This window comes from Callorhinus ursinus, unplaced genomic scaffold (genome assembly GCF_003265705.2).
Source record: "Callorhinus ursinus isolate GAN/ISIS: 27379988/994484 unplaced genomic scaffold, GSC_fseal_2.0 scaffold3, whole genome shotgun sequence".
Lineage (NCBI taxonomy): Eukaryota > Metazoa > Chordata > Mammalia > Carnivora > Otariidae > Callorhinus > Callorhinus ursinus.
In genome coordinates, this window is record NW_027397065.1 from 80,245,400 (window position 1) to 80,389,578 (window position 144,179).

At 41.0% G+C, this 144,179-nt stretch overlaps 1 protein-coding gene and 1 long non-coding RNA gene across 2 annotated transcripts; one reads left to right on the top strand and one right to left on the bottom strand.

Moving 5' to 3' along the window:
* Positions 1-11,604: 11,604 nt before the first annotated feature.
* Positions 11,605-19,840, bottom strand: LOC112819801 (uncharacterized). The gene is made up of 3 exons (XR_003206976.2): positions 19,587-19,840; positions 18,571-18,631; positions 11,605-12,350 (listed from the first exon to the last, which is right to left on the bottom strand). It is a non-coding gene; the product is annotated as an uncharacterized lncRNA (long non-coding RNA).
* Positions 19,841-20,054: 214 nt separating this feature from the next.
* Positions 20,055-119,588, top strand: MARCHF11 (membrane associated ring-CH-type finger 11). The gene is made up of 4 exons (XM_025866682.2): positions 20,055-20,803; positions 22,026-22,181; positions 96,160-96,352; positions 118,924-119,588. Exons 1-4 carry the CDS (start codon positions 20,246-20,248, stop codon positions 119,244-119,246), a joined length of 1,230 nt encoding a protein of 409 aa, XP_025722467.1. The 5' UTR covers positions 20,055-20,245; the 3' UTR covers positions 119,247-119,588.
* Positions 119,589-144,179: the final 24,591 nt, after the last annotated feature.

The following is a 144,179-nucleotide window of genomic DNA, read 5'->3' on the forward strand; positions in this document are numbered from 1 at the left end:
CAAAATGAAATTATGGAGGTAAAATTGCCATTGGAATACTAACTGGTACTGCAGAAAAATCATTTGGCGAAAGAGAACACAAATATTTCGGAATACACAGGGAAAGGGCAGAAAGACAATACAAATGAGCAAAAAGAAAACGCAAGGAGAGGAGGAGAAGCAGAAGCGGAGAGCCGCTGATCAGGATGAAGATGCTAGAGCACGTGGGATTAACAAGGATGAGGACATTCTCGCCTTCAGATTTCTTCCCAGCGAGCTAAAGAAAAGAACGCTGGGTCATTTAACCAGAGAGAAGAATTTATGTACAAATAGTGGTTAGCTCACAGTATCTGTAAGGAAGTACCAGAATCAGGCTTGGAGTCCTGGGAACCAGGAAGGAGGCACAGCGGTAGGCAGAAGGACTGAGTGCAGGATCCGGGATGGTCCTGCCTCCTGCTCTCCTGGTACTTGGATGTAGCTGCTCCCACTACTGGCCCCCAGCTTCTTCCCGCCAGTGACTTCCACTTCAAAGTCTGCAGTGGTGCATCTGAGTGGGGAAGTGTAGATCATGTTCCTGTACCCCAGACACCTCAATGTGTGGTGGTCGCCATTTTCACTTTCCGTAGAGGTGAGCCAGCTTTTTTCCCAAACACAACTGGAGAATCGTTTGAAAAAAAAAAAAAAGCTTAGAGTGTGCCCTGGATTGAGAAACCTGTTTCTAATAAATAGAATACAATAAAAGGGATGGGATATCCCTTCAGAGATTAGGTTACAAAAGACTGACTGCCGGCTTGTTGGACTCTTGCTCTCTGGCTCTTGTCACTTGCTCATTTAGTGACATAATCTGCCATGTTGAGCTGCCCCCTCCCAAGGAATGGAAGGCATCTCAGGCCAATAGCTAGGGAGGAACTGAGTCCCTCTGTTAAACATCCAGTGGAAAAACGGAACCCTGCCAGCAACCACATCTGAGTGAGTTTGGAGACAGATCCTTTCCCAGTTGAACCTTGAGATGGAGTTCCATCCCAGCTGACACCTTGACTGTATCCTGGAAGAGATTCTGAGCCAGAGCCACCCAGCTGAGCTGTGCCCAGATTCCTGACCCACAGAAATGGTGAGATTGCATATGTTGTTTTAACCTGCTGGGTTTTATAGAATTTGTTATGAAGCAATGGAAAACCAATTTTTAAAAAACTTAACTACTTCTTAGTGATTCTTAGGTCAAGAGTTAACCAAAACTGAAACTATTGATTCCTTTGGTGGGGGCGGGGGGAAGCAATGAAAGAAAAATCACATATCAAAATATATAGGTGAGCTTTTACTTCTGACCTCAGTGGTAGAATTTGTGGCTGAGCGGTGCCTCAGTGAGAACAACAAAAGCTGGTTGCATTGAAAAATAGATTATTTTTTGAAGACTTCAGAGACCATAGAAGCCCCTTGGAAGTAAGGGGCCAAGCTTCTGGAGAGAGGCCAACTTACTGACTTGGATTTCTGCCAAGGCTGGGAACTGAAGGGCTAATATCCCAGATGGAAAGAAGAAGATGGAAGCTGGTAGATAAACTATTTCCCTTTCCTTGCCCTCCCCTCCCCCAGAAAGACCATACAGAGGTGCAGTTTGCAGAGCTCCCCGGGGCTGGCTCGCAGGCACTGAGCAAGCCCGCTTGCTGGCAGCCAGGCTCCCGCGGACTCTCCCGACAGCCCTGCCTCACCCCGCTTGTGCCTCGTTCCTCCTACTCCCCGGAATGCTAATTCCTAATAAAGCTGATAAGACCGCTGCCTGAGGCTTTGCTCAGTATTGAAACCAGATGCAAAATAAATGAACAGAAACTAAAACATCTTTAAGGCACCAAAAATAGCTAATTAGGAAACATCATGGGAAAAGCACCCCATAAGTTTTATTAGGTTGTGTTTTCATTATCAGTTAAAAATATTTTCTAATTGCCATTGTGATTTCTTCTTCAGAACCATAAATTAATATATGTGAAGGGCTAAAAAGGTACATGGCAAGCACTATATAAGTGCTGGCTTTTACTATTGAAAAGCATAAATATACATATACATATATTTACACATATATAAATATACACTATTACAAGTAAAAAAAAAAAAAGTATACATGACAAACAAAATAATTACAACAGCTAGCATTTATGGAGTGTTCTAGATGTCTCTTTATGACATCACCATGCACTTTTATCCACACTTTACAGATGAGGAAACTGAGGCACAGTACTTTGCCTCAGTTTCCGGCTGGTAAGTGACAGAGCCTAAATCTGAACATAGGCAAATTTCTTATATAAAGAACTTTGAATTCTGGTCCAGTTTAGATAATGAGAGGCATAATTCAGACTTTCTCTTTTCAAACCCAATTAAAACATAATAAAAAATAAGTAAACTCATATGATACTGGAAAGCCAGTGGGGGTGCTAAGGGCATAATAAAACAGGAAATTTTGGAATGTAGAAAGCAATTGGTAATAGATTGATAGTAAATGCTAACAGAACTGAGAAACCTACAACCTTACTACACTGTAACTTGAGCTCCAAAAAATTATCGGGAACGGGAGAAAGCATGGACTGTGGTGGTGTCGTGGTATGGCCAGATAGTGAAAAGGTAACAGATGGAGAAGAGCTCTCTTGCCCCAACTCCACTCCTAGAGAGAAGCTGCCTCTGAAGTTAATTCCCAGGATGCTGGTGTAATGTGGGAGTTCTGGGGATGGGCTGTCGACCGAAGCTCCTAAGCATCCCAAGAGCCAAGATGCAAGGTGCCTTAGGAGCCCACGTCTCCAAGACCCTCTGAGGGATGTGGTGATGTCTCATCCACACACATGGAGAGCCAGTCTAGCTCTGCGTCTGTGGCTCTGTCTGTCCTCATGCCTCCCTTCTCCATGCTTTCCTGTCTCCCTTCCTCCAGCCCTCAACCCTCTCTCCCCACACCCCATTCAGCGCCAAAGGCTGTGTTGAATGGAAAACTTAAACTAAACAAAGATCATTCCAAACCAAATTGGGCAATAGAATGAGCTAAATAGTTATTATAATTACATTATATATTACATATATGTTTATATAAACACTATATATATATATCTATTACATGAAAAGGTATAAAACTTTACAAATAAAATATAAATGTGTATTATATAAATATAATAATAAATAAGCTAAATAATAATCATTAGCATGTTCAGAGAGTTTCAGTTTAAAGCTAAATGAATACAAATCCAACAGATTTATTAGGGGATTTTCAGAGCTATCTTAAAAATCAGCATATCGAGTAGCGAAAAATGGTCAGCAAATACATAACTTTGTACCAAACAAAATAAGAAATGAAGTCTTTTCAAGCACTTGGACTTCTGAAGTAATTCTGAAGTAATTCCGAAATAATGAAAAAATTACAAATGTTCACTCCAAGTACCAGGTTAGAAAGAAAATCTTGTGTCTTCCAAAGCAGAGAAACCATTCTGGCCATGTCCTTGATCCACAATGATATAAAAGCAAAAATAAATGATAAAAGAGTATGCTCTTCTCTTAAATATATTGTCCTTGAAAATTTTTGAATCATTAAAAAATACTATTTAAGTGAAAGAAAAAAACAGAAATTACATTCTACTTAGAATTGAATGAAAGCACTCAGTGGGTTTCTGCCAAGGAAATACTTCCAAAAATTATTTACAGTTTTCAAAATAGAGCAATAACAACAAAAATAAAATAAAATTAATTGAATCAAAACTTCAGTTTTTGAGAGGTCGTAAGATAGCACAGATAAAACATTAGGCTTGAGGACATAATTATAAATATTTTTTAAATAAAATGTGAAACCTTGTATCATCTTTGAAAATCTATATGAAAAGAGTAGTTTTCTAAGGAAGTACAAGATGACGGAAGAAACCTTAAATAATAGGGTGTTAACAATGTAGGGGAAAAAAACAGAGAGAACAAAAAAATATCTGCTACATTTGTAACATTAGGGATTACTATCCAACCTATACAAAATACCCTTATAAGACACTTAAAAGAAAACTCAAAATTAAAAAAAACAATCAAAAGATATAAATAGGCTATTCACAGAAAAGGGGGAAAATGAACAATAGACAGAAAGTAACACAACCTCACTGGTCATCAGGAATATGCAAGTAAATGTCAGAAGACTAGTTATGTGCTCTCTCTGTCCACATTACAATTTCAAATATTCAAAAGATGGATTATATCCTGTTCTTTTGGAGGTGAAGGAAAACAGATAGGTGGGAGATAAATTAATAAACCAGTTTGCAATGTATTTGGACAGCACCTATCAAAATTTAAATTATGCTATCTTTTATTTTAGATTTCTACTTCTAGAGACTTTCTGTATGGAAATATTCAAACAAAATGTATTAGTAGAAACATCTTATAAAAAACAATGGACAACCTAAATTATTAAATAAATTAAAGTACATTCAAAATATGAACAACCCTACTGTTTTAAAAATAATTATATCCAAGGTATTTTGGAAAGAGACATTTAATGTAATTTTAGATGCTGAGAAATCCAGAGTTCAAGGTGAAGCTGTCTAGAACATTCAAGAAAAAGAGAGACTCCAACTGCATCAGAGGAGAGTGAAGAGAAGGAAGTTAAGGAAACAGATGTGAACATTCAGGCCACAGAACTGATCATGTCATAAGCAAATGTGTCAAGCGCAAAGGAAGCTAAGCCCTGCAGAACCACAGTAATGGCATCGTAGATGCCATTATGGAATTAACAATGTTACCATCCGAAAATAGGGACTCTTACTTATTTTGGTGCTTCAGAAGAGTGACTGTCGCTTGCTTTTACACTTGTACTGTTTCTATCATTAGTATAAGTGCGGTTTCTGTTCCATAGTGTTTGGCCTATTGTTCTCATGTAGCGATTCTTCTTTAGGAAATCATCAGAAAACACAAAGAAAAATTTCTGTATTTATGCTTACACAAATATTATTGAAATATAAAAAACAAAATAAACAACGACAAACAGAAAAAAATGAAAAGAATGAACAATACTCTAAATGTCCTAGGAGAAAAAAATAAACAGGACCTCCATATAATGTAGTTCATCTTGATGCAGGGTCGTTGAATGCAATGGTCAAGAAGGAATTCTTGAGACAGTTCGTGGTGCAAATAGGTGGTTTTATGATAGCATAGGGACAGGACCTGTGGGCAGAAAGAGTGGCGCTGGGATTGTGAGGAGTGACTGATTGTATAGGGTTTTCTGTCCTATGGAGGGGAACTTGACGTTCGGACTGGAGGAAATTGACTCTATAGGTGCTGGAGCTCTGGCTATTATTAAGCTTGTGTTTTACTTGTAAATCATTAAGACAGTTACAGACTGTGATGGAGTTTCATGTCCTGCAGGACTGCGATCTTTATCAGTTTACCATTTGTTTCTTCCCTGCCCTTTGTTTTTGGGCAGTCACTGTGCCTGAGGAATGTCACATATATTGCACCTTCAGTGGGGGCGGGGGTGGTATGTGGGGTGTCAGCTTGGCTTTTGTACTCATTAATCTCACCATTAAAAAGTATACTTTAGTATGGTGATTAACATAACAACAAGATTTTTTTTTTAAATGTATATTTTAGAAGGATATGAGAAAAGGATCAAAATATACTGCCTATAGAGTAGACTTCCCTTAGCTGAGCCGTAATGTTTGGGAGGACTATAGGGCTTAGTTGATTCACTAAAGGAAATCTTTCTGATAAGGATGCATTCCTAAAGATTAGCCTGTGGAGAAGATTTCATATTCTGTTAAGGGTGTTCCTATTACGATAAAGGTGTTCTCGGTGGTTGTGTCCCCTCCTATAGAACTCAGTCTCTTTCTGCCCCCCCCAAATACCCCCACAGAAACCCCTCTTCTTCTTTGTCTTTACCGAGGGTACTGGGGAAGGGCTCCGAAGCTTTCAGCCCTTCAGGGAGAAGCATTTATGAAACAAAAAGAAAGCATTTATTCGCATACCCTAATTTTGCTCTCTTGGCAGAGACCCCTTTTTGACTCCCCCTCTGCTGCGTTGATATTCCAATGGAGATTAAGTCTCTTTTCCTCGCTTACTGAAGACCCTTCCTGGGAAGGGGTTTCTGGAATGGACAGAAAAGCTCCGACACTACAAAGGCATGGTTGTTATGCCTGGGTAATAGAACCAGCCGTCACAGTTTTTTCTATTTTGTTTTCCGTATTTTTCAAAATTTCAACAAATAACATATGTAAGGAAGGAAAGATAATTTTCCCTCTACCCTTCTAGGTTCTTGGCTGAGAACTCCCCCTCTCCAAAATAAAAGATTAACAGGAGAAAAACAAACAGAAGTTTAATCCTGTACATACATGGGAGAGACACCGCCCCCACCCCTAAACATCACCTTGAAGCTAAAGACAGAACAATGCTGGCGGGGAGGTGACCAGGAAAAGCTCAGGAAATAAGGTGAGGCTTGATATGTAGATCTAAACTGAAGTCTTCTACATTGTCAAGATTCTCTGATGGGATTTAGAGTCATCCTCCTGGTACCAGAGGGAAACATCCTTACACATGCAGATTTCCCTCCTAAATGTAAATGACCTTTATGAGAGGGTAACCTCTTCATTTTCCAGAGCTTTGGTTTGGCTGATTTTTCTTAAAAAAAAAAAAAGAAAATCAGTTTAAGATAATCTTTAGGCCAAAGAGGCATATTTTGGGGTGGCATGTTTGGCTCCCCTTTCTTATAAAAAATCTGAAAAAATATAATCCATGTTATTACATTTTTTTTTCTTTTTGTCTTAAGAGTTACTAACATGACGTCTGATGATTAGAGATGTCTTCTGAGTGTTTTAGTTTTTAAACCCACTTTATGAGGATTACCTTTTCCTCTACCAGTGGATTTTTTCCTTTTTGTTACTACTGCCTCTCCTAGAAATACAGGGTCTTTCCTATTGCTTTCATCAAAATATTTATTGTTTAGTACATGAATTTCAGCATAAATTAGCTAAGCATGTCCCTCTATTTTCAGAGTTTTGAAGTCTAAATTATTGTGAGTTCCTAATTCTTCACGTCTAACTTTTAGCTTCCTTAAAGCTAATGTCAAAACCAAAATATTCTTTGAAATCAGTGGGAGGTTTGTTCACTGGAAAAGATGAAAAATAGGCCAAAAGTGACTCTCACCAGTTTGTGAGGAATTAACCTTTCGCACATACATTACTTTCAATCTATTTTAAATTAGCTCCTTAAGCATGTGTTCTTGTATTATGCATTGCTGGTCTAGTCTTTGGACCTTGTCCTTCTTCCCTAATTGTTTCTATTTCTTTCAAATTAAAAAAAATAAGAAACTTTAATATTTAACTTCTTGTTTTTTTTACTTTCCTCTGCAACTTTTCAGAATATCCTTCTTTGTGTAGTTTATAATTTCTTTTTCAGTGTTGCTTTTAAAATTTTAACTATTTCTCCTATACTAATGTTTTCAGAAGAGTTTTGCAATTATTTGGGGTGGGACCTTGGCATTATTGACGTCTGGGGCCAGACGGCTTTTTCTGAGGGAGCTGTTCTGTGTATGGTCGGTGATTCAGCAGCACCATGGTCTCTACCCAACTCCTTTCCAGAAGCACTGCCTGCTGATTGTGACACCCCAACATGTCTCTGTGGTATCTCTCCCAATCGGACAGGGGCCCCAAAATGTGGGGCGACCCAATAGGGTGGAAGCGAGCAGCAAGGGTGATGAAAGGATTCACCCAAGGCAGAACAAAGGAGCTAGAAGTTTATTGAATCCACTGCAAGGGGCTGGTGGGCAGGACAGCAGGGGAGAAGCTGTCTGCTAGGAGGCAGTGGGTGGGGGCCTCATCTAAAGCAGGAAGGTGAAGAGGTATGGGGATGCATGCAATTTTCTTTTCTTTCTTTCTTTCTTTCTTTTTTCTTTTTTTTTGGTGCCTGTGCCTGTAAGTAATCCCTTGGTTAGTTAGGGCCTATGGATATTTGGGGTGGGTTGCCTGATGGGCCTGTCTATATTCAGCTCAGGGGTCACTGTGGGCCCTTTTGCCTTGATTGAGTTTCCATTGCTCAAGCCAGTTGTCTAAAAGCAGGTTCCCGAGTTTCCAGACTGGACAAATATCCCATAGGGATGGAAGATACAAGTGGGCAAAGTTTCTCCCTATGGAGAACCACAGAATTAGGGTGAGTTTTAGGCTTGTGTTGCCATTTTTCAATCATGATGTATAAGTGAATTATTCTCTGAAACATGAAAGTGAATAAGCCTTTCACACCCAGATATTTTGTTCAGGCAGTACATAGGTAAGAGCCTAGGAAGTATCATACTTACTCAACTCAATGACCCTTCATTTCTGTTATTTTCTCTCTGCCACTGGCATCAAAACGCAATTTTGAAAGAGTATGGCCATGATACTTCATTCTATCAACCTCAAAAGGTCAGGCATGTAACACCCCCCACCTCCCCAGCACCCTACCCTAACACTCCCTGATACTCAGGAGCAGAGATGTGAAAATGTGGATGAAGGTCAAGTTTACCTCTGTTAAAAACAAGACATCAGGCCCCAAAAGGAGTCGCTTACGCTAAACACCACATCACAATCCAAAACTTAATTGTGATTTCTGTTCTCCCAGAAATGGAATCTTAAACCTGTCAATCAGGAATCTCCTGATCAGCACCAGTCAGGTCATCTGCCTTGTAGACCCCTGCCATCTGCCTTATAGACCCCTGCCAGCTGAGGGAAAGTGACCTTGCAATAATGAACCTACTTTTTTGACCAGTCTAACTTTTCTTGCTCCTGCTCTCGTCTGCCTGTCAGTCTTTCATTTCATACAGCCTCTCGGAGCTCCTTTTTATCTGCTGGATTGGGTGCTACTAGATCAGTATTGATTTTTGCTCAAACTCAACATTTTTTAATATGCCTCTGTGTATCTTTTAACACTACACTCCCATGTTCACTGCAGCATTATTTACGATAGCTGAGATATATAAATGGATGGAGAAAATGTGACCTATATATGCAATAGAATATCACTTAGCCTTAAAAAAAAAGAAATCCTGCCAGTTGCAACAACATGGGTAGACTTTGAGGATATTATGCTAAGTGAAATAAGTCAGACAGAGGAAAACAAATATTTTATGATCTCACTTGTATATGGAATCCAGAAACGTCCAACTCACAGAAGCCGAGGGTAAAAGCATGGGTAAACATGGAGGATTTTTTTTTTTTTTTTTTTTTTTTAGTGGTGAAGCTACACTGATGATCTTAGTCACCTCTAGCAGCAGAAATTTCTTTTTTGGTCCGCTATGAATTAGATAGCATGGGAGGCATATAGCAGAGTAGTTCAGGGGCTGGGATTGGGAGTCAGACGGCCTCTGCGGCTTACTAGCTGCCTGAATGGGCACCACCACTCACTATCTCTGGCCTTACTTTCCCCATCAGTAGAATGAGGATAATCGCACCTGCTCCAAAGCACTGTGGTGAAGATTAAATAAATTAACACATGTTCAGTGCTTGAAACGGTGCCTGACCCAGTAAATGATCAGTCAATTTCAGTTATCATTGGTAAGTGCAAGAGAATTGTTCATGTAGTTAAAGGTTCCTTCATTTTTTTTTTAAAAGATTTTATTTATTTGACAGAGGAAACACAAGCAGGGGGAGTGGGAGAGGGAGAAGCAGCCCCCCCCCCCGCAAAAAGCAGCTCCCCGCCACGCGGAGCAGGGAGCCAGATGCGGGGCTCGATCCCAGGACCCTGGGATCATGACCCTCATGAGCGGAAGGCAGACGCTTAACGCCTGAGCCACCCAGGCGCCCCAAAGTTTCCTTCATTGTTAACGTAAATCTTCTTTAAAAGTGCTACAATCACTTCATTTCTCTTGTTCATTATATAAAATTCTTTTGGCTACCCATTACATACCAATGCATTTGTATTTAGCACTGGGAGCAGACCGTAAATTTCATATGTATATAAATGATCTCGCTTCAATAATTTATGATCTGCTGATGGAGAGAGACAAGCAGAGAGTAGGAGGAGGGCGCTGTGCTCCCGGCTCAAGAGGGCCCTGTGCGATCCCCGCCCACTCGGGAGGGGGCACAGAGGGCTGCCCAGAGGAGTCTAAGAAAACTTTTTAGGGGCGCCTGGGTGGCACAGTAGGTTAAGCATCCGACTCTTGGTTTTGGCTCACGTCATGATCTCAGGGTCTTGAGATCAAGCCCTGCATCCGGTTGTGAGTCGGCTTGAGACTCTCTCCCTTTCCCTCTGCCCCTCCCCCATACTCTCTCTCTCTCTCTCTCTCTCTCAAATAAATAAATAAATCTTAAAAAAAACCCAACTTCTTAATCTGGTTACTTTAAGTGGTAGAAATTTGTAATTAACAATATTGGAGGGAAATCTTCTGAACACCTGCCTCGTCATTCTTTGCAGGTTGCCCAGGCTGGCCCCTGTTCTGGGAGACTCATGCCCTTCATTATGAATACCAGTGATTATGCAAGGCTGCAAGGCAAACGCACCTCCAGTGGCTTAGTAAACTGCATATAGGGCTGTTTGCTCTTAAATGAACTCTTACTGTTAAGATTTTAATTTTTATTTATTTATCTTTATACCTTATTTAAAAAACAGTTTATTATTATTTTTTTTTAGTAATCTTTACCTCCAACGTGGGGCTGGAACTCACAACCCTGGAATCAAGAGTGACATGCTCTTCCAACTGAGCCAGCAAGGTGCCCCACTGCTAAATTTTTAAATTATTGGGTCTGCTTCTTTGGGAGGAGAGCTGGAATGTAAGCTGTTGTTTCACAAAGCTCCTACTCTGCTGACATTTCTAAATGTGTTATTTGTAATTTGCTGTGCGTAGGGAAATCAAGCATAGGTATTAGGATTATATTTAAAATCAAATATAACAGATCTAGTGGTTTCACTTGATAGGAAAGTAAAAGCATTAGTAAATGTGACTGGGGTGGGCTGCAGTGGTCTTCGGGAGGCTGATTTGTTTATTTTGTGGTTCTAAGTTGCATTTGGTAGAATAGTGACTTCTTGGTAATTAAATGGTCTTAATTCTTCTATAGTGATTATTTTTCCAACAGAAGGAGTGCTCCTCTTCCAGTATTTTAGTATGTAGTAGGTTCACTTTTATCCTGCTTATTACTGCCTTTATTTCTTAGGAACTTGAATCATATTCTCAATCCCCCTTCCTTGTCTCTACAGTCCTCATATTTAAGTCTGATATCCACAGCAGCTTCTCTAGCCTCTTGATTTCGTTAGTTGCTGAGATGGAAGCAAACCTGGCACGCTCCTATCTAGCCTTCAAAGCCCGGTTCAAATGACCCGCTCTGAGAAACTTTTTCTTGGGATAATCATCTTTCTCATGCAGAATTGTTTATATCTCTACTTCCATCGTCCTTTTAATCTACCATAACTTTTAATTTGCATACCAATGTGTATGTCTATGTGCCTATTTTTTTTATTTGGGCTATGGCTCTTTTGAGGTCAGGCCCATCCATCTCTCAAAATCCATTACACAAAAACCTGTCCCTTGGTAATTGTTAATTTTCCAAAATATGATGTTTTGTGATTTGCACTCAATCCTTTTTTGGTCATGCTCGTCATTTGTGGGACCCTCCAATTCCCCCACCCACTTATCCCCCCACCCATCAGCATACTGAGCTCATGTTTATAGCATCAAAAATTACTTTTTAATTATATTAACGTAGTCCATCTGTTCAAAGCTCCCTGCATTTAAGAAGCCTTGTATATAGCTGCAGTTTATAACTCTTGGTTTTTGCCTTTCAGTATCTTTTGGAGTGCAGTGTCATCTTGTTGGCTTAGCTGGGAGCAGCTAAGTTTGGGAGTTCTGTTGGACAGGAGGAAGGCGCTGACAAGTACTGTAAATCAAATGGGCTAGAAGTCAAATTCCAAGATGCGGAGAAGGTTGGTATCTGTTTTTATCTGTCAAGAAGTCATTTCTCTGGACACAGCATTTCTCTTCCTTTGAGGAGTTGCTGTTTGGCCATACCAACCATGTCATTCGGTTGAAGTTTAAATTTGGCGATTGGTCAGCAGCTCTTGATCCAGACTGAGTCACGGTCATTTTCTGAAACTTTTAAAGTCTGGAAAAGGGGTGGGTTGGGGTAGGGCTGGAGATGGGACATGGAATTTGTGATCTGGTGTAAACATGGAGCTGCCTCCTCCTCTTGACTGATCAAGGACCCTCTAAGGGGAATAGGCGCAGACAAGTACTCCTGTAGAAGAAAGAGAGAGCCGAGGATTCTATGAGTAGAACAACCAGGGCTCAGGTCAGTACCCAGTTGAAGCCAAGCTCCAGCACAGCATCCTTGTATGTTTCTGGCTTCATGGCTCTGCTCTTCTCAGAATGGTGGTGAAACTGACCAGGTGCCCAGGTGGTTAAGAGAAGTATCCTGAGGGAGAGTGGGCAGGGAAAGGGAGAAGAAAAACATGGGTGTTTCACTGTACTTACTTACTTCATTAATTTCTTTATTTTAATTTTTAAAAAGATTTTATTTTTAAGTGATCTCTACACCCCATTTGGGGCTCAAACTCACAACCTCAAGATCAAGAGTCGCATGCTCTAGTGACTGAGCCAGCCGGCTGCCCCTCACTGTACTTATTAATCTTGGATTGATCCTTAGGGACTCTGATAAAGGTATCCATAGAAGAGTTTGTCTGTTTAGCAAACTAATTTTCTGCTCTCCATCCAAACATCATGGAAGCATAACTCTCTTTAAGTTATCTATGGAACTCTATCAAAAACTTTTAAAAAGTAAATAATATTTCTTTTGAAATAAGATTTCAGTTAATATTTACTTATTTGATCCACATTTATTGAGTTCCCACTAATATCAGCCATCATTGTACATGCCTTAGAGAAAAGGTCCATTTAAACAGACAGACTTGAATTCCAGGTAGCTTACAATCTAGCACAAGAGTGAAAAAAATCTAAATAAGTGCATACCTAACCACAATGCAAAGCATAATGTGATAAAGGCCATAAAAAAATCTGTCTAATTTAACGTGTGAGTTTGGTATAAGAATAGATGATTTTCCGCTGAGGGGAATCAGGGCTGGCTTTATTCTAGGTCCTTCAAAAGCTTGGGTGGCCCTATGGGGTTATGCTGATTCGACTGCATTCCAGATCTCAGTCAGGTTTAGGATATTCAGTGTACATAATAATTCAACATATTTCTTTGCCTTCAACTTGCCTGGTAAAAATCCCTTCTGCATTACCAAGTTTCAAGGTAGCAAGACCAAGAAAGGAAATAATGTGGGTTTTTTTTAATATAATTTTTAAAATGCATTATGACTCTTTACAAATCAAACATACCCTTCATATATTATTTTATTGTCTTGAAGGTCTCAGAGTATTGGGGGAAGGTATAGGAAGGGTTTTGGGTAGAAATTAGGAAGCTAATTATCTCATAGCTTTGATGATTTTATATGCAGAGTTTAAATATCTGTTGAGTGTCCAGAGAAGCTACCAGATTCTGGGAGAGATGACAGGTCAGAGGAGTTAGTGAGGATCAAGGCACCTAAGAAGGGCAGAGGGAGGACTGGCCAGTCTGCTCAGATTTGGAAGCCTTCAAGAGTGGACGAGCCAACAGGAACAGAGAACAATGGAGAGATGGAAGAGGCAGAGATAGAAAGACTCGAAGGAAAGTATGGTACCAAACTTATGAGTAGAATTGATAAATGCTAGAATACAGTGTTGTGTAAAATCACATGGGGTGCATCATGAGTGATCAATTAGATTGGTCAGATATGGAGATCCATGCACCCATATTCCTTCACTTTCCTTTAAAGCCAGTGGCATGCATTTTCAGATTTCTGACATCTTCATTGAATGTGAAATCAAGGTGTAGGGGAAGCAATATTTTCCCTTCTTCCCTTCTAGATTCTTCTGGCTGGTCTCCTAATTAGAGTAAGATGAGACAGATTAATAGGAGAAAAACAAATTTAATTATGTAGGTATGGGAGCCCCATAAAACAGGACACCCAAAGGCAAGTGATGCTGTTGTGGCTTACAGACCATCCTGAGCTAAGGAATGGAATAGGGGCTTCGGGCATCAGGAGGGACGAGGGTAAGTCACAGGACAATATGAAGGGCAGATGTTTTGTAATTAGATGTTTGCCTTGCCACCTAACTTTTAGAAAAAGTTACCTCTGGTAATAGTTCTCTTTCTGGGCCATGCCTCTTATCTAAATTCTTAAGGTAGTTAAGGGAGAGGTAAAAGTTTTTCTTGAATCTGTTGGGTCTTGACTGCCTTCACTCCAAAATAATACACATGCCAAAATGACATATTTTGGTATCGTGTATTCTGTTCCCCATCAAAGGTCAATCAAGACTTTGATTTCACTTCTACATGATAGCAAATGACTAGCTACCAGTTGCTAAGAGAACAGCATAATTTTAGTTATTTTGGTTAAGCAATGAAAAAAATGTGCTATATGTTACACTATATCCTTCATTGACCTACAGATTGCAATCCTACCTGGGAACTAGGGTTAACAGATGCACAGTGCCTTAAAGGCAGAGGCCGGTTAGTGATTACCTGCCTGATTGACTGAATTACTCATCTATTTGTTCAATAAATATTGGCTGAACACTACTCTGACCAGGCACTGTTCTAGGCACCGGGGACAGAGCAGCGAACAAGTCTCCAATGGAGCCAGTGTTTCAGTGGAAGATGTTAGATAAGAAAGGAAGCAAACAAAATACACACAATATGTAAATGCAGGCATAGCTCAGAGATATCGTGGGTTTGGTTCCAGACCACCATAATAAAGCAAATATTACAATACAGTAAGCCTAATGAGTTTTTTGGTTTCCCAGTGCATATAATAGTTACGTTTACACTATATTGTGGTCTATTAAGCATGCAATAGTGTTATGTCTAAAAAAAAAGTACATACCTTAATTAAAAAATACTTTATTGCTCAACAATGCTAACCATCATCTGAGCTTTCAGTGAGTTGTAATCACTGATCACCATGACAAATATAACAATGATTAAAAAAAAGTTCAGGGACGCCTGGGTGGCTCAGTTAGTTAAGCGACTGCCTTCGGCTCAGGTCATGATCCCAGGGTCCTGGGATAGAGTCCCGCATTGGGCTCCTTGCTCAGTGGGGAGCCTGCTTCTCCCTCTGCCTGCAGCGCCCCCTGCTTGTGCTCTCTCTCTCTCTCTGACAAATAAATAAATTAAATCTTAAAAAAAAAAGTTCAAAATACTGTGAGAATGACCAAAATGTGACAAAAACGCTAATGCTGTTGGAAAAATGATGCCAATAAACTTGCTCAATGCAGGGTTGCCACAACCCTTCAGTTTGTAAAAAAACACAAGATTTGTGAAGCACAGTGAAGTGCAATACAAGGTAAGCTGGCATATAATGTTGAGTAGTGATATGAAAAAGAAGAAAACTGGGCAAGGGTTGTAGTTAAAATGGAGGTGGAATATTCTATTTCCGATAGGAAGCTTAAGGAAGGTCTTTCTGATGAGGTGCCCCTGAGCAGTGATCTGAGTGAAGTGACAGAGCGAGCCAAAATGACTGGAAAGAGTAGTGAAGAGGGAGTGTACTTGGGAAATCATAAGCTTGGGAGCTCAGGGTAGTAGGAATGAATAACAGGGAGGGGGGTGGGGTGGCAGGGAAGATATGGATATGTCTTAGAGATGTGTCCAGAGGCTAGACTGAAGACTTGTAGGGCATGCTAGGATTCTTGATATTGCACAAAGTATGATGGGAAGCCATTGGGGGGTACTGGGTAGGGGGGTGGGCTTACATTTGAATTGGATCATCCTGCTGCTAGAGGGGATGGATTCAAGAGTAAGAAGCAGGGTGATGAGAGGCTACTTTGATCTTCCTGGAGCACCGTGATGGTAGTTTGAATTGGATGGTGGGGTGGTGAAAAGTAGTAGTAAAATTTGGAGTATATTTTGAAAGTACATCTGAAAGAATTTTTTGATACACTGAATGTCTGATGTGAAAAATTAAAGTCAAGGATGACTCCAAGGATTTTGGCTTAAGTAACTGGATGAACAAACGACTAGCTCACTAGCATAATGCAGATTGGGAAATGAGCAGGTTTGGGATGTTGTTTGCTTTTGGACTGGGTTAGTTTGAAATGACTCTTTGGCATCTAACTAGAGCAGTCAAGAAGACACTTTGATTCGTGATTCTGAAGTTCAATGGAGAGGTTAGACTAGGAGATATAAATTGTGGACCGCTCTGCACACATCATTGTGTTGTAGGATGCTGATACTATTTTAGTACTGGATGTACAACAAAGCTATACTCTACACTGAATACTCACAATACACAGATTGCACTTCACTATCCTCTTTAAAAAAATCACCCTCCCACCCATACAGCATAACCTAATTGCTCTATAACATTTCTTTTCTCTTAGATATTTGAAAGCAATTGAGAATTCTGTGTATTATACTCAGTGACCACAGAGACAAATTAGTGCACCCCATCCAAGTAAATATTCTCTAAAACATTTTTCAAAAATATGTAACCACTAGGGGCACCCGGGTGGCTCAGTCAATAAGCGTCTGCCTTCGGCTCAGGTCATGATCCCAGGGGTCTTGGGATCGAGCCCCGCATCGGGCTCCCTGCTCAGTGGGAAGCCTGCTTCTCCCTCTCCCACTCCCCCTGCTTGTGTTCCTTCTTTCACTGTGCCTCTCTCTGTCAGATAAATAAATAATATCTAAAAATATATATATATCAAAAATATGTAACCACTACCATGTGTCCCTGCATATATTTATTCATCTTTTAACCACTAAATTATTTAATATGTATAATGAATATTTGCTATGAATTTATATTTACAAATATGGCATAGTCTATGGCTTAAAAAACATTTGTCATCAGTTTGGGAAAGAAAAAAATGTCTCCATTAAATAATTTTGTGAAAATGCAAGACTATCTTAAACTAAATGTCAGGATTTAAATAAACACTACAGAAGGAATTTGAAGGAAAGAAAAGCTAAACCCCCTAAAACAAATTAGTGCACCCCAAAGGTGCCAAGTGTACAATTGTGGAACAGCTTGAAGAATTTAACTTAAAAGAATTGAAAAGCAATTCTGAAGTGCTCTCCAGGCTAACTCTCCTATGGCTAACCCTCCTATTGAAGGGCATTTCAAGGTCATCACACATAATCTAGCTTCAAGGTCATTCTGAAAGCATTCTGACCTAAGTGTAGCATGAATTGTTTTCTATCTAAAATCCCTAAAGTGACCTGAGATGACAGATTCAGGATGTGGTAACAAGGGAAGTTCAAAAAGAATTCCTTAAGATATCCACTAATATCACCAAGTGACTTTTTGGGACATACTTGCCTGGTCCCCTCCTAATCTCTCCTTCATTCTTGGATTCAGCTCAAGAAACTGCTGGTATCTAAAGGGTCTGCAACTTCATAATGAAAGACCTGTTTTGGTGAAGGGTACATATCACTCTGCGTGTGCGTGAGGGGAGGGAGACATAAGGGAGACTTCAAGCATTTGTTACGTTATTTATAGCTTTCTTCTCTATATAGGTTGAAGCAGGTTGGATGTGCCTTTCAGTATTTGCTGAAATTGATAGAATTCCCTCTCCCCTCATTCATTTTTCAGTTGGTAGATGCATTTTGGCTACTGGATGCCTGGCAGTGGCTGCTGGTGCCCTGATGTTATCAGATGTCTGTGTCTCTATCATCTCTTTCACTTGGATGCCAGCAACTAGAGTGGTTCATCCTTTCTGTGTTCCCCAATGTTCTATATTTTTACAGCAGAGAATGTTTCAAAGTTACGAAGGTATTTTTTCCTTGATCCACCTAAGATTCACTGAGTTAACTGAAGAAGGATCACGAACAAATAAATTTCCCTTTTTCAGGGAAGGTCATAGAAAATGGAAAAAATAATGTGTTTATGTGGCTGCTCACTGTATCAATGAAAGTTAATTTTCTCTTACTGAAATTATTTTTCAGAAACAATCAACCAAGAGGACACATCTAGCACTGTGGCTCTTTCCTCCTTTATCCATGCTACTCTGCTGTTTGAATTGTTCCACATTGTTTTTATACAGAATCCACAGCTTTTATGCTGTCCTTCAAATAATAATGGACTTTATCACACTGGGTAGAAATTTACTTGTTATAAATTGAATTATTTAGGGGTTTTTTAAAAGACAATTCAGATAGCTTTTAATTCAATAACTTAGGATCAAGGCTTCTGACTACCATAAGACTGTGGTAGTATACAAACGTGGCAATGTCAGTTTGACAGGTGCAGACTGAAAATGAGAGCATATCTTACAACCACATTTCTTCAACATGATAAGTTCCGAGAGCATTCAGGGATTATTATTTTAAAAATATGCTTGCTGCCTGCCACTCTACTACCAAAAATAAGCTAGTCTGAGGAGGGCTAAGTGTTAGAGGACATTCCTGGGAACTATTTCATTCAGGACCATTTGTGTGTGACAAAGCATTTCTGAACTCTTTTTTACTACCTTCTTTCTCTGCTTTGCAGTCAAACCAGTTTATATCAAAAGAGCTGGGACTGTTTTTTTTTTTTTTAACCATATATACTTTGTACTGCTAAAATGTGTAATGGACAAATTAATTTAAGCTGGTAGTTTACCTCAGTCGTTTCAGAGGTAATGGGAGTCAGCACCATCAAACATACTGTTTTAGGAGACATGCTAGAAGATTGGAAAAAAAAAAAAATCACTGGGTGTTTGAGCCAGAAAATCTGAAGTCAGGGAGCTCAAAAGTTCTTTGTTAATAGTCTGGTGACCTTGAACAAGTTACTTTGCCTATCTGATCCTGGGTCTTCAGCTATGAAATACAGCCCAAAATGCCTGCCCAGAGAGAGTCGATTGTGCCAAAGATGTTAAATCGTTAGAATAGTGAAAATCACCATTGATTTGGATAGGCACATTGCACTATATAAATCCAATGCTTCGTGAGTTTACACTGAATGGATTTGGAAACCACCCTGCATGTGCACTCTTTTCCATCCAGCTCCCTGCAGGTATGGCAGTTTATTTTCAGAGAAGAACAGGGGAAATTTGCCCTGCCCAAAGAGCAGTCCCAGAGAGGCTTTGCGGAGTGGAGGTACAGAAAACTGGCTTTGGGTGCTTAAAATCACGACCCGAGGACACAGCCACTTCTCTGGGAGGGGAGGTGTCATTCGAGCCCTTTATAAAAGGACAAGGATGAAAGTGATCACCCGCACACAACGTGGCTCCAGGGTTCACTGGGAGGAACCATTCCAGGAAATGACCCAAGATAGTAACAATGTCACCAAGATATTTACAAATAAGCCGGACACTCACTGCAGGAGGGAGGGGGCGAGGAGGACGCGGGGAAGATTCAGGGGCGAGACGGACAGAGGGAGGCTATAGGTTCCAGAGACTTCGGTCTTTAGGGCTCTGGTGGATCCATGAGAGTGCCCTTGAGGGACAAGGTTCTGAGAGGGCTGGGAGCAATCGCCGGGCAGTGGTGGTTACAGTGCCCAGGGCTCGCGCACCTTTTCCTGACCCCTGCTCAGCCGGCTCCAGCGAGCCCAGGGCACCAGCCTGAGACCCCAACTCCCACGCGGGTCTCGGGTTCGACCATCCCGGCCCCACCCAGCCCCGCGCTGCCGCATCCCACTTGCCTTCCCAGTAACGGTTTCTGGACCCATGGCCTCAGACCCCTCCCCCCTCTCCAGACTCCCGAGAGCCGCAGTGCCGCGCCGTTTGGAGAGGGGTAGTCCGCCCCGGAACCGACGTGAGCTGCCCCGGGGCGGGGTCCGCGGAGGTGGCTCGGGGATCTCCCCTCCCTGAATTCCGGCCTGAGGTCTCCGCACCCCAGCCAGGGTTCGCACCCGCTGCCTCCACATCCCCCCCACCCCGGAACGCCCCCTCCGCTCCTCCCCGTCGGCCCCGCGCCAGCTCCCTCCACCTCCTTCCCCCGCCCACCACCCCCCAGCGGCTCTGCTCCGGTTCCCCTCCCCATCAACCGCCTCCCGCCCCCTTCCCGCCCCCCCCGCCCCCCCGCGGCGCGGCTCTCACGCGCAGCCGAATTCGGCGCCGCCTCCATCAGAGCCGAGCCGGCGGCTCCGCGGAGCAGCCGCTACTGCCGCCGCCGCCGGGTCTTCCGCGTCCCCTCCCCGTCCCGCCCCCCAGCCCCTGGCGCCCCGGTCCCCCTTCCCACCCTACTCCCTCCCTGCACTCCTCCCTCTGTCCTCCCGCCCCCTCCGTTCTCCCTTCGGCTACTGCCCGAGCCCGGCCCGCCAGCTGGGCTGACAGGAGGGCGGCAGCGACACCACCATGAGCTTTGAGGGCGGCCTCAGCGGCAGTCTGCGCCGCGGGGCGGAGAGTGGGGACACCGAGCCGCCCCCGTCGCCGCCGCCGCCGCCACCGCCGTCGCCGCCGCCGCCGGGAGAGCCGGCCTCGGTCCCCGCGGCCCCACGCTACCTGCCACCGCTGCCCGCGCCGCCCGCGTCCCCCGAGCGCGCCGCGGGACCAGACGAACCGCCGAAGGAGGTGGTCCCGCGGCGCCGGGGCGCGGACGAGCTGCCGCCGCCGCCGGTGCCCCTGCCGCCCGCCGGCCAGGAGGTGTCGGCGGCTGGCGACTCCAGGGAAGGTCCGAGGCGCCTTCCGGAGGCGGCGGTCCCTGAGGCGGCGGCGGCGGGGAAGGGCGTCCCCGGGGAGTCTGAGGCCGGTGCGGGCGGGGAGGGCGAGCGGCGGGGCGCCGGCGACCAGCCCGAGACACGCTCGGTGTGTAGCAGCCGCAGCAGCAGCAGCGGTGGTGGCGACCAGCGCGCCGGGCACCAGCACCAGCACCACCAGCCCATCTGCAAGATCTGCTTCCAGGGCGCGGAGCAGGTAAGGCCCCGGGAGACCTCGGAGCAGCTGGCGGTGGGCTCTGGTCGGGACTGGACCCGCTCCTGCTCGGGAGGATCGACCTTTCAGCACCACGGACAGAGCTCGCCTCCCCCTTCCTTGCCACCCCGCTAGTCTGGTCCGGCCAACTGAGCGACTGCTACTTGGGTTCCCTTTTCCCTTGCTGTGAAGGCAGATGAAAATGTCCCGGTGGCGAATGCAGGGTTTAATTTGATCTACACTTATTTTTTTTTTCCTACCTGGTTTTGCAGTTACGCATTCCTCAGGTGCTTTCAAGATCATGCCCTAAGTATCTCTTTTGTGAATTGCTAAATGGATTTTAGAAACAAACCTATGTCCCCTTTTCTACAAATGTATCCTGAGGTAGATAGTCTTAGAATACAAACTGGGGATGAGTCATGCCAAAACCAAAAAGGGCAGGGTCTTTACATATTGCAAGTTATGTTGACTTAATCTCACTGATGTGAAGAGCGTGTTAAAGTTTTTACAAGAGAAATAGGAATGTATTTTGACCTTGTGAAAGAAAGCCTATTTAGCTAACAATGTATTTTGTGTTTTGTTAGAAACATAAATTAAAAACTAAATTAAAAACTCCATTAGAGGTGCATGCAAACTTATATGAGAGTAATCATGGAGACAACAGGATAACTTATCTCTTACAAAATGTGGTCTGAGAAAACATTAGGTTTAATATTTTTAAAGGTAAGGAAATTGTGTAAGAATATGCAGGCTTTCAGGAATATAGTGCCCTAAGTCAATATTTATGATGCTACATTTAGAAAAAAATAAAAGCATAATGCTACTGCAAGCTACTTTCTGGGATGCCATGCATTTCTTCTTTAGCGATGATTAAGAATAACTGCAGAGGAAATGCATCTGACCATCCACTTAGAAGTTATTAAAGAGATTTCATAGTACAGATTTCCCCCAAGGGTATTGGGAGCTATATCTTGCAGACATTTTGTATGTTGGTAGAACATTTATGTCATAACTCTCAGCAATACCTTTGAAATAGTTTTAAGACTTCAGTTTCATTCCCATCAGAGGCATAAAAATTTAATTTTATTTTCTCGGATAGTTTGATGCTTGTATGCTTCCGGGTAAATGGCTTTGAAAGAAAAGAAAGCAAGGGTTAGTTTTTTGTTTTGTTTTTTTTTAATAGAGACATGAGCATAAATATTCACATGGGCTGTGTTCTTTTCAGGGGGAATTGTTAAACCCCTGCCGCTGTGATGGGTCAGTTCGGTATACACATCAGCTGTGCCTGCTGAAGTGGATCAGCGAGAGGGGTTCCTGGACCTGTGAGCTCTGCTGTTACAGATACCATGTCATAGCCATTAAAATGAAACAGCCTTGCCAGGTAAACATCCATGACATTTTTTTTTTTTACCCTGAAATGATTTTGCTAACCATGTGTGCACTTGAGTTCAGTTACTACTAAGAATATTTACATATGCTACTTAAAAACATTTTATGTAAATACAATAAAGCCAAGATTTAGAATTTGTTGAGTTGTGCTTGGAGAAATCTGTGACATTTTTATCTGGGAAGCTAAAGAGACATCTTATTCAAGTGGTTTCCTTTATTAGTTTGTTACTTTTTGATAAACTTATGCCCATCTTTGTTTGGGGCAAGTTGGTAAACTGTCTTATACTTCAATTAAACTAGTTATTAATTAGAAATATTACACAATTTATTTTAATAATAATATTGTTAATTATGCACTGAAGCCCAAGATGGGCTCTGTTAATGGGAGACACATGCAAGTAAAGCTGAACTTTACTAGTCTGGAAACTTCAGTTAAATCTATTAGTTTTAATCTGAAAACTTTTTTCACTTAACTAGGCTCTTTTTCATGTGATGCATTTGGAAGATTTGGCTACTTTCATTTGCTGTGTTCAACTACATAGTGGATGCAGAAGTATTTCCAACAGTTACTCTCAATAATACCACTAAAATTGTGTGTATTCTTAAACTTTTTGTGTATGATCACATAAAACACAATACTGCAAACGCCCTTGGGAAAAATAGGCTTTGGTTTTTTCCATGGTGAAACTGATTCAGATTCTTTGAATAGACTGGTGGGATGTAAAATTCAAAATATTAAGAATGACATATTAAAGCAGAATAGTGTATACTTGAGATCTGGTGGTGATGTGGGGCTGAAGTTAAGCAGAAATGAAAGAGTAGGTTCAAAACAGAGACGAAGTACACAGTAGAAGGAAGGGGGGAAGGGGATCGAAAAGTTAGGAGGGGAAGAAAGTCATAAAATCTGGTGTCCCTTTCTGTTTAAATTAACCAAAGTAATTTGCATTGAGCAATGTAAAATAGGTGAAACTGTTAGGGATTGCAGAGGGAACCTGAAAGCTGAATTACTACTGCATTAATAATTTAATTTAAATTTAAATTTCATAGATTTTAATTTGTGCATCCTTCGTATGGCTTGCAATTAATTTGCATCTTTGATAGTCATCATTTAAAGCATGATTAGCAGGCATGAGATGAAAATGTGGATTTTTTCAAGTTGACCAAAGGCTTATAAATAATTTGGAGAGAAGAAGAAGAACTAATGTGGATAAGTGATGCTATCATGCTGAAGATAGGCACAAACCTGACGCGTGTTCCCAGAGCCTCTAATTGATTGAACTACCTGGGTATCAATTTATGGATCTATCGTAGCTGTCCTGAGAAACAGTTGGAATCATGTATGGATATAAGGGTAAGAGTAGTATCAGTGGATGTACAATAATTCTATGACTAGAAACATGGGGAGATGAGAAAGGGGGAATTTGGAACTCCAGTGAAAAGTCCCATGAGAAGCATTATGGCCAGATGTTCTAGAGCTCAAATAGAATGCTAAGTATTTCAGAAACTTATGGCTACCATATATTAACTCATGTGGGATGATTCATTTTGAAGTAAACAGAAATAGGTCTTTGATATAATTTTAAAATAAAGAAGAGACAAAGGGCTGGTGGAAAAAGTACTGTTTACTAATTCTATAGCGAAATGAATTGATTGCTACTATGTTTTCCTTCATTCATAAAACAAATCATTCAATATCATTTTAACAAAAGCAGTTCCCCAAAGTGTGTGTATGATATGACCAAAAAATTAAAAAAAAATACCCAAACCCCAAAACTGACCCAGTGTCACTAATACACTAGAATTAATTTTATTATGACATATGCAAATACTACCCTGATCTGTAAGGTGACCTGTTTGTTAGAGTGAATTACAAAATAATATTCAGAAACAAAGTTGATATGAGTGTGATGATGATAGCTTAGATCATGCCCAAGAAAGTAACTTTCCAGGACTGTGTTATATGTATAAAAGCTCAGTCAGTACTCCTAATGAGTGGAAATCAGTTATAAGTTTCCTACAGTGTGGATTCTTCTACCTAGGAGCAATTTATTCTCAGATAAAGTTTTATTAATTGTCTGATATTTCTGTTCTGGATCATGTACAAACTGAGCATTCACTCTGATTTTTGGTTTTCTCCCTTGCTGGTGTGAGGCCGATCAGATGTCACATTTATCACATTCATGCTTTTATAACCCGGCAGAAATCCATTTCTTCATGGTGTAGGATCCAACAGGAAGTATGTTTTGGCAACCCCCCCCATTACTTTCCCTATCCCTCTGTCCTAAGTATAGAGACCTCCACAGCTGTGAGTGGGTGGTTCCTTGGATGTAGAAGAGAAGAGAGAATAAATAATAATATTAATAGAGAATATTTGCTGAATACTTACTCTGTGCCAGGCACTGTTCTAAGTGCTTTACATATGCTGATACTGATGTTTAATCTTCATAACAAACCTGTGAGGTAGGGAATAGTATGATCACTATTTTACACAAATGGAAACTGAGACAGACACAGAAAAGTTACCTAACTTCTCCTGGGTATGTATCTAGTCAAGGACAAGGCCAGGATTCACATTTGTTCAGTCTGGCTCTGAGGTCCATGGTCTTAGCCTCCATGCCCCATATTAGAAAGTGTTCTCAATTCCATCAGAGCCATTTCTGGCCCTATCATGGCTTGTCCTGTGCAAAGCTGAGTCACTCAGGAACTGGTATTAGCTTGGGTCTCTAAGATGGTCTAGAAAGTTTTTGACTATTTATTGTTGTGTAACAAACCCTCTCAAATACTTAGTAGTTTGAACGACAATCAGTTATGATCTCTTCAGAGCCTGGATTGATTGAGGTCAGCTGGAAGGTTCCTCTCCATATGTGGTGTCAGCCGGGAGCCATAGCCATCCAGAGGTTTGACTAGAATGCTCCAATCCAGGATGGCTCACTCATATGACTTGTTCTTGGTGCTGGCTGTTGGCTGGAAGGCAGCTGGGGCTGTCAACTGGTGCCTCAGTTCTCTTTCCTTGTGACTTGGAGTTTTCACAGTATGCTGGTTGAGGTGCAAGTGCTGTGATCTCTTAAGGCCCAATCTTGGAAGTAGCAGTTTCATGTATGCTGTATTCTCTTGATTAAAGGAAGTCACAGCGCCAGCCCACATTCAAGAGAAGGGAAAATACACTTCACCTTTGGAGTCTGTCCTTTCAAAGAGAGTGGCTGTCTTTAATTCACAATAGGAGATAGCTTCTAAAAATAGCTCTACCTACCTACCCTGGTCTCTGCATTAAGTACTTGTTAAGCCCAGATAGGTTACCAAGCACCACCGTAACTTCCCTCCCAGCGCTCAGAAATAAAGAAAGCTTTAAAAAAAAATGTATGGAGTGAAGCTTGATGCATACCCTCAAGCACTTTCAGAAGTGATTACTACCATGAGGTACTTCCTCGTGCTCAGAGGGATATGGAGACAAAGAAGGGAAAGGAGCAGCTAACCAGGAAACAGGTGTGTGTGGGGGGGAGGGGGGCCTCGTGCTGCAAAGAGTCTAAAACTTTAATTTTACTTGTTTTTCTCCTTAGTATTAGAGGTCTTTGAGAACTTGGGTCTAAAACTCCTATTCCTTTGGATTTTAGTGATGTTCAGCAACATAACCTGGTAGAAAACTGATATATCCTCTAAACATACTTAAACCTTAATTGCTTTGTCATTAGCAGTAGGAGTTAATTAAGACATTCCAAGTAATTAACATGCATTTACCCTCCTACCTACTTGCAGAATCTATTTTATTGATTAACATATTCAAGATGGTGCACTAACAATATTTTAAGAGTAAAAGCTAATTCTGTTTTGAATCTCATAGTATGGTATAAAATTAGTGGAATCTAAGAATATATAAGATCAAATTTATCTTGAGATGTTGGTGACATTAACTAATTAAGCTATATTCAGGTTTATGAATGCTTTCTGTACTTGTTCAAGAAATATCGATGTTTGAAGAGATAACATTTATTTGGTAACATATTGTATGGGAAACTTCAGACTTGTTATAAAAGATAGCGCACTGCCTAAACATAGAAAAATACACTGTAAATGGAAGGTACTCCCTGTATTACCTTGCACAACTTACTTAACTCTTTGTGCCTCATTAGCTCATTTTTAAAAAGTGATCTCTAAACCCAGTATCAGGCTGGAATGCGTGACTCTGAGATCAAGAGTGTCAGGCTCTACCGACTGAGCCAGCCAGGCGCCCCTCAGTTAACTCATCTTTAAAAAATCATAAGGGCACCTATTTTATCCACTATTTTGAGGGCTAAATACATAATATATGTAAAGTGGTTAGAGTCGTGCCCAGCACATAGTAGGTGCCATTTTAATGTTGGCTCTGATTATTATTACTTGTTCATTCAGCTAACAGATGGGGACCTTCAGTGGTTCATGGATCCCTGTTGTGTCCTTCAACTCTTGTCAACAACGTGAAGTTAAGGACTTCTTTTTCCAGATCATTCTTTTTCCCTGGATGTTTAACCACCATGCCCTCCCCCCCCACCCCCCCGCTTTTTCTAGGAGAGCCCATCTCAGTGTCTGAACAAATTTGCTTTCGTAAATAATGAAAGAATCAGCATTTAAAAAACTCAGGGGTGTAATGCGATATGACAATCTCAGCACACAAGAGCATATGTACTCTCCAGATATCCCTAGCCACGGGTCTTAATCGGAGTTACGAGATGCTTCCACAGGTAGCCAAGCACAGAGCAGTGCTGCTCAGCTTTTCAGGCATCATTCCTTTACACTGGGAGATCCCTCTGCTGGGTGGGATGTGTGCAAGTGGGAGGAGGTTGGAGAAGCCCCCAGAGATCCCTGGGAGGGGGCGATCCTGAAGAAACGCAGACAGTTGGCAGAGCATCTGTCAGAGCGAATAGTGGCGTCCATCAGCTTTCCTTCTTCCTCCCTTACTTAGAGTACCAAAGGAAAGGACTAGGAAGGATCTTGCCTTGGATGGCATTGAGAGTTGCCTGTGGGCCATATACCTTTATGAGTATTAGGCCCCTGGACGTTTTCCCTAGCCTCTCACATTTTTATCAGCATTCCCCTTATGGCTTTTCCTTTCAACACCTACAGTGTGCTGTGTGCAACACGTCTTCTCATAGCAGGAAGAATGATGGGAAGGTCTTCTGAGAGGGAGAACAACTTGGGAGTGTTTTTCATTTTTATCCAAATTCTTAAAACCCTGGGGCTCACTCATCATGACAGTTTTGAGTTAGAGAGGAAGTTGGCACCAGGTAGCCTCCTCAGGGCTCATATTCTGGACCTTCTTTGTAAAGTGTTTATAAAACTTTAACTTCTTGGGGACGCTGGAGTCTTTATTTCCCTAAATGGTGCTGTGGCATGAAAGGGGCGGACTACCTTCAGAAGTGATGTAGTCATTCTCACAATGTAGCTGATGCACTAGGAGAAGTTGGCAAGTTATTCTAGAAAATCAACTGTGATTTTGAAAATGTAATAAGAAAACATCAGAGCATGAACTTTAGCAGTATTGTGTGCTGTCATTTGAAATACTTCAAGGCATTTGCGTTTTATAGCTTAAAAATGTCTGCATGCGTACAACCTGGTTCGCGTGGTGAGCCTCCCCCTTTTTTTTCTAACTGTTGCTCTTACTAACATTCTCTGTAGGTTTGCTAGCAAATGGCAAGCTGAGGAGAAGCTTTTCATTACCATGCCTAAACAACTGAGAAACAACATTAAAGTGGAATATTTAAATGCATATGTTGGCATATTTTATAGGTAATTAAAAATGTCAAAATAAACAAAGAACACATCATGAGGCAGTTTGCTCGCCTTTGAAATTATTTTTGTTTCATTTGCTTACTAATTCTCAAAACACATGAATCTTCATTTTACTCGCTAGAATAGATTAATGATTCTCTGCTGAATAAAATATGTAAATTACACTTTGTGTACTACTACTTACAAGCCATCTTACTTATTGTATAGGCCACGTGTACTGGGATTTTACAATTTGTCTCAAGGCAAATTCTGTTCTGAGATGGTAGTAAAAAGAGATGGAGTCTTTAGGCATTGTGTGTGGGTGTTGGCTTCTACCCTTTATTGAAAGAGGATTGGGGATGGTGTTGCCCAGATGGGTGATACTCTTCAAAACTGTCTTCTACACACATTTGCTTTGGTACATTCCCTCCCTCTTTTAAAGTATATTTCCACTTTGATACCTTTCTCTTCTTTACTTTCTTGGCCCCCCCACCCAGCTGCCTGTAGAAGAAAGAACCCCCATCCTCACCCCCCGCTGGGGTGGAGCTTGGGCAGACTTTTTGGTCAAAGCAAGTTATGGTGGCAAGAAAATTTGGGAGTGGTTGGGTAAAGGAACCTTGCTATGGCTCCAAAATGTCTTCACCTGATGATATTTATCTTGTTATGTAAACCAGAGGTTAGAACATCTGTTCTATAAAGGGCCAGAGAGTAAATATTTTAGGCTTTGAGGGCCTAAAATATTATAGTTACTGTCCTAGCATGAAAGCAGTCATAAACATTGTATGAAGGAGTGAGTGTGTCTGTGTTCCACTAAATCTTCTCTTGTAGGCCCTGAAGTTTGAATTTCATGTAACCTTAACATATCAGGAAAGCATATCTTCCTTTTGTCTCCCCTCCCAACCCCAACCATTTAAAATTTAAAAACTTGTGGGCAACACAAAAAGAGGTGTTGAGCTGGATTGGGCCCAAATGGATTTGGCAAAAGTTTGCCAACCCCTGATTTACGCAAATTGAGTATCTCTCTGGACATAGGTGTTTTCTGACCTCTTAGAAGATGAAATGGGTGAAGTGTTCCAACATTTGTATGTGTTTCTTTGTAATTTTGAGTGAAATCATCATAAACCTATATCATTCAGAAAATGGTGGCACTGTAGCTCCATAACAAAATGCTATTAACTTCTTAATACTAAATATTAAAACCATTGTTTTTTCCAAACCGTTTCTTGGTTGTATCAGACTCAAACTCTCCATTTCCAGGAGCAGATTTAGTTAAGTTAGAAGCGGAAGGCAGAGACATCCCAGAATAAACCCTCAGCGTCCCTGGACTAGGCCACCATTTCATCTCCTTGAGTTGTAGAATGCATTTTAGAGAGGGTTCGCAGATCCATTCCTAAAGCAAGTCCTTCCAGGCTATCTGCAACCCAGCAGGTATGCTTAGAATACCCCCTTTTGAATGTCTTAAAATAATATTTAGTTTGATTGGGGTTTCCAAGCTTGCCTTCTAGGAGAGCAAGCTGATGGGAAGAGTTTTAGAACAAATTTCCTAACACAGCTCAACGTAGCTTAGGAAAACTTCTCTTTCTTGGTCACTCGGTGGTCATTCAGTGAATACTTGTGGAATGAATGAATGAATGAATGAATGAATAAGCAAATGGCTTTTAAGATGAACAGAACCATGGGGGTCATGTTCATATTCATGCAGTGAGAATATGTCTTAAGGAAAACAAGTTGCATTCATTGTTCACACGTCAGCCATCTACAGGCTGTTAGTTCTCAACTTGTTCTTAAATTGCTCTTCTAATAATTCTGTTCTCAATGTGCTAGGGCAAAGTTTGTTCACTTCTTCAGACCACAGGAAAAAGCCTTAAGAGTAATAGAGGGATCTATTTTTAAAACCTAAAAAAAAAAAAGGTTCCAGAGAGACATGTCTGCTCTTTTCAAAAATAAAATGTCATGAAAAGAGACTCTGTGAATGTGGAATTACCCATGTGTGACACACGTGCTTTCTTGAGGTTGTCACTGGTTGAAGAATTTCATCTAGGGTTTGTTCTGAGAATTTGAATAATTTGTTGGAAATTTTGCTGTATGATCATGGGTATAGACGAACCGCTAAGAATGTCTACTTGGGAGAACTTTTTTGGTGTAGAATCTGTCACCTGAGAGAAAAGGAGGTGACTTTTTTTTTTTAACAAAATGTACAGTTGTAACATAACTTCAGATGTGCTTTTCCACTGGTGATAACAATACTCCAGCACAGGGAGATGTAGCAAGAGAACAGACTATTTCTTCCTTGCTCATTTCCTGCTTGGCATGTGGCTTTGCTGTGATGTGACTGATAAACTTGGCTTCCTTCTATTTTCGGGCCTTGTAAGGGTAGAATGTGGTATGACTGAGGACAAAGCGTGTGTGCTTCTGACCCTTCGGAGCAGCAGGGAGGCGACGGACAGGAGATGGTCGCCTACAATTACAAGTAAATGGATGGTAGACTCAGAGGTCTCTCCAGGAAAAACTGCACTGTGGCTTGTGCTTTCTGTATCCTTGGATATTTGACAGCATCTTCCCTGTGAGCATAACTTATAATTCAGCAGCTGTTCTATAAGATTTAGCCAAACGGATGTCCCTTGTAGGTAGAGGTGGATGGCCTCAGCAGGAAGCAGTCACGTGGGAAGACATGACAGAAACCTGGAAGCATTTCTATATAGGCAAAGTCAATAAGAGAATTTACTGAGGAGACATTTCTTATTCCATCCTTTGTTTTAGGTGTGGTATGCTCTGGAAACTACTGTCTAAAAACCATGCTCTCTCTCCAGTTTTTATCTCTTCAAGACAGTTCACTTTGATAACACTTGGGTGGTGTATCCTTATCATAGTAATAGAGTGTCATTGCCTTAATATGCCTTTTGGTTTTGTTTCTCATTTTGGTATGCTAATTATGTGCAAGTGGCCAAAGCTTAATTTGGGCACGGGGGGGTGGTCCCTCCCATATGCATCTAGCTCTAATTACAGGAACCCTCTGGGCACTCCTTTGTTATATATGGACATACACTTGTGCCTTGATGTTCATTTGTGTCATGACTCTGAGTTACAATATAGTTCAAATAAACAAGGAACTATTTCAAGAAATGTATACAGGCTCGCCTTGGTTTGTTCAGCCTGTTAAAAAAGATTTTTAGGAATAATAACGTTTCTCACAAATATCAGGGACTTTTACTTAGATTCTTGTGAAAGAATATTCCAGAATATTCCAGGAAATACTTTTACTCTTTTCTCTCCCCTCACTGCCTCCCCCAGTATTAACTTCTTTTCTATGTTACATTTGCAATTTTTTTACATGAATATGCATGTAAGAGGAATCTCTTTATTAGTTTAAAGAAAAAATAAAGAACTTAAAGAGTTTATAGTAGGGTAGAACAGAGCATAGGGTTTACTAGGAATATATTCAGCATTCAGTAAATATTTGTTTTATGGTCATTCCATCTTTTTCTTCCTTTTCTTGAAAACATTTTCCCTTATTTTTAGTGGGAGCAAGTAGATGGGAGCTTGCCAGAGGAAGCTCCAGTCCTTTTAGAGAGGAAAGGTTATTGATCCTTACCCTTGTTGTATCCTCTAGGACCAAGTATGCCCAAGCTCAAACCTGGAAGTTGAAAGAAAATTTTGAATGTAAAATCACCTTTTCATCCCTTCCGAAACCGTTTCCTTTACTTCTATGGTGGACTCTCAGTCCTACTGCTATAGCTTCTATTAAAGTCATTTTCAGATTTAGACAAGACTTGTCAGCAATTTGAGAAGCAGTATAAAGAAGTGAAAAATTGGGGTGCCTGGGTGGCTCAGTTGTTAAGCATCTGCCTTCAGCTCAGGTCTGATCCCAGTGTCCTGGGAATCAAGTCCCACATCAGGCTCCTTGCTCAGCAGGGAGTCTGCTTCTCCCTCCCCCTCTGCCCCTCCCCCTGCCCATGCTAGCTCTCTCTCTGTCAGATAAATAAATAAAATCTTAAAGTGAAAAAATGCTAAGCCAACAAAATAATAAGTAATTGTGCCAAAATTTGTTGGGTAGCTTTGGATGACACATGTTTCTTAGACTGTGGAGGGAAAGACTTTTGTGTATTGAAAACTTTTTGAGTAATTTGGTGAAACATGTACCAGTGGGTGACTCATCTCCCTGCCTCCTGCCTACATCTTCTCTCTGACCTGCACTTTACTGTTACAGAAAAGGAAATTTGAGATAGAGTATGCTACTTTCATTTTGGACATGATTAAGGTCTACTACAGGAAACTTTAGGGGGAAAACACCAACCATTCCTTGAATTGCTCGTAGGGAAAATTTCAATGCTAAGTGATGATGAATGTGTGGAGATTATTAATATAACAGGGCATAGTGATGGATTAATATGTGTTTATTTTTGGTCTAGAATATGATTTTACTCATGTCAGGGGTTAGCTTCAAAATATTCTATCTTTGTTATTCCCTATTAAGAATTATATAATCAGTAGTTTTCTGTTGATTATTTTTTCACACATCCAATAAATTAACCACTATTATGTAGCAGGCACTGTTCTAGGTCCTAGAACTACAGAGTTAGGTAAACCTCTGCTTCTTATTTTAAATCCTTGATGATGAGGGATAGACTGTAAATAAGTAAGCAAATAAATTTTTAAAACTAGGTAATTATAGATTATGTTAATACTTCTACTGGAAATAAACTGAGTGGTTAAGACAGGACATGCTAGAGTGAGCCATGTGGTCCTGGATTAGAGTTGGAGACATCAGTATAAATTTCATGTTTTGCTCAAGATAGATATAAATATTTATAGATATGTGCCTATGCATGGGTTAGTATACACACATCCATTTCCTAGCTCTGTCTGCTGAGAGAGCCTAATGGTAGTGACACTCCAGTAGTAATAAACTCACCTAGCATCAGATCTTGGTTCCAATACCATTTTCCAGTAAAGGGAACCAGTCACATACAAAATGGTGTTCTTACACAAGATGAGGCTAGAGTATCTTGTACCAGAAAGTAAAGAAGTGCTTGAAAAACAAAGGGATGGAGGCATAGCAAAGCAATATAAAGGCCAACCTGAACTGGCTAAATCTGGAATACTTTGAGCAATGAAATAAATAATGTAGTATTGGATTATAACTTAAACTATAATATAAACATCCATGAGTGCATACTGATATAAATAAATGATTGAATAAGTGAATGAGGGAGAAGAGACAAATCTCCCTAACTGAAGAATTCCAAATATTTTTTTTGCATCTCGCACAATGGAGTTGTGCCCCAGTTGTACCCTCCTGAATGTGAGATGTACTTAGTGACCTGCTTCTCAAGAGTAGATTCATTACAAGGTGGAAGGAGGCAGGGGAGTAACCATCCAGGGGAGAAGCCTGGCAAATATGATGTTAGCCAGGTGATCAAATTTAACATTATCTGTGATAAGTCATATTCATAACATAGGCTGTTGTTATGATGTGATGAGACTACTTTACCTCCATGGTCTTCCTCTTAAGAACCTATAACCTAGTCTAATAATGAGAAGAACATCAGCCCAAACCAAATTGGGGGAGAGCCTACAAGTACCTGACCAGGGCTCTTCCACACTGTGAAGGAAAAATAAGGAAAGTCCAAGAAACTGTCACAGATCAGAGGGAGTTAAAGAGATGTAATGACAAAATGTACTGTTGTGGTGTCCTGGATGGGATGCTGGAACAGAAAAAAAAAAAAAAGGACACTGGAGAAGAACTAGTGAAATCCTATGAAAGTGTGGAGCTTAGTTAATAGCAATGCACCAGTGTTAGCATATCCTAGTCATGTAAAATGTTAACGAGGGAAACTGTGTGCAGAGTACATAGGAACTCTATACTAGCTTCGTAACTTTTATGTAAACCTAAAAATACTCCCAAGTCCATTTTATTAGAAAAAAGATTATGGGGAAGTCTAAGTATATCTAGGTAGAAGCGGTAGGGAAAGTCTTTCTGAGGAGGCAACATCTGAACTTAGACTGAAAGGTTGATGATAATCGCACCTTTGAAAAACTCTTTGAAGAACATGCTGAAAGGGAGAGTAGTTAAACCAAAGACTCTAAGTAGGTAAGAGCTTGGTGTGTTGGAGGGAATAAAAAGAGGACCGTGACAGAGAAGGAGCAAGTGATGTCGCTGTGGAAGCAGGGGCGCACCTCACCATCAGGCCATCGTGTGGAATTCATGTTTCATTCTAAGCGCAAGGGGAAGACATTGGAAAGTCTCAGGCAGAGGAGTAATATAGTAGTAATAATAGATGTCTTTGATTGCTTTGTGGAGACTGGGTTGGAGAGAGGCTGGGCTGAGGCAGGAATGCTGTTAGAAGGCTTCCTTGGTGGGTGGATGAGAAGGACATAATAGTAGATCATGATGGTGGCAGAGATGAGGGAAAGTGGATCCATTAGAAAAATGTTTGAAAGTTGAAGCAACATATGTGTTTTAATTTTTTTTTTTTGTAACTTATTTGAAGACATAATATCTGAATTTACTTGAGGCTACTCATGGTCTTTATCTAGCTATCAGTTAAGATCAATATTTATTTGTTTTGCCATAGAAATACTGTGATTAGTTAATAGGATGTTGACCTAGACCTTGCTGAGGATGTGGGATGTTCCATTTATGTTGAAAATGCACCATATCATATTTTAAAAACCTGGACAGTTTCAAATTCTGAAACATATATGGCCCAAAGTATTTTGGGTAGGGGATTTGGGCCTAATACATGGTCTGTCCTGGAGAATGTTCCATGTACTTGTGAGGAGAATGTTCCATGTACTTGTGAGAAGAGTGTGTATTGTGCTGTTGTTGAGTGGTGTATACTATAAATGTGTGCTTGTCATATTGATTGATAGTGTTGTTCAGGGATTCTATTTTCTGTTGATCTTCTGTTTAGTTGAAAGTGGGGTATTTAAATCTCTAACTATTATTGAATTGTCTATTTCTCTCTTCCTTTCTGTCAGTTTTTGCTTTTTGTATTTTGGGGCTCTGTTATTAGAAGCAAATATGTTTATGAGTGTTATATCTTCTTGAGACTTTGTTTTATCATGACAAAACATCCATTGTCTCTAGTAGCAATTTTTATCTTAAAGTCTGTTTTGCCTGATATTGTGGTACCAACCACTGGAGTGGTATAGCCACTCCAGCTCTCTTTTGGTTACTGTTTAGATATATATCCTTTTTCATCCTTGTGCTTTCACGCGATTTGGTCTTTGAATCTAAAGTGTATCCTTGCAGACAGCATATAGTTGGATTGTTGGCAGCTAAGGGAATTTGGACCTGCATATGGTTATTCCTGGAATAGAGCCTTCTGAAAATCAATAAATGTTGTTGAACTAGCTTCTTTGTGAAGTTATCAATTTAGGGAGAATCTATGATTCTGAAATCATGGTGATTATGTGCAAAATGAGATTATGTGTTTCAATCCCCATCAAGTCTTCTGTTAACCCGTGTATTTGTGCAGTTGTCCTCTCCCATAATCATGAAGAAGCCGTGATTTTTCATTATCTTTTCTTTCCCCAATCACCTGAGACTTGGTGTGAGTAATTGAGGAGTTGTAGGACTCTGCTTTTCAAGTAAGTAGGAGATACTTATTGCCACTCATAAATATTCAACTGCTTCTTCCAAGGTCTCCAGAGCCTCCCGAGTATGAGTTTGTGGACACAATTAGCTTTTGTAACTTAAGCCCCTCCTTTAAAAGACTTGTTACACATCTTCTAGAGGGGTTGAGATTATATGAGGGTCAGTGTGATATAATAGAAAAAAGAGTGGACTTTAGCAATATGCAGACCAGGGTCCAAATTTTTAACTCAACCACTTACCAAGCTATGTGACCAGCAGTGATGCCATAGGTCTTAATTTCATCATGTTTTTGGGAAAGTTAAATCAAGTAACATTTTTCAGAGTTCTTGGCATGTGATGGTGCTTTACTAATCCTAGACTTCCAACCTCGTTAGAACAAGAGTTGTAACACATACAATTCTGCCAGATTTTGTATTTGTTGTTATTTCTTTAAGTAATACAACAAATATTTAATTACTAATTGACAGGCACTGTTCCAGGACTAGGGATGAACAAAAGAGTAAACAAAAGAAATAAAATCCCTGCCTTCAGAGGACATACAATCCAGAGAGGGATAAATAAAAAACTCTAAATAAGATAATGAGAAAATTAGTGGTAAGTGCTAAGGAAAAAAATACTGGGCAAAGAAGGAGAGATCTTGGGAAGGGATGGTTAAATTTTTAGGTAGGTTGGTCAGAGAAGGCTTACCAATCCATGATCTTTGATTTTGATTCTCAGAATTTTTTAATTTATGGCTTTCTAGAAATAGGGTATGTGAATGAATATTCACTATGACTAATTTTCCCATTGAAACACATTTCATTCTGGGTTTCAGTTTTCTGTGAACTGGCAAGGTCAATCTTTATAGCCTATAGTTTTATAATTTGCATCAATATATTAAAAGCCTTGATAGTGGCCAATTTCCTAATCCATTGTAATATCCCAAATATCAGGGTAAAGATTCAATATATTCGTTATTTAGGAGCAAGGAAAAAGAGTACAAAAAGATATTAAGAGAAGAAGGATAGTGAGGTTGTATTTTAGAGTCACAGATGCTCAATTTGTCCTTGAGTTATTCACTGTTCCATCTACAGAATTATCAAGGGGTTAGGATTTTAAAATAAAAACTGTGATATATGAGAAATTTAGCTATTTTGGATTGTAATTATTTTTTAAAGTAATCTCTATGCCCAGTGTGGGGTTCAAATTCAGGACCCCGAGATCAAGAGTCATATGCTTCACCCACTGAGCCAGCCATTTAACATTTAACATTGATTAAATCATTAAACAATCATTTAACAATGATTTTTATAAGTATAGTGATAATAAAATAAGTAAGAATGAATATTGGGCCGATTTTCTCCTGGTGTTGAAAAACATAAAATCTTTGAGGTGGATTGTTTTAAAGAGAAGCTCCATCATCTCATTGAATGTCATCTAGGAAACTTAGCTATTTGGAGAATGAATGTTTGAGACTGTGATTTTCAAGGTAATATAATTGGGAGATACTGAACATGAGTTGGCCACTATGAAAGTCACACATTGACTTAAAGAGTGGAAATGACTTTTTATGTTGCTTCTGGAGCTGACATCTGGGCTTCCAAAATCCATTTGGAATAAATGGCTTCCATTAATCAGTGCAACAAGATGCTGGGCAGCCCATCTTTTTTTTAAATCTCTGCCATTGACAGAGAATATGAATATAAGGGAGTTTTGAAGGGTGAACACTCCTTCCATCTCATCAGAAAACTTTTAATAATATGGAGTCATTTTGTTTGATCTTATGGTACTTAGTCAACCAAAATGGAATAATCAGTTCCCCAAATTTGACTGGAAATGTCATCTATAACTTACAACCCTTGGCTTTCAAAGGCCATAAGCAAAGTGGGTTATTAAGAATCCTTTATTCAGGAGAAAAATGATGGTCATTTCATGGGGAGTAAGATTTGTATTTATCAACACATGCAAGAGGGAAAATAGATCATGCTGAGGGTAAGTATTGTCCATGGAGTCCTTATCTGGGTTTCCTGAATTTGCTTGATTGCCTCTTGTAGTGGATGAGTTTAGGTCATCTGTTAAAAGTTTAAAGTCTTTCAAAATAAGTCAGTTAGTGGCCGGTCTTGACGATTTATCTGAGCAAACATCTGAGTATTGGTATCCCTTTCTCCAGTTAGAGTTAGAAGAACTTCACTATGCAACTCTGCCCTCTAGTGTTTCCTGTTAACTCCAGTTATATTCTTGAAACGTGTCTCATGGTGCACAGAATTCCATCACGTTAGAGATGTTTCTCTACTTTTTGCATCTTGTTTGAAAATACATTTGGCCCAGGTTCCATTTACTTAATTGACATCTGTTATTGTTCACCTGATTTGTTTCAAAAAAGGTGCCTGTTTTTCTATTTGATTCGATTTGATTAAATCAAACATTTCTGTTTTCTTTTTTTTACACTCTGCAATTTGGGGGAGTTAAATTTTACTCTGTTCAGAGATTTTGGAATAGCCACTTTTTAAATGGTTTAAGAGTGTGAAGTATGTGAACTCAAGCAGAATGTTAAATCCATTTAAAGTGATTTTAGGGAGTGCATTCACATTTTGATTGCCCATTGACTATCTGGGCACAACAAGTTTAAATTGAAGATAATTATAGCACCTAGTGGTCTATACCAAAATATTTGCACTATATCGATGATTAAATATTTTATAGATATTTTTGTCAGCAAGACAAAAAAAATCCTTTATTTGGATTCATAAATATTGGAGCAGTGTTGTTATTTGAAAAACAGTGATTGCATTTTGGCTTTTTTTTTTTTTTTGGTTTGGCTTTAGGTTTTTTTTAAAGAGGGCCTTTTGCTTAGGGCAACATTTTAAAAGAGTTTAGATGAGAAGCAATTTTTTTGATGTAAAACTTACGAACTATATTTGAAAATGAGGTTTTTAATTACTACTGATTGTTTTACTCATGGCAAGTCATCTTGCTTGAGGGAGAAAATTTTTTCAAGCAGTTTGGGTTCTTAGTTAACAACCAGAGGAACTGTAATTAAGCAGGAACTAGGCACTGACCATCTCCTGAGGTTCATCACTGGTGGGAGGGGATGTGGAGAATGAGTCTCTCTGGCTGGTTGTGAATCCCCAGGAAAGGCTCTGTTACCCTGGAAATAACTGGAAACAACAAAGAAATAGAGGAAGGAAAAAGGAGAGATAAGTAGAGTTTTCTTTTTCTAAATGGGAAATATAATTTTGGTTTAGAGGTACAGGCTTTTTAAGAGCACTCACAGTGAGCATTAGACAAATACTGTTTGAACTCACAGGCATGCCCTTTCCAGATCAAGGAGGCCACAATTACTCTTGTTTTGATGCATAGAAAATATGACGTTATTAGTTACTGAAAATAAATGATGTGTAAATACTCATCATCAAAGAACTTGGTTGTAACACTGTCCTTGCCTCCTTGACTGAGTAACTCTTTTATCAAATAGTCCATGAGAGCATGGCAAAAGGTACAAGGAATGTTATGTTTGGTCAGGGAAAACCATTTCTACTGTGGTTTCCAAGCGTCTTCGGTGGGACTGGGGACTATAGGAATATGAAGCTTCCATTAGACGATGATGTGGCCATAACGTTCATTAAATGTATTTTAAATAGGGTTAAAGTGTGGGGGATTTTAAGTGAATAAATAAATACATAAAATAAAAACAATATCTTTTACATAAAAATGTACATATAGTACTTCTGCCTTATCAAAAATTGAAATGTATTTCTAGACCAAAATAAATTTCATAGAATACTTAATAAGCCAAACGTGATAATAATTGCATATATTAGCATGGTTAATTTGCAGTTCAATATCTTGGTAGCTAGTGCATATTTTAGTTTGGATGGCTAGAAAAATATTCTTCATCAGATTTTGATACAGTAAGAAAAATAATTTATATTACTTATTAAGTGCCTTTTTTCTTAGCTGCAAACCATAGGTACTAAACGACATACACAGTAAATTAAAATTGTTTTGCACGGTCAGCAACATGTTTTCAGCAGTTAAACCTTGAGCAAATACTGAGCATATTAATTTTTGTGGCAATATTGCAGCAAAGGGTTGGTACACAATTGGGACATTTTTCAATAAAACAGCATAAAGTTTCATTGAGAGTAAGGAGAGAATTGATAATGTCTCCACACTGCATGTTCTGCATTAAAACCATTTCCTAGCAGCTCCATGCTCATAGAAGATTACTATTCCCATGAAGGACTAAGAGAATATTGGTCACAGTTGAAGGCAGCTTTAGTTTGTAACTTGAAGACAGGGTCCTTACAGCAGATAAGGTGCTAACTCTACATGGGTGCAGTTGTATGTTATAAAAAGTAACACAGAGCTCCTCATCAAGTGTGAGTCTGAGTTTGTCTAGCACTTCAGACGTGAGAGAGCTCACTTCTCATGCGCTATTGGAGTCTGACAATGGAATTTCTTCTAGATGTGGGATCAGAACCAAACCGTGCCAGCAAAGTGATTATACCATAATGAAATGATACAGTTATCCTCTTTTAACTTTCGTATAGTAAACCCATTCAGAACTCAGTACAATAAATATATTGCTTTATTGACCTCCAGACATTTAAGGATTAAAGCTGACTTGATTGCATAGCAAACAGCTATGGAAAGTGATGTAGATTAGACACGTGTTTACTTTAAGGGAATCTCAACATGTCATTTCCAGGACCGAAAGTCTTTCTTAAGGAGGGTTGAGAGTGATCTGGAGTAGGAGGTTAAGAGTATGTTTGGTCACCTCCCTGTGGACACACTTTCTCAGGCTGACCACGGCTGAACCTTGGAGGAGCCAGGGAAACAAGCACACATGTTACAGAGTTTGTGTTGCGCCACAATGACTATTTCTAGAGACACTTCCTGATAATGGGAGCCACCATTTTTTGAGCACTGGTGCACCAGGCACTTTTCAAAGTGCTTAAGAGACATTGTCCCATGTCCTTCCCCAACTGCTGTAAGAATGAGCAGTCTAGAAAAATGTATCTTAGAGATGCTTCAATTTAAGTTGTGCCAAGATTTACAGGATTGTCAGAACTAGAGTTCAGAATGACGATTTTAAAGATACTAGCTGGGCTTGAAAAAAGCATGGAAGATATTAGAGAAACCCTTTCAGGATTATATTTAAATCAGTTCAGGAAAAGAGAAAGAACGCTTCCCAATCAGTGATCAGTGAGGGAGGCTGAATACTAGTTCATGAGCCACCACGCATCACTATGGAATTTGGGGTAAGTCTAATGATTTACAAAACTGTTTTAAACTACACAAATAGGGCGCTTGGGTGGCTCAGTCGTTAAGCATCTGCCTTCGGCTCAGGTCGTGATCCCAGGGTCCTGGGATCTAGTCCCGCATTGGGCTCCCTGCTCCACGGGAAGCCTGCTTCTCCCTCTCCCACTCCCCCTGCTTGTGTTCCCTCTCTCTCTGTGTCTCTGTCAAATAAATAAATAAAATCTTTAAAAATAAATAAACTACACAAATAATTCAGGAAAATGTGATATTGTTAAAATGTATGTTAAAATTTAAATAATTCAGATAGGAAAGAAACCAGTAGAATAAAAACGGATAATCCCTCCTTTTACTTACCTCCTGGGGCCCACCCCCAATCCATTACCACAGTCTTGGTGATCCCTTGTTAAGACTGTTACTTCTAAGACTGTCTGAAGAATTCATTTACATATATATTCCAATTCTGTGTATTTATAGTGTTTCTCTTTCCCTACTACCTGCCTTGTTCTGTAATTTCTTTCACTTGACAGTGTATCAGTACGTATGACCCTTTATTATTTTTTAACCAATGTATATATTCTTCACAATGAATCTAACAAATTATTTAACAGTTTTCCTGTTGAGGGACATTTAGGTAGTTTATAAATTTTGACCGCAGTAAAAACACTGCAGTGAACTCTGCACACACATTGAGTGTATGACTGTAGAGTTGAGTCAGATGGAGAAATGTTGGGTTATGGAATGTGCACCATGAAATTTTTGACAAACACTTCCAAATTGCCCACTGTCAGCACTATATGAATATGACTCTCCATCAGCATTGTAGGACAGTGGCCATTTCCCCTATTCTGACCAACATGGGAAATTACCAATTATTAATTATTAATAAATCATTAATGTTGCATAAAAGTGATATCTTGTTATTTTGATTTGCATTTCCCTGATTACTAGCGAGGTAGTTTATTGTTTATTGTCCATTGGTATTTCTCTGTGGTTGTGAATTATATGTTCATATCCTTTGTTTTTATTGAGATCAAGCTTATTTTAAAAATTTATATTTACATCATTAAAAATTTTTTCCCCTTTTTTTGGCCAGCTTGATCTGTCAATTTCTGTTACATAACTTACAATCTAATTGGGAGATAGGAATTAACAAATCATCATCCCATTAATATTTAAACTCTATATTAGGATTATCCTTGTGTTTCTGATTTCCTGCTTAATTGCCTTGTGACTAGAAAACATAGATGTTATAAATTCATTCTTTCAGTATTTGGTGATACTGAATTTTGGCCAAGTATGTGGTTAATTTTTACATTTGTTTTATGTGTGCTGGAAAAGAATGTGTTTTCTCCAGTTGTTGGATGTAGTTTCTCAGGTTTGATTGGATTGTCCAAAAGGGCATGCTCCACCTCTTACAGAATTCTTTGAGCTCCTACCTAAGGTGAAACTAACAGATTTGATGGACATGGAGCTATAGAAAGTTCCCTGTGTTACTTCCTAACCATGTCAGATAAGATCTGCTTTAGATGCCAGTGGTGGATATCTAAACTCTCTGAAACTCAGAAGAGAGAGGACTTTCTTTTTTCATAGAAGTGTCAGATAAGATGCTCCTGGGCTGTGAAGGTGCTCCATGTGCCAGAGTCCAAGCTCTTTCTCTCTTATTGTCCTGATACATGTGACCTCCATTCCCAAGTTCATCTTATTGCCCAGAATGGCTGCTTCGCTTCCAGACATCACATCCATATGCCAGCCGGGAAGAAGGAAAAAGAGGAAAGCACATCCCTCTAGAAATGTCTACAAATATCTAGAGGCCATTTCCCAGAAGGTGTGCACAGCACATCAGACTACATCCCATGAGCCATGGGATGTATGGGCCACATGACTAACAATGATCATATTTAGCTTCAAGTCAGGCTAGGGAATGTGTGGTGTTCATTCTGGTCAGCCTGTGACCAACTGAATTTTGGGAATTTTTTTTTTTTTAACAAGAAAGGAATGAACAGGTACTGAGCAACAGCTAGCAGTCTCTGCCATAACCAGTTCTATCAGTGGTTCATCCATCAGTTAATACTCAATTTCTCGAATACAAGTGTCTTGAAGTGTAAAGAATACCACACTTCATTTTGTGTGCAATCTTTGCTAAAATGTTTAGACTTTCACCTTTTCTGCATCCTAAAACACAACTTATTAGGCACCTCTCCGGCAGAGCCTGGTTGCATGTAGAGTGACGTTCATGTTCCCAACACGGTGGTGAGGTCTTATTCGAGCTAGCCACATCTCAGTTACCAAACATACGCCCACTTCCATGCTTCTGATAACCTGTGATCCTGCCAAAGAGTTACCCTTGTTTCTCTAGCACAAACCACGAGTTGCATCTTAGTTCCTGAGCTGAAGACACTCCTTTCTCACCTAGAAAGGCCCCTTCTCTATTTCCTACATGGAGAAGTTCCCTTTTGCTTTCCAAGTCTAATCTAAAAGGCACTTGTCTACCAAGTCATCTTCAAACAGTCCAGCATGTGCGTAATCTTCTCTGCCTTGCAACTGCCACAGCACTTTATCTTTTTTGTGCTTCTGTGATGGTGCACACATTCTTATCTTGGTGCTCAAGGGCAGGACCGGTACATCCTCCACAGTGCCCAGCTGTGTGTATAACATTGGACAATCCATCAAGAAAGGAAATTAAGTGAATGACTGACTGCTTGTAAAATGTGTGCATTTAGTGTCATAATATTTATTTTATACAGTCTAAATTACCATATTACGTTAATGTAACTTATGCTCTGTGGGGTCCAAATGACATGGTTGCTACTTGATCATTGTAATAAGCTGAGAGATGTATTTAGTTTAAAGATAGCACAAGCAGCTGCAGGCGGTGGGAGAGAGCATGATACCACTTACCAGCACATCTTAATATTTTAATAGACTCATTCTTAGCCAAATAGAGGAAGGAGAATTTAGAAACAGTGCCAGTTCCTGCCATTGGCTTCATCAGGGGGCACTTTATTCCATCAATTTTGGGAGGGAGTGATGAAACTTTTTGGGCTCCATCTGTGTCTCTGACTGAGGGTAAGATATGGATCCCTGGGGGTGCCTGGGTGGCTCAGTCGTTAAGCGTCTGCCTTCGGCTCAGGTCGTGATCCCAGGGTCCTGGGATCGAGCCCCACATCGGCTCCCTGCTCCGCGGGAGGCCTTCTTCTCCCTCTCCCACTCCCCTTGCTTGTGTTCCCTCTCTCTCTGTGTCTCTCTCTGTCAAATAAATAAATGAAATCTTAAAAAAAAAAAAAGAAATGTATCCCTGATTTTGCTGTGAGAGCTGTCTGTAGGCTGTCTTATCTTGTGGTCTTATACCTATCTCACCTCAATTGGGATTTCTTGGTATTCGACTGGATCCTGCCAGAATTTGGCTTAGTTTCTTTAAGATGAATTAATAAACAGGGCTTGATATTATTCGTGACATGGCTCTTGATAACACTGTTAGTATTCTTAGGCCATATATATATATATATATATATATACATATATATATATATATATACACTCAGAATGTGTGTTTTAACTACGTTTTTCCATGTTGGTCCGGAAACTTGGAACAAATCTCAAGTTTGGACAAAAACAAAAATTTCTCTGTTAGACAGATGGGTAGGCAGGTAGAAACCGTATGACTTGCATCACACCCATCAAAAGAACATTAATTACTATGTCTTTATCTTAATAAGTTCAAAATGCATTTGGTAAGAATCATTTGTTTATAATAGAGCCGTGAGCGAAATAGAAATAAAAATGTAAAGCTCAACTAAAAACCTCTTCATGCTTAAATGACTAAGATACACAGCTGGCACCCTCTTATCTGAGGTTATGCTGGAAGTGCTAACTAATGCAGTTAGGAAAGAGAACCAAAAAATGGGCATTGGTGCTTTTTCCTCATGGTCAGCATCAACAAAGAATACCACTCTTTGCCTTCATCCAAAAATGACAACAACAAAAAACCCCAAGAAAGTCACTATTATTTTATTTGCATTCCTTTGGTTAGTGGGGAGATTAGGTATCTTTTCATGTTTTATTGGCAGTGTTAAGAGTGAGATATGAAATGTTTACTTGTGGCAATAACTGGAGACATGGGAGGAAGAATTCTAATTGACATTGGCTTTCAATATCTTCCATCTCTCTCTCCCTCTCTCTTTCACACACACACACACACACACACACACACACACACACACACAGGCTCTTAAGGCAAAGATGCAAGACTGTAGGCTGCCAGGTTTTTGTACTTCTAGGAGACAAAATAATGTATCAGTCTCAAAGAGTGGGGTAAGGTGGGGGAGTGGTTCTGGGAAAAGGATTTGGGGCCTATAAAATGATACTGTGTTTTTGGAGAGTGGTCTAGAAATGTTTGTCTGAATATAAAATCAACTATGTTCAGCTCTTTGTCTTGGCAATCATGCCTCAAGAGGTTTACTCTAAGGATATAATTATACAAGTCTGAAATGATGTATGTATGAGGATATTGGTTTCAGTCTTGTTTGTGACAGAGAAATATTGAAAAAGACCTAAATGATCATCCATAAGGGCTGGTGCACTGTTAGGCAGTGGAGTACTACGAAGTCAATGAAATGTATTGACTTGGAAAAATTTCTGCAACCTATTGTTGAGGACAAAAAGCAGGTTATGGAACCTGTGTGTGTTCTACTTAGTGGTTGAATAGATAGGTAGACCTATGTCTATATATCTAAACATATCTGTGAATGTATAGAGAGAGCTAGAAAAAATGCTAAAATATGGACATTGGTAATTAAAATCCAGCTGGGAAGATACTTGCAAAAAAGAGGCTGTTGGAGAGTAATGGAAGATATTTACAATAACTCAAGGTCACAGGGTTTCAGAGAAGGGAAAGATCAGCTTAGCAAGAGAGATCTAAGAGGGTCTCACACAGTGGGGAGCACTTGAGTTGATTCATTTACCAGAGTCAGAGTTTGATTGGCTGGAGAAGCAGGAGCAGCATTATAGGGTAGCAGCATTCTTCCTACAACGTTTGTGTGAAGCAACGAGGCTGACGCTAGGAATCACATGTAAGTTATGGCTCCCAGCCTGGAGGAGCTTATAGCCCACTGGAGAATAAAAGCATATAAATTACAGTCCAGTGTGGAAAACACATCTTTAAAGGCACTGTGGGAGTGCTAAAAATGGGTACCTGCCTAAGCCTTGAGTGTGGTGAACAGGGGTAGATAGCGAGGGGCTGCATGAGGGAAGTTTCTAGAAGAGGTGAGCGTGAGTTGAAATTCAGGATGAGTTAGCTCTGTGGAGAGTAAATAATACTGGAAGCAAGCTTGGATGCTTACCTCAGACTTCACCATTACACTGATACAAAAAGCCATCTCCCAGCTCACTGACAGGTAGTGTGTTGAACCTGTTTGGAAATAGCACTACTTCTCCATTCACAGAGTCCGTGTGAGCTTCTCTGGCTTGCCCACGGAGGCCATTTAGCCTGTATGCTTAACCCCATGCATCAAGTTGCTTAGGTGAATTGTTTTCTGGATCTGGGGAGGTGGGAGACATATTCCTCTTCATCTCCACTCTCTCCAGCTTTGTGACTGGTATGGATACAGGGCAGGGTGAAGAACTGGGGCCACATGCAATAGGAGGCACTGGGTCATGGGGCATATGTATACATAGCTTTAGTAGAGACTACCGAAAAGTTTTCCAAGTGCTCGTACAATTGATACTCCCACCGGGAGTAGGAGAGATCGCTTCCACATCCTCACTAGGAAGCATCCATGAGGTGAAAGGGCTCTTTCCTCGTCTCAGTTTTCCTTGGCCTTTTCTCCTCCTTTCACTTGGACCCTGGATCTTTAAAACAAGAAGTGCAAGGGACTTTCTGGAAAAACTCCACTTATATTTCCAAAGAAAGCCCTGGAAGTTGAAGCCAGTCAGGGCTGGGGTGAGGCACGGACCGGCGCCGGGCTGGGGTAAGGAGGACCCTGGGTGAGGATATGGGAGGGGCCTGCTAGCAGCGTGTCTCAGTGACACAGCTAGGGAAGACTCAGTGGGGGGCCTGGGGGCCAGGTCATGGGAGGATGGGACGCTTACTCCCTCTTCCCCAGACTCGCCATTGTGCACATGCTTTTGGATGAGGGTCGATCCTGATTGCAGTTGGAAGTTGGTGCCACGAGTAGGGAAAGGTGGCCAAATGTTAGTGAGTGTGTGTAGACCAGTGAGGAAAGAAGGAAAGAGGAGAGGAAAATCCCATGCAGCCACTGAATTTGGTCGATTTCTGGGTAGCCATTCTTTTGTCAGGGGTATGGAAATCACCTAAACTTGGGATTATAAAAGAGTGTCACATTTATGATGAGTTTGTATTTTTACTCAGTATATATGTATATGTGTGTGTGTGTGTTTATTTAATGATACAAGTTGGTTTTCTCTGATACAAGTATGGTTATTTATTAGATCTGCTGTTGATTGCCTCTTTGCCCAATTTTTCCTTAATATTTCCTAAAGTGTGCAATATAAAACAGGGGCAGAAGATGAGGAAAAACTCCCTTTATAGACATTGCTCATGGCCAACGGTGCACATCGTGGTCTTGCAGGGGACATAGATGTTTCCTGGAATATGCAGTCTTGTAAACCACAAACCAGCTGTTCCTCCTTGGGTTCTGTAGCTTATTCCATCCATTCACATGTGCTCATTGAATGTGTATCATATTCAAGACATAGACAACGAACCCAAATCACAGCAAACCCACATGCAGAGTGTTTGGAATTGCTCTGTGTGCCACACAATATTTAGTTAGCAAAAATAGATCCAGTAGACTCCACTGTCTAGGATGGGTCCTCTGAGTTAATGGGGGGGGGGCTGATTCATGGTCACTCGACATACATGTTAAAGATCTTCCAGACCAGCCCTCTTTACTATAAGAAGAGATGAGGGAGCCAAGCTCCCCAAGACAATTAGTGGCTGAGCTGTGTCTAGAAACAGGGTCTGATTTTTCTTCCAAGAAGCGTTATAGGCAGGAGCATGGTTTAATAAGCCCATGGGTCAGGTTTCGAGTCTCTGCATTTATTGGCTTTGTAACTTTGGGCCTGCTTTTTAACCTCTTGGTGTTCCAGTTTTCTCGATTGTCAAAGGGGATTAAAAATAATAGTAGTAACTGGGTCATAGGGTTTTGGAGGATTCAATGAGAATAGGTATGTAATGCGTTTAGCAGATCGGTAGAAAGCAGAGAAAGACTAAGTACCGATTCAAGGTGTTGTTGAAAGTCCCTCTAGACTGCCCAGTGAAAGCCTGTTCTTTTGTGGCATTGCCCTACTTTAAACACAGTCCCCTCAGACACAGCATCTACCACAGTATCAAATGAAAGAGAGGTCTCTGAACCTTTCCTTCCTTTGAGAATATTGATCGAAGGACCATTGAGATACTTTCAGGATTGCTGCTCCGGTATACTTCAACACAGTTAGCATCTCTCTGTCTCTGTTTCTGTGTCTGTCTGTCTGTCTCTTGGTGTTATTTAGGAATAACAAAACTAGAATTTCCAGTTACCTAGTCTCCTCCAGAGGACTATATAACGGAAGGGCAAGAGCTGTATTGCTTACAACGTGTGAGTGCTAAGCCTGTATTTCCGCACGAGCTGGACTGCTTTTAAACTGTTCCAGCAGGAAGCCTACATGGAGGTTATTGATTATCCTCCAGTTTAGTTCTTGTGCCACAAACTTCAAAACTTGGAAACAGCCCCCCCCCCCCCCCCCGAAGAGTTTCTCCTGCTTCTCACAGTCCTTCAAATCAGGACTTGGGATTAGTTTGAGGTTTTTAGTTGTTAGAGCTGTAGGTACCTTAGTCATCACATCTTCCAAACCCCCAGGGTCATAAAGCTGGTGGACTGAGCCCCAGAGTCCTGGCTCCTGGGATCCAGGGGCTTTTTCCCTCTTCTCCAAGTCATGGCAAACCAGAGAACCAGAGAGCGTTCTCCAGCTCTGAGTTGACATCTTTCTCTCTCTCGGCGTGAATACTCGTTGTGAAACTATTTCAACCATCAGAGCTAAAGAGAAAAAAATAGAATGCTGTTAGCAAATTAAAGGTTTTGCTTAACTGTACCTTGTTTTTGATTTTTTTTTATTTGTGATCTTAACTGATGTGTAGCAGGCATTGACTTCCATGAGTTGGAATGATTTGGTGGTAAATATAAAGAAAGCCTCTGTGAGAGGTCACAGGAAAACTGCCTGGCCCTTTATTTTGACAAGATAGAAACAAACTGAGTCTTGACATTTAAACAGTGAGATTAATATCATTACCTGCTCATGATTGAGGAAGTTGACCTTTTGCTCCAATTCTTTTGATTATTGACAAACTCAAGCAATTTTCTGCTGTTCTTGAAAGATAGCCACATTTATGAAATTTGGGAGAATGTTCATTGAATTTAGGGAGAAGAAACTTGAAAAGCTTCCATACAGAACCCTCTTAAAAATCCAGGCCTAAAAAAAAGGGGGGGGTAAAAGCATATATAATTATTTCTCTTGGGCAAATATGGATAAATCTTATCTAGAAATGGAAGGACATTCATTAGTAGGACACCCATCTGAGGGTCATGTACTGCATGAATATTGAAATTTAGAGAGAGTGATTCTGTGAAAAGTAGCACCAGTGACGTTCATGAAGAAGAAAAACATCTTTCTGCATTTATTTGGTTAATGGCATGTTCTAGAAGGGGAAAAAATGGACATGGTTTATATTTTTCCCTAAATATACTTCTATCAGTATTGACAAACTGATGTTTTCAACACATGTATTACTTTAGGTAGCGAAATTATGTTTGGTCCTGTATTCTAAAACCACCTTTTCTTTCGTAAAGAACTCTTTTAGTCAGCTTGGGCTGCGGTAACCAAACGCACAGACTGGGGGGCTTCACCAACAGAAATGTGTTTCTTACAGTTCTGGAGGCTGCGAAGTGCGAGATCAAGGTGCTGGCTGATTCTGTTCCTGGTGTGGCTCTCTTCCTGGCTTGAAGATGCCACCTTCTTCCTGTGCTCTCCATGGAGGGCTATCTTCTTATAAGGTCACATTTCTATCAGATTAGGGCCCTATCTTTATGACCTTTAACCTTAATACCTCCTAAAGATCTTATTTCCAAGTATGGCCTCATTGGTGATTAGGGCTTGAAGGATGAATTTTGTGGGGGACACAATTCAGTCTACAACGAGGACCTAACCGCTGGCCTGAAAGTGGATATCTACGAAGCAAAAGCCTTTTAGTTGTCAATTTCATTTAAAGTCTGGCAAGGATACTGAGATTTAGTTTATAAATTCTATCCAGATGTCTTGGTGAAGAGTGAGTTCTCTCACATTCCCTGGGCATGATGAAAAATCCAGAAAATCTTGCTTTGACCCCCCAGTTTATGGGCCTTTCCCCCTTAAGTTCACTTCTTTGTCTTTAAACATTATTCCAGGTAGCACTGTAGATTACTTCAGAGCTGTTGATGCAGTAACATCAATGAATGGGTCAGCTCTTCCCAGAGAACAGAGAGAGGAGGTCAAGGTGGGGATTAGGAAAGAGACTGAGCTTAGGGTCCTGTGAGGGACAGCTGGCTAGATAGAGATGGAGGACAAGAAGAAGGTGCAAGTAAGGCCGGTCTGGAGTTTGAGGATGTAGAAACCAAACAATAGGGTGTAACTTACCTGTTACTGATTCCAGCTCTACAAAATGCTTGAGATGAAAGCAGTTAGTTTAGTGTTTGGGACACCTGGCTGGCTCAATTAGTAGAGCATGTGACTCTCAATCTTGGGGTTGTAAGTTTGAGCCCCACGTTGGGTGTAGAGGTTGCTTAAAAATAAAACAAACCTTAAAAAAAAGAAAGCAATTAGTTTTTCCAGTTGTTAGTGCTCTTTGACATTTTGATCAGTTTTTAATTCTAGAATAGTCTTATGTCTATGGAAGAGTTGCAGAGAGAGTACAGAGAGTTCTTGTACACACCCACATCCAGCTTTCCTTGTTAACATTTTGTATTACTACGGTACACCTGTCACAATGAAGAGAGAAATGTTAACGTGTTATTATTGACTAAGCTTCACATTTTACTAAAATTCCACTAGTTTTCCCTTAAATATTCTTTTTCTGTTCCAGGATCCTCTCCAGGGTACCATATTAGGTTTAGTTGTTTGTGTCTCCTTAGGGGCCTCTTAGCTGTGACAGTTTCCAGACTTCCACTGTTGCTGATGACCTTGACAGATTGTGGATTATTGGTCAGGTGTCTTCTAGTATGTCCCTCCATTTGGGTTTGCATGCTGTTCTTCTCTTGGGTAGACCGAGATTGTGGGGCTCTGGGGGGAAGACCGTCTAGGTGACGTGCCACTGTCTTCACATCCTATCGGGTACATGCTGTCAGCATGGCTTATCACTGTTGATGGTGACCTTGACTGCTTGGCTCAAGGTCATGTTTGTCAGGTTTCTCCACCGTAAAGTTACCCTTTCCTCTCTCCCCCTCCATAACAGACTCTTGGAAAACCAGTCAGTAGGTACAACCCACACTCAAAGGGTGGAAGATCTTGAACTTTTTAAATTGAGCATATTCCTCTGTCTTCTGTTAACCTGCAACATTTAAGCACATCTCAATTCTAACACTTAACTCTAGCGGGAAGGTTTTGTCTAGGGATTGTCTCATAAGCTCTATGTACCATCTTTTTCTTTCTCATTTCTGGCAGCTGTCACTCTTAATTTTGCAGGTTTTCTGCTGTGTACACATGGCATTTAAAATCTAGATTCAGACTGAAAAAGTTAGCTATCCCCATGTTCCCGCTTAATGTAAATGTTTGCCTAATAGCCTAAAAATTCAAATAACGAACTGAAAATCATCTCTTAATCACAGTGTTTGGCACTGCTAAGTGATATACTTACTCTGGCACCACGAATGCCTCACTCTGCTATTAAACAAGGATATAATTTCACTGGATGCGGAGCCATGTGACTCATCTGAGCATTCCTCTGTGTGCTTGATAAACAGATTGCAATATGTTGCTTTGATTAGGGCTCAAAATGCATGCTTTAACTAAAAGCTAAACCCCCCAGATCCATCAAACCGGCTGATGACAAAACAAGAGGTAGGATTATAGGATAAAGAGAGGAGAAGGTCGGCGAGCACATGTTTCACAGTTAATGGTAGAGAGCGAAGGAGGAGACAGGGAGTGTGTGGGGCGATGCTGTCGAGGGGCGTTCTGTTACGGGGAGGGCAGTGAGGGCCTGCTGGTGATTGTATGTGGAGGCGGGTAGGACACTGGGAGAGAATGTACGATCTGGACATTTGGAGATCTGGAGAAATTTGAGAAATTCCATTTTAAAGAGCACAGTCGCTTTAGTGAATGTTCAGAGAGTATTCAAGAACATGTTCTCGTCTTTTTGTGGTGTTCATTCTGAGTTTCTCTGAGAAATAATAATAAACATCTGCTGCTTGTTTTTCATGTATTAAGCGCTTTTACATGCATTGGCTCATTAATCTCTTATGAAGAATCTGAGGTGGTAATTTTATCATCAGTCCCATTTTGCAGATGGGTCTACTGAGACGTAAGGAGGTCTCACTCGTTCAGGGATAAAGAACTAGGAATTTCACTTTGTTTCAATTCAAGTCCATTGGTTGGCAAAAGGGAGGGAACAGCCTTCCCTGCTGAGCCTGGGGGAGTCATGCACAGGTGAATCTAGTGCAGTCCATTTAAATAAAATTACCTCCCGAAGCCTACCGGTATTTTGAAGAGATTTTGTTATCAGGATGTTTAGGCTTTTTTTCGTGAAGGGGGTGCTTACCCAAACCAAGGCCTGAGGATTCTGACTGCACTTCCCACTCCTTGTTCTCGTTCCCCTAGATCTGAACAAGATTCTCCCAAATGCCCACGTCTCTCTCTTTGACCTTGCTCTGTTGTGTAGTTAGTCTCTCTGGTTTAGTAAAAAGATTAAATTATAGTTGAGAAAAAACGCCTGTGTTCCTTGGAATATTAACCAGGACCCAGCTCTTGGGTAGGACAGTTCTCTTCCAAGGGTACATTCTTGTAGATTTGCTGCTTGAGAGATCAACCAAAGGGGATAGTCAACATTCACTGGCGCCGTGAGCCCGCTCCTGGAAGATGGTGAGATGGTATAGCCGCATCGCCTTGGCCCGGTCGGTCAGACCTAGGGTTGTGGGAGGGACAGGGAATAACTGGGAAATAGAAGCAGAGAGGGCAGTTCAAGGCATGTGTCCCCATCAGCTGTCCTCTCCCACCCAACTCCTACCTCCCTGCCTGCCTCCCCCCACCTCCGTGGTGTCCTGTTACTCTGCTAAGATAGGAGTCAGAGAGGGAAAGAACAAAGGGATAAGCAAGAGGCGCTTCGAATGGTATGAAGGTCCAAGGACAGATAAGGAACCTGAGGAACACAGAAAGGAGAAGGGAAGAGAGAGAGGCATAGGATGTCCCCCCACATAGTTTTCTTTTTTTTTTAGAGAGAGTGCGTGAGCTGGGCGGGGGTGAGGGGGAGGAGGGCAGAGGGGGAGGAGAGAGAGAGTCTCAAAGAGGCTCCATGCCCAGCTCAGAGCCCGACTTGGGGCTCGATCTTGCAACAGTGAGATCATGAACTGAACCACAACCAAGAGCCGGACGCTTAACCTACTGAGCCACCCAGGTGCCCCTGTTTCCCCCCTTTTAAGGTCTGACGTTAGTTGCTTGTATGCATTCATAGGTAACCTGCATAGAGAGTAAGCAGTGCTTTCCCTTTGAACGGTGCTAACAAAGGAGAGGAAGTCAGGGTCCTGGAAACAATAACGGGAACTCCCCCCGGGTCCACCAGCTTGCACAGCATACCACACTCCACTGAGACCCTGGCGTCCAGGGCTTGTAGGCTGTCTGAATCCTCAGGGCATAGCCAGGCTGCACTGTCGTACTCTGTAGTGTATTTTGTCATTTGGTCACCTTTTGAGCCATCTACTTGGCTGAAGGCACTGTTGAGTTCAGAGGAGGATTTTTTGAAATCTGTCCCAATGGTCCTAGCATAGAATTGCTTTTAATGTTTTTGTTGTAACAAGGAAAATGAGCTTGAGGGGAGGAGATGGTAACAGGTACACACAAGATTATGCAGAAAACCGTATTAGGATTGATTGTATGTTCTTGGATGCTTTTGCCTCTTAACCATCTCACCTTAGAAATGACTTGCCTTTGTAAAATAGAGTACAATTTAATAATTCCCTCCCCCCAGTTTTAACTACTTGTTGATAACTATTTTGGTTTCGGAAATAGTGATGCCAACTCCTTCCAGTGAGTCATTTTGGCCTGAGTTGATACCGTGAGACTAAGATAGAATCTGCTGTTTTTCCTCTTAAAAATGATCACAAGGCTGTCTTCTAACTTCTTGGCAGTAAGTCATGTGGAAACCATAGGGTGGCTCTGTTTTGCCTTTTAAAATTTTTGTATTAAAGTGATTTTCCAGGAAGATGGAAAAGAAATCCCTCTAAAAATTAGGCAACATCCTGGTTGCTGAATGCCTTGAGGGGGTCCTTGTGCCATGAGGTAATGAACGTGGAGAACTTGGATACTGGAAAATACTTTCCACAGCATCGATGTTTTGGAGGCCACTTTTTGTGCTCGAGGTCAGAATATATTGTTCTCATGTGTTTCTCGGCTCTTGAGTTTCAACTCACATTTTCAAGGTGAATGGAAAGTAGAGTTTATGGTATTTTTTAAAAAATGTCATTTTTTCCAAAATATTAAAGTGAATGTGATGTGTAGACGAGCGTATTCCAAGCTCTTTGGCCTCTAAAGGATGTGTTTCTCTAACATTTCTGTTTGATGACTTTCCAAGGACATCCTTCTTTGATTTTGCCAATAGAACATGGCTGAGGGATTTGTAGTTTGTTGGTTTCCAGACAGCCTTCTCGTCCTTGTGGACGCTGTGGGCTCCTCAGAGAAGGGCCATGTTTTTGTTTTTATTTCACTCAGTGCCTGATATCTGGGGAGTGTTTACTACCAATAAAGAGGGTTTATGTGGCTAAATTCTTCCTGCTTTTAGATTTAGGACCACAAAGTGAGCTGGATGAAGACAGTTGATCTGTACCAGTTTATCTTTAACACCTCGAACAGCGTCTGGCACCCAGCAGATGCCCAATAAATATTTGCACGCTGAATGAATATGTCTGCCATCTGATGTGTTACACACCAGTAATTAGATAAAGCAGGGTGTTTTATACACAGTCTCAAAGGTGTCTTGTCAAGAGCATTGAAAGAATTCTGGGAGGGAGACTGGATGTTTCTTCTTATGTTGGTTTGGCAACTAGATGATTCCTTCAACTTTCAGAATAAATCAAGAATTCTGCAGCACTGGCTCTGGCTGCTGCCCCCTTCATTCCCACTGCCATTGCCTTATTTAACCATTGCTTTAGAAAAAGGAAAAAGAACAATTTTGAATAGGTACACATCCACTTACAGCAGCACTAAGCATGTAATACGCACTTTGTAAATGCTCATTATATTACTCATTATAGTATGTTACTCATTATTATGATATTGGTGATGTCTCCATATTTTTCTATCTCGTTAAGTGTCTTAAAAAAAAAAAAATGGGTAAGGAGCGCCTGGGTGGCTCACTGGTTAAGTGTCTGCCTTCAGCTCAGGTCATGGTCCTGGGGTCCTGGGATCGAGCTCTGCATAGTGCTCCCTGAGGCGGGAAGCCTGCTTCTCCCTCTCCCACTCCCCCCGCTTGTGTTCCCTCTCTCGCTGTGTCTCTCTCTGTCAAATAAATAAATAAAATCTTAAAAAAAAAAAAAAGAAAGAACTCATTTAAAAAAATAGGTAAATGTTAAATTTTACTCAATTTTGTCCCATTCTTTTCCAGCATTAATAGAGAACATAAAGTTTCTCTCTTTTTACTTACTAATGTGAAGAATTATATTGACGTATTTTCTAATGTTGAACATTCCTTGCACACCTGTTATGAGCTCCATTGTGCTGCATAATTCAGCTTGTGCATATTTACTTTGAGATTTTTGCATTGAGAACATAAGCGAAATTTGCCTGTAGTTTCTTTTTGTGTGGGTGTGTTGTCTCTTTCAGATGTTGGTGTGGTTGTTATGCTGGTTTTTTAGAAGAAATCAAAAACTGCCCTTCATTTTCTATGTACATGGTAAATAGCATTGAAATTATCTGTTCCTTTAAGGATCTTTAGAATTCTCAAGTGTGAAATTGATTAAGTCTGGCGCATTTTGGGAGGGGTTATTCTTTGAAAATGTACTGCATTTTCATTTGTTGTAATTGGTAATGGACGATGTCATCCATTCATTTAGGTTTTTACATTTATTATAATATTTTGGAGCCCAGTAGTTTTTATGATTCACACATTCCATGAAAAGTTTATGATTGTTTCTATAATCTCAATTTTTTTTCCTCTTTATTTTGGTGAGCTAAGAGTTCAATCTCATATATTGGCCTTAGATTTCTTGACTTGAAAAAAAGACTCTTTGTTTCTTATTTATTAATATAAGTAGTGTAATCTGTGAAATTTCTTCTGAGCACATCACAGCTATATCCCAGAGTTTCTGATCTAGAGCATTCCATCTTTGCTATTTTCTGCATATTCCGTATTCTTGGTTTTAATTTTATTTTTGACACAAAGTTTATTTTGAAGGCTAAAAAATTTTCAGATGGTAGGGTCCCTTGAATTTCTGGTTTTGTTATAGATTGTAATTTTTATTGCATTGTGAGCAGAAGTTATTTTTTCTTTCATTTCTGATTGAAGCTTTATTTTTGATATAATTAATTATCAAAATATTCCATGGATTTGGAAAGAAGTCACATCCTCTCTTTTAAGATACGGAATTCCATTTATAAATCAGTCAGAACAGCCTTGTGATTTTATTCTTATTTTTTGTTCATGTGACCATTCTTCTGCAGAAAGAGATAAATTTCAATACTTCTGTATTTCTTATACTTTGTACTTTATATAGGTTTTGCTAGTTAAACAGTGATGCCATATTTATACCTGTTAGGTGTTCATTGTGGATTGCAATTTCTACAATTTTAAAGTAGCTTTTTCCTATTGGGTGCAAATTGCTTTGAATTCAGTGTGTCTGAAATTTAGATCAGAATTCCAAGGTTTGGTTGGTACTCACCTGGCATGTCTTTGCCCAATCTTTTATTTTCGACTTTTCTGAGTCACTTTATTTTAGGTGCTTCTTAAGTAGAGCATACCATCTGTTTTTTTTTTTTTTTCCCCCCCTCTGGGAGCCAGTCTGGGGGTCTTTTTGTCTTGATTTCTTAATATAGTGCAAATATGTTTACTTATAAAATAGATGTGCTTAGTCTTAATTCTGTAATCATATTTTATGTTATTCTTTTATTTCTTAACTTTTTATCATATGGTCTTGGTTTTATTGTATGTTTTTTCCTCTTATTTGGAAAGTTCCTATCTGTTATGGCTTAACTCTTTTAGTAACAACCTTTATAACTGTAGCTTCATAGATATATTTAGTTAATGATTTTTTTTAGACATTATCTATTTATGCCCCCAAGACTCCTGAAGAAATAAGTATCATTCCACTTATTTCTACTTTCTACTCCTTCCTTCTACTACCTAATTTTAGTTGATTATACTATTTTTTTTTAGCTATTCTCTATTTACCTTTATATTTTTAATATACTTAAATTTCTTTTCCTTTTCCTTTACCAGATTTAAATGTTATGGTTTTGCCCTGGCTATAAGGGATGAAACAATCAGTGCCCTTTGCCTCCTTTCTTTCTACCTTCTTACAGTACAGACCATTTGCATTCTGTTCTAGAGCTAGTTCTCATGGTGGTATTAACTCTAATTCCTTGTTGAAATGCAGCCAGGGATCAGCACTAGTCATTTTGCTAAGGGTTTTTATTTGTCTCTTGAGTTTCTTTGAGGACTTTGGACACCTTCTGCCATGTCCCAATATTGAATGTTGCTGGGGAGCAGCCCAAGGTTAGCCGATGTCTTCCCTTCGAGATAAATTTATCTCTTTCTCCTAGCTGGATGCCCAAAGGATTGTTCTTTATCACTGAAGTCTACTAACTTCATGTTTGTTGTTATATGTCAAATTTATTTCTGGTATCTAATGTATACTTTCAATCTGTTTCTTTATCCCTAAAACATTTTCTTGTATTTCATCGTTCTCCCTCCCTCCCTCCCTCCCTCCCTCCCTCCCTCCCCCGACCTCTCTCTTCTTCTCTGATTTCTCTCTCCCTCGATTCCTTCATTCTTTCTTATTGCCTTTGATATCTTTTCCCACACTTTGCCCTGGGGAACATGTTCAATATAAAAATATGACTGTTTGGGGGTAGGGGTGGACGTGGTGAGAGAGAGGGAGATGATGTGATTACCACATGATTTACTCATATTTTTGGGGGGCATTTTATCAGTAGACCACTTGGGCATTGCCAGCTACGTAATAATTACTTTTCATCTATCCCAAGACTTAAGTATTTTCAACATTGTTTTTTTTGGGGGGGGAGCTACATGATCTCATTTCTGAAGAAATACTATTATTTATAATGTTTTCCTTTGAATCTTTTTTCTTAAATTATGGATCCAAAAACTGTAGATGATATTCATAAAAGACTCTACATGACCAGTAGGGTGGGGAAGAATTAATCTCATATTTTACTTGTCAATTTAGGTTTCAGTAATGCACTTGATTTTACGTACAGCTTTTGAAATTCACGTTCGATTTCTGGTCTACTAACTCCTAGATCTATTTCAGACACACCTGCACTTGTTGTCTATTACATTGTGTAATTAACTTATCCTCTGTAAATGACCCAGCAGAGATCCCTTTTGCATCTCATCCTTTTTGCTTCTGATCAGCTCAGCATTTAACCATGTCATTCTGAATTCATAAAGTCTCTCGGTTTCGTAAAAGACCCAAAGCTGTTAAGTTTATACACTGTCCAGTGTGTAGTCACTGATGAAAAGATTATAAAATGCACCCGGCCAGGAATGACTTCTAAATTCACCCAAAACCGTAACCAGTCATTTAAAAAGTGAATTTATTGGTTGTAGTTATAAAATTAATGTATGCTTATTATAGGGAATTTGAAAACTATGTGTGTGTGATATATCACCCCTAATCCCGAGGGCATAAAGATTACTCAGCATGATTTTGCATTTCCTTTTAGTCTTAGATATGCATACACACATATAATTTTATTGAATTATAGTCCTGCTGTGTACACCTAAAATTTGCTATCAAGTTTTCTCTTTATATTGCCCTATTATCCCATTTTGGTAAATATTCTTTACATGTGGTTTTTGTAATGACTACAAAATTTTTAAATTCAAGCTATACCTGAATTTACTTAGTCACTCCCTCATTGTTGAAATTCTTGTGTTGCCAAATGCTGCCCATATTTATAAATATTTCATTGAGATCAGGTCCAAGAAGTAGAGTTAATAGGTGAGCATGAGGACTTTTTTGATGCCAAGTTTTGGGTTGTTTTCTAAGTGTTTTATTTTGAAAAACTGCACGTACAGAAATAGAACAGGAGTGAGCATTTTTAGTCTCAAGATGGGTGTGAGACTGATGAGAATGGTTTGTGCCATTTTATGTTCTCACCAGGAGAACTTGTGTTCATGTGGTTGCCCGCCCATGCCAACCTCGGCATTCATGTGAGCCTTAAATTTTGTTGTCAATTTAATATAGTAAAAATGGCATTTCTTTGCTTTAACTTGTTTATTTTATCAATGGAGTTGAGTAGATTGTTGTCAGTCACATGTATTTTTTTCTGTGAATTGTCTAAAGAGATCGATCTTTGCCAAATTATCCGTTGGAGTATTAGAATTTTGCTTATTTTCTTTAAAGGCATTTTAAATATTTCAACATTTTTCATATTTTTGTAGATATGTGTGTGTGCGCATCTGCACATGTTACAATTTTTGTTCCTCTTTAGGTAAATCAGTTAACAAAACCCTCCAAAAACTCAATGGCTCACAACAATACTCCTTTTTTCTTGTTTGTTAGTTTTGGGGTAGTCTCTGTATTCTGCTGGTCTTGGTTGGATTCTCTCATGCCTGTGTGGCCCACTGTAGGGTGGAGAGATGCCTCTGCTGATTTTCCCTGAGATCTCTGACATTTTAAGCACTTAAGGTTTTGGCAGGCTGACTGGACTCTGATGACCTGGACTAAGCCAGCTGGGCGCTCTCTCCATCTCCAGGCTAGTGTGGCTTGTTCAAATGGCAGGCTTCCAGGAAAGGCTTGGAACTGGTACACAGCTATTTCTGACATTTCTGACATTTTTTTTTCCTGATATTCTTAATGGCAAAGGTAAGTCACAGAAACAGACCAGATTCAAGGGATGGTGAAATGGACTCAACATCTTGATGGGAGGAACTGCAAAATACATTGCAAAAGACAATAGGAGGAGTGGTTAATTGTGGCCATTTTAGTTTTCCACAGTAGGTGAATGGTTTTTTGTTGGTGGTGGTTTTTGTTTTTGTTTTTTGTTTTTGGTCTCTTTTTAGGATATTTCTTCATCCTTTTGTTTCAAAAGGATGTATTTAAGAGACATTTAAAAAATAATTTTGCTTTTTTTTTTTCAGTCCAGGAAGGCTTTTTTTCAACATGTGTTTGATTCTTGCATCTATTCCTATTGTTTGTGATAATGTCAATTTCTTACTGCAGTGTAAATTTGATTTGCCTGTTACGTCTTATTTCCTTGCAGTTATTTATCTTTATCCCTATTGTAGCTGGTTGTTCTCTCTGTTCCTACTGACTGTTCATCTTTCTAATCCCAGGTTTTGCAGGGCATACCTTCTTTCATATTTCTTTTTTCTTTTCAGATTTTATTTATTTGAGAGAGCAGGAGAGAGGGAGCCCGACTGGGGTTTAATCCCAGGACCCTGGGATCATGACCTGAGCCAAAGGCAGATGCTTAACTGAGGCGCCCCTTCTTTCTTATTTCTGAAGCTTCTAAGAAGTCTTCTAAAATGTTCTTTGGGTTCCTTTCATAAGATGTCAGTTGTATTGCTCTCGGTCTCCAGGCTAGCTCACCACGCTATAGTATCCTCTGACACTTTGACTATAAATCACCCACATCCAAATGCAGCCCCTTATTTACTTTTTCCTGTTACTCAGACTTTTTCTATATCCTAGTAGTTTGCTTGTAAAAATCTTTCCTAATACAACCAGATTTCCGTACACAAGCTTTCCATCATTGACTCATCTTAGTTCTGGCAGTCCAGACACTGGAGGGAGGTTAGGAGGACTCCTTTAAGGGGGAAGAAACCGAAGATGGATGCAAAGTGGAAGCTCCTAGAGAAGCAAGAAATGGAGCCCTGAAACAGGTACTTAGTGGGACGGGTAGGGCACACAGGACCCGCCTGACAGTTGATACTATCAGACCAAAAGGAATGTATCTGGATGGCTGTTCCTCACACTTTGCCCCTTCTCCTTTTCAGCTCTTTAATTATTTCCTCTCATTATCTTTGCTCTTGGACCATTTAGACACCTTGAGAACTCATGTTACTCTTGGTTCTGAGCGGCAGCAAACCTGCTCTGTAGGCAAGAGGAAGAACTGCCCCTGCTGCATTCTCCCTCCTTCCCCGAGGAGCCTCCCCAGCCAAAGTCAGGGTGCTCTGAGCTCTTGGAGGGGGCACTTTCCCTTTCAGAGATGAAAGGAATCCTCTGTAGCCAGCTTCGACTCTACTTGAGGACTGCAGTCGGTGGCTTCACCTCTGTTTTTCTTTGCTGTTCTTTCTGTCAGTGAACTCCACCCTACCTTGGAGCATCTGTGGCTTAATTACTGGGACTCTCTTGTAAATGGTGCCACATCACCACCATTTAATATCTCCCATCAGAAGTTGGCAGAAATTAGGAATTTTAGGGGGGAAAAGGACATGTATTCTCATTCCTAAGCACAAAGTAAAATGAGCTTTCTATTTGAGTCGTCCTTTGTGAAATGGCAGTATTCCCAGAATTTGTGAGCTGACAAGGATCTGATAGATCATCAGGTTGAACCAGAGGAACCTGAGCCCCAGAAAGGTGGGGATTGACTCATTCATGATTCCAGAGTGGATAACTGAAAGACAGGATTTACACCCAGGTCCCCCCAATCTGCTGCTTTTTATTCTTTATCCATGCCCCCAGGTCTTCACACTGCTTTCCGATAATATTACATTTTGTTTTATATTATATTTTTTCTTCCCTTTCTACTACCACAGTATACATTATTTTCACCCTTGTCCTAGTATAATTACACATTTGTCTACTTATTATATTTCAAGATTGAAATTATTTCCAGAATGTACTTCTTGTTGTCTAGAAAATCATAAATAACAAACTATAATTTTACTATTTTCTGCTTCCATTTTTCCATACAAGGTAATTCTGATGGGGATTATGTTACTACTTACTGAACCAAATGCTGTGTCTTTCGTGATGGTTGTTTGCTTTCTTCCTTACAAATGAATTAGGAGTTATCACTTTAGGGCTCGAATTTTGAACTCTTTTTTTTCTTAAAGATTTTGTTTTTAAGTAATCTCTACACCCAACATGGAGCTCAAACTCACAACCTCGAGATCAGGAGTCACATGCTTTACTGACTGAGCCAGCCAGGCGCCCATAGTATTTTGAACTTTTTAAAAAGAATTGCTTTTAGCTGTTGTAGCCCTTGCCTTAATAGTACCTGTGGATTCGGGGCGCCTGGGTGGCTCAGTTGGTTAAGCGTCTGCCTTTGGCTCAGGTCATGATCCCAGGGTCCTGGGATCCAGCCCTGCATTGCATTGGGCTCCTTGGTCAGTAGGGAGCCTGCTTCTCCCTCTTCCTCTGCTGCTCCCCCTGCTTGTGCTTGCTCTCTCTTTCTCTGTCAAATAAATGAATAAAATCTTTAAAAAAAAAAAAGTACCTGTGGATTCAGTTAATTTGCCCTTCCCTTCTATTTACTTCTCCAGGCTATCCTCTGTTAAATGGAATAATCGAGGTCCTGCTGGCTTTAAAATGTGTATTCAAAGACGTGTAAATATTCAACATTATTTCATCTATTTAAAATGAAGGATCCATCAGATCATATTTGCACGGTAAATTAACATGAGCCTTCAGGCATATGGATTAAAATAAATTTTGCCAGATAGGAAAAGATTTAGGAAATGAATTTCAGTGAGAAGGGAAAATGTGGTGCCTCCTAAACATATCTGGAGATAGGCGTCAGCTTCTGGTTTCAATTCTGGCAGTGATATTGGGTTGATTTGTGGGTGATGACGATTGTCTTCGACGCCAGTAACTACAAGTTGGGAGCATATTTTCAGCATCCCTCATGTCCTTTAATAGTACTTTCTTGATTGTTTCCATCTATGAAATTGTTATTGCCTTTTGCCCTTTTATGTCTGCTCCTTTCATGAATATCGTCATCAGGAGATTTTTTTTTTTAAACTAGAACCAAGGATTTTTTATTTTCCAAAGAGTGATTTGTCCTCTGTTTAGTAGCACCCTGCATTGATTATATTCCATAACAGCCCACAGCTCTGCAGAAGCCTGGAAACAACAGAACCACTTCTAATGCCCAAAGATCACAAGCACAACATGTTGTATCACAATAACTAATTTGTGAGCTTATTTAGCATAGAAGTATTCAAGTTCAAGGTCTGTGCAGTCAGTCTTACTGGAGAGCTTATGGTCTTCATTGGTGAGAAACATGGGCTAATAATGGTTAATAAATGCTTAATAAAAATATGAACATACCTATTATATGTGTGTGTTGATCACCTAGAATTTATGGTATTTTCTTCTGTACCACAGTTAATATGAATTGTTAACTGAGACGTAGACCAAATTTCTGAAATCAAATCTAGATGTAATTACTGAATTTATTAACATGAGCTTTTACCCATATTCACATAATGGACTTAGACAAAATCTTAGGAGCAATAAATAATTACTTCTCATTTTCTCTGTAAGTATTTTGTCTATTAATTTCAGAGAAAATGAAGTATTTTGTCTATTAATTTCAGAGAAAATATGTCTTAAAGTGCTAAAAAAGAGAAGGGATGGAAATTTTAGCCATTTTGGGTTTCATAGCACAAATTTGACTGCATACTCTTTGTGATTTTGATTTATTTTTCTTTTGGTCCTTGTCTCACTGGTAAGTGTTCCTCACTCTGGTAACATCCCCACAGCGCCATGTTCAGATAAAAGTAGGTTGGGACAGGTGTCATAAAATGACCTTAAGCAAAAGAATTACGCAACTCATTGGAATGAATGTAAATTGGAAATCACTGTTTCTCTATTGAAATACCTGAAAACAAACCCAAGCAGGGTATTGCAAATATCTTCTTCAATTCTACATTTAACATTTATAAAATCTTTTCTGGGATTGCTGAAACTTAGTGTAAAAATAAAGTATTGCTGAGCTAGCAAGTTGTTTGAAAAATAATTTACTTACAGCATAATGGGAATGTAAGATAACCCTAAGGTAAATATTTTAAATGTCTTTATTTGAACATCTTCATATTGAGTAAAATTAAATTTGAGGGGCACCTGTGTGGCTCAGGTGGTTAAGCGGCTGCCTTTGGCTCAGGTCATGATCCGGGCTTCCTGGGATCGAGCCCTGGGTTGGGTTCCCTGCTCAGGGAGGGGGGGGGAGTCTGTTTCTCCCTCTCCCTGCTCTTGTGGCTCTGGCTTGTGCGCTCTTTCTTCCCCCTTCTCAAATAAATAAATAAATAAAATCTTTAGAAAACAAAAAAAATTATATTTGACATGGCTATTTCAGTATAAAACACTTGACTTAAAAATTCAACCTTTCCCTTTGTAAACTGTGACTTTAAAAATGGTTTATTCTAATACATTGCTTTATAGAAAAAAAACGAAGGGCACAAACTATATGCTAGAAAAAGCTTTCTTAAGCAGTGCCATGAAAATATAACCAAAGAAACACTGGTAATAGTGTGAAGGTGATAGAAAACATTCCTAGCTATTCCACACCTTTAAAGACCTATACATGTCTTTGGAGCATCCGACCTACATTGTTAACATTTGTAAGCTATCTGACTCTGAAAAAATGAAAACAAAGTAGTGTACGAGGATAAGCAGCAGAGTACCGGCTCCCGGCAATCGCATGCCAAGTGCATGAACTGTGGCCCACAGTTGATAAGTTCTGCCTCGCCCCAGAAAGGACTGAGTAATGGTAGTAAAGTACATCTTCTCATCAGCCCTAGCTAGTCAGGGGTTAATGGGACTTCTTTGTGTGAAATTATAAATGTTGAGAGGGGAGTGGTTCTACATACAAAATAAAAGAGACTACCTTGTAAATGAAAACAACGAGGCACAGAAGGGTAGAATAAGTGAATAAGGTTTAAATATCCATCTGGAATTGATGTTTTATGAATTACTTGTATGAACAGATGGCCAAGCTTGCTCCTATTTTTTCCCCAAATTTTTGAATATTGGATCAGTTATTTTTTATAAGCTCTGAAATATGCATTTGAAAGTGTTCTTCCACACACACATGCACGCGCGCTCGTGTACACACACACACACACACACACACACACACAGTTTGGCATATGACCAGTGAACTCTACAATCCATTCCAAGGAGGTTGTTTCTTTTGTTAGGGCACATTCTTTGCTCAGACACTTTTCCCACACTACCTTCTCCGGGAAAGATTATCTTCCAGGCCACATCAGCTGAGAATTTCATAGGTGGTGACTGACATCAAGAGCATTCGATTCTGTTTCTCTGGCTCTCATCCCCCCTTCCTATAATGGGATCCTGAGTGGCTTCCTACTCTTTCCTGTATATATCTGGGTATCCCCAGGGGCTCTCTCAGTGGGCTCGAGGCTGCCGTGACTGTTACTACCTGTTCAGCAGTTTGCAAAGCTGTGCAGAAGTACCAAGCTAGCCTCTTGTGCCCATATTTGGACTGAGATGGGCACTATCCCTTCACCTGCAGGCATATGAGTACTGCCTCTGAGGGGCCGGGATAAGGGGCTGTTTCTGATAGCTTGCAAATAGGCTGCATTGTGCCTTGAGTCTGAGTAGGAGGAAAAACCTTACTTTCTCTGTTTGGTCATTGTTTGCCTGATCGTGCTGCCTTGTGTCTTGGGGTTTACATTTCAATAAAGATATTAGCCTTTTTAACTACATGAAGCCTGCATCAACCCTGGTAGGAAACACATGGATAACTCAGTGGGTTTTGTGGGTGGATATGAGCCGAGTTAAGAGAACCAAAAAGATGATAGGCACTGGAAAGTGAAGGACAGGTGGAGAGCTCCCGGAGTGCGTTCAGAGCTATAGCTGTGGAAGAGATGAGCTGAGGGTAGCAGAATGTAGCCACCGTCCTGTTCATGATGACGTGAGGAGGGAGCAGGGAGGGCAGATACCATGACTTAATGCCACTTCCTCCCTCTGACTTCCTGTGGGCCCTTCCCATTGGCCCCATCCAACCAGGAGCCAGAGGGCAGGGGAGCTAATATGGTTTCATAAAGAACAGGACAGAAAAAAGACAGAAATGAGATCTGGAGGGGCAAATGAGGAGTGTTTGGTACACAGCCTTTCTTTCCCTCCTCTCTGTCCCATGCCACGCTAGCTTATGGGTCTTGGGAGCTGGGTTGGAGCAGAAATTTGCAAAGGAAGACAAGGAAGAGAGAGAGAGAGAGAGAGAAAGGAACATATAAGATGACTTTATGGCCAGGCCTGGTATGGCTAACATCTAGTCATTCACATCCTGTTGACGACTTAGCCACATGGCTCTAACCTGAATGCAAAGAAAGGCAGGATGTTTGAAGAGTATGACAGTCTCTGTTCTGTGTCTGAATCCCAACAATGAGCATAACCTAGAGTGAACTGGGACTCCTTAACACATGTTAATTGAATACTCAGCCCCAATGTTTGCACATATCCGTTAATTCCTATTGTCCTATGAGTTTTCACCATGCCCTGTGAGGTGTTTGACCCGTTACTCTAGACAGGCTACTTTAATTATCTAATTTTTAAATTATATGCAACTTTAATTATTTCCACCATTCATTATTTGGAAGAACCATGGAAGATGCTTTCTTCTTTGAGTTGAGATGATAGAAGAAGGTAAATTTATGTTATTAAAGATTGATGGTCCTTTAAAAATATTCCCCCAAATATTAATTAAGCAAATATTAATGCTTTAATCAAGATTTTAATTTGACTCCTTATAAAATGTTCATGCCTATTATAAGTAGGTGCTAACCAAAGCAGGACTTTTGCAGACGCCATTTCCTAAGGTTAGAACAAACAATGAATCATATTATGGGGAACAATTAATATGGCAAATTGATTTAATGTCAGCACTATTAGAATCTTAACTCTGCAATTAGAATCTTAACTATACATGTTTACCACATGAGAACTTTTTGAGTATTTGAAACCAAATATTTAGGACCAAAGAGAAATCCAGAAGAAGAATATATCTTTCAGCTTTCCTTGCCATAGGAAATATAGGACCACCATCTAATGCTATTTTTTCCATTCTTATAAGCAGCTAGTTCTTATTTATAAAATGTCTATGTTAGGCACTAAAGAAAAGTAGCTGTTATAACAATAAGAATGCTATCAAATAGGAGCTTTGCAATTAAGAACTTTAAATCCGGATGCAAAGTATTGTAATTTGAGATAAATTACAAAACAATTCATGTGTTAAAAATTAGTCTATCTGCCAACATTTTCTTGTAAATGCTTTAGCTGTTAATTAGCGGCATTTATATGGTACATTCTTGGCATGTGAATTCATAGAATTGGTGAGCAATGTGCAAATGAGAAAATAATTTATCTTCATTTCTGATTCTCCTTTATTAGATGTCAAGATCCCTGTGTGCCCCTTCCATCCACCACCCCAACTTAAAACCATCGCTGGTTTATGTTACATTGTTCGCTCATTAACGATTTCTCCTCGACTGCACCAGGCTGCAACGCTTAGTGTGCATAGCAACTGTTTGTTGGAGTGATGTTGTTTAAGAAATCCAAACTAACAACTATGAAGTTAAGGGATTCATCTGAATCTTTCATAAGGAACACTCAGAATGATCATTTTCTAAAGATGTGCAAGCAGGGAATTATGTCCACAAATCAGAATGAGAAAATTCTCATCACATTGACTTAGTGTCTGCAGATTTCACGGGCATCATGTCTTTGCTGTAACTTTCTTCTCATGGAGAAAATTAAAAATGTAGGTTACCTCAGGCCTACTGGTATTTATCAACTGAACTTGAAAGCGACTTGTATTAAATTTCTGCTGACTTATTTATATAGCTTTTCTCTCTCTCACAGAGCAGGTATAGCTAGATTTCCTCATAATCAGGCCATATATCCTGGGTTTCTTGACATGGGTCCCTTTGGTATTGCAATGAAGCAGTGGTCAGTGTGAACTACGGACAGCGAGGGTTCACCACCTGAGAGGTGACCATGGATGACCAACCAGTAAGGTCTTGGCTACTTATCCAAGCTCCAAATCCATCCCTGGATGCTGGACTTGGGACTAGAGTCTTCATGGTCACCCAAGCATTGCTGGACAGTGGTTCCGTGCTTTAAAAGTCACATGGCAGGGGTCCCTGGGTGGCTCAGTCGGTTGAGCAACCAACTCTTGATTTTGGTTCAAGCCCTGATCTCAGGGTTGTAGGATCGAGCCAAGCTTCAGGCTCTGTGCTAGGCGGGGAGTCTGCTTGGGGTTCTCTCCGTCTCCCTCTGTCCCTCCGCATGCTTGCGTACATGTTCTCTTTCTCTCTCTCTCAAATGAATGAATAAATCTTTAAAACAAACATTTAAAAGCCACATGACAGCCATTTTGGGGACTTTGTACAGCACTGAGGGCTCTAGGATATGATAATGCTAGGATTTATTGAACTTGAACCACATGCCATCCTCGTTCTAAGTAATAACATATATTATTCCCAACGCACACAACAGCAGGATTAACAGCATACAGGGTACAGTTGGCGTCTGTGCCAGGGCTCAGTTCAAACATGGGATGGTCATGAGTGTGCTCTCGGCTGTGTCTCAGAGAAGGAGTTGTTGGCGCCCCTCCTGCCACACGTGTACTGCACTTCGGGGTAATGTGACATATCATGGTTATCAGGGCCCTGTGGAGCTGATACTGCAGATTACAGTACATGCTTTAAACTCCACTTTACCTTCACATAACCGGCAAAAGGCTGAAAAATATTCCCGCAAAGAAACTTTGGGTTGAAGGAAGTTACAATACTGCAAACGTAATCAAACAATAAGAACACGGCCAAGTGGGCATTCCTACCTAGTACTAGTGTAGTCATATTTCTAGGAGAAAAAAAAAACGACAAATCTAATCATATCTGACAAAAAGCTAAAAACCTAGAAACGAGTAAGATGTTTGGAAATGTGGGTTTGCATCTTCTGTTGTTTATTACAAATCTTCCCCCCAAGGGCATTGTCATGGACTAGATAAAAACTAATGATTGTGTAAATCCCTGGCTCGGGAACTGCTGGCCCAAGACTTCCGAAGGGCACCACCAGGTACTATAAAATTTCAAGGAACATACAGGAAAGTACAGCGCCACCTTCCGGGCTCTTGGTGAATTACTAGCTCGAGGTAGCTCAAGAGTTTCAGATTTCAACAGTCGATCTTGCACATTGATGATGTCATACATTTGTGACGCTAGACTTACAGCATTTGCTCTGATAAAACACAAGTGCCTTTGATAAAAGACCTCAATGTGAGACAGGAATCCATCAAAATCCTAGAGGAGAACATAGGCAGTAACCTCTTTGACATCGGCCACAGCAACTTCTTTCAAGATACATCTCCAAAAGCTAGTGAAACAAAAGCAAAAATGAACTTTTGGGACTTCATCAAGATAAAAAGCTTCTGCACAGCAAAGGAAACAGTCAACAAAACAAAGAGGCAACCCACAGAATGGGAGAAGATATTTGCAAATGACACTACAGATAAAGGGCTGATATCCAAGATCTATAAAGAACTTCTCAAACTCAACACCCAAAAAACAAATAATCAGGTCAAAAAATGGGCAGAAGATATGAAAAGACACTTCTCTGAAGAAGACACACAAATGGCTAACAGACACATGAAAAAAATGTTCATCATCATGAGCCATCAGGGAAATTCAAATCAAAACCACATTGAGATACCACCTTACACTAGTTAGAATGGCAAAAATGGACAGGGAAAGAAACAACAAATGTTGGAGAGGTTGTGGAGAAAGGGGAACCCTCTTACAGTGTTGGTGGGAATGCAAGTTGGTACAGCCACTTTGGAAAACAGTGTGGAGTTTCCTCAAAAAGTTAAAAATAGAGCTACCCTATGACCCAGCAATTGCACTCCTGGGTATTTACCCCAAAGATACAGGTGTAGTGAAAAGAAGGGCCATATGCACCCCAATGTTCATAGCAGCAATGTCCGCAATAGCCAAACTGTGGAAAGAGCCGAGATGCCCTTCAACAGACAAATGGATAAAGAAGATGTGGTCCATATATACAATGGAAATACTCAGCCATCAGAAAGGATGAATACCCAACTTTTACATCAACATGGATGGGACTGGAGGAGATGATGCTAAGTGAAATAAGTCAAGCAGAGAAGCTCAATTATCATATGGTTTCACTTATTTGTGGAACGTAAGGAATAGGAGGGAGGACATTAGGAGAAAGAAGGGAAAAATGAAGGGGGACGGAATTCGAAGGGAGAGATGAACCATAAGAGACTATGGACTCTGAGAAACAACCAGGATTTTAGAGGGGAGCGGGAGGGGGGATTAGTTAGCCCGGTGATGGATATTAAGGAGGGCACATACTGCATGGAGCACTGGGTGTTATACGAAAACAATGGATCGTGGATCACCACATGAAAAACTAATGATGTATTGTATGGTGACTGACATAACATAATAAAATTAAAAAATAAAATAAATAAAAAACACAAGTGCCCCTCGACGATCCAGGTGGAATAGATCATGGAAGTGGCAGTGTCTTATTTTTGTCCCAAATTTGAGAAGATGTGCAGGGTCACATGTCCTGTTACCTGTAGTTATAGTCATTTAATAGTGACACTTACTCTATTCTTTTTTTCAATGGCTACTAAGTTAGGGAATAAATACTTATTAAGTTGTCTGGATCCAACTACTCAATAAACAGCTACAAGCTATTTCTTTTAGGCTAGGAGCATTGTGAGAAAATTTACCGTCATGCTAAAGGTTCCGTGAACCTAGAAAATCTGGGAACATCGGCTGTAAACCCATGATAGTTACCAAGACTCTTTCAAAGTGTAATATGCAAGATAGGGAGACAAGTCTCTTACACTGTTCCTATAGAGATAGTTTCAAATCACATTTGAATGGGGCAGACCAGTTTTATTCATGTGCTTGGGATCTTTTTGAAGGTCTTATAAAAGCTGATAGTTCTCACCATGCCTACAAATTTGCATTAGGGCAATCTCAGTTCTCATTGCCCCGAATTGGTGATTGCATTTTCAAGGATCATGGCTGCCTTGGATTTTAATTTGCTTGTGCAGCTAAGATGAATCGCCCCTAAGCGCCAAAGCACCTGTAGCTAGCACTCAAGTGACTAGATGCGAGGCTCCTTAGGGCAACATGTTTCACCACTCCCTACAGGAGGCAGAAATCCTTATTAATAGAGCATATAAGGTAACAGGCCATGAGTCTGGTTTTGGCTCCACTTCTTGAAAACATTCTTTTGTCTTCCCTGCATGTCCTCTGTCACCCATTATGCTGGGCTCCAGGCTCAACGCTCTATCAAACATCAAACTTTGTTGGCAATTGTTTGCCCCCAGACTCACGGTTCTGCCCTCTCCTGGATTAATAAAGAAGAGGGACCAGTTTTGTTCAGATTACCGAGACTCGCCTTTGAGCGAATCCATCATCCCCGCCACATTCTAGTAGGTGATGCCCCTTGAGCCATCATTCCAGAGCTTTGTGTGAACCAGCCTTCCTTTTCTGTAAGAGAAATAAGTTCCAGAAATGCCTCCATCAACTAAGGCCATCCAGGGCTCTCTCCATCCTTTTTCTCCCTCCCTACCCTTACTGGCCTCTCTGGAGCTGCTCTGCATGCAGAGCCCCCAGGCCCTACATACCAGGTCTTCATTTTCATTTTCCTCCTCCCTCTCCTCACAGTATATTAATAATTCTCTTCATTGTTCCCGGGCCCTGCACCCTGGGTCATTCCATGCTCAGAAGCTCATAAAATTAGTGGCTCATTTGTTGGCAGTTTGGCTGGGCTCAGCTGGGCAGTTCTTCTGTTGGTCTTGACTAGGCTCACTTATGCATCTCTGGCAGGTGCTAGGAAGCTGACACCTGATTGGGGACCTCAGGCAGGATGGCTTGTCTCCGGTCCACATTGGATGCTTCTCCACGTGACCAAGTCACTTGTGCCACTTTCTATTGGTTAAAGCAAGTCTCACAGCCAATCCCAGACTCAAAGGGTGGGGAATTGGCTCCACCCTTTGATGGGAACAACTGCGAAGCATCATCACCATTTTTGCAATCTACCCTAAAGGGAGTGACAGCACATGGGCCAGAGAGTGGTGCAGCCTCCTAAGTTGTAAGTGTAAGTTTAGATTTCATTCATAATGTAAGTTGGAAAGCCATCTGAGAGTCTGGAGCAGAGCTTTAACATGATCTGACTTAGTAATTGAAAACTCTCTCTCCGGCTGCTCAGTGGAGAAGAAACCATAGAGGGGCCAGGAAGCAGCTTGAACTGGTAGCAGCTTGAACTGGAGGGTAGCAGTGAAGGGGGTGAGAAATGGCCACATTCTAGATACACACTGAGTGCCAACCGAAAAGAGTGCCTTCCCCTGCTTATTCCTTCTTTTCATCACCTTGATTGAAAGCTCTTTGTGGGCGAGGAATGTTTTATTTTTCACGGTGTTCTTAGCACAAAGGACCATGGCTAGCACATAGCGGATGTTCAATACATATTTGTTGAAGGAATGAGTGAGAAAATGAATCTGTTGGGCTTTTGATTTCCAAGATGAACTTACGGAAAGAAAAAAACCCCATTCTCAGAAACTCCTTGGGACCCCAGTGGCTCTGGGCAGCTCACGGCTGCTCATGGTCTGTTGTGCCGATGCAGGCTTTCTGCTTGCTGTCCTAGGACCAGGCTGCAGGCACGGGAGTGTCCTTGACTTGAGCACTTAGTGCCACACGTATGGACATAAAGCCTAGGGGAAACCATTTGTGAAGTGTTATTTAGTAATGCATTTTAAGCTAGTTCATTTTGCTTCTTTGCATTCTGCGTGTTTATTTGAATCTGCGGGTTGAGTTTTTATTACTTTAAATAGAAGTAATAAAACACAGAGCCTTGGGTTTTTTGCCTCGGAGGAATAGTTGGTGGGATAAACTCAGAATTTGAGCATTCTTAAATGGTACTGTCAGCAAGTCAGTAAACATAATTGTTTTGTTGGCTGATAAGGACTTCAGTATCCCCAAAACATGTCGTGTTCATGAATAGGCATCCTTTAACATTTTAAGATCACAAGGCTTCCAACCTTCATGGCTCCAGGAACTTGGAAAAATTAAAATCAAATTTTTTTCAAGTCCCTTGTAGAAAGAATGTGAGGGTGATGCTTCCTGCAGGCTCTCTCTGCGCCCGGTACCAGAGGAAATGTAAGCTTCTTCAGGACCCATCCTTCCCCTGCTCCAGAGCTCAGCCCCTCTACAGCTCAAGGCTCTTATTCCTCAGTTATTTTTCTTCTCTTTCCTGACTCTTCAGTGTCTCCTCTCCGTTAGATTATACCCAGAATAATGTAGAGTTCCGATGTCCCCTATCCCCATTCAAAGAAACAGAACAGAAGAAGCAAGATGGTGGACAAATCCACGTTCCTCTGATGCACCCAGCTACTGCTCTCCTTTTCTTTCCTGGCCATTCCACTTAAAAATATTGCCCCCCCTCACTGCCTCTTCCCTTCCCTGTCCTTCAGCCCACTCTAAGCTGCTTCTTCCTCTGTTACTTTCCTGAAACTGTTCTTGCTGAAGCCAGTTAGGACCTGGAAGAGGGTCTTCAGACATGTCAGAGCACGAAGCAGGGGTGATGCCCTCCTTTCTTCTCTTGCTCTCATGTCGCTTTCCCGCTTCCCCTTATCTCACCTACTGCTCTGTTTCCTTTTGGTTTTTATCTTGGTTCTTCTTTCTCTTTCAAATATGGTAATTCTTTCATTCTCATAAATCCAACTACCTACTTAATGTCTTCACTTGAATGCTTTGTGGGAATTTCGATCTAAATGTCTGTAACCGGACTCTTGGTCTTTCCCCTCAAAAATTGCCTTCCTCCAGGCTCCCTACGTCAATGTGTTGTTCCTCCATTCACCTGCCTTCTGAAGCCACCGTGTGGCCCAAATCATGGCCCCCTCCTATTTGAACCTGTTGAATGACCTTCTAAATGGATTTTCTGTTTCTCCCCTGCTTGGATCCATTCTCTACATGGCAATGAAGGAAGCATCACCTTCTGCCTTATTAAAACACTTTGGTGGTTGGTTCCCCAGTGATGTTGGGAGAAAACCTCAGCCCTCGAAAGGACCTGCAGGCTCTGCCTGACCCAGGCGGTGCCTGAGGCTTTGAGCTCCGCTCACGTCACTTCATCTGCATGCATGCATGTGCCTCCAGACCGCCACAAGTGCTTGGGGCTCTGCCCTCTGCCAGGCACAGCTGTCCCCCTGCTCTCCTCCTAATGACGTCTTCTTACCCCTCCCTCAGGTCTCAGGAGAAAGTGCCTTTTGGTCCAACAGGCTTGCCTGAACACCCAAACCCGCTTTCCTCCTTCAGAGCAGCCATATTGGTTCTCATGGCCCTTGTCACGATTTGTAGTTACATGCTGACTTTCGTGGTGCAATTTTGGTCTAGTGTCTGTGCCTTCTACTCTTCTGTAGGCACCATAGGAGCAGGAACTTCCCTGACTTTTCACCAGCAGTTGCCCAGTATCAGGCACATAGTGAGCACTAAGTTATTGGGTGAACATGTGAATTTTATTTTCTACTTTATTTTGGAAGACAACTGAGTTCAAAGAAAGCAGTCATCAGTTTCTGTGGGCCTTCCTGAGAGATCAGTCCAAATGGGGGCAGGACTGTGCTCTGTGGCTTTGTGTAGAGCACTTCCTAGACCCATGATGTTTTCTCTGGATGCTTAACATGAAAATTCTTTAGGACAGCAAAGAAAGAAAGAAGCTAGTCCTGAGGCATGCCTCCCCAAATGAATCAGTTTAAGAAAAGTTTGAACCATTTTATCAGATAGCTTTAAAAGGTTAGTGAATAAACATGCTGAGTGGATACAGTCAGGAATAAATAATTCACAGCATCCCAAATGAGCCATATTATAGCACAGTTGATCCAGTCATATTTTATTTATCTCTGTATTGAAGAAAATCAATTTGAGAAAATTTCCAGAGCAGTCCTGGTGCTTAGCTGATCACCACCCCTTCCTCTTTGTGTAAAGTTAGGTGATTCTTTTCAGACAGAACAGCTGCAAAACTCATTCTTTCTCTTGCTCTTATTACTTCTGATAAGACCCCCACTGCAGTTACCACTGTAGTACTTACACATTTGCCCTTTTCAATGTGTTTCTGACTTGTTATTTTGTTTGTTTGTTTGTTTATGATAGAGAGCGCGCATGTGTGTGTGCGCACGTGTGCCCCGTCAGAGAGGGGGGAGGGAGAGCGGGAGAGGGAAAGAGAGAGAATCTTAAGCAGGCTCCACAGCTTGATCTCACGACCCTTGAGATCATGACCTGAGCTGAAATCAAGATTCAGATACTTAACTGACTGAGCCCCCCAGGCGCGCCTCTGACTTGTAATTTATAATTGCTCTGTGCTTCTAATCACAGAATGACATTGCCTTAGAGTCTGGTTCTCTTCCATGGTCTCTGTCCTCCTTAGATGTCCTTGCTGGGCAATCTCAGCACCCCTGAGCTTTCATCCCTGTGCTGCCCCTGCGTGAGGGGGCGGCACTGTTTCTGAGAAACCAACTTCTGTTATAAGGGTGTTCTTTGGGGAGGGGGGGCGCCTGTGTGGCTCAGTCAGTTAAATGTCTGCCTTTGGCTCATGTCATGATTCTAGGGTTCTGAGATCAAGCCGTGCATCAGGCTCCCTGCTCAATGGGGAGTCTGCTTCTCCCTCTGCCTTCAGCTCCCCCTTCTTGTGCTCTCTCTCTCTCTCTCTCTCTGTCAAATAAATAAATAAAATCTTTTAAAAAAAGTGTTCTTTGGAAATTTTACACAAATCCAATTTCTTCGACATTTGTCCATAGGTTTAGATATCTTTGTGCAACTATTCATCAATGAATGGGGGTTATACCTTTGATTTATTTCAAAATATTCCAAAATACTTTTTATCATAATCAATAGGATAGCAGGTTTTACTTATGATTCCAGTAGCCTTAAGATTAATTTCTCTAGGGGCTCCTGGGTGGCTTAGTCGGTTAAGCGTCTGCCTTCAGCTCAGGTCATGATACCAGGTCCTGGGATCCAGCCCCACATCAGTCTCCCCCCTCAGCCAAGAGTCTGCTTCTTCCTCTCCCCTGCTCATGTGTGCTTGCTCACTCTCTCTCTCTAATAAATAAATAAAATCTTTTAAAAAATTAATTTCTCTAACATCATTATAGGATCTCTTTATCAAGGTAGACAAAGTGTAGTCAAGAGCTCAGCACTGCCTTTTTTTTTTTTTCCGAAGTTCATATGGTGGCAGAAACATTTCTGTATCACTATAATGACAGTACTCTGCAATTTAGGGGATAGGGGTTACACTGAACTAAGCCATTTGAGATATTCAGAGTTGTTTGAGGAAATCATAAGCATGGAAAAGCAGGCAATCCCAGTTGCCTGTTAGATATCTAGGGGCACCTGTCATGAACGTAGGACAGTGGGTGTAGTACCCACCCTAGTGAGAGAGAATCCCAGCCCTGAGCACTGAAGTGCAGTCAGTTTGATTTCATAGAGATAGATTCAATTTTGTGGTTGTAGGCAGAAAGCATCCTGTGATCAAAATGCTTCCTTTCAAGACACTGACTTCAAGAGTGCCATTCATTGACTTGATACACTTAAACATAAAGAGGATGATTTTCTTTGTTGCCTGCTGGGTCTCTTCTGACGGTCATTACTAAGTACATGCACGTTCCAAAGGGTAGAATCATGCCACATGCAACTTCTTCCATCTTGCTCCTAATGATTCTCAACCTTGCGAAATGCAAATCAACCTGCGCTTACACGAGCGTTTAGTTCTCAGAGACACCCATGCAAAACCAGTCTCAGCAGAATTGCTTATATGGACATTTTCCTAGAAAAAATAATCTAGAAATGTAAGTAAGTCCCAAGTTTCAATTTAAGTGTTATAAAACTTTTGTATAAACCTTTTTATTTCTTGCTGCGCACCCAGTGTATGAAAGTACTAGATCACTGGGAACATACATGCTTTCTGAAAACACTTCCTTAACAAAAAGTGTTCTTTCGTGTGTTGCTTCTGTCCTCTTTTCCATAATCCAGGGCTCTTGATTCAGATTTACTGATGAGCTCATTCTTTTCTCATAAACCGATGAGGCTATGACATCAAGCAGCACCTGACCATGTTCCCCAGCTGAGGAGAAAGCCAACCGCGTGCAACACGCCATTCAGGGACACACAGGGAGGGAACCTAAGTGCACGTCCTGTGAGAGTGTTGTGACAGAAATGGATGAATTAGGGAGGGAGAGGGCACTTGTTGCAAAATAATGGTTTAAATTAGACTCACAAATTTTATCTTAATAAGTAGATTGGCTACATATTTCACTTTACATTAGTCTTACTACAAAATGCCCTTTGCAAAGTTCCACCTCAGTCTTCATTAAAAATGTTACTGCCAAGTCAAGACTCATAATCCTATTCATGAACTTGACTGGTAACAGGAATTTATTCACTGCAAAAGGGTGAAAGAATTGCCTCGGTGTGAGTCATGGTGTGCAGTTAAATGCTACAGATGAATATTGTCAATTAGCAGAGGTTGGTTTTCATTCCATCACACAGGTGTTTTATTGTTGTTGTTTTAAGATTTTATTTATTGGATAGAGAGAGAGAGCACGAGCAGTGGAGAGGGGCAGAGGGAGAAGCAGACTCTCCACTGAGCAGGGAGCCCGATGTGGGGCTCAATCCCAGGACCTTGGGATCATGACCTGAGCTGAAGGCAGACGCTTAACTGACCGAGCCACCCAGGTGGCCCCAGGCATTTTATTCTTAAAAGCAACAATCCAAATAATCAAAGTAAATTAAATCTTAGGAAAAATATGAGAAATCATGTTGTATTTCATTTTCTTAATAATGAAGGCAGCCATTTCTTCTTGCTTATGAGAGAAAGACTTTTCTAGAGTATCAGTCCTGGTACTCAATGCCAGTCGGTCCTCCACGTCCACCAGTTGTGCAACACGGAGATTCTGGACATGAAGGAGACACGACCACTCTACCAAGAATAAGGATGTTTTCCGGGGGATGAACAAGCTGGAAGTAACAGAAAAGGGGCACGTTGGAAATGATGTGCAAACATAATCAGTACAAAAATGGAACCCCCAAAAAAATCATTTTCAGATTTTAGACTCTTTCTATACCATTTTTCTTTAGTTGTATAAGCTCGGTTTTCATCTTAAAACCAAGGTCCCTGTGGCTGTGAAAAAGTAAGATAATGACCATCCTTGGAAAATAAAAATACTCCCTTGATATAAAATATCAGAATTAGGAGAATGGATTATATTGTTAACAATTTCTCAAGGACAGTGTGGTGTTGGTGTCATTCCTTAATAATGCCCTTTTTTTATCCTCACTCAAATACATGTATTTTTTTTAACTGGAGAAGACAGACTCTGATCTAAAAACTATCTTTTTTTTTTTTTAAAGATTTTATTTATTTATTTGACAGAGAGACACAGTGAGAGAGGAAATATAAACAGGGGGAGTGGGAGAGGGAGAAGCAGGCTTCTGCTGAGCAAGGACCCCGATGTGGGGCTCAATCTCAGGACCCGGGGATCATGACCTGAGCCAAAGGCAGATGCCCAACGACTGAGCCACCCAGGTACCCCTAAAACCTATCTTTCTAAAATTCTATCTTTTTGGGGCACGTGGCTGGCTCAAAAATGAGCCTATGACTCTTGATCTGAGGGTTGTGAGTCCAAGCCCTACGTTGGGTGTAGAGATTACTTAAAAATAAAATTAAAATAAATAAAATTCTATCTTTTTAAAAATGGAGCAACACTAACATAGTGAATTTCTTCAATATGCTCAGGAATGTTCCAAATTTTAGTCATACTTTTCATTTGATCCCCAGTTAACATTAATTATGGTTGTTGCATTGAAATGATTAACCGTATGTTAGATACAGATGTGCTCCTTTGAATGAAAGTCTCAACTCCCCACCATGAAAAGAGAAAGAAAGCATGAGGTACCTCAAATATTGCCAATCCAATATATAAAGAAAAAGCTTTCTAGAAATTATGTTAAGCTACTAATAATTTTAAGGAAAGAGAATATGTCTGCCAGAGACAAAATCTATTTTAAATATATCACATATTGCCAAGAATTTCGTTTACTAGAGGTGTTGGCCATGGTATGAGCAATTTCCTCTTGTTGATACCATAACAGTCATGCTTTCTGGTTGTATCATTCTTTAATTCCTCAGCTTTTGATATAGAATGAATTATCTTCTTGTTGGACCTGAAGGAGTATGGTAACTATTACTTCATAGGCTGGAGGTTAGAAACATAAAACCACACCACTTTCTGAGTCTGCTGTTATTAATTATAATAATAAATAAGGTCTGTAATAATAACAGAAAAGATCTGTAACTTATGTTGGCCATTAGCTAGCTGTGTGATCTTGGGTAGGTCACTTTAACTTTGTTCTCAGTTTATGTGACATGGGAATTTGGAGTAGATTGTTTCTAAGTACTTTTTTTAACCTCTGATATTTTCCAGTCCAAATACCTATCCGTTTTATATTACGTGGTTCTATTGTATTGTATTGTGATTGTGCACTTCATACATGACGATGCTGCTCTTCACCTACAACTACTAGCCCATATGTCACTGGTGGAAAGATGCAAAAGTACATGGGATGAATGGTCTTCTTCATTACTTCTGGTCCCCTCTGAGTCAGTGACACGATTTAATGATTCATTTGTGGAAAACGATCTTACTGGGGCTCCTGGGTAGCTCAGTCAGTTGAGGGTCCTACTCTTGATTTCAGTTCAGGTCATGATCTCAGGGTTGTGAGATGCAGCCCTGTGTTGGGCTGAGCATGGAGTCTGCTTGGGATTCTTTCCCTTTTCCCCCTTATAAAAATTATTTTACGAATACTGAATTATGTGACTTTGGTCTCTTAAAAAATTATTTTACAAATACTGAATTATGTGACTTTGGTCTCTCCCCTTTCCCCCTTAAAAAATTATCTTACAAATACTGAATTATGTGACTTTGGTCTCCCTTAGTGTCCTAACTGAAAATTCTTTGCAGTATCATTTTTGTCTTTTCAAGAGGGCCTTTAAAATTGCATATATTCTAAAATTTTCTAAATTAGTAACAAAATGAGGAATATAATTTGCCCAGCTTTTCTAGAGAACCAGAAAGAAAATATAGTCCCCAAATGGGACTTCACTGATAAGTTAACACTGATGGTCCTGGAAAAAAAAAGGGGGGGTTGTTGCTGTATTTGTGCATTTGATAAACTGTCTCTGGGCTTCCTCTCACTCAGAGCTCAGCTGGTGAGTTTCTGGGAAGTCCGTCCTCTTCACAGTTAATAGCTAGATGTTGCTCATTGAGCACTTATGTGCCAGGGTAGCTTCACAACCTGACACCTACCCGCCCTCTCCTGGTCTTTGCCCTAAAATGCCCAGATACAGGATTTTATTTCTTTTAGTGAGGGGCTCATTTAATTATGTTTCACAATTTATTAATTATGTGGAGGTACAAGTTGCCTTATTTTGCTATTTGCAAAGCATGCTGAGCTCTCTGGTCATGCGCTCCTACTTTAGGTTGCAAAACTTGTCAAAGAAGTTTGTTGAAGAATAAATTATACTTCACTAGGGACATAGCCTCCTAAAAAGCAACAGTATGGTAATATGATTTCCAAAAATATCAATAGTGCTTCCCTCAAGCCCTCTTCTTATCTTCAAACCACTTAGTTGATTTTTTTCACTCTACATATCTTTCCAGGGAGGGAAAACGCTAGAAAATTTGCTTTTGCATCTTCTGGCAGACAAATCTTGTTCATCAGTAAAGTGGCTTCAAAGCCAGTTCACCTGTCAGGAGGATAATTTCTTATTCATTCCTTCTGCGACACTCATTATTTAGGAATGTTTTCCAGATAGAACTTCCGTAAGAAGTACAGGTGCAGCTTTGTAAAAGCCTCACCTGCAGCCAGGGCTCTGGCCACGGTCCAGGGTCATGGGACAGGAGGTTTCTGCCACCGTCGGAAGGAACGGGCTGGCTCTCCTGGAGCGGCAGTTATTAAGCAGCAGGATGGAGAGTGAATCGTACTGAGCCCACAGGAATGAGGAGATGAGCCAGCTCGGAAGGGTGAGGCTTTGGGGTACGTCCGGAGTCCCCGTAGCCGAGGACCCATGCTGGTGCTCGTGTTGCCGACCCGCCGGCCAGCTCAGCAGCCTTGCCACAGCGTTCTGCTTCTCTGCTTGGACCACTCTTCTCTTCCTTAAAATGAAGGGCCTCTGAGGAGCGTTCTGCCTCCTTCCAAATGTGCTTTTAGGAGGACACGTTCTAAATTGTGTGTGTTCAGAGCTGGACCAGGCTGAATTTGGTCCCCGGGGGACACATTTTTCTTCTGTGCTCACCATTGCTCTCAGAACCAGGTTGTTTTGCCTCTCTCTCCCGTCTAAAGGGCTATTCCTTCTACAACACAGGAGTTGAGTCTGTAGGCCAGGTTGCTCTCTCCAAGGCCTAAAGATGGCCGAGCCCAGGTTGGCACCGGAATATTAGCACCATCCTAATCTTTTTGGATAGCTTTCTTCCAATTCCGAATCAGAACTAGAAAAGGCCAACAGTTTCCAGTAATCTGAGTGATTACGGCGTATGGAGACACAATGTGGGAAGGCCATACAGCATTACGGATGTTATAGTGACCAAGGCCGTGGCCTTGGATGAGGGTAGCTCAGTCTGTCTCTCTTTCCATCCATCCATTCATCTGTCTATCACCCACCTCCCTTTCCTTTCCTTCCCTCCTTCCCTCCCTTTCTTCTGTCCATCCCTATCTATCTCCCCCATGTTATAAAGACATATTTCCTTAAGCAACATGCCTTCTCCCCCTTCGTCAATGCTTTATTGAATCACCTCTCATTCATTGTAAAAATTAGCAGGTAGTGCTAATACGTACATGTAGCTGATTGCCTACAGCATCACAGAGAGTGTGCACTTGTGTTTAACTAGGCACCGTGTGTGTATCAGCACATTAGTCGCCATCTGACATCATCCTCCCTGCACCATTTCTCACACATTTTCCAGACTCAGTGACCATGTAATGTAGTTTGCTCGCTGATGAGCTGACCCGTGGCACACCTTGGATGTCTCTGCTGTTCAGTTTCCCAGGAAACTAAGTGCAATTATCTTGAAAAGAGTCAGGCCTTTTCCCCCTCTTTCCCCCTCGTTTCTTTTGCTCAGAAGAGAATACAACTGAAACACCAACAATCCAAACACAGCATCCATTTTAGCCTTAAGTGTGATAGACCAGAAGAGTGTTTCATGATCTTGGCACTAGCAACATTTTGGGCCAGACAATTTTTTGTTGTGGGGGCTGACTTACAGGTTGTGGGATGTTGAGCAGCATCCCTGACCCTTAACCCCTAGATGCCAATAGCACCATCTCCAGGAGTGACAAGCAAAAATGTCTCCAGATATTGTTAGATGACCCCTGGGCAAAATCCTCCACGGCTGAGAACCGCACTCGAATTAGAAAGTGAAAGTGGCTTTTGGGATCCTTTCATGCTGTCAGAACAAGTCACGCACATAAAGAGAAAAAGCAAAACCTAACCTCATTATTGACCCAGTGTTTCTTGAGTTCTGCCAGCATGTCACCACACTGCCAAGTGACAAAGACTCAGACATCGGGAAGGTCCAGCCCTGCCTGCAGAGAGCTCACAGTGAGGTGGGTTGGGGGAGAGATGTGTAACAGATAGTCATGGACAATAGGACTTATAGGGAGAAAATGAGTCATACTGCTGGGTGTTACACAGCACTTTGCACTTCTCAGTTTTTCCGGCGTCCTGCATTCCCAGTCCCTTTTTAAAAACTGGGCACCTCTCTTGTTCATTCTCCCGCCTTGCAGCCTTGCTTGAGTTGCTCCTGCCTGGAAGGTTTTACCTCAGATTTTCACATCTCCGAATTCTCCCTGCCATTCACAGGCCAGCCTGTCTCTTCCAGGAAGCCGTTCTAGATTGCATTAGCTTGCATCGGTGTCTATTCACCAAACTCCCCTTTTGAGACTCACAATCCCTTCCGCTTAGCTTGTGGCTTAATTACATGCTGTATTGTTTGTACAGCCTGTTGCCCCCCTGCTTGCCATGCACTGGGCTAATCACTCAAGAGACTGTGGGCTACTTGAAGGCGGAAACCAGATGTTATACTGGATTATTCACATTAATGGCAAAGCGAGTCATTCTTTGACTGCCGTTGGCTTGCAAAAGTTGGTGTAAGAGGAGAACTCAGAACTCTTAGGAAAAGCGAGTGAATGATAAGGTGAAGGTGAAGCAGACCTAAAGCTAAAGAATGGCAGGTACTTGGATCTTCTGTCTGGCATCTTCTTTTCTGCCTAATGAACTTCCGCTGATGCTTCAAAACCCCAGAGCACGTGTTACCTCCTGCTGTATGCTTTCTGTGGCTTCCGATTATGCAGTGTATCTCTGCTTTGATAGCATTGTGTGCACAGATGTGATTGCTGGGGAGTCCCTGTGGTCTTGTCCAAAGTCATATAGCAAAGAGGTGGAAATATCAGACCCTGTATTCAAATCTCACCCAGAGTCTAAACTCTTTATCCAGTGTGTATCTTTCTAGGAATTGAAAAGCTGAGCAGAGTGAATTTGGGTAAATGGCCTTCTTATGGGTCCCCTCTCTGTTGGGCTGCACTAGGAATTATATTTAATTAAAAATTAAACTCATTTCAAGTATTTCATAATAAAAGATAGCACACACCAACCAAGCAAGTAATTGCTGAAAAGATTTCATTCATTTTGCTATTTTAAGGATGCTTTTTTGAGGGCTTAAAAAATAGTCTTATTCAGGGGTGCCTGGGTGGCTCATTCGGTTGAGTATCTGACTGGATTTCAGCTCAGGTCTTGACCTCAGGGTCCTGGGATCAAGCTCCACGTCAGACTCCACGCTCAGCAGGGAGTCTGCTTGAGATTCTCTCCCTCTCCCTCTGCCCCTCCTCCTGCTAATTCTCTCTCTCTCTCTCTAAAATAAATAAATAAATCTTTAAAAAGTTTTTATTGAGGCATAGCTTACATACCATTAAAATCACCTATTTTTTAATGCACAATTCAGTGATTTTTAGTAAATACGTTGGCTTGTGCAACCATCAGCACATTCCAATTTTAGATCATTTCCATTATCCCCAAGACATCCTCATGCTTTTAAGGACAATTTGTCTTAGGACCCCTTGGTGATATGGGGAGGAGAAGGGCGGGGGTAAGAGGCACAGTGGGAAGGTAAAGTTACATAGTAAAAAGGAGTATTTGAGGGAATTATAGAGCATTACCAGGTGATTTAATTGAAATCTTCATTTTAAAAGTGGGGGTGAGGAGGGTTGAGAAGTTGGAGAACCAGAATGAGTTGATGACAGACCAAGAGTCTGGTTTTCTGATTCTCAGCTTGTTGCCCCTGCAGTTACCACGATGCAAAGAAGTGAAGGGGGTGGTTCCCCTCATCTCTTGCTGTTGAAAAAGCTTATCCTGATACTTAGTGATTTGAAACAACCATCTTCTTTTGCTCGTGATTTTGTGGTTTGGAAAAGGTTCAGTTGGATGATTCGTCTGTGATCACTGTGGTATCTGCTGAGGGTCTGGGACTGGAGGAGTCACTTCCAAGATAGCTTCTCATTCACATGTCTAGTGCCTCAGTGCTCTTTGGTCTCCCTCTTCACATGACATCATCCTTACCCACGGCTTCTCATGGCTTGAGATTCTTATGGCATGGCGGTCTTGAGGTGGTCACACTTCTTAGAAGAAAAGCTGCCATGACAGTTAAAGTCTGTGCTTAGAATTGGTAGAGGGTCACTTCTGCCATATTCTGCTGGTTAGAGCATCCATTACTCAGGGGAGGGGAGAAATCAATGCTCTTTCTCAACGGGGATGGGCGAGGCCACACGGCAGAAGAGCATGGGGGATGGGATATATTGTGTCCCTCTTTGGGAAACACCAGAAGCAAGAGCAGAGCCAGGTAGGTAAACCCCTCAGAGATATCCTGTCATCTTCAGACCTGGTTCTTCCTTGTGATTGTCTAATAGTCATTGCCTGAGAGGATAAAGCTCAAACTCCACAGCCAATCCTGGGAGCCCTTCAGGAGCTGGCTCCCACCACTTGCCCACATGGGCTCTACTCTCCAGCAACAATAAAAATCTCACTATTTTCCAGACCTGTCAGCTCCTTTGCACATACTTCTTTCTGTCTGCCTTTCCCATCTCTCCCCACGTCTTTAGCACACCCTCCACTGCGCAGACGCTTCTTGCCCATCCTTTCAAACTCAACTCACCTGTTGCCTTGTCCTAAAAGCCTTTTGCATTTCTTTTTAATAGCTAGATAGTGATTCCCATTTGAATAGGATTTTTCCTCAGCCTAGTAACTGCTGTAGGGCCTGGCATGTACCAGGCATCTGGTGAGTATATGTTGAAGGGATACACTTATACACATCAGAAATTTAAAGCGGATGCCATTCCGTGCACACCTTTATGTTGGTGGTGTCATCTCATGGTGAGGCTTCCCTGGCCAAGAACTGAGGCAAAGCCCAGTTACATGTGTAGACACTGCGTTCAGTACTCAGTGTGATGGGCTGTGTCTTCCCTGTTCCTGATGCTGCCACTTCCTGACTTCATGGTTTTATGGCCACTCGTTCAGTCCCCAGAACCCAATTAAGGAAGGGGAGCAAAGCATGGAGTGTCAGTACAAAATGATTCTGAGATACCTTGTCAAATGTCATTTTATAGAGAACACTGGAGATCCTTATAAGAATAATTCACTTGTTATTAGAGCCAATTCACAGCCGTCTGTTTGTCCCAGCACATTATGCTGCCTCTCCATAGCTAAGAAAAAGTCACTTTGTTAAGACCGCATAAATTCCACAGAAGAGGTGATATTCCTCGTGCTCTGGTCCCTAATTACCAAGGGCACTGTTCTGACCACCAGAATATACAGTGTTTGGGTGACATGAGCTCAAGTATTTCAAATGGGAAGATAGTTTCTCTCCATGAAAATTCTGCTCCAAACTCTAGACTGAAAACAGCAACAGTCCACCGAGCGTTCAAATAAGCTTTAACAAAGGTAGCTTTCAACTCTTCGTCGAGAAAACACGTAAATATGGTTATGACCACCCTACTAATTACTTAGATAGAAATCTCTGGGGGAATCTGTGTTTAAACATAATTAATATCAAATATTGAGAAGAGTAATGAACTAGAAATGGATTATATACAGACACGCTTTTGATTCATATGGGGCAAAATCTAGTTACTAAGACTAACACTATTAGACAGTTGGCACTAGGAGATTTCCCTGATTTGAAATAATGGATAGCACCTGCTTTTGTTACAGAAAGAACACAGAGAGGGCAAAGGCAATATAAGCTCTTGAACACAGAAGAGCTAAAGTGTATTTTTATCTTAACTTTTGGATTGTTAAATGTGGATTTACAAGCCTTTGACAATTATGACACTCTATAACAATCAAAACAATTGAACGAGAGAGAACATAGAGAGATGAGATAGGGAATAGTTCTGGAAGAATTAAAAAGGAAAAAGGGGGAGATTCAATATACTTTATCTTAAGTGAGATCCAGAATCTTTGGTATTTCTCATGGATTCTGTGCCCTATAGGTGCTAAAGTAATGCTTGTTAGTTCAAAAGTCATTGCTTCTGTTAATAGTCGTTTGAGAGATTTTTCTCAGACAAAACCTTCCAATTAAGGATACTCATCTCTTATAAGAAAACTTTTCACACCTTCTACTCCTTTGATCTACCATCATCCTGTGAGTCTGGAGACAGCCAGATAGGGTATTCTTTAGGACTTAGTTTCCTATTCCAAAGATTTGGCATCGAGATAAAGGACAGCTTTTATTCCAGGGGTTTTTCTGGACACGCGTTTCTTTAGAAGGCTCATCTCACTGGTGTAGTTAGCATCTTGGTCCCTGGCCATTCACAGATGCCCCTCCCATGTAGCATCCCTTCCCATTCCACATCTCTGGGCTCAGCTGGTTTTGCTTCTCAGTAACCAAACCTTTACTTTAGATTCATTTCCTTTCCTCCCCTCCCCTGCCCCTAGCCGCCAGAACTAAATTTTCAAACTTTGCAGACTCTCTGGTCACGTTGGCCTATCTAGCTCTGGATTTGTGGTCCCTTTGGTGCTCTCTGTGGCCTTGGACCAGTTTTATCTTTGTCCCAATTCATCCAGGACTTTATTCTCCTGACCCCGAAGTCAAAGTGTAACCTTGCCTATTCTTATGTCTAGCACAATCGAGCCTAATTGTCATGAGGAAAACTGGGAAGAACCTCCTTACCAGAGTGAAGTCCTAGAGGCCATCTTCTTCCAGGGGCTTTATTCTAGGTAAAGAAAATTTCTCTCCTACTTCATTTAATCTTAGGTCCCAGACACTTAATAGTCCTTGACACTCAACCCAGGACCCCCCACCCCCGCAAAGTGACCCTTAACCTTGAGGTGCTCAGTTTCTTCTCCTTGAGCTGCAAACCATATTGAGTACAATCTCTGTAGTCCTGGGACATGGCTTGTCAAACCTCTTGGGATTTCTAGATTTCTGGAAGAAGAAAATTACATTGGTGCTCTGAGTTCTGTACAATAACATGAAACCCTCAGGACATCCCCTAGTACACATGGGGAGTTGCCCATCCACTTCTCTGCTGTTCTGTTTGTCTTGGTCATGTGATCTCGTTCCAGGTGTCTTAATTAAACAAAATGATGTTCTGTGGCCAAGATGTGGTGCCTCGCAGGATGTGCATTACGACCAGCCAAGGGAACAGTGGGAAAGATTGTTCCCTACAAGAAAGTAAGTCCAGAGGGTTTTCTGCTGACCTCTTGTGGAAATTGCAACCAACGATTTGAAGATTTGTTTTTCTTTTTAATCACTATGAGTTAAAATAAGATTGCTAACATCAACTGATTAGTGATCATTCTAAACCAGTGGCCTCTGATTTGAAACTGTAGATCGTAACAAGAAACCATTGTTTTTCTGATACTATTTTCTTCTGCTTTAACTGTAGAACCTAAATTTGGGGGGAATAATTATCTGAACAATAGTGAGTCTTCATAAGTGTCATTTATTTAGGTCTTCTTTAATTTCTTTTAGCAGTTATTTGCAGATTATCTTTTAAAAATTTTAGTCCTAAGTAATTTGTGATTTATGGTATTTTTTATGTAGTATTGTTTTTTGTAATTTCATTTTCCAACTTTTTGCTGTCGGTATCTTACGCAATTGATCTTTGTTTATTGACCTCATATTTTGAGGCTTTGCTAAATTAACTTCCTAATTCTGTTAGGTTTTCTTGTAGATTCCCTAGGATTTTCTACATAGATAATCATGTCATTTACAAATAGAAATAATTTTATAGTTCTTCCTTTACAATCTTTATACCTTTTTTTCCCTGACTTATTCCATTGACTAGGGTCTCTAGTTCCTAGTGAATAGGAGTAATAAGGGTGAACATCTCTTCCCAGTTCCTGATCTTAGCGGAGAAAGCATTCTTTCTTTCCTCCCACCCTTAAGCATGATCCTAGCTCTAAGTCTTTGTAGATGCCCTTTTCAGGTTAAGAAGTTTTCTTTCTATTCCTAGTTTTCATCTTGAATGAGTGTTTGTCATATAATTTTGCTGCATCTTTTAAGAGGATCTTTTTCTTTTATTTTTTAGTTTCTTAATGTCATTAATTACATTGATTGACATTTTGTTATATCAACCTTTCAACCTAGGATAAGCCCCACTCACTCAGGATGCATTATTCTTTTTGTATACTGCTGGATTTGGTTTGCTAATATTTTGTAGAGGATTACTTTTTAATTTATGCTCATAGGGAATATTAGTCTGGAATTATTTTTTTATAATTTTCTTTTCTTTTTCAGGTTTTGGTATCACGGTTTTGCATGACCTCATAAAATAGGTTGGGGACTATTCTGTCCTCTTTTATTTCTAATAGAGTATATGTAACTTTGATATTATTTTTTTTTTCCTAAATGTTTGATAAAATTCTCCGGTAAAACCATTGGTCCTTGAGGTGTTTGTTCATTTGTTTGTGGAAGGCTTTTAACTATAAGTTCAACTGTTTTGTAAAGGGTTAGTCCAACATTCTATTTCTTCTTGAGTCAGTTTTGATGTTATGTTTTTCAAATAATTTATCTATTTCATCTATGTTATTGAATTAATTGGCATAAGGTTGTTTATTATATACGCTTATTACTCTTTTTACCTGTTGGAGCAGTCATTTTATATCTCCTCTTTTATTTTTCATTAGCCTTACTAGAGTTTTATCAGTTTTTCTTAATTATTTTAAAGAAGCAGTTCCATATTTTCCTATTTATTTCATCTGAGTTGTTTAGATTTCACCTTTCTCAAAAAAAAAATATTTCACCTTTCTCAGGCAAAGCAAATTTTTTTGCTCTAATTTTTATTTCATCTCTGATGAGTTTCTGAAGATGCTTTCTCTAGCAGAGAGGACCCATACCAAAGCATGAAATCATGTTTAATATGCAGCCTATAAATACAACTCTACAAAGAATGGGCATATAATTAACTGAATGTTGTATCTTCATGTCAGATTGATTACACATAGAGATGTTTTCTGCCAGCATTTCAAATTCCAGCTTATAGTGGTTCAATTTAAACACCATCGAAGATGATTGAAAATAGGTTTTAGCTAAATTCATTTTTCTGAAGAGAACATTTCTTAAGAGCAGGTGTTCTCTCCTGTGACACTGGTAAGTAATCCCACCTGTCATTCTGCATGCTATAAATCATCATACTACAAATCTGTTAGCTTATGATTCATATCTGGCTTGCCTTTTAAAAACAAAGGTGAAACAGTACTTTAGAGTGAAGGATTTAATGCAAACTGAATGAATCTACTTTCTTTGCGTTCAATTTCATTCCCTCTGAGTGTGTGTTATTTTCGGGGAGGAAATTGGGTTCTAAATTGAGAAGGTGCATTAACTATTTCAGACAACGGAATGACAGGTATATCTTTCTAAATAGCTTCCTGGAGGCCTGATGGAGTATATGCCTTTCTCCAGTTCTTATCTTACTGGCTGGAAGTGATTTATATGAGGAGATGACTTGGTCTTACCTTGGCTTTGGTTCCCATCATTTCTTTAAAGAAAATTCCCAGCTTATTCTTTCATCCTTTTTTGTCTGAAGGAAGTTATAAATCTGTGCTAATTAATTAGATTTCAGTGGGAAAGGCAACCATTTTGCCATGGTTTCAAAGAAGTCTGTGGTAATTATTGGGATAGTTATTTAATTTCCCATGAAGAATGCCACACTGACGTGGACCCTCACACGCAGTGATACCCAATTCTGGGCCATGTACATTGTCTGTGTCTTTTTAGGACTGGTGGACCTTACTTGGTGCATCTCTGAACAGCTGTGTATAATGAGAATATTAAACAATTTCCAATGTGAAATTATTTATTTCCTTTCAAACTTCATTAAAATAAAAGAGATCTATCTCCCTGAGATTGTCTTCTTAATGTTAATATTCATTTAACAAACTGCAACATTCAGACTGAAGAAGTATTCATTTGAGAACGCCATTTAGAAAACAATTGGTCCTATTGGGTTGGCTTTGCTCGGCTCGACTGCTTTTTGCACACATGTTGACTTTGCCTTAACTGTACAACAACACCTTTTAGAGAGGTATAATTATGACCAGTTTGTTTTTGCTTTCAGATGTAGGATAGGTCAGTTTATGTAGGCAGAGCGCAGGGCATTTTAGAAGGAACTTGGGCTTTGGAAAGAGGTCGGAGTTTAAATTCTCACTTCTCTACTCAGTGGTGGTTTGGCCAGAGCTGGGACTTAATCCTGTAGGAAGGACAGAATGGGTGTGCAGAGAATGAGATTGTAGCTGTCAGATAGATGATGGAAACTGGAGTCAGGATGCCAAGGAGTCAAGCATTTTCTGGGCGAGACTTAGCTTCTGCTTTCATGAAACTTACAGTCTGTGGACAACGGGGAGATAACCATCTGGGATGCAAGAAGAAATCTGCACTCAACAGAAATACAAACAGTGGATTCTCGGGTCCGGACAGAGGGATCCTGCACGAGGAGAGGAGGGGACGGCTTTTTAGAAGAGTTGGCATGAAAGCAAGTTACGGATGGGGGAGACGTTTCCACCCATGAGAGAAGGGAGGAAGGCAGAGCATGCTGAGAAAGGAACGTGCTCAAAGGCAGAGAGGGACCAAAATGAGAAGTACATGGCATTTGGGCTAATACAGGGAGGCAGATTAAGCAGAACTGGGGAGCGTACATGTCCCTCCCTCTCCTTCCCCTCCTCCCTTTCTTCCTTCCTCCTTCCTTCCCTCTCTTCCGTGTCATATTCCTCTATCCCTTCTTTTCATCCTTCCTGCGATAGTTAGATGCCAGGCGCTGGGACTATGTACTGAGCCACACATGTAGCTTTCCTTCACAAGCCTCCTTTCATTAGGAATGTAGGCTTGGGGTGCCACTTGGTATCAGGGAATGACTCATGGCTAGCAGTTCAGCTGCAAAGCTATTTCAGGAGACCAGAGAAGACAGACTTGAAGCTGTTCCCAGGAAAACCGTGGTGTCACTGCAAAGATGGAGTGTATGTAGTTCATTGTCATCAGAGCTCAGTAGAACTATTATATAGTACAATTGACCCTGGACGACACAGGTTTCAGCCACGTGAGCCCACTTATACATGGATGTTTTTGGATAAATCCAGTATGATATTGTAAATGTATTATCCCTTCCTTACGATTTCATTTGCATTCCCCCCCAGCTTACTTTATTGTAAGAATACAGCAAATAATACATATAACTTACAAAATATGAGTCAGTTGACTGTTTATGTCATTGCTAAGGTTTCTTTTCAAGATTTATTATTTATTTGAGAGAGAGAGTGTGTGTGCACTGGGAGGGGAGGCGTAGAGGGCAAGACTCCCCAAGCAGACTCCCTGCTGAGCTCAAGCCCAAGACCTATGTAGGACTTGATCTCACAACCCTGAGATCATGACCTGAGCCTTAATCAAGAGCCAGATGCTCAACCGACTGAGCCACCCAGACGCCCCTGCCATTGCTAAGGTTTCTGATCAGCAGTGGGCTATTAGTAGTTACATTTTGGGGGATTCAGAAGTTATGCATGGGTTTTTGGCTGTGTGGGGGGTTGGCATCCCTAACCCCTGTGTTGTTCAAGGATATATAAATACATAATATAAATATAACATAAAAGCATGAACCTAGGAGCCAGACTGCCTGGGTTAAATCTCAGCTTTCATCCTTAGTAGGTGTGTAACCTTGGGCAAAGTGTTTGACCTCTCTCTGCCTCAGGTTACTTATCTTTAAAATGGGGATAATAATAATACCTTCCTCACAGAGTTGTTGTGGGGATTAAATTAATTTAAAAAAAAAAAACTCTTAGAAAAGTGCCTGGGACATATTGACCCTATATAAATATAGGCTGTGATTATTAAATTACTTCTACACCAAATGAGGATGAACTTTCAGAAGATAGTTATTTTTGCTAACAATACATCCAATAATTTTTGTAGAAGTGAACATATTTTCAGGAATATAAAAGTCAAACATAATTCAAATATTATGGAAAGAAATAAATAATAGCAATTATTTAGAGTTAATCTGCTTATTGTTATAGGATTTACGTTTCCAAACTTGGAAAGAAATTTAAATAAATACATACACACGTACACATACATACTCACATAACTTATACATACACCCATGCATATTAGGTTTTAGAGGTGAAAAGTATGTTCAGCAGTTGACAAATTCTGTTCAAGATTCAGAAATACCTTACAGACTGAAATCCAGGCCTTGGATACCATTGGGTTAGAGAGAGAAGCCCCAAGAGACTCATCTTCTATTTTTATTGTCTAAGCTAATGGTCCATTAACACAGCTTCTTGAAGCTGAGCCGGTTAGATAATGTGTACCTCCCAGGGCAAAGACGTCAGGTGGGTGTTTCCTAGTGGCGGAAGGCAGCATTATTTTTCCTAGGGGAAGAATGTGAATAATCCCACTTTTTTCGCATAATGGTAACAGTAAGAAAGAGCATTATATAATGGGCAAAGAAATTACCAAGATGATATCAGCGTTCAAAGGGAAAATCCTTATGTTTATAATCAGTTTAATGATTTTGGTTCAATAATGATTTGCCCTCATTAGCTATTCAGTGAAATGGTGCTAATTTTAGGGTTCATCAGTGTATGAAGAACATCACAGCACTTTTAGACACACTGGCATATTTGCGTTATTACTGGAGTGATATAAAAGCAGAAATTTCAGGGAGCTTATTATTGATTTTGAGCAGTTTATCCTTCTTGAGAAATAAGCTTCAAAAATCTCAAATTATTTCCTATGTCTACCACAAAAGATAATTTCTATGATAATAATAAATAAGCATCTCAGTGTGCTGAAATTGAGAATTGTTCTCTTTTTTCTCCTAGCTTTCACGACATAATTTTAAAACACATTTAATTCCAACCTGCCAGGTATTTGAATTTTAAGCCATTTTAAATTTAGTGTCCTCAAACAAGTGTGAAACATCAGTGTTTCTTATTCCTGGTAAGTCTGTCCCTTTGCTCATTCTCCTTCCCTGCCAAGGAACAGCTTAGCTTTGTGCGTCAGAAGCTTCCAGGCCCAGTGTGGCGGGCAGTCATGCGCACTCTCAGATGTGAACCACCTCAATTTCCTATGTCCCAGGAGACACCTCAGCTGTTCACTGAACCCCTGAGTGTTTAGTAGGACCTCATCACATATGCCTGTGACCACCATGTTTTTCTAAATTGGCATGCAGGCAGTCTTGGAGCAATTAATTAGTAAGCCTAACTGAAGCTAAATATAATTAATTGTACAATATTGAGCTGTCCAAATTTAACTCCACTAAAATTACAGGGTGAACGTGGAACATAAAGGATTTCTGGAAAAGGGAAGTAGATATCAGTAACACCATTCTTTTTTTTTTTTTTTTTTAAGATTTTTATTTATTTACTTGAGAGAGAGCACAGGAGAGAAGCAAACTCCCCGCTGAGCAGAGAGCCCTACACGGGGCTCGATCCCAGGACCCTGAGATCATGACCTGAGCCTGAGGCAGATGCTTAACCAACTGAGCCACCCAGACACCCCATACCATTCTTGATAAATCCTCCTTACTCACTGCTGCTTACCCAAGACTCTTATGATTCAAGCTTATGTATTTTGAAACATATGGCTCACCATGTGAGAATCTTTCCCTGTCATGGACACATAACTTGTGTACCTTTGCCCCATAAGTTTAGAAGTATGCTTTGTTTTCATCTATCTGATGTAATTAATAAATTGATAAAGAGTAACATAATGCATATAGACATGATAGGATCCATCTGGGATGGATGTTAGCTGGTAGTAGTTTTCTGTGTTGTTTACCATGTTGTTGTATTTAATGCAGATTTCAATGAGCCCTGAGACTAAAAACCAACAAATAGTGACACTTCATACTTGTTCGGTGACACCAAATTTAAAATGGCTTTAAATTCCAATGCCAGGCCGTTCGAAATTAATGTGTTTAAGATTATGTCAGGAAACTAGTAAAAAAAAAAAAAAACTTCAAATACATGCTTGAAATAAATTAATTCAGCTGTAATGATAAGATATACTGACAAATTTAATTATTATTCATCCAGAATTATAAAAGCAAAAGCCATTTTTCAGCAAATGAATCTGCATATTAAAATCGTTAGAAATATCCTTCTTATAGAATTCTGCCGAACTATCATTTGGTGCTGAAGTTTTTAAAGGAAAAATAAATGACTTTAGAGAATTAAATATTTCAAATGCATTTTGATATTTAATCATTAAAAATGTAGAATTTAACAATATCCATGAATATGCAGGATAAAGGACGTATTTAAATATGATAAGTAAATTATTTATGATGAGAGACAGAAGCAGTGAGGGAGAGAGGGAAGGGTGGTGATAGACTTGCCATTTGGGATGCACATATTCAGACTTAAAGGTAAGTAAAGAGTTTAAGGAAATATCAGATGCACCCAATGGATACTGAGTTTTCAAGCTCATTTGTTTTTACAGAGCTCTTTCACACAGAATGAAACTGCAGGTTGTTTTGAGTTTCACTGTTTACTGACAAACCATAATAGCAATTCTAGTTTTGTTTCTGTCTCAATTATGCAAAAGGGAGAACATGACTAATTAATTCTTTCAAGTTGATAGCACCTTTGAAAGACTTTTGATCATTTGTACTGTAAAATCCTCCCAAATACCGATGCTTAGGACACCAAATTATTCTCCCCATTGAATTGTGTGGTACTTACACAGTTTGTGAATTTCAAAGGTACTCCGTTTGTTTACAAATTCTAAATCTTGACAAAAATGGCTTCACAGATTACCCGTTAGATAATTAAAGTTCAGTGATATCTGAGTATATGAAATGTACCAATAACAGATAATGTACAATCTTATAGTTCCCTTAAAATTCTAGTGTGTTACTTTAACGACTTTTTCACTGATGTTCTTATGTAACTTATTTATTTGTTGCTTACTTTTTTTTTTTTTTTTTGCAAAAACAAGAAACAGTTCCCTTTTTTGCAGTAGTCAAATGTGTTAAAGAGCAAAATAAGTTTCCAAGTAGGGGAGTCTTCAGCACATATCTTCGGAGTGTATTTAATTTCGTGCATGTGTGAAAGATAATAATGTGATCCCAGGTACTAAATATTCTTCAGCCATTCACTCCCAGTACTGTTACCTGGAATAAAACTAGATTAAATTTGCAGAACGGTGAATTACGGAAAATAATGAAGCTAAGGCAATTCATTAATCTTTATCTGCTTATCTATTTTTTATAGCCTGGATGAAATGGAAAAATTCGTGTGGGGGCTGATCAGATTGAAAAGGGTCTATAACATGATGGAGAGAAACATGGGGCTGAAATGTGTTCTTTTTTTTTTTCTTTTTAAACACAGCACCTTTTTCTCACATGCCTCTGTTTTTCTTTTAGTGGCAAAGCATTTCTATAACACTGGTTGAGAAAGTTCAGATGATTGCTGTAATCCTAGGATCCCTGTTCTTAATAGCGAGTGTGACCTGGCTCCTTTGGTCAGCCTTCAGCCCCTATGCAGTGTGGCAGAGGAAGGACATCCTTTTTCAAATCTGCTATGGAATGTATGGTTTTATGGATCTAGTGTGCATAGGTAAGACCATGACATTACACATTAACTGTCAGTAATCCATTTCTTGCAGCTATTATATTTTCATCAGTGGGATCTCGTATAGAATGTTGTGGTTCACGTGATCTTGGTTCTCCAGCTACTTACCTATCTGGGGTGTCACAATCGGGCCACTTCCCTCAAAAAAGCATAGCATCTCTCTTCCCAAGGAGTCCGAAAAAATGAACAGGATAATGTCCATTTAAGGTGCCTTGTTTTGCAACAGAAAGGAAGGAGGAATGGTAGAAATGATTGGGGGTGGGCAAAATCAGGACAGTCATTTATTTCTATGGAATAAGAGCAAATCAGCCCCTCTTCAGCAAGCCGGGGAAGCGTTGACGGTGCCGGTGCCGGTGGTGGTCTGTGCATTTGGGGAGAGGACCCACAGACTCCTGGAAGGCTTACCTCGTGGCGATGCGACTCAGATTCCTCGAGGGCATAAGTGCTTCTTGAAGGGGTGGGGACCAGAGGTCAGTTTTCCTTTCTGTCTTGGGCTTCTTTGTTTTGATTAATAAATTCAGTGGCTTGGAAGAGATAAAGGATCAAACCTTTTAGCTTAAACAGATCCTACCAAAAAAGGTTACTTAGCCAATCTGCTGTTGCCCCAGGACCATGAGAAAACGGAAGCCGATTCATGCAGCACTGATGTGGTGTGTGTGCGGTGCCCGTCAACTGGCACTGTGATGGTGTCTGGTTGGCTGTGGGGGGCAGGGACTTAGAGCCCCACAGGGTCTCGAGGAGACTTTCTCTGCTCTGATGTGCATTGCAGCAGTAAAGAGCTGAGAGGCAGCCATGGTTTATAGCAGTGGTTCTCAAAGTGTGGCCCCGCTGCTGCTTTTTAAGAGATGCACATTCTCAGGTCCCACCCCATCAGCCAAATCAGAAATTTCAGGGTTTGGACACCCCCCACCCCCCCGCCCCCCACCATCTGCGCATCACAAGCCCGCTGAGATTCTCACACACGCCAAAGCTTGGGAACCACTGGTTTCAGGGAGTGGTGCAATTTGGGATCCCCTGACTTGGTTTCCAGTCTGGGCCCCTGCGGGGACAGATCAATGCTGTTTCTCCATGTCCTCTTTCCTCACCCCTGAAGACAGAAATAATAATCCCTAGCACACAATCCTAAATAAAGGAAATAACGATTATAAACAATTATGTTATTAATTGGAAGTTATAAATGAAAGATATTTGAATAAGTCACAAATATTAAAACAGTTTAAATCATTTCAATTCATGCCTCTACTCACCAGAGCCTTAATTTAACTAGAAGTTTTAATATTCTCAGTGACTTTTTTCTAAAAGAACTCTATAAATTTTAAAATAGGATTAGCCTGAATTTCCTCTCCTTTCCTTCCTCCCTTGCCCCTAGTACAAGACTAAAAGGAAAGAAAATGATCACATTTCAGGCGAGGAGGAAAAAGATGTGGGCGGGGGGCGGGGTGTCATGAGTAATATGTAAACTGAGCAGATGTTGCCTGAATAATTGAGCTAATCAGGTATATGAACAATTTGATTAAATGTGATAATACACTTGTAAGCATTTGGAAATGCTAAGTCTCTATACAAATATAATCTCCAGGGTATTGCTCTAAATAAAGGAGAGTCACAAAATTGTTCTACAAATTCCTCAGTAAGTTCAGAGATAGATCGTATTTATTCAGTCCTTCAACATCAATGTTATAAAAATGTGGTATTTCTTTGATATGAAGAGGAGAGATGAAAAACAATGGAACCATTAGGCTTCCAGTTCAACCTGGAGGGAAAGAGTCCATTTGACTTCGATATCATTACGACACTAGAGAGGAATACACACACACACACACACACACACACACACATTCTGTTTAGGAACTCACTTCCCTGGTTTTCACAGCTTGCATTTAGTGCTGAGTTACCAGGTCTTAAATTCTGATTGCTGATGCCAGTCTTTTAATCAAAATTATTAAATTTTGGTTTTAAAAGCACATGCATATGAGCTAATGATTTTTTGGCAGAATATGACATATTTGGGCTTCCCTTTTGAAATTTGGTATTTGCCCATTTTAGAAAGTTAAGTTTCGTAAGAACAAAAGCCAATTGATATTTTGCTGGCTTACACTTTGGAGAGTGAATTTTTATTGAGGTTTTAAATATTGACAGTACCTTTCATTACATTTTGACTTATTAAATCCAAATTTCATCATTTAAGGATTTATTTGTATTTTGAAAAATGTTACAGAATTCAGATTGAACAGCATTGTTCCTGTCACTTGGTAATCACATTAATTGGTCTATTTGGGCCCAGAGAAAATCTTATTTTTTTTCTCAAGAAGTTGAGAAACTACGATAGTCAAGTTAGCAAATACACGGAGGCTATCAATAGCCAACTGGATCATAGCCAGTAATAGCTCCTGTTGACATTTCAATTTAATTCAAATGTCTGTTAAATTACATGTAGACAGTAACAGAGTAGATTACATTGATTATACCTCAAATACCCCTCACTGCAGGACTTAAGTGTCTGAGTTAGGGTGAAAAAAAAAAAAAAGAGTCTGAGTTAAGGTGGAAAGCATGTTTATAACTTTGGGTCCAGTTTGCTCAGCTCAGATCAATAAATATTTATTGAGAACTTTCTTTGTGTCAGACACAGTGCTAGGTGCTGGGAATACAAGTCAGGGTCAGTCACTTGCCTGGCCCCAAGGAGCTCCCAGCCCCAGAGGGGGATAGGTATGTCAGGAGGTAATGAGAAGACGGCGGAGTGTACGTGGTTCTGGAAGGATGCACAGGAAGTGACAGTTGGACAAAGCGGGGAGACATGAATGCTGGGGTGTTGCATGCAAGGTGGGGGTGGTTCCAGGCAGATTTCAAGGGGAAATGATAACCAAGCAAGCTGACAGAGGAGTAGATGCTTAGCAAGTGGGGAGGTGGCCCCCTTGTCACTGTTGGAGGATGTAAAATTGGCTTCCCATTCAGAGGGCCTTAAAGTACTTGGAAACATTCCCACATTCCTGTTTGCTCGAGCTCTTCAAACTTGTTTATACCTAAATGAGAAGGAGCAGACTGAGAGCTTCATAAATGTTCTGTTTAAAAAATAATTCTGGGGAGGGTATGTGCTATGGTGAGCACTGTGAATTGTACAAGACTGATGAATCACGGATCTGTACCTCTGAAACAAATAATGCAATATATGTTAAGAAAAAAAAAAGAAGAAGAAGATAGCAGAAGGGGAAGAATGAAGGGGACTAAGTCGGAGGGGGAGATGAACCATTAGAGATGATGGACTCTGAAAAACAAACTGAGGGTTCTAGAGGGGAGGGGGGTGGGGGGATGGGTTAGCCTGGTGATGGGTATTAAAGAGGGCACGTTCTGCGTGGAGCACTGGGTGTTATGCACAAACAATGAATCATGGAACACTACATCAAAAACTAATGATGTAATGTGTGGTGATTAACGTAACAATAAAAAATTATTTAAAAAAATAATTCTGAAAATCCGTAGAAGCTTATTCCTGAATGAAAAGAAAATGTTATAATCCAGCCAGTGGTTGTAATGCTTAGGAAGAGATTATTGCTGGATTGTTAAAGAGAAAATGTAAGGATTTGTAGAAAATGTATTTACTTGGGGAAATCTGTTTAGTCATTTCTACACATAGTGAATTTGTCTTTTGCTTTTATTCATTATTATTAATTAATACCCTTTCTGCTTTCCCAAGATTCAGTTTTTTCTTGCCATTCAAGTTTTGAATTCTCCCAGGGGTCGAGGTATTTTTAGAGTTGAGATGTCTGGATCTGGCTGTCCACTAGAACTTACTGCAATGATAAAGATGTCCATCTGGTGTCCAGTGCTACAGACACAAGCCACTGGCTACCGTTGGCTATTGAGCACTTGAGTGTGGTTCATGAGAAAGAGAAACTGGATTTTAAAATTAATTTTCTTTAAATTATTTACTTAAATTTAAGTAAATAGCCACCTGTGGCTAGTGGCTATCGGACGGCACAGATCCTGGATGATGATTCAAATTAAATGTGTAAGGGTTTGATTAGCCAGGTTCCCCTCACCTGTATAAACAGGTGGCATTTCCTAAATAACAAAGAAGCTCTGTGCCAAGACAAATGAAGAAAGTAAGAATGAACTGAAGAGGATTAAGAGAAGGTATTAAAGGTGTGCAGGTGGTGGCCGAGAGGTAGACAGAGAGCCATGAAAGGGAGATGTGTCTTAAGGGACTCGAAGTATAAAGAGATAACTTTATATTTTACTTGGGGAGCGCTTTTAAATATTTAAACAGTTGGCATTCCAACTATGATTGTGTACCAGGGAAACTAATAGAAAGGATTTAAATCACTGAGCTGTGTTAGCCCAGGGCAGTAATTTAGGGAGAATAACCAAAGCAAGCTGGTGTTGGCTCCCTCCTGAGATTTGCACAGTGGACAAGGGAAGATTAGCAGACCCAGAGATGAAGAGCAAATGCATGGCGGAAGGCTGTGGGCTCGGGATTTGGTTCTTAACTCTGTACTTTGCACACAGAGAATAGAAGGCTATTCCTTTCATTGGTTGTGTGGTTCAGAGGAAGGTTGTTCCGTCAGAGGAATACATTTAGTAATGACTGAAATGACTGAGAGTCAGCCATGAGGACAGGGAGTCATTTGATTAACCTGCTTCTAAAACGTTACCAAGTCATTTCAGTGTCCAGTAGAACTTGATGAGGTGAGTTCTGTTTCTTGTTTGAAGCAACAAAATAAGACTGAAACCCCGTTACTTTAGTGGGATTCCTGAAACAGGGACAGCATTGCTTATGTCTAATCTCACTGACACTATAAATTAGTGCCACCTCCGTATCTGGAAACTATTTTGATCTTCCCTGATACACCAAGGAAAGGGACCAGATATGCTTATAAAATTTAAAAACTTAGATCACTTTTGTTCTTTTAAAATTTTTTTTCTTAGTTGTCCACATAGTATAAACATATACATATTGAAATAAGCCCATTTTATGAATATATAAAGTTTAAAAGAAGAACACTTCACTCATACAGCCCGTTCTGTTATGTCATTCTCTTTGTGGAATGGTCTCCCCCACCCCCACGTTTTGGTGTATATCTGCCAGATCTTTTTCATTGGGTTTACATGCATATGGGCATACAGACACGTAGGTATTTTAATATAGGTGGGATCATGCTATTCATTGTTGAAAAAAAGTCATTTTCATTCAACAACATGACCTAGCGATCTTTCCCTGTTAGAATGGATGGACAACCATTTACTTTTCTTCTCCTGATGGATGTTCCCGTTGTTACCAGTCCTCGCCATTAGAAACAATGTTGCCAATGAGTATTTCCCGAGGCAAGATTCCAAGAAGTGAAAAGTCTGGGCTGAGTCATAAGTGCATGCCCTATTTTTACTCTCTAAAAAGGCTTTGCCCATTTGCCCTCCCCCCAAATAGATGACAATTCCCGTTCTCCCACACCTTGACAAAAATGGATATCCGTTTTTTGACCTTTTCATGGGTAGTTTGACCTATATTTAACACCGTTAGAGTGCTTTCCTTAAAGTCTGTCTAACTATTTAGGTTTGCGGGGTAATTTTGCCTAAGAAAATAAGAACATCCACACTGAGCCCTGCTCTTAATGCAGCTCGTCCTGCCTGGCGTCTATTGGGGTGTGGTAGGCAGGGGCCCAGACTAGCTCTGCCCTGTAAATACTCCACCTCTTCTTCCTGAACACGAAGCCAGAAGACAGGGCCAAGGTCAGAGATCCCTGTCTCTCAGACACCCCACATTCCCGCGCACATGTAAGGAACTCAGGACCAGTTTCTCCCCATCTGTGATACCATTAAACACTCAAGGAGTTTCACTTCTCTCTTTTTTCATGTAGAAAGTGCTCCCAGAAATTGCTTTTAGGAAAGTTGCCTTCCTCTGTCACTTGGGTCTGTGGCTAAAGTACTGAGGCTATTATTGCCTGTTGTCCCTATTACTCTTTTTCTCAGATTAAAACACAAGCACATGGGGTAGAGTTGACGCGCACACGGACCCACCAGGAACCAAAAATCCCTCTCAGGGCTACTTTGAAATAACGAAATAAAGTATATTATGATTGTTTATGTTGTCCTGCTTTTGAAAACTGCAGAGATTAGGGAGTTTTAAAAAATAACCTGATATATACTTGAATGAAGATCATCAGATCAAAATAACTTCTCCTTAATGTACCAATTACAGTCAAAACTGAAAAAAAAAATGCTCCTTCTGCAGAAATTTCATACTCCCCAATGTCAGGTTTTATTTTCCTCTAGTCTAAATCTAATTAATTTCTAAAAATTCATGTGAATTCTTATAGCTATTAGTTTTGAAAAATCTGTTTTTCATAGTTGGTGATCTGTCTAGCTCAAGGTTTTTGGGCACACTCAAATAAACTAGGTAGAGTTACCCGTTGGTAATATATTCACATTTCATTATAGAACTTCAAATAAATAAATACCAACTATTCCTATGGTCTTTGATTATATTAGACGTATGTTTACACGTTAAAAAGCCAAGGTAATATTTCTCTCTTACTTTCGATACTGCTTTACTGTGCTTTTTTTTTTACCCCACCAGGCAGAGCAGCTAAAAGTAACACATGACTGAACCTTTTACTGACACGAAACTTAAAATGTACCTTTTCTAATTCTATGATATTATATGAGGAAAAATGAAGAATTTTGACCAAGAATTTCAGGATAGTCCAACTCTCGGTGACCACAGATGAGTTCTTCTCACTGCGGGTGGCCAGTGGTCTATTTCATGCCCGGGTTGTTTCTTCCTAAAATGATGCTTTTAGGTTGTCTTCCTTCCTGTGGCTCGCTTTCAACAAATATAAACCAATTAGCATAAGCAAAGCATGATTAAGAAAGTAAATCAACTCAGGAAAAAGAATTCTAATGCATTCCAGGCAAAATATAAATGACTTTTGGACTATCTCTTGTTTAAAATTTTCCATGCTCTCTGGCACTTCTCAGCATGATTCAGAAGTTGACAATATTTCCTGAAGTATTTTCAGTGAAAAACAACATATTTACTTAAGGAGTTTGAAAGAAATTAACATTGGAAGTTGGAATGTGCCACAATTTAGAGCAGAAAGAAAATGAGCTTGCTGGAGACCACAGGAGAGCCTTTGGTTCTTGCGTCGTCAGGCAGGGCCATCAACCATACGGACGAGTGTGTTTGAAAGAGGAATTTAGGCAAAGTTCATAAAATGTGCAGCCTTTGAGTCATTGTAGAGAGAGACATATTTATGGATAGATATAAAATCTATCAAAAAGTTCCGAGCGAAAAATGTACAATTACCAAGAGAACAGTCCTGTTCCCGACGTCCTTCAGGGCCCATGTAGACGCTGTCCTGCACAGAGGGGGTGAGGATGCCTGGTAGAGTGGGAGAGCCATGACCCTAGAATCCAGTGCGATCTGGGTGGGCCTCCTCTACGGGAAGTGGGGAGGACAGATGTCCACCACCGATACCCCCACACCTCTTCTCCGGGCCCCACGAGCAGGGCAGCCCCACCCCACTCAAAGTTGTCAGCACGTTTGATGGTGAGACTCAAATATATGTAGATTTTTTTAAATCAAAGAACACTGGGAGCCCAGATCCAGCCTTTCACGGGCCTGCACCCTCCCCCACCTAAGTCACCACCACCACCCCCGCCCCCAAGTCTGGGATCTGAGCTACTGGAAGCATTCTGTGGGTGGCGCTTCGGGCTGCCCCAGAAGGCGGATGGTAGGAGGTGGCTTTGCTGGTGGCTGCCCAGTGTCCTAGGAAGCACTGATATGGATGCATCTGCGTGAATCATAAGGCATGTGGAAAAGGCAGCTCAACTGAAACACTGGTTGGCAGGATAGCTAGGAAAGTTGAGTAGTCCAGTACTTCTTTTTTGAATCTTCATATCATGATTTTCCCTCCAGACGTAAAAAGACAATCAGCTCCCTCTGCTCTAAGAGAAATGCTTCCATTTCCGGAGCAGTAATTTGACGGGGCATCTGTATCCCTCAGTGCCACAGTTTGGCTACTGAGGAGAACTTGGTCCAGCTGCTAATGCAGGAGGACAAAAGCCTCCTTCTGCTCTTGCCCAGAGCCCTTCTGGGTTTCCCTTCAAACTTCCTCCCAGGCTGAGGGCTGGCTTTCGAGGGCAGCCACTCCACGGGGTCTGGTACCGCTGTGGCCATGACCTGGTACCGGACTTGAGTGCTCTGCTACCTCGTTTGGAATCGTTTCTTAAACAGAGTAGGATTCCTTTGCAAGCATCGATCATCCTTCCTGACTTCAGTGTGTCTTAGCACGCATCATGCCCCAGGAAATGCCACAACTTCCCTTGAAAAGAGTCCATCCTCTGATTTTTATGTTTCTCACTTCTGAGCACATCATGGTCAGGCCCCTCCGAGGGAGGGGCAGAGAGGCGCTTTGTAATTCAGAACTATCAGAGGAAAAACAAATCTTGATATTTTATATGCTTTGAGAAGTACTCAAGTAGAGGCTTTTCTATGCCCTAACCACACTGATGTTTACCAATTTCTCTAAAGATTATTATCCTGGTTGGTTATCAGGGATATTGCTGCCTTTAAAACCCAGGAAATAGAATAGAAGGACTTGTTTTTGCTACTTGCCCTTCAGTGCAGTGTCTAAAATGGGCTCTCAAAGCAAATGAACTCTTTAGACCTCCTCATGGGGTAGAAAACACAACCCATTGCCTTCCTCTCCTTTGACCTTGGGAAGTTCAAGCTCTTTTGGAGAAACGTTGACACAGGTTAACAGAGCAGCAGACCAAACATGCTCGTGCTGTTGACTTCTGTTTCCTCCAGAGAAAAGGTGACCCTTTCAGTCATCTCTCCCAATGGGGACCAGTTGAGCCGAAGGGGCACCAGTCATCTATGAAGCCAACATTTGCTGAGTGTTGACAGTGTATTTATAAGCCTGGAGTGCAGGGTAAGAGGTTTTACTAGAACAGAATAAAACACTGCCTGTTTCTGAACAGCCCATGATCTGAGAATAGTTGTTACATTTTGAAATGGTTTAAAAAATATTGAGAGAGGAATGTTTTTTGTGACATATGAAAATTACATCAAATATAAATTTCAGGGCCCATAAATAATGTTTTATTGGAATACAGACATATCCATTCATTTATGTGCTGTCGATGAGGAGTTACAATCTCATCATTGAGAGACCATAATGTTCACATAGCCTAAAATATTTACTGTCTGGTCCTTCCCAGAAAAGGTTTGTGGAGCTTGGAATATAGCATGTTCTCTGCTCTCCAGCTGCTGGCGAGAGACAGGGAAAGAAACGATTAAAATGGAAAATGGAAGGTGTCAGGAGACAAATACCTGTGAGAGCTCGTGGGAGAAGGTTTGTTAGCCATCCTTAGCAGCATCTATGGGGTGGGGGGAGAAATCTTGAGCTAAACTTTATTTATTTTTTTTTAAAGATTTTATTTATTTATTTGAGAGAGAGAGAGAATGAGAGATAGAAAGCATGAGAGGGAAGAGGGTCAGATGGAGAAGCAGACTCCCTGCTGAGCAGGGAGCCCGATGCGGGACTCGATCCCGGGACTCCAGGATCATGACCTGAGCCGAAGGCAGTCGCTTAACCAACTGAGCCACCCAGGCGCCCTTGAGCTAAACTTTAAAGAAGAACATGAAAGGGGCCAGAGAGGCAGCTGCCTGAACCTGTCAACACATGAAAATGTGTATTTTTGAGGACTCATAGGGAATTTGGTGTGACAAGAGCAAAAGCTGCTTGCTGGGGAGTAGCAGAGGAAATAAGGTCTGACTGTCTACAGGGATCCTGTAGGTGGGACATGGGTGTGGGACCCAACCCTGAAAGCTCAGGGAACCCCTGGAGGGTGGTCTGCTGCGTGTGACTGGTCAGCGTGATGTTGAAGACAAAGCAATGATATCTAGGAGAGGTTGAAGGGGGTGGGGGGCATGCCGGGAAGGCAAGAAGATACTAATCCAGGCAAAGGATTAGGCCCTACATTAAGGTAGACAGGCAGCTGCTGGAATTAAAAAAGGTTGATCACAAGATAACGGCGATCGAATCAATAGAGGTAGGGCAGAAGTGGGGGGTAAAGGAAAGGGGCCATCAGGTGTGATTTAAAGGGGCTGATTGGCAGATGGGAGGAAAAGATGATACGTTCTATTTGAACATTTTCTTTTTGCAGAATTTGTGAGGAATCAAGTAGAAATCGCCAGGAAGTGGCTGGATATAGGGGTCTGGAGCTCAGGATAGGAATTTGAGCTGGAGATTGACATCTGGTAGTTGAAGCCGTGGTCTGCAGGGGAAAGTGATCGGGGCGAGATGAACAGCAGTTTGAGGAACACAGAGACACAAAGAGCAGGCAGAGGAGCATGACCAGGGGAGAAAAAAGTGGGTCAGCCTAGGTGAGGAGGAAGGAAGGAACTTCGGGGAGGAGGAACACGTGGTCAGTAGTGCCAGATGCCGAGTCAAGAGTAGGTGAATTAAGCCAAAGTGTACTCACTGGATTTAGCAGTATGGGTGTTGGTTGCATAGACACAAGGCTGAGAATGGCTGGGACAGGCAGAAGGGGGCTCAGAAGGTAGGTTAAACAAATCTTGGCTGAACAAGGACACAGTTAAATGAGGGCAGAACCTAGAGTTGGGTGTGGAATTGAGAAAACTTCCTGGTTTTTGTTGCTGTTTTAAGATTTTATTTATTTGACAGAGAGAGACAGTGCGAGAGGGAACACAAGCAGGAGCAGAGGAAGAGGGAGAAGCAGGCTTCCCGCGGAGCAGGGAGCCTGAGGCGGGGCTCGATCCCAGGACCCTGGGATCATGACCTGAGCTGAAGACAGATGCTTAACTGACTGAGCCACCCAGGCGCCCCATCTCTTTGTTTGTTTTAATGGTAGAGTCAGGCAGGGACAAATGCTGAGAAGAAAGATCCAGAAGAAACCAGAGAAAAGACCGAAGAATGGACAGCTTGATGCCTGTCTGAATGCAGAGCTAGCACCCAGCACGCAGGGGAGGGGTTGGCCTTGCCCAGGAGGGGCATGGTGCCCGAGAAGGGCAGGCAGGTGGAGAGCGGGCCCAGTGGGCACAGCTGCCCGTGCTGCTCCCGGAGAACAAGCTGAAGGGCCTCCTGGCAAAAGACTTCCCGTTTCTCAGTCAAACTGGTGGTATGCTCAAGGCACGCTGTGGGGAAGAGTCTGAGGGGAGCATTAAAAATGAAGATCAGCTGCCGAGAGCTTCGGGCCCTGCACTGGGCGTGATAGAGCGCCCCCTGGAGACTAGAATGAGGGTGGCCCGATCCGCAAGGACCCGTGGCTCTGTATTTTTGACGCACTAGAGATGAGGAGCAAGGTGGAGACAGGGGAACTTTGAGGCTGGGCTGAGATGGGGTTTGTGATGCAGAGTTGCAGGGAGCCTGAGCAGCACTGTCAGCCTTGACTTTCACCTCCAGGGCTGGGAGAGTGATTACAGGGTGGGGGGGTGCTTTCTCGGTGCTGGGGAAGGAACCAGAGCCAGAAAGAAGCGGCCGATTGGGAAGGAATGTGCGGTCCAGGGGCTCAGCCTTCAGCAGGTGGAGGAGGGTGCGTTGAGCCTAAGAAAGTGGGTAAGAAGCCCAGGAGGCGGTGGTTGTCCGCACCAGGTGGGAGAGTTTCGAAGCTTGCAGCTGGAATGGTTTCTGGAAGGGAAGGGCCCAGGCCGGAGTGAAGGAGGGACAGCAGAGGGCGAGGGTCATGCACCTCAGGTCATGGTCAGGTCATCCACACTGGCCCGAAACATGAAGTCGTGTGTGTCGAGAGGGCTGAGAGGAGCCCGGAACCAGGGGACAGATCATCGGTGATGGTTGAGAGTGGCGGAGGGGCCAGGATGGCTATCTCTTGTGGCCACACTGTATGCTCATGGGATCACACATGCGGGAATTCCTAGTTGTGGGAATTTAAATACACGAGGCTCACGCACAGCTGAACAGCCTTTGAGAGATCTGAGTGTGTCCCTAGGCCAGTCGGAGATGGGTTAGTACTGAGGCCACCGGCTCGGAACAGGAAGTCTTCCTGGGAGGAGAGATCAGAGTTGATAGTGTGGCAGAGGGAACCGTGACACGAAGAGGCAGCCCCTTAGCCTAAAATCCTGGAGATTGTTCTTCAGAACCATCACCTGCCTCTCTGGGGATCTCCTGGCTTCAGACTATTTTGCAGCCAAGAACTTTATTTACCGAAGAGAATGTGAACATGATCACTCTTCTGATGATGCGTCAGTGCCCAACACAGAGGCTCGGGGACTGTGGGGGCGCTGACGGGGAGCCGGAGACAAACTCAGGAAGCACAGAGATGAGCACAGAAATGGAGCTCATATCTTATTCCAGATATGTAGAAATAAGGTTTTAAAGACCATACTGCAATAATATCTCAGATTATGTTTTCTAATCCAGGTACTATGCGAAGCGATTTTCCTCAGATTTCCTATTTAATCTTCAACACTCTGCTAGGTGTAGGTTGCTATTCTCATCTCAGAGACGAGGCACCATTAAGTAGTCCCCCCAGGGTCTCACAGATTGGAAGAGGGACCCGAGATTGGAATCCAGACCTTGTCGCACCAGAGCCTGTGACAGAATATTTATGTGATTCAATTAATTCTATTTATTATTTAGTAAATACCCCTTCTTATATGCTGAGCTCGAATGGCTCATTTACAAGATGTTTATTCATGAAGTGAAACCACGTCAGTTGGTGTCTCAAACACCTAAGGCATAACAACAGGAATAAGTACTTTTTGGAGGGATGGGGGAGCTGAATTTAGATCAGAAATGGAGAAACCCCCCCCAAAACCCAAAGTAATATAGCCACTTTGTGAAGTCTTTACTCATGTATTCTAAATTAATAGAGCCATACAGACCGTAGAGAAATATTAATAGAGAATGGGCAAGATTTAATTCAGCATCCCAAGAGCAATCTCTTTCCATTGATCTGAGTGAAACAATTTCCTAATAAGAATTATGTATGTAGGGGCGCCTGGGTGGCTCAGTCGTTAAGCGTCTGCCTTCGGCTCAGGTCATGATCCCAGGGTCCTGGGATCGAGCCCCACATTGGGCTCCCTGCTCAGCGGGAAGCCTGCTTCTCCCTCTCCCACTCCCCCTGCTTGTGTTCCCTCTCTCGCTGTGTCTCTCTCTGTCAAAGAAATAAATAAAATCTTAAAAAAAAAGAATTATGTATGTAAAGAATCACATCTAAACCTTGAATTTTGTTGCTAGCTCATAGACTAGAATATTAAGGAAAGCTAAGGTCTGAGCATTTTAATATTCAGGTTAAAAATGCCATTAATACTTTCAATTAAAAAAATCTTACGGAGGTGGTGTGAATGAAATCAAAGAGTTAGAAATTTTATTTATGTTTAGGTGGTCACTTCTATTTGGAATTTTTACCCACTGCTTGTATGATTTAAGAGAAATGAAAAACAAAGCCAACAAAGATGAGATAGCCTATTACAGTCATAAAGATAAACAGGCTTTAGATGTTTCAGGTTAGGTCTTTTTAAGTGTTAATTCTCATCCTGAAAAATAGAACAACCAATACATATATGCTTTACTCTAGAGATTGATAAAATCGTGTTCTGTGAGTTTGCAGTAGACAGTTTGTCCGTTGGAGAAGGACATTGTGTTTGTTTCTACTTGTCACTAGGAAAAGCCCATAACAGCCTTCTAAGAACTGTTTTTGGTCCGGGGCACCTGGGTGGCTCAGTCAGTTCAGCATCTGACTCTTGATCTCAGCATTGTGAGTTCGGGCCCTGCGTTGAGCTCCACGTTGGGGTGGAGCCTACTTAGGAAAGGAAGAAAAGAACTGTTTTTAGTCCATATACTGGAATGTGGGAAACGAATGGAAACCCACCAAAGTAGAGTCCCAGTTCCAAAAACTTTAACACAGAAAATGGACGTTGATAGGGTTTTTTAACCCAATACTGTTACACTGGGGTTTGTGGAATTACTCCTATAAATTGTGAGGGTCACTGTAATCCGTCCCAATGCTGCCGTGTACCCTTGAGGATAAAGACCTGAGGATAACTTACCGTCCCAGCCTTGGGTGTTACTGAAGAGACTGTGCTTCTGTCTACCTCATGGTATAATATCCCTTGGGCCAAGGAGACACTAGTGTGGGCTGACTTTGGCCAAGGACGGCTCCTGAGGTCTGAGTTCTTGCAGAGTATAAAGCACACTGGACCAGGCATCAGAGGTCTGACTCTGATCCTGGGCTCTAGCACTGTGGACCCTTGGGCAAGCCATGTCACTTCTCTGGGCCTCAGAGTCCTCATCCCCCAAAGCAAAGAGGTTAGATGAAATCATACCCAGTGTTTCCTAATTTTGAAATTCAGTGACTATGTCCACTGCCAATCGCTGTGTGATATGACGTCACCCTTTTGCTGAAGGTGTTTCATCTGCTCATGAATTGAAGGACAGACTTGAAGTTGTATTCAGCTGAAATTAAACTAGTTCTAATCCATGCTCCCTGTTATAGGAGGGCTCTAGGATATCTTTGTCATCTCTAAGGGCATTGGGCTTATTCCTTCATTTCTTTTATTGAAATAATTGTATCCGTAGGTGGCTTTTCTCACAGGCACTTCTGGGCAGAAGCTTAGATGATATAACAGTTCTTCTCTCCGGTGAATTCTCTTAATCCTTTAAAAAATTAACGTATCATGTGTTTTATAACGTGTAACAAGGTCTACAGCTTTTGAGGAATGTTCTGTGACTATGCCAAAGGTAGATTTGAGAGGCAGGGCTAGTAATTGAAAGATCAGAAGTCTCCTATCTACTAAGGAATAAAAGAAATCATTAAAATGATTGATTGATGGATTGGCTTCCTAGAACAGCAAGTAGTCAGATGAATGGACAATCTTTTTTATACTCCCTGTTTTGCCTGGAAATAGCAGAGAAGAATCCATATCAGCCTCTTAGGCTTTAGGCCTGAGCGTAGTCATTTTGTGACTAGCTGGGTTCATGATTGTTGGATGCAGGGAGATATTTGATGACCAGGCCAAAAAGACCATGGAGGAGTCAGCTACAGTTTACTGGGACTGAAAATAAGTCCTTGTAAAGAAGCACTATCCTGTGCCCATCCGAGTGTGTGTGTGTGAGTGTGTGTGTGTGTGTGTGTGTGTGCGTGTACACATACATATGCTCATATATGTATGAAACATAGCTCCCGATTCCTAAACCCCTTCCATCTCTAGTCTTGGAGTCCTTGTCACATGTCTCAATGTCTCCATTTGGTATCTGAAGATGGTACTCTACCATTTTAAAGAACAATACTTGAGATCTTTGTGTTGGTGGCACCGTCACGACTAGACCCTTGTCATCCCTCAGATTCCAGGGATGGCTACTCTCCTCTTTCTCATTCCCTCTCATTTAGTGAAGATTTGTTGAGTTTCTACTGTGTTTCAAGCACTGAAGTAGGAGTAGGGCTCCTGCCCTCTGGGGGCACACAGCTGAGTGAGGTCACAGGCATAGAAAAAAATTATTCGAGTACAGGTAATAAGGAAAATAGTGCAGGTTTTTCCTTGTGGTGAGGTAGAAGGTAGGAGAGAGGGATTAATTTTGAGTGGGTCAGAGAAGAAATTATGAGAGACTCTGGATCTTGAAGCATGTTTAATAATAGTTCATTATGAAAATGTAGGAGAGTGATCATTCCGGAGAAGTCTCTGTCTTACGGGTTTATCACAGATTTGCTAAGAAGATAGAATTAGCAGAATTTAGTGCAAGAGGATAGAGGAGTCTAGGTGATTCCAAGATTTTTAGCTTAATTGACTTGGGGGACAATCGTTAACTGAAACAGGGATGGTAGGTCAAGAAGCAAATTCAACCTAAGTCAGGACTTTTTGGAAAAGAGTGTTCTTCCCTCCCTGCCAGTTAGTAAACTATTATACTCCTTATTAAAATTCGGCTTTGCCATCTTGTTCAGTCGCCAGGCAGTGACGTCATCAACATGGAAGAGCCAGCGCCTGTGTGCTCTTTGCATCCAGGCTGATGACTGTGGACTTTACTGAGCAGACGGGAGGACAGAGAGAGTCACAGGGTCATAAGACAGACACTGTGAATTTTCTTTTGTGTACTCTCAGAGAAACAGTCACTTAGGGTCTTCACTATTTGTAATAACCTTTTCTTCATGTGTACTGTTAGGTACTCTACTTTGGGGCTGGGTGGGTCAGATCATCAGTATTTGGAAATTAGCCAGCCTTTTGTTGCAAGGGCTTCTGTGCTGTGGGAAGTTTGTGAATAATTCTTATTCTTATTACATTTCTTCCACAGAAGATTTTCTTACCAATAGTTTGAGTGTTTGAGCCCCTGAACTTTATGCTCTCACAATCAGCCTGCCATTCTCAACTTAAATCTGTGAATTAATACATATATATATATATATATAATTTATATTCAACAATGGAAAAATCAACTCATCTTTTATACACATAAGTGCATTTTATGTGGGATATTTCTTTACATTATTTGTTCTGATACAGGCAACACTGGAAGTACATTTTCAAAAAACTCCCCATATATAATCAGGGCATGTAGTTCCCAGAGACCTGGCTTTTGAGATATCAATTTATGATGGCTTTGTCTTGTGAGTCTAGTGACTTCAGCGACAGTATATATTATATTGTCTTTCAGTTTTCATCTCTGTAAGTTTTATATTTTTGCATTTTTGTTTTTTTCTCTAAGCTCCACATATAGTTCAGTTCAACAAAAAGCATTCAGTATACAAAGAAGGAATCACTCATGTTTATTTCTTCAAGGTTCATATTAACAAGATTCAACAATAGGGTAGTGACTTTTTTTTTTAAGATTTTATTTATTTGAAAGAAAGAGAGAACAAACAGGGGGAGGAGCAGAGGGAGAGGGAGAAGCCGGCTCCCTGCTCATCGGGGATCCCAGCGTGGGGCTTGATCCCAGGGTCATGACCTGAGCCAAAGGCAGACGCTTAACCAACTGAGCCACCCAGGTGCCCCATGGGGGAGTGACTTTTAAAAGTGTTTACCTCTACCGTCACATCTAAGTGTCCATGAGCATTTAAATTTAGGGTAGGTTGGGAAAATACGCCAGGAAGATTAATGCATTTTATGACACTCTAGCAAAGCTCATACTACAAAGGGTATCTTCGACCACAGTCTTACTTAGTTAATACTCCTTGAACAACCATGCTCTGGTCTTCAAGTAATAGAAATTAAGGAGTCAAAAATGGGTCCACTTTATGAGATTGACTCTAAACTGTTCTTAAGTGGGATTAAATGGGACCCAAACTCCCTGTTCTGCTTCTGGTGCACGCTGACTTCTCTGAATGACATCGGTTGTATTTTATAGAATATGTGTAAATTTCACTGAGCGAGGTGGGGAGAGAGGGAGAGAGACAGAAAGAACTCTTGACAGTGGACAGTGGTGAAATTTTTCTTGAAATCTTGGACCTTTTCTGGCCAAATATCTGCTGTGCGTTGCAAGTTCTTTAGCTCTCCCAAAGGTCGTTTTGATTGAACAGCACACAGGGCTTCAGTCTTTATTCCTTTGTGGGCCTTGCACTTCTTGGGAAAGCTCAGGGTGGGTGTGGCTTCCCGGATGACGCTCTCACCACTTTTAGTGTTGCCTTCAACAACTTTCTTCTTGTGGGTAGGGAGAGGAGGAAGGGGCTGTTTCATTGGGCCTCTTAGAGATATAACAGTGTCAGTGACACACAAGGATATTAAAAATGGCAGCTAATGATCTAACTTTGCCCAAATCACAGTCTCCAGGGCTCTATTTACTCATATTTTAAATGAGGATGATGTAGATCTACATGGTCTGTCTTCGTCTGTTCGAGCCTCTAAAGCAAAATACCACAGACTGGGTGGCTTAAACAAAGGACATATATTTTTTACAGTTCTGGAGGCTGGTAAGTCCAAGGTCAGGGTGCCAGCATGTTCAGTCTAGTCGGGTCTCTCATTTTGGTTTGTGGGTGGTTGTCATTCTCCTGTGTCCTCATATGGCCTTTCCTCGGTGTCTCTTCCACTTTATATAAAGGCATTAATCCTATCATGAGAGCCTCCCCCTCATGACTTAAAATAGTCCCACCTCCAGATACCATCACATTAGGGATTAGGGCTTCAACATATGAATTTTGGAGAGACAAACATTCAGTCCATAGCAAGGACTCTTTTAGTTGGCCTTAATTCTATGACTAAGAGAAACTGCCTTACCATTGAAAATTTAACATAAATAGGACTATAGTACTCAAGGTTTATAAGTAGACATATTTGAGCTCCCATCTCCGGTCTTATTCTTACATCTTGATGTTGGACAGTTATTAAATCTCCCCCTGTCTCAATTTCCTCAACCATGAAAGTGTTCAATCATGGTATCTGTTTGTAGAGTCTCTGTCAAGCTTAAGTGAAAATCACGCAAATAAACCACTTAGTGCAGTGCTTGGCACAAAATAGAACCTTGATAAAAATTTAAGTTTTGAAAAACAACCAAACCTATTTGAACAAGAGCTGAGACTGGTAACACAAGAAATGAAATTATTTGATCAGTAGTTTGGTTGTTAATACCAAAATGTGTTTGTATTTGACTATAAATTTTACAGGTCTCTGTTCATTATAACACATCATTTGTTTGTATTGAAATAGACATGGACAAGTGGCATGTGTGTGCACACACATGTGAGCCTATGTACCTTGATAATCTCCCCCATCATTTCTTTGGGTAATTAATTCATTTTCTACTATCATATAAGAATTTCAACCAACACATCACTTACAAATTTGGGATATATTTTACCTATATATGAACACTGTGCTTTTATTTCAGTGAAACCAGAAACATTTAAACTTGCTCTTTTTTAAGAAGATTGTTCCCTAACAAAAATGTTCCTTTGCACATTAATAAGGGGATGCTCCAATTAAATGTTGAATGATAAAAAGCAGGGAAATGATAAAAAGCAGCCAACCACACATATACACACATACTTACTGAACTCTCAAAACCCCAAATTCCTATGAATCATTCCTTGTTGACACCCATGCTATTAATAATGTAGCAAGTATCCTAAAATATTTAATATTTACATTTTATAGAAATTATCATCGCTTTTCCTTTCAGGTCTAGTGACTCAGATGAAAAAAAACAAATCTCAGAATAAATCTAAGCCTGTTCTTATATGACCTGAAATGTCAAGGTGACAAATTCATTTAATGCTTAATTTGAGGTATTACTCAGAGAGTGAAGCCACTGGAGGAAGTGAGTTTATCGGTTGTGAAACAAGAGGAGACAAGATCATCAGTAAGAAAGTATGGCAGTATGATTTTTAATTGTTGGATTTTCGGCATGTGGGCTAAAGTCAAATGAATCCTTACTCTTGGATTTCAATGATGGGAGTAGCCACATGTTCTCATTACCTCAAGTACAAAAGGCATTTGCTACAATTCTAGATTTAGAGAAGAAAGGGGGAAAATGCACCTTCCAGAGGACAACGTTGGGGTGGAGTGGCATTCTCCTATTTCAGGAAAATTTAAGCTTCTAAAGGGCAAGGAGTAATTCTGAACGCTCATGGGGAATAAAACAAAATCTAAGCCTCATTCGTAACTTGAAATGCAATTAAGCAGCAGCACATGGAGCTGGAAATTCAAGAGGACTCTGTCTTTATGAAAACTTCAAGTAGCTCTCTCTCTAAATTCCGTTCAAAATGTACTATAAAGACCTGTGGGATTTATTTGTGCACATTGGGTAGATTTATGTATTTAGAAAAGGGCTACCAGGAATGTATTCCCAGAAAATGACTTTAAGCTCTAGTAAATGATCTGATTTCTGGCCTCTTAAAGGAAATGGATAAAAAAAAAAGAATAGGATCCTGTGAAATAAGTGGTTTCCTGGGGTGAAGCCATCTCCCATCACTGCACTTCTCCAGAAGGAACCTGTTGCAAGCTGTAATGGTTTTGTGATTAGTGTGAGTGAATGTGTCTCACCACATGGATTCACTATTGACTTTTTAATTAATAATAATGCCCTGTGCTTATAGAGCCGCCATCTCGAGGAAATTTGAGTGCTTTATAATTGATGAATTTCAATTTCTCTTTTTACTATCTTGCTGAAAGTATAGATTAGGTACTCTGATTGTGTTATAATGAGGAAAAATAGAGCCAGAAAAGTTAAATCATGGCCCACAGAGATTTCGGAAGGCTAATAATAGAATCATCAATTAAAACCTGGTAGTCTTTACTTAGTCTGGCCGTTTCCCAAAAATATCTGAACAGTTGTGTCAATTATTCCTTGGGAAAATGAAGTTGATCAAAACAATTATTTGCAATTGCTATGATTAACAGAAGTTTACATTCCTTCTCATTATTTTGGTGGTGGTCCACAATTATCTATTTTTATTTATTGGGCCACATGCATGTTTTAGTGGCCTATGTTCACATCCTTGGAATGCTTTTAGGTCACAAGCGTCAGAAGTTTATCCCCTGGGAAGGGAATGATATAAAACTTAAATTCTGGTATTAGGTAGTTGTGTCAGCTAAAAAACTGGGTATCTCCATCACCTACCTGCCATTGTTTTAGCTGACAAAAAAATGAAGTAATCCTCCCAACAAAACCATGTTCCAAACCCTTACTCACTGTGCCTATGGGAAGGTAACTATCATCCTTTAAATCACCGCTTCACGCAGCCTTAAAAATATGAGACTCTGATTCTTCCTGCTTCTTGCATTACTATTTCTGTCAGTTTTTTTTAATCCGACAAGTGTATTACTTTGTCCCTCTATATTCCCCTTACTGTTTCCACTCTGCTCTCCACATGCAACGTGGGAACCTCCCTATTTGTCTCCACTACCTGAGTTGTCTATGCCTCAATACATCTTAGATAAATTTTCCTAATTCTCTGTAATTTTTTAACATAGGAATTATTCAGGCACAAAAAAGTACACAGAATATGTTGAACAGCCACATCTTCACCCCCAGCATAAAAAAAATGTGACATCAGAAATACAGTCGAATGGCCTATTTGAAGCCTCTCCTGGACCTTGTTTCTTTTCTTTGCTCCCCACTATCATGCCTTTCATGGTTATTATTTTTATGCATGTTTTTATACTTTTTACATAGATTCACTATTGACTTTTTAATTAATAATGATTTACCCCAATCATTTATTTCTGAAACTTTCTTTTTTTTTTTAATGTGACTTTGAGATTTCTGCTCTTTTAAGATTTATCCATCTTAGTGCATGTGACTCTGTTCCCTTCAATTGTGTTGCTGTGATCATTGATTCACACAATGCAGTTTATCCATTCTTCTCAGAATGCACTTTAAGATTGTTTGGGATTTTCCCCCTCAAATATGAACAATTCCATAATAAACATTTTTTTTAAAGATTTATTTATTTGAGAGAGAGAGAGAGAGAGAGAGAGAGAAGGGGGGTAGGGGCATAGGGAGAGGGCAAGAGAGAATCTTAAGCAGATCGCTCCCCACCCCGCCCAAGCACAGAGCCTAACGCAGGGCTCAATCTCACGACCCTGAGATCACGACTTGAGCTGAAACCACATTCCATCTAAGAAAAGACTCTTATTGATCTCTCTACCGACTTTCAATGGAATTTCAGCCTCCTGAAGGAGAAGAGTTTCTTCTCACTTCTCGAATGAAGGGGACCTCCCCCAAGGAATTTCTTTTTGTAAGCAGTCACCAATTCAAAAGCTCTTGGACCACATGCGGAAGTGTAACTGTGTGAAAAATGCAGGGTGTGGCAGGATCTGGGCTGGATGGTAGAGATGGAGCCATGTATCCTAGTTACACACTGCCAGTTTATGGTCCCTGAGGTTCTTGCATTACCTTGTTTATTTTCCCGAGAGTCTGTCTCAGAAATGTGTAATCATCCAATTTACCATATAGCAGCAATGAGCAAGGACTCTGGAGCCAGGCTGCCTGGGTCTGAAACCCTCCTCCCCCGCTGCTAGTTGTCTGGTCTTGAGCTCCTTCCTGGTTTGTAAAATGCTGGATGTGTTCATAATGAGAACTCAATGAGGTAATATACATGAAACTCTCAAGTAGGTGCTAAATACATTTTTGTTGGATGGTTGAAGAGAGTAAAAGTAAGAAAAATGTATCATACCTCCTATGCATCAGACATTGTTTTAGGAACTGGGAAGATGGTAGTGATTTTAATATCTGTCTCTTTCCTAAATTAAGTTACCAGTTGAGACCAAAGTCCCTAAGACATTGTGTGGCCCACAGTGGGCACTCAAAGAGATGATGAATGAATCAATAAACCTAATGATTCTCTTAAGGCAATGTAAGTGCCCAAGGTATGTTCTCAGCCGTGATGGGGCAAGTTAATTATATTCATGAGAACTTTGCTTTGTGCATGTTAGTGTATTCATATTCTTTGGATATTGATTATTCCTGTGTAATCTGGAAAGTAGCTTACCATTAGCCATAATATTTGAGAAGTCAGGATACCATGTTTTTTGATGATGACGAGTAACAGAGAATTGACTATTTTTTTTCAATCCCTTACTTGTATACAAAATAACATTCTTAACTTTTTTGATTATGACTGGCCTTTTTTTATTTTTCCTTGAATTTTAGGTCTCATTGTCCATGAAGGAGCTGCAGTTTACAGAGTATTTAAGCGCTGGCGAGCTGTTAACTTACACTGGGATGTACTAAATTATGATAAAGCCACAGACATCGAAGAAAGTAGCCGGGGAGAGTCTTCCACAAGCAGGACTTTATGGTTGCCATTGACGGCTCTGCGGAACAGGAACTTGGTCCACCCAACGCAGTTAACTTCCCCGAGGTTTCAGTGTGGCTATGTGTTATTGCATCTGTTCAATCGGATGAGGCCCCACGAAGATTTGTCAGAAGATAATAGCTCAGGGGAGGTTGTGATGAGAGTGACTTCTGTGTGACACAAGTGTAAGGCAGCGTGGTGTAGACCACCCTGCACATTTTGGAATGTAATTGCAATGAATGGTGAAACCATAGCACTTCTAAAAACACACATCTATGAACTTTTTAAAATTTATGCTTTTTATATGAACATTTGAATTGCAAATACATTTTTCTGAAAAAAAAAGGTTCTCTGGTTCTTTGGGTTTTGATTTATCACATCTTTTATAAGTTGGTACTTGAAATCATTTTACATATAATTTAACTCTACTTGGTTAAAAGAATGATGAAAGTTATCCTTAAGGCTGAAACTATTTTTTCTTGCTTGTTTTAAATATATTTTTATCAAACTTTTTGCTCCATGTGTAGTTTTTCAGGCATGTTACGAACGGGAAGGAGTTTAGAATGCTGTGGGCAGATGCCAAAGTGCCAACTGGCAATGCAACACTGTGTACTGGTCCTCTGTGTGCCTCGTGCTTATTGGCAAATGTGAACGAGACTTTCTTGCTGGGTTGAAATAATCTGTCACCAGGAATGCAAACTCTAGGTATGTTGGCCTGTTTTCTAGCTTCTGAAACAGTACAGAGAGCTTATAAAAAGTTAAAGATGAGTGGAAAAAAGTAGTTTTATTCCAGTATGTATGACATACTTGTATTACATACAAGTAGGCAGGGCACGCTGCATACTTCTAGCCCTAAAACTCACCAAAACGTTGCATCATTGCTTGTGTATAATAATATGGCCTCACATTTGCATAACCCTCTTATAGACCTATGTAGTCATTTGGGTTAATTATTAGTGTCTTGATTTCTGTGAGCCCTATCTTAATTAGATTTTCTTTTTGTAAAAGCTTATATATCTACTTAATCATTTAAACACTGATCCTATTACTTGGTTTAATGAAGTCCTGGGAAATATATTCACCAGCAGCGAGAAATGTTTCTCTTTCACTAGATAAGTATTTTTTAAATGAAAGGAGGAGAAGAAAAATGAGGCTATTGATTCCCCAGGAATAGTTTCCTAACTAGTGGCACCTGGAGATTTTCCACCTTTTAATCCTCCTAATGGAGGGAATGGCACAGTTTAATGAGCAATAACGGAACAAATGCAGAGGCAGGCCGTCGTGCTTTCCTCAGAAACATGAGCTGAACGTATACGTCATTTGAAGTAATTGGTGATTAGATTTTAAAGCATATGAAATAAAAGGCTTTACATTCTATTTTCTGAAAATGACCTCTGAATGATGAAAATAGAATAGTTAATGTGAATAGGTAGCACTGTGATTTCAACATAGCAAATCCCACCAGTACTTGAAATAATATTTTCCCAGTTAAACAACTGTCATAAAGGAGTCAAGGATGTGATCATTTGCAAAAATGGGAAGGAGTCCAGAGGTCACAGAAGAAGGAAAACAACTACTGTTTAGGGGCAGATGTAGGAAGCGAGAGTGTTACACATGCTCATTCTATACGTTGTTTTTGTTTTTTAAAGTTTTATTTTAGAGAGAGACAGAATGCACGAATGGGGGAGGGGCAGAGGGAGAGAATCTTCAAGCAGACTCCCCACTGAGCCCGGAGCCCAACAGAGCCCAATGCAGGGCTCTATCCCATGACCCATGAGATCATGACCTAAGGCAAAACCAAGAGCCAGGTGCTGAGCCTACTGAGCCACCTAGGAGCCCCTATATGTCATTTGTTTTAATCTGTATTAATGAGCACAATCCTGGGTGAGGCACTGGGTATAAATCCGGTCTCTGTCTCTCAGAATGGGATCGGAGCAGATCATGTAATAGAGACACCAGGAATGTCAATCTGCTGTCAAAGAAGCAATCCATTATTTGTACCCCACAAGTGTTCATGTTTGTCCTGGACTGTTCAATCACCAAGAGACGTCATCAACAACAGCACGTTTAATGGAGAATAATTGTAGGTACTGTTCAGAGCATCTCATTATAAATACTGGACAAAGAGACTTAGACACAGACTAGATGATCATTGCTCTGTATTTAGCAAGTCTGCCCTTCTAATTAGTGTACACCCTTGTATTCACAGCAACTCACTAGAAACAAAAAGGGGTAATGGACGAGAAACCCCTCTCTGTAGTGTCAGGTGGGGTGCAGGAGGTAGAGAGGTCGCCATGAGAGTACAGAGTGGGTTTGCCAATCTGGAAGGAGTATGTGCCCCTAGGCTCCCCTGTTTTCCAGCACCTTGCTTTTGTATGTACATTTTGTCTACACCCACCATTTCCCCTCATCACCTTCACAGCCCCCACCTCCTAACACACCCGCACATAGTCACATGCCCACATGTGACCAAGTCAAGGTAGAAATAGGATCTGGCAGAATTACCACTCAACAAAATGTACCATCCATGAAATGATTACACAGGAACTCAAAAGAAACACTCCAGGTGGGAAGGGGGCATGCATCTAAAGACTTGAATTCACTGCTTAACAATAATTAAAATTTTAGCACGCAATATGTGAGTACGATATAAACAATTAACTCTCAGCGGTAAATGCTGTAATTCAAACTCGGACTGCCTTAACTATCACAACATTTATGGTAAGAAAGAAAATAGTTGGAAATATTTTAATTATTTTAAAAATATTTTCTAATATTATAAAAGCTTAGACCTATAGGCCCTCCGTCTCTCTTCAACCACTCATTTGAAGGACAAACATTTACAGAGCACCTCCTGTGTGCCAGATGCTGTGAGCAGTGGGCCACGGGATGACGCAGGTTCATAGGGAGTCTGTGGGGCCAGGCTGCACTGCAGTATATGTGTTGGGATACAGGCAAGCAAAAGGAAGTGGCAGACCAGAGAAACAGATTTGCCTGGGGTGGCTGGGGAAGGCATCACTGAGGAGCCGGTATTACTTGGGTGTTGAAGCACGAGTAGAACTTTGCCAATGGAACAAATGGAGAAGAACATTCTGGGAACAGCTCCTTGGGGGTGAAAGAGAGGCATGTTTCAGTAATGATGAGAGATTTGATGTTGGGGAGCAGAGGACACATGTGAAGACATGATCCATTTCTACAGGGTTGACGAGGTAGCTGGGGACTGAACACAGGGAACCATGAGAAGATGGTGTTCAAGCTGCAAGTGGTAAGACTTGGTAAAGTCATTTTTGGGGGAATGAAGGTCCTCTAACCCCATATCTATGGGCAACACTCTCAAGATGGGGCTAAAGTATAATGGATTGTGGTCATACCCCCAAAGGAGTTTGGAGAAATCCTACGAAATGAAGTAGGCAGCAATCACACACAGGCCTAGTGCTATAAATTAGATAATGCAGTAAAAATATTGGGGGCATTGAATGGGCTTTCCTCCCTCTCCCAGAAGACAGCAAAACCCATAATTCTGAAGAGGAAAGCACATTGTAAATCTTGTGAAGTAGAAGATAGTGTCTCTTATTGAAAATATCTTAGACACTTCCCAGGATAAAGATTATCATCTGATTTTTCTCAAACATGATTAATTTTTTTATTCTATATGTTTCATTAACTAAATAGATGCCAAATAAAGCAAGTTCTCTCTGTGCTTCCGTTTTGGTCTAAAGCTACTATTCCTTTCCTTTTTGTTTTCTTCCCACACTGTTAACATAGCCTATTATTTTTGATGATGTGCTAATCAACCCTCCTTTATCTATGGAGTGAAACAGCAAAATTAATGTGTCTTTGCTAATCCAGAATTAGATCAGCTATCACCTAACAACTTATGTGTCATTTTAAACAGAGGTCATAATTTGTCCATATTTTTCTTTGTAGCTTATTTTTTTGACTTGTGAATTTTAATGACAGTAGATTACCATGTCTGATATTGAAAATTTTTCTTCCCAAGTTCATCTTTTATCAAACTTCAGTGGCAAAGTTTGTTTTTTTTATTTTCAATTTATGTGTGTATAAATGACTTGACATAAAAATAATTTTATATTCAGTATATTAAGAAATAAGTGGTTTAAAACCTCAAGAAGATATTTCAGGCAGTTAGTTCAGTCCCAGTTAATCAATTCAGAAAAAAATGTTTGCATCCTGTGTGTGTGATACAGAATTGCAGCAGGTGCCATAATTTATAGCAAAGCTCAAAGTTCCAGGCCCCAGTGGAACCTAGAGATTAATTCATTATCTCATAAAGATGCCATTTTATACACAGTGGATTTATCTAGTAAATTAGTCAAAGACTTCAAAGTTATTTCAAGGGATGTTCCCCCTAGGAAGTATAGACACTGGGAGCCAGTGGGAGAAGGAAAGTTATGCATGATTTCCTGTAAAATTTTGGTGATGTGTTTTTTTTTAAAAAACACATCATAAACTTTACCCCAAAACATTTGAGATTGATTTTCCAAAACAAGTTAATGGCCACTTAATTTTCTTGTAACTTTTTCATGTTTCTGAGAAGCTTTTCTATAAGCAACATGGCCTTTCAGGGGAAAATTATCTTTTTCTAGTGCTGCGAGTAGAAAAAAGAAGTTTGCTCCAAGATGCATAGGGAATGGAGTCTAATGTTTGTAGGTGGGTAATGGTGACCTGGGTGCTTTAAAATCCTGCTCTATGGAGCTATCAGGCAGGAATCTCTAACCCGAGCTGCCGGACTACAGAAGGGGCCTCAGCTGTGGGTGAGTGGAACCATGAGGAGGAACGTCTTCTGTAAGTGGCACTTCTAGCTCCTCATCACAGGCTGTACGGGGGCTTTGGGAACATAGGAGACCTGCCCAGAAGCTGCTATGGTGACAAGGACTATGCGGATGGAGGCTGGAAATTCTCTATGGGACACACTTCCCATGATACTCTTGGGAATGTCAAGATTTAATAAGAAGAAAGAGCCAAAACATAGGTTCAGAGACCAGGAGAAGAAAAAGTAACGCCGTTTAACTCTGCCCTTTCACCATGTGATTAGTTTTGTTAGCTGCAGTTCTCAAGATGCTTACTTCTCTTCCGCCCCCTTCCTTATTCATTATTCTTGGTTTTAGACAACAAAGGGGCATGATCACCATTATGCAATTGTTAAAAGTATTGTGACCCAGGCACACAAAGAGGCCCCTGACTGCTCTAGTTGAGTATCTCACGAAGAACCAGCTCCCCAGATGGGCTGGGGAGGCTGCCCCCCATAAAGAGGTAAGGAAGAAGTCCGAAGAGTCACCCATGATGGGAGGACAAGAAAACGTGGGGCCCTGTGGCAACAAAGCCTGGGGGCTGCTCGTGACAATGAAGGAAGGCTGCCTGGGAACAGGGGTAGCCAAGAGGCTGATTTCACAGAGTTTATGACCTTGGGGAGGAGGATGTCAAGTAAACTGGCAGTTCAACGAAGTGGTTTAAGCACTTTGATGCCACAAATGAGAATTTAAGAAAAAACAGCACAGAAAGGACAGACGACCCAAACTGAGTGTTCCGAGAAAGTTTCCTAAAGAAAGTAACCAAGAGGGCGGCAGAGGTTGTTCCTGACTTTGCTCCCCCTCACAAGAGGAACGACTAGCGACTGCTGAAGGACGAGATGCCACTGAGAGGATCCTAGACTATGGGGTGAGGCTGGAGCACCGCCTTGCACCACACAGACCAAGACAGACTGCCTTGGCCAGCCTGCTGGGCTCTTGTTTGAAATTCCACTGAAGTTATAGATGAAGTGAGGGGCAAATAGACGGAACAATACTGAGTCTTTCAATACATGGACATTTAGTTAAGATTTCATTGCTATATCTCAACCACATCTTACAGTTTAAAGTGTGGTGTTCCTTTACTTCTTTTGTTAAAGTTATTCTAAGTATTTCATATTTTTATGTTTCTGTAGATGATGTTTTATTTTATCTTTCTAATTGTGTATTGCTAGTATGTAGAAATATATTGATTTTTCTGCGAAGACCTTGTATCCCGAGACTTCACTAAATTCCCTCATTATTCTCCAAGGTTTTTGTTGTTTTATTGCCCTAGTGTTCTCTACATACACAATCAGACCTGTATCCGTCAATTACGACTATATTTCTCCTTCATTCTTTGAAATTTGTTTTTGATTTTTTCTTCGTCTGGCTTCTTAAGGTGGAAGTTTAGCCCAATGGGTTTAAAAGCTTTTCTCTTTTCTAATATAAGCACTTAAAACTACAAGCTGTTTTAACTGCATTCCATACATCTTTACTGTTTTCCCTATCATCTTGTTTAAAATACTTCATAATTTCCCTTGTGCTTTCTTCTTTGATCCATAAATTATTGAGAATTATGTGCTTAACTTCAAAATAGCTGTAAACTTCCTAGATATCTTTTCATTCTCGATTTATACTATTTATAGTTTAACTCACTGTGGTCAAGAAGATACTTTGTATAATTTTAATCCACTGAAATTTATTGAGATGATTTTACGGTCAAATATATGGTCTTTCTTAAGCGTGTCATAGATTTATTGCTTTATAACCAACTACCCACACAAAACAAGCCACCTCAAAACCTAGTGGTTTAAAAACAATGATTTATTATTTCATGACTCTGTTGGTTGGATGATTCTTGTGCTGACTTCCTTTGATCTCATTCTGAGACAGCTGGAGGGTTGGCTGGGGGCTGGGCACAATTGGGACACGGCCATGATTGGGCTTCTCTTTCAACCTCAGAGATTAGCCTTGACTTCCTTGCAGCGCCGTTGCCAAAGGATGGGGACAAAGTGGCAAGGCCTCTGAGGACTTGACTCATCCGTGGTACAACATCAATTCTGCCATACTTTATTGGTCAGAGCAGATGGTAAGACCAGCTCAGATTTAGAAAGTGGGAAAATGGATTCTACCTCTTCATGAGAGGAGGGACAATTAATTTGTGGTCATGTTTAATGTATTGCATTTCATGAGATTTCCATGGACTCTTGAAAAAATATGTGTTCTTGCAATTGTTGGGTGTGATATCCTATAGATTTCTGTTATGACAAACTGGTCAATATTGTTCAAATCTATATCCTTACATATTTTTCAAAAATTTATGTTTTTACCAATTACTTCCTTATGATCGTGGATGTGTCTATTTCTCTGTTTAGCTTGTAAGCTTTTGTTCCATGTGTTTTGAAGCTCTGCTTTTAGATATGCATATATATACATATAGGGTCATTGTGTCTTGACCTTTTTTTCATCATGAAATGTTCTTTATCTTGGGCGCCCGGGTGGCTCAGATGGTTGAGTGTCTGCCTTCGGCTCAGGTCATGATCTCAGGGTCCTGGGATCGAGTCCCGCGTCGGGCTCCCTGCTTCTTGGGAGCCTGCTTCTCCCTCTGCCTCTCTCTCTCTCTCTCTGCCTCTCATGAATGGATAAATAAAATCTTTAAAAAAAATGTTCTTTATCTCTGGTATGGAAGTTTACTTGGTCAATACTAATTTTGCCATACCAGTTTTCTTATAGTTTTTTATTTACAATGGTACACCTTTTCTCCTCCTTTTATTTATTTATTTATTTGAGAGGGGGAGAGAGAGAGAGAGAGAGAAAGCACGAGAGAGAGAGAAAGTACGAGAGAGAAATGAGGGGGTGCAGAGGCAGAGGGAGAGAAGCAGACTCCCCTCTGAGCGCAGAGCCCGACATAGGGCTTGATCTCTGAGACCTGAGCCAAAATCAAGAGTTGGACACTTAACCAACTGAGCCACCCAGGTGCCCCTCCTCCTTTTACTTTTAAATTATTTGTATTTTTATACTTTAATTTCATCTCTTGAAAACAGGACACAGCTGAAAATGTTTGCCTTTTATCTCCTTTGCCATATAAGACGACCTCGTCCCGTTTCAAGGATTAGAATTTGGACATATTTGGGAGGCCATTCTATCCTTTCCTGTATCTCTCACCTCCCATCCCTTCCAGGACCCGGTATAATTCTCCTTAGGAAAAGTTGTGATAAAAAATAATAATAATAAATAGTAATGGAAGAAAAACAAAACAAAAAACTGTTCACAACAGGAAAAAGATGCAAACATAACCTTGGGCATGAGGAGACAAGAATCATTCTCTTACATTTTAGCTTTCTATGGCCAACGGGGGGAAACAATTAACTAATAGTTAATAATTAATAAATTACCTCCCTATGGTTTAATTTTTCCCCAGAATTAATGAAACTCTCTCAAAATCTCTAAAGAAGAAAGTACCTTTTAAAACATCAATTTATAGGGGCGCCTGGGTGGCTCAGTCAGTTAAGCCTCTGGCTCTTGGTTCCCTGCATCCGTCTCCATGCTCAGCGAGGAGTCTGCTTGAGATTCCTCCCCTCCCTCTCCCTCCCCCTCTGCCTCTCCCCTCGGCCTCTCTCTCTCTAAAATAAATGAATAAATAAAATCTTTAAAAATAAAATAAATAAAACATCAATTTATATAATTCTTTGTCAACGTCTATGCCCGAAGCACCAATCATGAATTCAGGCAGAGACAGATTTCCTGAAGCGGTTGGACGTTTTAAATGTCAGAAGAATGTTCAGGAAGAGAGTGTGACATTTATTTCCCACAGATTTAATCTTTGCTGTTTGCCTCAGATCTGATAGCCTTAGAGGAAGCAGAATTCAGAGTGCACGTTCGAATTACACCCTTCGGGAATTATGCCTGAGCAAGTTCTGTTCCATTAGAAGTCTTCATCTACTGTGTTTATGAAGAATTTGCATTAACACCCTTCCAAATAAAAACCAAATAAATTTATTGACAGAATTTGGGGCTGAAAATGTTCTTTTACTCCCCCCCCCCACTTTTACTTAAAATACCCTGGGGTGTAACTTACGTTGGTCTTTTTTTCTGAGGCTTGTAGAACGAAGTTTAATCAAAATGACAGGCAAACTATTTTTTTATAAGACTTTCTGACTCAAGTCCTTTCTATTTGGACTAAAATGGTATTAAAACCCCTAGCTCCGATGAACTAAAGCAACCACTTCCATGGGTGATGATTTTTCTGGACATAGAGGAGAATGCACTTTGAAACGGCCCTCAACAGAGTAGGAGGGTCTGTGTCTATGACATATACTCGTTCAGAAGGGTCTGGTAAGTAACAGTGCACCGTTGCCATTACTGGTGGGGGACCTGGAAGGCTGTTCTACAGAGGCTGCTCTAAAGAAGTAATCAGGATGAGTAGTCCTTCTTAAATAAATCTCCTAAGTGCCTAAGTGCAGTGTTTTACATCCTTAGCTCCAGTCATTTCCCTGCCACTTGGTTGTCATTACCAGAAGAGTCTGTGTCCTTGGGTAGGGAGGTGGGCATGGGTGTGAGGGAGATGAGAGCCATTTGTCAGTGTCAGTGTCAGTGGAAAATTCATCGTCAGGACAAGAGGTTGGGACAGTCAGTGCTCGGGGTTTCATTCTCCAGTGCCTGATGCTTGTTTGTGCCACCATTCACGGAGCCCAATCTAATTCTCATCCACCGTGCTTGCTCTTCGGAGTCACTCAGAACCAATTTTAGCTGTGCTCACAGGTGTGTGGGAGCCTGGCTCCTGTCCCGGCTTCATGACCTGACTCAGGGCTGACAGTCTTAAGCCCCAGCAGCACCCAAGATTGAAAAGGCAAAATTTGCCTTTGGGAACAAGGCTACTTTATCTGGTAAATATTTATTGATCCTCAATCGTGGGCCAGACATGGTGAAAGAGGGTCGGGGAGAGGGTTTAGAGGTGGGGTTAGTCCTGTGCTTAGGGCTGAGAAGAGGTGCCCCGGGCATGTGTCCCTCACTCGCAGTCCCTTCCAGCTGCACTCCTCCACATGGCACAAGGCAACTCGGCCAAGGGTAGGTGCCCACCCAGAGTCCATCCGGAGCCCACCTCTCAATTTAGAATGTGCTCTGAGCGCTAACAGCCCAGAAGTTTCTACCTGAATTGTTCACGTCTACTTCCCGAGCTCGCATGGACCTCTTTCCTGGGTTCGTCCTTCTCGGGCTGACTGTCCTTCTGCAGGACTATCCCTAGGACCTGGGGCCGGCCAAGAGGCAGCTGATGGGGCAAGAGGATGTGTGAATGAAGCCAGGAGGTACGGGCTGGAGGTTATCAACCTGTGACCAAAGCCCTTGTGGTGAGGAAAGAATCCAGGGGTAGAAAGAAAAGGGGTATAGCCATGGAGTCCAAGAACTCAACCCGAAATTTAGATGTCAAGTTAAAAGGATAAAACTTATTTGAGAGTTTTTAAGTTCATTTTTCACTTTTAAAGATTAGACATCTGGTATTTGTACTCCTGCCTTGAAACCTGCAAATATTAAGAGCTTGTCTACAGGCCTGGAGTTAAGAAATCAAACCAAATTATTATGTATCGTCAACTGCTATGTACGGTTTAGTAAGGGCTTCTACATTTTTTTTTAGGAATATAGTAATATAATTCTGAATTCGGACTGTTGGGTTCAAAGCCCGGCTTTAGCTCTTAATCATGGAAGAGTGACACAGGACGTTTATTTAGCAGACCCACTGGTTGATCTATGTCCTCCATTCCCTCTGCAAAACACACTCATAATACCCAAAACACTGGAGTGACCTACTGCGGCACAGCAAACTACTTAAACCACGTGGCTTCAAATAATGGTCTTGTATTTCATTCACTAATCTGTAATTCGGAAGTGCTCAGCGGAGAGGGCTCCTTCTCTGCATACGGTATAAGATAGAAGAGGGGTTCAGCTGGGACGACAGGATCTGCTTTCAAGAGAGCTCATTCACATGGCTGGCAAGCTGGTGCTAATATCAGCTGGGGGTTGGCTCAGGGCCGTGGCTCCTCCCCATGTAGCATCTCTGCAGTGTGCAGAACAAGGTAGGAGTGAGTGGCGTTTTTATGACTTAAGGTTGGAAGTCACACAGCATCATTTTTGCCATACTCTGCCAAGGTAGTTGCTGACGGTCTTCCAGGTTCGTGGGGAGGGGACATAGATTCTACACGAGCATCTGAGGTGGTACGTCTGGTTACAACCATATTGGAAATAGAATCCTCTGTAAGAGACATACACAATTCTTCTTGTACCAGTTGAGTTTCTAAGATTTAGTTGTCAAATCTCTTAATACCAATGTCATCACATAATTTAATCAAATATAACTAATGATGAAATGGAGTATGAAAAAAGGTGCTTTTTTTTCTCCCGGTGAACACTAGGCTGAATGCTTTGGAAGGACTAGACAAGAGTGAGCCATGCAAGTTGAATGTTGGAAAAATATATACGATTATAGAAAACAAAAAAGCAATCTAGATTCTGTGTCAGATTGTTTCACACGTGTCTCCAGGTTTATTTTGCTTCAGAGAAACTGAAACCAGAAAATGTTAAGCATATATTATACGTGTGGTTTCTGCCAGAAAAACACCCCTGAATTCCATTAGCAACTTCTACCAAAAGAAAAGCCCTTGTCAAATTGACATACATTATGCATTTAAGAAAATAGAATGTCTAAGGTATGCATGAATCCATTTTTAACAATTCCTTGTTTCAATTTTCAGTTAACTGGTTAATTCCTGGGACTTAATACTTTCAGTATGAAGGCTTTGGTTGTACTCGACCCCCTTTTACCTCAGTTTACTCATCTATAAAATGGATATTATCATCATGATATTTATTTCATAGTGTTTTTTAAGACTGATTTATTTATTTGTTTATTTGAGAGATAGAGAGAGTGAGAGCAGAGAGAGGGGCACAGGGAGAGAGAGAATCCTCAAGCAGGCTCCCTGCTGAGCAAGAAGCCCATCAAGGGGCTGGATCCCAGGACCTGAGCCGAGATCATGAGATGAGATCTGAGCCGAAACCAAGAGTTGGTCGCCTAGCTACCTGAGCCAGCCAGGTGGCCCTCATTGCGTTTTTGAAATGATTAACTAAAACAATCTGCTTAATAATTTAATGTATAGTAAGCGTTTGATTATTATAGTTATTGCCATTAAATTGTTCTAGGTCACAAGGAGGAGAGACAGGCTTGAGAGACGCCAGGTGATGGAGATCTAGCAGGGAACATTTGGGGAAATGACGAGGGTCAGGAAAGCATCTTTGCTCTCCCACAGTAGATGTCACGAGGATTCAGAGCGTGATTCCCGATCCTCAGGAGCTCGGTACCCTCTTGCCCTTTCTGTCGACAGCACTGAGACTTACTCCACTGAGCTCGCCATTCTCAACACTGAGCTTCTTCTTTGGGCGCTTCTCTCTCTACTCTTGGGTTTCTTCCATGGCTGTCCTGCCTCTATTTCTTCCTTCTGTTTCTTGTATTTCTTTTTAAGATTTTATTTACTTATTTGAGAGAGAAAGAGAGAGAGACAGCAAGAGAGAGCATGAGCATGGGCCGGGGAGAAGGAGAAGCCGGCTCCTGCTGATCAGGGAGCCCGATGCGGGACTCAATCCCGGGACCCTGAGATCATGACCCGAGCCAAAGGCAGATGCTTAACCGACTGAGCCACCTAGGTACCCCTTCTATTTCTTGTATTACTTGTTCAGTTCCTCCAGAAAGAGGCTCTCTCCTTGGGTTCACTGATCCTCAACCATAAAGAAGCACATTCATCTGGCACTTGACCACCTTGTGAGCCACTGGTAGATACCACCTATGTCATGTGGTTTTTAGTCAAGGAGCCAATCTCTGGTTCAGTCCATTGTGGCCGAGATATCTGTGTCTGATGACACGAAACCAGACAGCACATGCAATTCCACTCTGGCCATAGGTAGAGCAAGGATGCAGAGTTTCAGGAGCTTCAACTGCTTCAACTGATGGCTGGTGGTCCTCCCTCTGCAGTTACGGCCATGTTGGAAGTTTATGGCTGTCATTCATCCTCCTTGAGCAGTGCTGGCGCTGTCCCCTTTGTCTTGACTCCCACCTTTGCAGGGTGAGTATTTGATGATAACCATTTAAAAGAAAGGGGCCTTGTGCCGAAGAACATGAGTGAGAAGCAGACCCTGTTTTTAAATCTTGGCTTCTCCACTAGAATCTCTCTCTCTCTGCCTCCAATCTCTGTGGGTCTCTCTCTGTCTCTCTGTCTCTCTCTCTCTCCCTTTGACACACACACACACACACGCACACACACACACACACACACACTACATTTCTCATTAAAATTGATGGAACTGGAGGGTATTATGCTAAGTGAAATAAGTCAATTAGAGAAAGACAATTATCATATGGTTTCACTCATATGAGGAATATAAGAAATAGCACAGAGGACCATAGGGGAAGGGAGGGAAAAAGGAATAGGAAGAAATCAGAGAGGGAGAGAAAGCATGAGAGACTCTTGACTCTGGGAAACAAAGTGAGAGTTGCAGAAGGAGACGTGGGTCAGGGGATGGGGTAATTGGGTGATGGGCATTAAGGAGGGCACGTGATGTGATGAGCACTGGGTGTTATATGCAACTGATGAATCACTGAACACTGCATTTGAAACTAATGATGTCCTATATGTTGGCTAATTGAATTTAAATTTAAAAAATTACTCCCAAAACTAATTTGAAATAAAAATCATTTATTATCATTGCACAATATTTTTGAACTTTGTACTTGAGCAGAGAGGTGGATAACTCATCCTGCAAACTTATCCTGTAATCCCTACCCTGTGAGGATTAGTGTCTCTGACGTGTCACAGAAGCCCCAAGAAAAACATGTCATAGAAGCACCAAGAAAAACAAAACAAAACAAAAATGAGAATTGAAATCATTTACCCGAAGTGACACCTGAATACAGCAACATTTGCCATCCTATTTGCTGAATATTTCAGCATCCTTCACTCTTTGGTGAATACATACCTTCTATCTTTAGAACTCATTTAGAGAAGACAATTCCAAAAATGATACAAAGAGAATCCATCTGGAATCAATTGTTTAAAATGCTCAGCAAAACTCTCCTTCTCTTTGGAATGCTCCAATCCCCTAAATAGAGTTAAGATTAAAATAACTCTCCCATATCACTGCTGGCCAGAAAGTGGGGGAAAAGGATGTGCCAACATAATGGAGTAAGAATTCCCACAAAAGATTCCTTTATGGTATCAACCAGCAGTCCGTCTAGCTGCTTTCTTCTGGCCTCACACCTCCCGACAGTCACTCCTAGCTTAGATGAGCCTGGCAGTTCATTTCCTTTCTGAATAGAGTAAAGGGATAGTGAAATCACCCTAAGAAAGAGAAGTTAGCACCAGGAGGTACAAATAAAATGATCAATAACCAAGTGGGCCATCTGGCCATCACTCCAGCCTCCACTGACAATATCCAGAGTGTTGCTCCATGGCATGCATTTTATCACTTGGGGCAGAAGGAAAAATGTCTTTCTATACAGGCCAGGAACAGAAGATCCACTCTTTAATAGAGAGCCAAACCCATTCACTCTTCTCAGCTTGGACCCTGAAGACCCCTTCAGATTGGGCTTCCTGGGGTGTAGTTTTATCAGAATACGTTTGGTCCTTCCTACGTGCAAATTTCAGGACGTAAATAATGAACCAGACTCTGTACAAAGTGCTTTTCCAAAATACCAGGAAAAATTGGTTTCCTCCCATAAAGTGGCTTTCACTACCCATAATCCCAAGCTTCCCATCTCCTAGTGTCTCTTTTTATTCATCCTAATTAGCAGTAAGTGAATCCAGTCATGTTCTGTGGTCAGCCAACTTACAATTGGATTTTATGTGCACTTTAGACTCAGCAACCTGCCGCTATCTGGCTCCAGACACCGCCTCATCTATGGTCAAGGGAAGTGTCTGCTTTTGATTTATTTCTACTAAAAATCAAACGGTTGATTCTGTGTGCATATCTGACATACTGCGACCATGCTGGTTTTCTCTATTTTTTGTTTTTGAGAAGTTTAAAGTTTTAATGCGCAATGACTAATTTGTACTGCTCTGCTGAATGCATGGAGTGGGCACCAGGACTCGTTTCATAAGGAAAAGCTATCCAAAGGTCGCAAGTGGTGGCGTAAAGGCAAGTGGATTGTCAGATCACAGAGAAGGAAAAGCACATTGTCAGCTCGGAATGGGCTTTCTGAGCAAGGATTCGAGCACAGTCCTCTCTGAGATAAGCCCACCGTAAGGGACACTCCTTGAGCACCTTCTCTGTATCCCTTTCTCTGTGATGGCTTGGCTGTAGTTAGGGTACTCATACTAAGGGTATGAAGAGCAATAAATGGGGTCTGCACACATAATCCAATTCCATACCGAAAAAAAATCTCAACATCAGTGATTTGCTATCCAGTTTTCATGGATCATTTTTAATGATATAACCCAGACCCTGCTCTCTTTTGAGAACTCTTATTTATTCCATCCTGGGCTCAGGCTGGGCTCTCTGGGGTTTCTTAGCTGTTTCTTAGAGTGAGAGGTGGCTACTTCAAGGCCCCAAATATCCCCCAGAGGGCAGACCCAAGAGCTGTGAACACAGAGCAGCACTGGTCTCTCCAGTGCCCCGCCCCAGGGTCTTGTGACCCCACAGTGTCTGGGGGCACACCCATAATGCCAAACTTGAAATCTCCCACTGCTATTCATTGTAATTAGCAATGGGTGAAGCCCACCTGGTATTATGCCCTTGGAAGAAGCCTGGGAGGGAAAGATCCCCTGGGGGTTGGCCAGAATTTGACCCGAAGTTGCAAACCTCCGTTACACAACCAGTCAGGGTCAGATGCCTCAGCAGCTTGACCGCCTCATGCATCCTTCTAGCAGCCAACATGCCTTGAGGAAGGTGCTTCCTACTCTGTCCTAAGTTCCACATGAAACTCATGACCTCAGCACCCTCAAACCGGGCCTGGCCAAAGAGCTTGCCATCTTCACTGAAGGTATCTGCTGCCATTGACCCCTCATAGACCATAATGTCCATTACCATCCCCAAAGAGCTGCCTTACTAGAGGCCCAGGAAAAGGGTTCCAGGAACCTACCTCGTGCCATGCTTTTTAGACTGGTCCCTCTAGGGGGCGCTCCTGTACACTCTCAGGTGCCCGCTCTTATTTTAAGTAAACTCTTTTCTTAATAATTTTTAAAAAGATTTTACTTATTTACTTATTTGAGAGAGAGAACTAGTGGGGTGGGGGGGAGGAGCAGAGGGAGAGGGACAAGCAGCCTCCAAGCTCAGTGCAGAGCAGGACGTGGAGCCCAATCTCATGACCCTGAGACCACGACCTGAGCCGACATCAAGAGCTGGACACCCAACAGACTGAGCCATCCCAGGCACCTCAGATCCCCTCTCTTAAAAGATCTAGTATTATGACTGGTTACGCATTGTAAGCTAATTGTTTGCAAATCAGTTGTACTTGCAAATACGCTCAGTGGGAGGAGGGAGAAGCTCGATGCAGAACTATGCATTCATTCACTCCAAAAATACTTATTGAGCACCTATTTTGGGCAAGAAGGGACGAGTGCATAAATTACAATTATGTAGAAGACAATCCCTGACCCCAAGAACATGACCAATATACAGCCAAGGTCCAAGAGAGTATGATAGGGCCTTGGAGCAGTAAGCCCCTGGGCCATGTGGGCTTGGTGGTGGTCTGGCCATGCCTTGCCAGGGCAAGGACTGCCATCAGAGGAAGTCTACACAGCCACATGCTGTTTCAAGTGTGTTTATTGTCAAATACCTGCCTCCAGCGTATTATCTTTTCAGGCATATGCGATTATTTAAAAGCGTTGCTGGATGTATATGGAATCCTTCTGTCCTTATGTGTCTTCTGTCCTTCTGTCTTACAGGGAAAGTTCACCTACAATTGGGAGAAAGGATAGCATAGCTATTAAGAGCAGGGACTGTGGAACTGGGTCATAACTCAGGTCCCCTTTACCCGTGCCGTGACTTTGGGCAAGCTCTTTAACTTCCCCTTACCTTGGCTTTCTCCTCTGGGAAATGCCATGATACTATTTTCCTCACAAGGGTGGAATGAACATTAACAGAATCGATACACAGAAAGCACATAAGCAGGGCTTGATAAAATGTTAGCTACAATTATAATCATGGTGGGGGGGGGGACATGAAATACTTTGTGGTTAAAAATGGGTTCCTGAAAACTGGAAAAGTTTGGGAATGAAATTTTTCTTCCAGGGACCTGGCTAGGGAGAACGGAGCCAGTTGCCATCAATGGGCATAAATCCTGTAAACTGTTGTTACCAGTGCCAAGTCAACAACATGTTGGGCCACTTGTTGGGTTTAAACTTGTCCTGTCTATTTCTTGCACATGCCCTCTGTGCATTGATAACGGCCAGTGAGGACACCGTTGCCTGAGACTCTTTCTTGCTCCAGGTGTATGGGATATGCCCGATTATTTCAGGGCATCCAGTGTCGCTGGACCTTGCTCTACCAGGCCCTTTCTTCCAAGAACCTATGCCTACCAGGCTCTATCCCACTTCCCCCAGGGTGAACCTCAGCACTCCTGGAGGCCACATAAACACGAATTTTAGTTACCTCCCAGCTACACATAAAATCTGAGGTCATGGGCACGAATGCAGGGGAAAAGAGAGATGGGGGAGAAGAGAGGAGGAGGCCTTTATTGAAACCATGATGGAGATAGAGGGTTCAAAATATATAATTAGATTGGGAAAGAATATATACTCTTTGTTCTCCGGTTTTCATTTGGACCCATTTGTATCTGAGTAGGTTTAACATTTTTTCTCCCTTCCTCAGCATCTCCATTTTCCGGCAATATCTCATTACTCAGGAACAAGAAAGAAATAGAAATTGCCAGGACCTACAGTGAAATCTCCCAAGTCCAAATGCCATTTGCAATTACTCAGGCTTTGGATTCAGAGGGATTCAATGGTAATGTCTCGCAGAGGTGGGGGTGAGTCAAGAACAATTTTTCCCAATTCTCCATCCATAAATCTCCAACTACCTTCCCATCTTTCTCCCTCCTTCTTCTCCTCTCTCACTTTAATTTCTTCACAGGGTTGAGGTGGGGGGGACGCACCTGGGTGGTGCACTTGGTTGAGTGTCTGGTTCTTGATTTCAGCTCAGGTCATGATCTCAGGGTCATAAGATCAAGCCCCACATCAGGCTCTGCACTCAGCAGGGAGATTGCTTGAGATTCTCTCTCCTTCTCCCTCTGCCCCTCCCCCTGCGCACGCTCTCTCTCTCTAAAATAAATAAATCTTCAAAAAAAAAAATTCTCCACTGATGTCTCTCTCCATCTCTCTCTATGCATCTCTCCTTTTGTTGCCTATCATCTATCTATCTAGTCTCTAGACTGAAGAGATGACTATCGAAGTTTCCAGAAGATCTAGACTTTGGGAATCAAGACAGTTGTTGTAAGTGTGTCTGTTTAGTATGAAGGACAGAAGCACATTAAAACCCACCCAGAAGCATTATCCCTAGAGGCCTCACTTAGATCAACTCATTCCCACAACAGTGCTGTGGCAGGTTGCAGGCTTTCTATTTCCCCAAAGTGGAAATAGGAGGCTTAGAGAAATTAAAACTTTTTCTCAGTGTCCATAGCTAAGAAGTGGTAAATTTGTCTCTGTTTAACACACAGGAAAATGGATTCATGAAAAAATAGTTACAAAGTTAAATAAAACAAGGCCTACATACATGTTTTGGGGATCCAAATGGTCCCACAGACGCACGTCCCAGTTGGACCCAGCAATTCCACATCCCTCAGCCAGGTCTCTGCCACATCTGTCCTTTCTGTCTTCCGCTAAACGCCATTTCACCCCCCACTCCCTCCTGGATGAACTTCCTTCTCTCTCAAAATGGAGTACCTGGCCCATCAGCCCTTGACCTGCGCCCCAGCCATGCTGGCTGTGGGACTGTTCTTGGGACAAATTCAACAATGGCCTTCACTGGGACAGAAGACCTCTAGAAGCTCCCGTGACACTTGCTTCCTACGCTACCTCCTTCCCCCCAAGTCCTCACACATGAAGGAATAGGGAGTGTCCATTTCTGATGAGACTTCAGCGAGGCGTGGTTTTTCAAAATATTAAACATTTCAGGTAATTTTTTTGTTCAAGGCCAGTGAGCTAAAAATCTACTAGGGTGCACTTTTCGATGCTCTTGACGTCAGGTTCATCCACACCTATTGTGCTAGGCTGAAACTGAGTCACGGGTGTTGAGCTTTTGCCCTAAGAGTGGAAACAGGTCAGCCACAACGGAAGAAGTGCATGGCACGGTGAAAAGAATGTGGGACATGCATCTGCCAGTTGCTGGCTTAATTAGCTCTGTGACCTTGGTTACATCACCTTTATAAACTTCCTGGAAGATAAGACTCACGAGACATGTCCTGCTGGTCCGAGAGGGTGTTGTGTCAATCAAATGAGATAGTGGCTGTGGGAGAGTTAAAAAATTTTATATATGCATAGGAATATAAATATGAATATAGACTACAAATATATGCATTTTATTTATTTTATATAATTTACATATAAAATTATTTTATTTATATGTATATAAATTATTGGCATAGACATAGATATGGAGTATTCCATATTGTACAAATACCACTTTCATTAAGCCAGCAGCTGAGTCACTCAGACTGGCAATGAGGAAATGATGAAGAAGAAAATGTCATGGGACATCCAGATGCAACACTGAACTGAGTCATTCTCCTGAGAGCCTTATAACTTTGTGGCAAGTCAGTAGAGGATGACACAGTGGAGGGCACATCAGGTGAGCATAGGAGAGGGAAGGAGGTTGCATTTTTTTCTGTGAAGCAACTCAGGTGGTAGAAGGTGAGTGAAAAGAGAGAAACAGACTGGCCGCTGAGGACCCTCCCTCATGAGCTATTATCCCCCCATTTAATTCATTCAATTAGTCAGCCAGTCTTCTCAGAAGTGTTGAGCACCTACTGTGTGCAAGGCACAGGAATAAGTAGTGTGGGGGAGTCAGGCTGCATGGCAGAGTTCTTGCCCTCCATCATGTAAGTAACAAAAACCTAGTGAAGTGCAAGATAAAATAAATGTCATAAATGAGGTAGAGTAATCCCACCCCAGTCATGTCTTATTCTCTGTGGCAAGCTCAAAACATCACCCCAAGAAAGTATGTAGGACTACCCTTCCTATGTATGGGAGAGTTAGGTATTCCCATTTAGGGCCTGGGCATGTGGCCGTTAGCCAAATGGCAACGCTAGGGCAGAGGTTTGGTGGTTTTGTCTTGGGGGAGGGGGTGGGCAGAGGGGGAGGGGGAGAGAGAGAATCTTAGGCAGGCTTCACGCCCATCGTGGAGCCCGACGCAGGGCTCCATCCCATAACCCTGAGATCATGACCTGAGCCAAAATCAAGAGTTGGATGCTTAACTGAGTGAGCCACCAGGCACCCCTGAGGTTTGGTTGTTTTGAAGGACCTTCAAAGGAATTAGGATGCTGAGGGATAGTGCTGGGTCACCAAGTATCGTGTAGAATAGCATTCAGGTTGGGCTAGTGGAAAGGAGCCAAGGCATAGTACTAGTCCTGCTTCCAGAGCACTGACCTACCTCAACCCGCTTATGCCCTAAGTATCTCTGTCTCCATATGCAGATTATATCCACCCTTTTGGAGCATTGTGATGATGAATATGGTAATAAATGTCAATCTCCAAACACAGTGCTGGGTAGTTAAGCGCTTGGGAGAACTCAGGGCTCCTCGTGCCAACTTTTCTCAGGAGTAAATACTGCCTCGGTTATTGGCTTCTTGAGGTTAATGTGGTTGGAAGGGAGTGGATCTTAATAAAACTTTTCCACTGGCTACACTACTTCATTAAAATGTTGTATCGATTTCAAACTCCTCTTCCCCCCACTTTCTGGGTGGTTTCAATATATAGAAAGGACTCCTTCCTACGAAATGGAATGTTATTCTAGACTGGCGGTCTACATGACAGGCTGGGGTATCAAACACAGATCCTTGTGGCCTTTGCATTTGTCCAAACAAGGGGCACATTCTTCGGAAGCATAATTTTCAAGGATATTATGTGACACTTCTCTGAGTCTGCAGTAGGCCTCAGTGGATGGAAATAATTTCACCTGCAATATTTAGAGCTGGGACTAATGAATCTTCATATCTTTTCAAACTCATCTATTCTTATTTAAAAGTGATGAATAGTGGCAGTTTGGAAAGATGTACTTACTTGTTCATTGGCGCAATAAAAAATAGATGGCATTGCAGTGCAAAAGTTCTTAATGTCCTTTCCCAAGGGGAAAAAATAATTGCTACAAAGAATTAGAATTTAACTCCTCGCTCATTCCTTCAGAAGGTTTGCCAGCATTTTTTTTTTTTTTTTTTACCCTTTGCATAACTTCTTTTCCCCCTGTAATTTGTTTGGTTCATGTGCAGAACATTTTGTGTTTGCATATACGGATTCATCTTTTCTTACCTATGTTTGGCACATTGATAACAAAAGAAACTTCCATTTTTGAATTCTTTTTCTAAAGAACTCAAAGGGTTTTACTAACTTAAATTCAACACGCAGAATTTAGACTTTGCATTATCACTCTCCCCAATTCACAAATAAGTAAACAGTACCTGGAGACAAACTTTATCTCCTATTTCTAACATGAAAAGGGGCTCAGGAGAAAATATAGTGTCTACGTAAATGCAGAGTAAATATGTCCTTGAGGGAAGAAGGGATATACGTGTGTTAGGGAGGGAGGAGCTTTTAATACTTCTTTCTGGATTATGGTTTCATTAGAAAATGAAGGCCAGTATTATCACCTGGAGGGCAGAATTAAGTTATATTCATGCAACTAGGATTTTTTTCAGTGATGTGGTAGGAAGGGAGTCAGGATGTATTGATTCTGACTTTGGTTTTTTTGATAATTATGTGATCTTGAGAATATCATTCAATATTTTTGGAGCTCAGTTTCCTCACATATAAGAAGAAAGGATTCGACTGAGAGATGGAACGTATGTAGGATGTCTTTCTACCACTCCCCAGTCTCGTGTCCACAATGGACATCAGCATCAACCTTGGCATTACTTCCTGCTGAGCCAACACTTGGCTTTGGCACAGTTTTAACATCATGCTCTGGGTAGCCACAACCAATTGATAAGAGTTAACAATTGAAATAAAATCTATTTGCCACCCCTGGACTAGAATATTTCAAAGGTACCATCTAAAAGCCTAGACTTCTCTTCCTTACATGGCCTGCCTACATTTAATAACAAGGATTGAAAACAACGGAACATTTGGAAAGCATCCATAATACCCTTTGTTAGATGGACGCCCCAGGGAACATGGCCCCAGACTAATGAAGTACTTAAAACGTCCCATGCCTAGCCCACAGCAGTCAAGTGCTAACTGATGGGCTGTTGGGGTCTGACCTCAGGATACAGAGATATCATCTGGTCTTTCCTAAACATAAGCTGCACTACATGATTTTAAAACTATGCTGCAAGCAAAGGAGAAAGAGAACACTTAGCAATAAAAAAGATCCAGATATTGGCAGCAATACACTATTAGATCTCTGTGGAATTTGTGTTGTTGTTGAGATGATACGGTAAAGACATAGAGCTCTGAGCCTAATTTCCCTTAGCCTCCTGGACCTAACGGCAGAATGACATATATTAGCATGCTGGGTCTGTACTAAGGGAAATACATATTTGCATACATTACCCAAATGACTTGCCAAGAACATATTGTTTAATGATTGCACCGATTAGGTCCCTATGAATAGATGCTGATACATATTGTCCTGGCTTATTTTATTTTACCCTGGGCTCTAAGATTCTCTGGCCTAGAGGAATTAAGACATTCATAAAAGAAACAAAGCATTTTGAAAATGCACTATTGATTTATACTTGCAAATGGTCAATAGTCTTAGGGGGAATGAGAGCTCCTTTTGTTTGGTGTGTTACTTTGGTATGATTTGAAGCCCAGTTTCCTTCCAAATGAATCTATAAAGTGATATTAATGATGATGCTCTGCTTTTTCTCTGTCTGCAAGCAGCTGTAATTCTTCCCAGAACTTCCTCACTGACTGGAGAAGACAATCCAATGAGACTGCTCTGGTGCCAGCAAGATAGAGCTCCTTGAGGTCATCCAGGGAGGTCAACCCAAGGCGGAAGTGGTAACCACATTCGTTCTTCCGCAGTGTCCCATGTACAGGTTCATTTCCCCCCTCTCTGCCCTTCTCATCTCTGTAAAGCAAATCCATATTGAGTACTTGTGTAGCCAGCTCAGGCTGCCATAACAAAATACTGCAGACTGGGCAGCTTAGACACCAGAAATTAATTTCCTTGAAGTTCTAGAGGCTAGGAGTTTAAAATCGAGGTGCCAGTGGGGTTGTTTCCTCTGAAGGTCATGAGGGAAGGATCTGTTCCAAATCCCCTCCTTGGCTGACAGATGGCCATCCCTCTGGCACACGCACCCCCTGGTGTCTCTGTGTCTTAATATCTTCTTATAAGGACATTAGTCATATTAAACCAGGGTCCACCCTAACAGCCTCATTTTAACTTCATTACCTCTTTAAAAGTCCCTATTCCCAAATATAGTCACATTCTGGGATATTAGGGCTTCAGCACAGTTGAACTCATAATAGCACTCATGGTTTAGGCTCTCCTAAATTCTTGATGTACGCTATTTCATCCAGTCCTCGCAGCAAAACTATGAATTAGGTACTATTATTGCCCCATTTTACAGGTAAGGAAATGGAGGTCTGGGGAAAGGAAGAACTTACCCAAGATCCCAAATATATACACATGCAGTTATTTCATTTTTTTTTTTTTAGATTTTATTTATTTATTCATGAGAGAGAGAGAGAGAGAGAGAGAGAGGCAGAGGGTGAAGCAGGCTCCCAAAGAGCAGGGAGCCCGATGTGGGACTCGATCCCAGGACCCTGGGATCATGACCTGAGCCAAAGGCAGACGCCCAACCATCTGAGCCACCCAGGCGCCCTAGTTATTTCATTTGATAAAAGATTCATTTCTTCATTTTTTGAAGAGTGCTTTAAATAAGCTTTATTATATTTGCTAGTATAAAAACAATATCTTACACGTGTGTGTAAACTTTAACAATTATCCTTTTTGGACATGCATCTATATCAGGTTTCCTTTTTTTATCCACTGCCTTGTATTTATGATATGCTCAATAGTTCATAATTGGACTTAAAGGTTTTTGAAGGCAGAAATAGAATATAGAAGCTTTTAGAAGAGGCCAGAGTGACAAGATTAACCAGATGGCAGTTTAGTCTGTGTTGAGAGGTGTCACATGAGTTATTAAGACATGGAAACTGATCGATATATACTTTTAAAGTTTGGTGAATATAAGGAGATGTTAATTTTTCTTTCTTATTATAGAACATATTGATTGTTATATGGATATCAATGACTCCCAAAGAGCTTGAAGAAATAAAACATAATTGTATAACTTTTCCTAGTAAATATTTTTATGTAATTGTCAGAGAGATGAAGTACAGGAAGCAAAGTTATTACTTCCCCAAGGTCACAATGCAGGTGTGAGGCAGAGGTAGGCCTTCACCCAGCGCAGCAAAATATGTGGTTACGTATTAAATATCTATCACCATGGAGGATTGAAGCTGCGATATCTCAATTTGTCATGCAGTCACTTTCCTTAAAAGATCTGTCAGCGCAGACAATGTTTCCTGCCATTTGCACATACATCATATATGTGGAAAGGCACATGCTAAATTCAGGTAGAGAATATTTATATAACCAATGTGTAATTGTCAGTTTGTTAGTTCACATTTGAAGCCTCCATCAGCTGCACTATTCACACACAATTCCACAGCAAAATGTTTCTCATTCTTCATTAGAGGAAAACCCCTAAGTTCGTTTCAAAGACAGAATTTGTTTCGATGTAACTGATGGCTTCCTTTTGTTCCAAATCCACAGCCCTAGGTCAGGGATCCCAACATGTTATACTCTGGATTTTCTTTGTTCTGGTCTTGTCTCCCTCTTAGTTCCCACCAAGGTGCAGCAGTGAATACCACCATCATGTTTCATTCAGATTTTTCACCCTCTAAGCTCTTACTCATTAGAAGCGCAATTCCTTCAAAGATGAAGACTTAGAAAGTATGGTGGCCCACTCCTGGACTTAGCGCTGACTGCAAGGGATAAGAAAATGAAACCCAAGTGGAATTTGGAACCCTACTCTCTGCTTTCCAGACCTTCTGCTTGGGGAATTCAAAATGACTAGCGATCAAACAGCCCAATATAAAGAACCAGATGAGTGGAAGAGC

What these genes read in the sequence shown, in the direction of transcription:
- MARCHF11 (XM_025866682.2), top strand. Translation starts at nt 20,246, where the DNA reads ATGAGCTTTGAGGGCGGCCTCAGCGGCAGTCTGCGCCGCGGGGCGGAG. An exon ending in GCTTCCAGGGCGCGGAGCAG is followed by an intron (nt 20,804 to 22,025) that starts GTAAGGCCCCGG and finishes TGTTCTTTTCAG; the next exon opens with GGGGAATTGTTAAACCCCTG. An exon ending in AAATGAAACAGCCTTGCCAG is followed by an intron (nt 22,182 to 96,159) that starts GTAAACATCCAT and finishes TTTTTCTTTTAG; the next exon opens with TGGCAAAGCATTTCTATAAC.